The sequence below is a fragment of the Ursus arctos genome, unplaced genomic scaffold (genome assembly GCF_023065955.2).
Source record: "Ursus arctos isolate Adak ecotype North America unplaced genomic scaffold, UrsArc2.0 scaffold_24, whole genome shotgun sequence".
In the NCBI taxonomy this organism is placed as follows: Eukaryota; Metazoa; Chordata; class Mammalia; order Carnivora; family Ursidae; genus Ursus; species Ursus arctos.
The window spans coordinates 6,365,645-6,503,598 of NW_026622919.1; the positions used below are offsets into that span (position 1 = coordinate 6,365,645).

Sequence of the window (137,954 nt, forward strand, 5' to 3'; positions counted from 1 at the left end):
GGGGTGCCCCCGGGCTCTCCTGGGCCCTGGCTGGCTGTATTCTCCTCATGGTGAATGTGTGGGGCTCCAAACTGCCTGCCGGCTCTGGAAGTCTGGCGCAGGCAGCTTCTGAGATCAGCCATGGCCCAGCCTCGCTGGTGCGGGGGCTCCTCGTGAGGGTCAGAGCCCCAGGTCAGAGAACCTGCCGGATGTCTCAGTCCTTCATCGTCCCTCTGGGCTCCCTGCCCCACCTCCTGGCTCTGTCACATGTCATCAGTCCTGGACCATCCAGAAGGATGGCTCTTGCTTCACAATTTTCAGTGCTTTCACGTCTGTGGTTGTGTTTCGCTCCCACAATGACTGTACAGCAAATGAGCCCTCGTTCTCCCATTCACTCCACAAACACAGCGTGATTGGTGCCGTCAGACCCTGTCTGAGTGTGAGCACGTACAGCCGGAGGCCTCGCTGTCCTTGACAAGCTGGGGGAGGCAGGGCGGAAAGCACCTCCGTGTAGCAGGAAGGAGGCCAGGGAGGGCAGTGCTGAAGGCCGACACCGCGAGCAGCCGTGGCCCGTGCCCTCTCCCACACAGCTCCTGCGGGCTCCTGGGCTCCGAGCGCTCCATGACTGTGGGCAGAGCCACGAAAGCTGAAGGTTTTTGTGTAGTTTTAGGCATGAGAGCAGCTGAAATGGTGGAATGGGAGAAATTTGTTGTTGTTGTTATAAGATTTATTGAGAGAGAGAGAGAGAGAAACTTCAGCAGACTCTGCACTGAGTGCGGAGCCTGACTCGGGGCTTGATCTCATGACTCTGAGATCATGACCTGAGCCTAAACCAAGAGACACTTAACCGACTGCGCCACCCAGGCGCCCCTGGAGTGGGGAATGTTTCTAACACTGCTCTGTTCCTGGCTGGAGAGCCCGACTCTGCCGTGAATGGGTGGCCCCAGTCCATTGCAGGCAATGTCATGTCCTCTGCCCTATGGATTTGCACGGATCCAGGTCTCAGCCACAGGTGAGTGCTCGAGGCCAGTGCCCTTGGAGGGAGTTGACCTTGACTGCAGCCACGGGCGGTGAGAGCGTGAAGTGTTGGCTACCAGCCCCTGGACTGACCCCTCCTGCTCCCTGAATCCGAGCGCAGCTCTGGGTGGAAGGCTACAGCAGGTAAGCTGGGAGGAGTCTTGAGATCCAGGCTGCTCTCTGCTCACTGCCCAAGATCATTAATAACCAAGAACTGGAAAGATAATTAAAAGCCAAATGTGGAGCTGAGCTTTCTGCTGACTGGCTCCGAGGAGGGGCCGATCCTGCTTTTGGAGCCAGGCTCTTGGCTGTGTCGTTCCTGCTCTAGGAATGTATTCTGGGGAGAAGTGAGCCCCGTGGGAAGTGGAGGCAGGGAGGACGCCTCCTGCAGGTTCAGGGCTTGCCTGGCCTGGCTCCCCGGCCTCCTGCTCAGAGCCGTGGTGCCCCCTGCACCTCCACGGGAGGACCAGGGAAGGGCCCTGCACCATCAAGGAGGGCAGAAGGCCTGGAAGGGGAGGGGAGGGAGCCGTGTCATGAGGCCAGAGACAATCAGTCATCCTAAACAAGGGCCTGACTCTGTAGCAAAGAGCAAGCTGAGCGCACCCAGACACCAGACGCTGATGCTGGCTTTTTCTTTCGGTGGGATACAAGAGGAGGGAGGCCCTTGGCCACCTGTCTCAGCAGCAGGGACTCCTGCCCCACACTGCTGCCGCGTAGCTGTTTCCTTGACTGGCTTTCCTGGGAGGCTCACCGTCCACACCACCTCTTTCCTGGGGCCTGTGAGCGGGCAGGGGGCGCAGGGCTTAGCCAGGGGAGAGCATGATGGCCTCGGTCAGGATACTTGGGCTTCGGTCCCGGCTCTAGAACTCTCTAGCTGGGCCTCAGTTTGGCTCTTAAGTTTCCTGGAGCTAGAGAGAGACCACTTTCTCCCCCAAAGCCCTCTAGACCCTGAAGAACTCGGACCAGTTTCCCGTTTCTTCGGGCGGGCAGTTGCCACAAGACAATTCCTCAGGAGGCTATGCAACCAGCAGGTGCCAGCGACCCAAACCAGGGTCTTCAGTGAATCCCGGGTCTGCAGCAACAAGCGCAGTTATGGCTGGCAAGTGACAAGAGAGCCGAGCGTCAGTACGTGATAGCTTTATTGAGCACTTTTGTGCCAGGCACTAAGCTCAGTACCTAAGTTCCCACCACCGGTCAGCGGTGCAGGCCCTGTGGCCCCCATGTTACAAATGAGGGGGACGAGCATGGAGGCTCGCCGCCTGCAAGGGGCAGCTCCGGCTTCTTGATCCACATTCTCAATTCCCAAATTACACCAAGGTTCATGCGGAAAGCACCCAGCACCATGCCGGCACATACCAGGCCCTCAGGAAGCTATTCTCCCTTTCTCCCACCGACACCATGAACCCCAGCCCCGGGGAAGAAAGTTTGCAAAGCTCTCTCCTGCAGTCCTGGATCTCGGTTTCAGAAGAGCAGCTTTGTAGTGGCTGCCAGTGGCCAGCGTGGGGTCAGCCCTGCCCGGGAATCCGACTCCATGCCGAGACAGGGGGAGACGGGGAGACAGGCGTGGTCACACGCCCGAGGGCCTGGCCCTGCCAGGCTCCCAACCCCCCCGGGGCTGGATTCCTCTGAGGTGGGGCGCAGCCCCCATCCTTCCCCGCTCTGACTTTAGTCTGCCTATTGCCGAGGCTGCTCCCGGCCCCCGTGTGGCGAGAACAGCTGTGTCGCTAAGGGCCTGGCAAGGTGCCCACTGCCCACCTTCCACCACTCAGCAGTGCCTCCCAGCCTGTCACCTGCCATCTGCCCTGTCCATAAGCCCGCAGCCACCTCTCTGGCCTCAGGTGAGGGAACAGGCAGGAGCCATTGGCACCGCGGCCCAAGGGACCGCGGACGCCCCCCTTGGCCTGGGCTGCCCTTGGGGCCAGTCTGGGTGAAAGGCACCAGGTGGGGGCTGTGGCGTTCATGTGCTCCTCCACAGCGACGTTTGTGCCCAGGCCGGGCCGGGCGGGCCTCCTCTGCCCTCCCTGCCACTGACCCCCGGGGGCCCATCTGTAACATGAAAACCATGATCCGGCTCACCCACCTCGCCGCACCGACGTAAGCACTTGCAACCAAGGTGTCTGATGCACTCGGTGAACAGGCATCATCGGGGGTCTGTCTAGCTGCTGGCGTCCTCTCCCCCTTGTCCTAAGCCCCCCTGGCTATCAGCAGTAGAGAGGAAGGCGACCCCACCTGACCTCCAGGTGGTCAGACAGCAGGTGAACGCCGAGGAGCAGAGGAGCCCAGTGTGAGTACCCTGGCTTCCCGTCAGCGACACGGCCACGATTCGGTCTCTCCAGGCCTGGGGCTGCCGGGCTCGGAGGAGGGAGTGCAGCCGCCCGACTGCACCGCTGTGTGCCTCCAGACTGTCACATAAATCAACCTGGGCTTCATGATGCTAATAAATCTGCGTCCGATATTTGGTTTGGAGCCTGGGGCGGCAGGAATGATTTAATCTGCTTTGTCTTTAAGCAAGCAGGGATGTAACTGGAGAAGGGTAAGTACGGATATTTCGTGTTTTCAGCAAACAGCTGGGCAGCTCCAGGTAGGGCCGGAGCCATGGAGTGCCTGCCCCCCCCCCCCGCCCCGGGAGCCCTCCCTGCTCTGCCCACCGGGGGCTGCGGCCTCCTGGAAAGAAGACGCCGTGGCAGATGGGGAAGGGTGGTCTGGTTTTCACATGGATGGAAAATCACAATACTTGGGGACGGACTAAGATGGGTGACAACAGTGAAAATGCAGACCATGGCCAATCACGCACGACCCGGGGTGCTCACAGGTGGCGGCCAAGGGCCAGGGCGGGGGGTGGCACGGCCTATGGACTCCCCAGTTCCTACAAATCCCAGGTCTTCCTCCCTCTCCCTCCAAGACCACCATGGGCTCCCGGAGAGCTAGCATGGTCGCTCTGTCCAAGATATGAACACTGGGCCATGCAGGAGGCTGCAAAGTTTCCCGAACGTGGGCTGAGCAAGGCACCGAAATAAAAAAGGGGAGGGGGGCTGGGGACCTGAGACCCCACCCCAGACAGGCAGCTCCAGGCCAAGCTGCTCTGGGCTCCAGGACGGGTGGGCCAGACCCAGGGCTGGGGGCACGCCAGGAAGGGTTAGGAAGGACCCCCAGGTCCTGAAGCAGAAGGCACATTGAAAATGCAGAGTTCACTAGTCACCTGTCTTTCCAAGGAAGGCTGGCCCAGCAGACACATGCATGCTTGTGACAGGGATGGGACCACGGAAGAGCTGGTGAGGTGGCCAGAAACCCACTGCTCCTTCCATGAGAAAGTGCCCCATCTCATTCCACAGCACCCAAGGGTCATGGAGAGTATGAACAGAGCACCCACAGTCTGGCTCAAAAGGGAGGGGGAGCAGGGACAGCCAAGCCTGCTGCCCCCCACAGGCCTGACCTCTTAGAGGGCGGGAAGCAGAGCCTGCTCACGGCCACGTGCTCACGGTGCTCCCAAGCCACTGTGATGGTGGCTGGGGGTGGCTCCCTTTCATGCTCCTTATACACTGCCCCTCGGTAACTGCGGGAGACCCTGCGGGCCCCAATGGGGCAGTCAGGAGAGCAGAGGATCCCTTTGAGGGGTCACGGGCTCTGGGCTTTAAACCATCTCCCGGGCTGAGTCATCACGGGCTCAGGAGCTCAGGACAGGCGCTGGCACCTACGGCAAGACCCTCACAGCGACAGGCCGGGGACCCTGGTGCTGACCAACACTTCCTGTTCTTGCCTCGGGGGCTGGCCAGGCCCTCCCGGGGAGCGGCACCTGGCCACTCCAGGCCTGAAGGGAAGGCGGGACCTGCCTGTGGCTGGCAACCCCCATGGGGAGGAGGGTTAGGGCCTGGGACTCACCCTGAGGCTGCGGCTGCTCGTGGAGCAGATTCCCCAGACAAGGGTGCACGAGGGTCTGGGACAAAGGAGGAGGGGGCGTGGTGTCTGCTATAAATAGTGGCAGTGCCAGCACTGCGTCCCCACCGTGTGGGGGAGGAGCCTGCCCCTGGTGGTTGTCTGGTGGGACCTGTGTGTAGAGCAGGAGACAAGCCTGGAACCTGGGGCAGCTGTGCGCCCAGGCTGTGGCTGGGGTACCTGGAAAAAGGGTCACCTGGCAAGTGAGGCGCAGTACAGACTGTGTGGAATCCTGGCGGGGGAGAAGACCCCCAGCCGGAGATGGGAAGGGGCCCCTCCGAAAGTCCGGCCTCGCCTGCCCCAAGGAACCCTGGGAAGGAGCTAGATCTAGGCTCTGCAGGGGTGAAGGTGAGTGGGGGCGCCGGAGTGGAGCCCCCACCTCTCTTACCGCCAGACACATCCTGCCATCAGACCTTGGTCTCGCTGAGGACGATGTTGGCGGTGACGAAGAAGAAGCAGGAGAAAGCCCAGAGCAGCACAAAGCCCACCCAGAAGGTGTGGCGGAAAGGGGACCCATGCTTGTTGACAGTCCCGTAGCCCAAGGTCAACTGGGTGTCCTTGCGGCAGTGGTACACCAGGAAGGCGGGGATGACGTACTGGATGCCCGTGCCGGCGTAGGCCCCCGTGATGCCCACCAGGGACTCCAGGTCATGGGTGCAGAAGGCCACCAGCACCGGGGGCAGCAGGGTGATGGCGGGGAACACCACGCGGTCCACTACCCAGGGGTACGTGCCCCCCTCGCGGTGGAAGAGCGTCTTCCAGTTGTTGCGGAGGGTCACGGCGATGATGGGGAAGTTGGTGCTGATGGTGAAGACGGGGAAGAGGCCCAGGAAGAAGCGCACGGCGGCCACGCTCACGACGTCGCAGCGTGCGAAGTTGAGGGTGTACATGTCCATGAGGCTGTCGCCGCGGAAGCAGAAGATGGCGGTGAAGCAGAGGAGGCCATAGAAGGCGAGGATGAGCACGTAGTCCAGGAAGACCAGGCACGTGAGGTGGCGCTTGGAGGACACAGGCGTGACGAGGGACGGCAGAGAGTGCTGGCACATGAACGAGTAGACGCACACGCCGAACAGGTTCCGGACCCCCGCGAGGTCAGCCGGGGGTGGGTGCCCCTCCCGGTGCCCATGCCCGATGCGGACCAGCGCCAGCACGATCATGATGGCAAAAGCTGGAAGACAAGGGGGCAGTTAGCCCGCTGAGCGGAACCGGCCCCTCCCGGACAGCTCTTGGTTTGGAGGCGCCCGCCGAGGGGCCGGAGCTCCAGAAGCGTGAAGCTCACGTACCCTGATGGCCACGTGGTGGCAAAGGCCAGCAGTGGCTACTGACCGTGCTCCCTCTCCCCAGCGGGTGAGGGAATGTGCCTCTCGGGGGATCTGGGCATGAGAAGGGGCTGTGCTGGGGCAGTGGGCAGGGCGGCCCCACGCTGTCTTCTCTGAGGAGTGCATGCTCCTGGCCAGGCGCTGCCCGGCTCCCTTGTGGGGCCTCTGCTGCTCCCTGGCTTGGAGCAGAACTCGTGTTCACTCTCCCTCCCTCGGCTTAAAGAATGTATGTCTGGGGAGGTGGGGGGCGTGGAGGGGTAAGGGGTGCGGGGCATTTGGGAGGACGAGTCCTCTGGGGCCACGGGCATCTGCTAGAGGCAGGTGAGGGGGAGAGGGAAAGTGTCGGCAGCTCTGAAAAGGGGTGGGCGCCCAGGGGCCTATAGCAGGCAGGAGGGTGCCCACGGTCACTCGAGGGGAGAAATGGTACCAAGACCGATGTTGGGGAGAGCTGAACCCCCTGAGCTGCTGGCCTCAAGGCTGGTGCATGGTCCTGTTCTCCTGGGGCTGGTGGCAGAGGTAGGGGCCAGGGGAGTGACTGTGACCTGGGTTTTCTAGAGGGGAAGGGGACCTAGGACTCTCTGTTCAGAGCAAACAGGGTTCCTCCTGGCTTTAGCCGGCAGGCTTCTACAAACAGACCTCCTAGGGATCTCACACCTGGAGCTCCGGAATGTAAGCCCTGCTACCCAGACTGCCCAGGATCGCCACCGTTTGCCACTCAATTCACACAGGAACTGCCGGCCCCATCTCGTTTTGGGAGTTCACAAACCCCTGTTGTGTCTATTCAGACCAGACCAGAGGGCCCCTCTGGCCTGTGGTCCGTGTCCCTTGACATCTGTTTCTGGGCCGCACAGGCAAGCAGGAAGGGGCAGCGGGCTTTAAGAGGCCAGCCTCTCTGAGGCACAGGGCCCCTCCCCACGGGAGAGGCTGGGGGTCTCCCCACCATCCCCTTAGGCCACATCACACCCCCTGGCTCCCTGGCAGGAGGCCTTCCTCCTGGGACTCACAGAAAGCCAGACCAGTGTCTTCCCACAATGACACCTGGGAGTGGGAGCGACAGGAATGTCATCTATTACTGTTAATCAGAACTGTCTGACACAGGGGACAGGAGTGGGGGGGAGGGGGGAGCAAGGGAAGAGGCCTGTGCAAACTGCCAATAAAGAAGATGATTTGTTTCCTCCTCAGCCCGCTCCAGTCCCTGCCACTTGCCTCCAGGGGCGCCGCGACCCTTACTGCTCCAGAGACACTGCCTTCCGCGCTCCAGCAGGTCAACGGGAAAGCAGCAGCTGCTTGGCTCCTCCTGCGGGGTCTTAGCCCAGGGAGCTGTCTCTGCATTAACCCCTGGCAGGTGGAGAGGGGTGACAGGACAGCCCGGGACCCCGGCAGCCTGGCTCATCAGATGTGTGGGGCTGAGTGCAGGAGGGAGGTGCAGGGCAGAGATCGGTGTGGAAGACCCGCACCTCAGGAAATTGCTGGGCCAAGCTGGAGGTGGAGTCCCGGGGGCCAGAAAGGGTTACAGCTCGGAGCTGAGCAGTCAGGTGCCTACGGACAGGGAGGGCTGGGGCCGCCTGGGGATGAGCTGTTCAAGAGGCTGCCGCTGACAGTTCTGCAAGATTCAAACCCTGCTCTGCCACCACCATCTCACATGTCACCTCGTGACCTGGTGCCACTCGCAGCTTGGAAAGAGGCGCGTGGAGAAACCTGTCCCTGTGGCTCGGCCTCAGGGCCCTGGGTGCGGTGGGAGAAGACGGAAAGCCAGCAACCCCGAGTCACTGAGTCAGGGCTGCCTCCAGCCCCGGATGCTGGCTAGGGCCTCTCTCCCCACCTTCCTCCTCAAGGCTCCAACTCCAGGGAGTGGTGGGACACACCGGCTTGCTGACTTTAAGGGGAGCTGTCTGGGCAGCCCTGGGCTTTCCTTACCGCAAATACACCAATTTACGGAGGTTTCCAAAGACAGGAGACGGAGTTTTTAAAGCACACGGAGGGGTGGGCAACCTCCATCCCGAATGTATAGCTACTGACAGGTGGCTTCTGGAGTCACTGTCTTGGGAGCTGCGTCTTTATGTCAGTGATGATATGGGACATTTTCTAGAACTTTCAGGGCGGCTTACAAAGGCATGGCTATGGGAGATGAGAAAATGTATGTCACAATCTTCTAGCTATAATTAGGCTTACATCACAACACTATCACCTGGATTAGTCACCCACCTTGTTCTCTTACTCAAGTCTATTTCCAAAAATCAGATCCACCCCCAAGGGCTAGATGTTGGATCCTATCCAGGAATGAAGATGCCAGAGGCTCTCGGGAGACGATTCCAGCATGGAGAAGTGGCAGCTCCTGGAGAAGGTCCCAGAGGGGGACAGTCTCACCTGGGGGCCATCCCCCGTGAGCCCCACCCCCGCCAGCCGCACGCTGTGCCGCTCTGTGGAACGCTCACACAAGCTGCACAGAAAAGCAGAGCTGCTTCGTTTGCCCCTGGATCCTGACCCAGTGCCTGCCACTTCATGCTCCAGTCAGGGGAAGAGGGGCATTTGTCGGAGCCGCATGTGATGAGCACCCTGCTCCGAGCTGAGCCGCTCTTCCAAGGAGCAGACGCCCGAGGAACACCGCCGGGGCGTGGAATGCACTGAGGACGGGCTCTGTGACAGGAGCCCCAGCAAACCGTGGGAAAGGGCAGTGGAAGCGTGAGGCCGGTGAGCCCTTTCAGTCTCCCCACCCCTGCCTGCCCTATCACGGCGAGGACACAGGGTGGGTGCTGGCCTGTTCTCAGGAGTGGAGAGGCAAGGGCCAATGTTCCGGCCCGGTCTCCCAGTTGGCAAGTTCAAAAGAAACCAGGGATACCCCAAACTTCATGCTGTAATGGAGGGACAGAGAGAGAAGGGACGGGAAGGAAGGAGGGCCAGGTCCTGGACCGGAGGCGCCAGGACTCACCCCTGCACTGCTGTCCGGCCCCTCCCCTTGCGACCACACCCCCTCGCCCCTGGCTCTTCCCTCCCGCGGCCGCTGGAGGAGCAGAGTTCAACAGCCATCTCCTAGATTGATGGTCCCGTTCCTGGGAGACAGCTGCTCCCCTAAACTCATGAGGCCTGATAATAAATCAAGATGAAAGGAGGGTGACAGGCTGGGAGCAACAGACTCTGTCAGGAAATGTGACAGAGAGCAGGGTCCTGAGTGTCCACACTGACGCCCGAGATGGCTGGCCACCACCAGACACGCTTGCACCCACCTGGCCACGGCTGTGTGGGAGGTGCCGATGGACACCAGACAGAGCAGTGAGCGCTCCCTGACGTCTTGGTGACCGGGGCCTGCGGTTCCCGGAGGGCAGGGCTGGCCTGACTTCTCTCTGACTGCACCACCCCCCGCCCCCAATGCTCAGAGAACCCAGGGGAGGGGATGAGGGTCACAGCCCACACCCACCTGCACCCTCGCTGGAATTCACACAACAAGGGCAAGGAGGTGCAGCGAGTTGCCGGGGAGGGTTCTGTGGTGGGGAAGGAGGGGAGGGCCTGACACATGTCACAGGAGGGGTGGCTGTCGGCCTTGGGAGGCACAGCTGTGAGGTGATGAGGCAGGACAAGAGACTTCTCTTTAAATAGCTGAAGTAACAGCCCGTGTGAAGTTGCACTTGTTCCGTGTAAGTCATGGCTCGGCTGGGACCACCCACCCACCCACCCAGCCAACAAAGCTGTGCTGCGTGCCCACGTGCCCCGGCACTGTTCCGGACCCCTGGGGACAGTGCACTGAGCAAATACAGTCCCTGTCTCTCGGGAGCCCACCATCCAGGGAACGGACAGAAGTTGCAGAGACAAATTACAATGAAAGAAAGAACTGGTAACAGCCACATTAGCTGCAGGGTAGGTGATGAGATCCCCACTGTGGGAGGGGTCCCAGTCCTGTCCAAGCCCATGGGCAGAAGACCAGCCAGAGGGAGACCAGGCCTCAGGACGCCATTCTGGCAGCAGGAGGCCGGGCCCCCCAGGAGCATCTCCGTTTCTGGCCTCCCTACCCGAGTGACTTGGCCTGGAGCGGTGTGCGACCCTCACATGCTTCCTCTGGCAGCTGCTGAGTTCCAGCTTCCGGCCTCACCACATCCACTGGCTTTGGGGCACAGCCTGTCCCCTGCTCTTGCACGTCCAGTCCTCGGGAGCCCTGGGCAGATGGCTGAGCAAAGACACCTCCCTTCCCTCTCTGAGGGCAGGTTCGAAGTAAATTTTACACCAGGAACGTCCCGCGTGACAAGGTCAGTGTCCCATCACGGGGACATCGGCAACTTCAAGCATGGTGGTCAAGGTGGTACTGGGTACCAGGTGTCCTTGCATTTACCCAGCCACTAACTGGGCTCTCAAAGCCATCAGAAGGGAAACCCTGCTTTCCAGACTTCCTGCTCCTCCTCTCTCTCCAGCAAGAGCCGGATAAGCAGCCCGGCCAGGAGCTGCGGGGCCTCACGGCTGTCTGTCCCCACAGCCCCACTCCTCTTGGAGAATAGGGCAGGTGGACCAATACCCTTTTGAACTCCTGCCCAGGGGCAAAGGTGGTCCCAGTTTACAACGGGAGGAGTGCGAGACAAGCAGCAGGGCTCAGCCTCCCCTGGGTCCCCCTCTCCTGGGCCCCTCGCCCTAGGGCCTCACTGGCTGTGGGAAGCCATAGGTGGGCCAGGGCCTCCTAGGAGAAGCTGACTTGCTCTTGGGACAGAGTGGGGGACGAGCAGGGGTCTGAGGGTGGGGTTCCGGTTCTGGTTCCAGCTCTCCCTCCACGTGCCCAAACCCATCCCTGGGTAAGTGAGCAAGGGCCAGCCTGTGCTGCAGGGGTGGATAGGGAGGAGCTCCTTCCGGGGCCTCCAGCAGCAGAGAAAGTGGTGGCTGACACTGACTAGGCCTCTGGGCTCTGGTGAGGCTCTCCCCACTGCTCGTGGAGTGTGGGGGAAGCCTGGGTAGGGCTCCACTTTCCTTACAGAATTCCAGGGTTTGTGTGGTGCGGGCATGAGCTGGGCCACCTCCCCTGGCACCCCTGGAGTTGGGGAGCATGGGGCAGGGCACTCCTTGCCTGGAGGGGGGCAGGGCAGAGCTCTCCCTGGAGCCCCCTGCCCAACCCCTCAACCGCCCCCAGGATGTCCCCCAGCCTTCCTGGCAATCAGCTGCTGTATCCCCTCTCATCTGGGCCAGGCTGCTTCCTGGAGAGCCGCCCCTCAAGTCCCTGACCTCCGAACCTAGCCCCGGAAGTCCCGAGGCTGTGGTAGGCCCCAGCCTGTGCTGCCCCAGATATCTTGCTGTTCTCTGAGCTCTGTAAGTGGCTTTAGCTCGGACACATGCGAGGCGGAGGCCATCCGTCAAGGCGGCTGTCACGAGACGGCACTCTCTTCTCCAAGCAGAGAATCAACATGCCAGGGCTAATGATAATGCACGGCCGTGCTGTGCCCATCCCCAGAGCTGGATCTGGGGCGGACCTGGCACCGGCTTCCTCCTTTACCACAGCGCTGCCCTCGGAGGATGCTGGGCACAGATGTGTCTCTCCTTAGGCTGGTCGGAGGTTGGCCAGGGCCTCCTGAGATTCAGGAGTGCGGGAGGGGGTGGGAGCTGATGGGGTGACACCTGGCTGAGCTGAGAACAGCTGGAGACAAGCAGTTTCAAAGCCCCTAAGCAGCACCAGGTGACAGGGCATTTGTGCCTTAACTAACAGGACCGACAGGGAACCGAGAACCGTTTCGCAGGCTCCCGAGACCCCCAGGGCCAGGGGCTCACTTCCAGAAGCTCGAAGTCCCTGGAAACCACCACGGGGAGGGAAGGAGGCTGCTGCTCTTCCTCTGAACAAGGTCAGCTTCTCAAGTTACTCTGGATTCAACCAGGTCCTGCCACTGAACTGTGTCATCTTGGATGGTCCTGTCACTTGTCACTGTCTCTATTTACCATCTTTAAAAGTGGAGGTGATCACGGCGCACCTCACGGAGGATGGGACAAGATGGAGGAGCGAAGCACCTCGGGGGAGCTATCCTTCAGCAACATGGAAGGCACTTTTATCATCGCAGAAACCTCATCTCCCATCCCGAAAACCGTGGTCGTGGGCAGGGATTCTCCTCTTGCTACAAGGAGGGGAATGGGCTCATCCTAGGGACCCCACCTGCCCTGGCCAGGTCAGGTGCAGTCATAACCCTTCCAGGAACATTCCCTGTTCTGGGCCTCTCTGGCCCAGGTGTCAGACCTGGGCTGCTCACGCCTGTTCTGTGAACCAAGCAGCTCCCTCTTGCTCCACGTAAGGCCAAAGAAGGACAAGGTGTCCCCGCCACTCTGTCATCTGGGGGGACCCTGGGTGTGTGCTCTTTCTGAACGGGGCTGAGACTGAGAAGGAATTATGTTTGGATTTTGGGGCTCACATTGGTCCATCCTCCTTTGTCCGTCACCCTCCCACCTGAGCACAGGCTGTGGGTCAGAGTGGGGGCTCCTTTCATGCCCCCAGAAGACAGGATATCCCGGCCTGTCATGCTGGGAGGAGTCCGCTTGGCGAAAAATGAGAAGTTCCCTCACAGACGTGCTTGTCTGCAAACGCACGTCAGGCCGGAGTCAGATTTTATCTCGGGCCGTAAGACATTCTGGGATTGCTGGCCTTGCCTGTAGTAACTCGTGAAAAGTCACCTGTGTTTCCACAGAAGGGAGGGAATTCAAAGCCAATCGAACTACCTTCCCACGCTGAGTCAGCCCCTGTGGTTTCTGGAGGACTCCAGCTCTGTCGTCCTCATGGTCACTGTCGTCGTCATCATCATGGAGAAAGAGAAGGACACATCTGGATAATTAACTTACGGACTGAGGTTCCACTCTGCGGCTATATTATTTATTTCAAAAGAGGCGCCTGGCCGGCTCAGTCAGCAGAGCATGCGACTCTTGATCTCGGGGTTGTGAGTTTGAGCCCCATGTTAGGTGCAGAGATTACTTAAAAATATTTACCTCCGAGAACTCAGAGCGGAGTTCCTTTTTCCAAGTGTCCTGGGAGGAGGGGGCCGTGGGCAAAGAGCAGGTATTTGAGTCTCTAAAACTATCAAGTCTCAAGTAGGAAATCAAGCGTCTGGCCTTTCCGTCCCTCCCCTTCCCACACCCTCCAAGCACGGCAAGTGGCGCCCGGGAGGCAAGTGTCTCCATTTTTCATTCTTCCGCTGTCAGAGCGCAGTCTGTAATGGCTGGAACAGCGAAGCCGTGGGGCCTCTGGCTAGGAGCCAACTCATCTCCCTCCGAGACTGCAAACATAAAACTTCGGCTCTGTCACTTTTCCTGAAAGCCGCTCCGTCCACTCCTCTTGTTGTGGACTGAATTATCTCCGCCTCCAGCTCCCATGCAGAAGCCCTGACCCCCAACGAGACTGCTTGGAGATGGGCCTCTAAGGTGGTGACGATGGTTCAATGAGGTCATTAAGGCCCTAATGTGATGGGACCCACGTTCTTATAGGAGAAGCAAGAGGTGCCAGAGCTGTCTCCCTGCACACAGAGAAAAGCTTCCGGGAGGAACAGCAAGATGGTGGCCGGCTGCAAGCTAGGAAGAGAGGCCGCACCAGAAACCAACCCTGCCAGCACCTTGATCTTGGGTTTTGAGCCTCCAGAACCGAGAAAGTAAATCTCTACTGTTTAAGCCACGCAGCCTGCAGTATTCGGTCCTGGCAGCCTGGGCTGACGGGGGCATCTCTCCAGCACCAGCCAGACGCACAGACAAACCAGCACGGAGAAGGTGCGGGGAACACAACGAGAGACAGTGCTACAATGAGGCAGCTCAGGGGTCCCATGCTGCCGTGGGCCCCATTAGCTCTGAGACACCCAGGGCTGCTTCTGATGCACGGCTGAGCTTCACTCTGGCCCACGTGAGGTCCAGTTCTGTGCAGAGACACACCTGCAACCCCCGCCACTGGTCAGAGGCCTCGCCCTGCTGATCACAAGCTGGGCTTCACCTCCTTCCCCTTGCCAGTGTCCAGGAAGCTGGCCCACGACCTCTTGGCCTCCTGGGCCGGCCAGCACACATCTCAGCCACATGCAGAGCAAAGCTGTTGACAACAAGGGCTGCTCACAGAAGCGGGGTGACCGTGTGGTGGCCTTTACTTGGGGCCCAGCAGGGCTCCTGGGTCAGTCCCATTAACGAAAGGGGCAATCTGGTGGCATGGGGCTGCCTTTTCAGCGAACTTTAACTGGGTGCCCACTCTGCCCTGAGAGCAGGAAGACAGAAACTCCAGCTTCCTCTCCTTCAAAGTGCGTTTGCAGAGAGAACTTTTAGAAAACCAAGAATCAAGACCGAAATGAAACCTCCGCAGAAAGGTTTTCTTGGATTCCCTCCACTGGCTGAGGAACGAGAAGCCGCACACTCGATGGCCCAGAGAGGGGGTGGGCGGGGCGATGCTGAAGGCCAATGCTGGCTGGCTGCTGAGTGGGGGTGGGGGTGCCGAAGGACCCCCTTCCCGGCCCTCTGAAGAGCACTGGTTGAGGGGACAGCAGTGAGTGGCTGTGGAGGAATTCATATACCACGCCGGCATGTTGAGCCAACAGGATGTGGGGAACAGATGGCCCAGACGGAGAAGACCCCTGGCTGCTGGTGGTGACAGAGCACAGCAGTCCCGCCACGAGGCGCTTGGCTGAATCAGTCATGGATCTGCAGGGGAGTCAGCCAAGCGGCCGCAGAGAATTTCGGGGACAGGTAAAAGCAGAGCCCTTACATTCCCAGGTGACGGTCCCCTCCTGGGGACCTTCTGCTTCTTGGGCCACCACCGCCGAGTCCCACCTCTCCCTGCTGGCTTAGTCTGGAAGACAAATCTGGGGCACTTGCTGGGGGGAGGAAGGGAAAGCTGGGCTGAGGAGCTTCATGAGGTTCGAGTCTGCCCACGGACGCTCGGAGAGGCTGGAGCCTGACCCACTTTGAGGGGAGCACAGAGACGGGCGTGATGGGCACCACGCTGCTCTGAATACACAATCAGAGAAAGGAGCCCTGTGGGTCCTCACCAGCCCAGACCGAGGAGGGCTGCTGTGCCAGAGCAGTCTTTATTAGAAAGAATCAGGTTTTTAATAACACCAAGTGGGGCACCCCGAGCTGAGCCAGGCATCTGCAGCGGAAGCTGGTAATGGGGGGGATGCAGTGATGCCGTCTCAGCCCCTCCTGCTGGAGAGCTCATGCCAGCCATCCCAGGTCGGGACAGTCCACAGTCATTTGCTTAGGGGTTTAGGGCTCAGGTTCTGTGGCCATAGCTACCGGGCCTGTGGGACAGCACTTCTGGCTGTGTCTCCTACTGACCACTGACAGAGCAAGAACCAGGACCTAAGAGGAAGCCCTGGGCCGTTGCAGGAGATGCACCTGCTTCTCATTTCTCTCAGGCTCAAGCTTCCTTGAAGGTGGTGAGGGGGGAGGCCGGTGGGGTGCAGGGGTGCACTGGGGACCGGCGCTGGGGTGGAGCAGAGGGAAGGCTGACAGAACCAACCAGAGAGGCTTCAAGATCTTACTGCCGGGGCCACAGATCCTTCTGGAGGTGGCCTGGGCCACGTCCCTGATCTCATGGCCAGCCCCAAGGGAGGCTCCTGCGGAGGCCACCCCTGGATGTACCGGCCAACAGAGATGCTGATGGTGGGGCCCCAGATCGTGGCTGCTACCCGGGGCCAGGCACAGAGCTAACAGCCCTCTCCCCACGATTCTGGATCCCATTTTATCTTCATGGCTGCTCCATGGGGGGAGTTCTGCCCTGGCCACTGCCAGACAAGCAACCTGGCTGAGGCAGGCGTGCGCTGTCTGTGCACACTGGGACCCGTGAGGAAGGGACAACGGGACGAGGCGCCACAGCGAAGCCTCGGGCTGGGGAGCCTGCTGCTGATCAGAGGTGACTGCTGAGTGACGGGACGGCAAGCAGGGCTGGTCGGGAAGTCCGGTAAAGCCCGAACGATAGTCTCACCTGCCAGATGGCACCTGGAGCCCATGTGGGCACTTGTGAATTCAGAGGCACCTGGGCTGCCCAGAACTTATCTGGGGAGCAAAAGAGAAGAATCAACACCGACACTTATCATACAGCTTCTGGCATTTTCCTGGACAAGTGGCTATTTGCAAAGGCCCATTCTGGCAGCAGGAGGTGCTAATAACTGGAGGAGGGTACCGAGGTGGCCACGAGCAAACAAGCAAGCGCCCTGAGCTCCGGGGGCCCTGCTCAGGGCAGGGCTTCTGCAGTGTTCCCCAGCCTCATTTCAACAGATGGCAGAACAAATTCCTAATTAAGCACAAGAAAGTTTCCGGCTCAGCACATTTATTTATGATTTTCCGGTCCCTTTGGTGCTCATTCTTCCCTTTTGTCTTCCTAGAACCCAAGTCGGCTTATTGCCACCCTGCGCTCCCGCTCGGCTCTCTTGGACAGTCTGGGCCCTAATCTGGGGAGAGGGAAGGGGCAGGGCATGTGGGAGTGTGGGAAAGGAGGGAGGGTCAGGGGGGGACACGGCCACACAGCTGCTTCTCAGAAGCAAAATGAAAGGAGTTCATTGCAAACTGACGACTTGGCGCAGACTAGAGAGGACAAACGGGGCTTTGGTGCTTTCTGCCTTTGGAGGTTTCTAGAAAAACCACCTGGGGTGAGCTTGGGCCAGAGGAGAGACCCCCCTCTCAAACATCCTGCGGGCAGACCCCAATCCTTCCTACAACAGGGCTGCCTGTTTGCTGGTGCCTGGCAGCTCCCTGGGACTCCTCCATCCCCTTCGTCCCCTTCCTTGGCTCCATGCCTGCGGCCCCCGGGGCCACGATGAGGGAAACCCCTCCCGCCACCATGGAGGAAAGGCCCAGGTGGCTCCCATGTCCGCTGCTGGGAACTTAACCCTAGGCTTGGCTACTGTCTAGAGTTTATTAACTGGGCAATTTTTCTTTCGCTTCGGAGCGCTTTGCATCACAGAGAGGTTAGCTTTCCAGGCACAGGGGTCTGAGCCTCTCCGGGAGAAGAATGACTGCCTGCACGGTCACCCAGAACGCCCTGGAGAACAGTGCTGCGGAGAGGCCAGTGCCATGTGATTATCTCTCAGATCGAAGGGAGAAAAGAGGCAGACAACTTGCAGTGACAACAATGTCACCACGCAAAAACACAAGAGTGGGTGACCTTCACATGCTGCTCTCTCCCTCGGGCCCTCACTGCTGTCAAGCACCCCTCTCAAGGCCACTGTCACCTCACAGGGCCCAGGAGCCCGAGGGAGGGAGACACGGAGGATGCCCGCTGCAGTCCCCGGGACTAACCAGCCTGGCTGCCCGGTGGGAGGGGCTCTGGTTGGGAGAAGGGGAGGCAAAATGGGGTCACAAGGGGGCAGGACGGTTCTACTCTGAGAGGAGGAGAGGACTCCGAGAGCAGCGTGGAAAGGGAGCAAGGACTGCTCTGAGAGGCTTTTGAGCCCCCTGGGGCCCTGCTGGCAACGGAAGCCCAGTGCCTTCTCTGCAGCGGGAGCTGAGTTTGGAGGTGTCTCCCACCCTGTGCTGGGACAGGCACTCCTTATTTACCACCAGCCTCCTCCTCTCCCTCTTAACAACCTCCTTCCTTGTAATGAACGCATCACTCACCAGATGTAGGGAGGACTCGGGTGCGCTCGACAAGCTCAGGGGTGTCTCGGAAGCTATTAACGGTCACTATCTGGGCAGCCCTCTCGTGGGCTGACGCGGGGATTCACCACGCCCCCACCCTGCTCCTGCCCTCCCTGGTGAGGACTACTGAGATGGCAGGTCAAGGACAGCCAGTCCGGAGTGGGGGCGGGGCAGGACTTTCGGGACCGGCTGTCACCTGTGGCCTGTCGGGAGCAGAGGAGCGGTGACAACAGAGGTGGGTCAGGCCGAGAAGAGGAGGCATGCTTTTCTCTGAATACTGCTTTACTGAGAAAACTTTTCCTTCTGAAGATCACTAGGGCTTACATTTACTTCTTTTTTTTTTTTTTTTAAGATATATATTTATTTGAAAGAGAGAGAGCACAAGCCGGGGGAGAGGCAGAGGGAGAGAGAGAAGCAGACTCCCCACTGAGCAGGGAGCCCGATGCGGGGCTCGATCCCAGGACCCTGGGATCATGACCTGAGCCAAAGGCAGACGCTTAAGCAACTGAGCCACCCAGGGGCCCCTCATCTACTTCTTATGAGCAGACTTAAAAGGAGAAGGGTGGACAGCAGGGATTGTGATCTCTGCTGATCCCAACTTTGGGATGTAAGCCCTCCTGGGACCCAAAGGGGCTCCATTCCAGCACCTAATCCTTGGAGCCAGCATGGTCCTCATCTTGTAAGTAACGAGTTCTCATTTTTTCCCAGGTGGTCACGTTACTTTAACCCGGGGCTTTGAAATGTGTGAATAAAATTTGCAAACAGCACCTGGAAGGTGCATATAGGATTGGACCAGCTGAGTGGGGCAGACTAGGAATCCCGCTCCATCCAGGTCTTGGACTAGTGTCCTCCTGCTCCCTTGACTTGGCTGGGTGATGGAAGGACAGGTGTATCACGTTACAGAGGCCTCAAAGTTAACATAGCAAATGACTCAGTCCGGCTCTCAATTCCGTGCAAGGAAGGACCAAGGTGGAAAGAAGTTACAGGCTGCCGAGTCGGGCTCAAGACAAGGCAGGACTCCCCAGTGCTGACAACCACCCCTTCCGAGTGGAGCAGGGGCCTTCCCTGTCGTGAGCTCCTGGGCAAGAGGCCACCTGTGTGTGTGCTTGCGGAAGCAGGGACTACACTGGATGACCGCCGCGGTCCCTCCCGACCGAAGACGCCAGGACCCCCAGGACGCAGTGGCTCGTGTACCGGGATTCTGTAATCCTGAGCAGGATGTGCCAAAACTGCCGGAAATCATTTTTATCAGAAGCTGTTCTGTGCTCGCCATGATCTAGTGTTGAGGGCTGGCATGGAATGAGGAGCAAAGTGCGCCCTGAATCCTGATGAGGGGCCCTGGGGCAGATGCAATGGCAAAGGGAGCTAGAGAAGAGGGTCAGGAGGGAGGAGTCCCGACCTCGGGTTCCTCGGGAACCTCTGTGTGGGGGCAGGCGAGGTGCCGGAGGCTGGGCAGACCCCCTCTGCCAGCCTCTCAAACAGAACAGCAACGGTATTCTTTGCCTTTAGACCAAAACGGGAATACAAACGATCCCAGAGCATGTGCTGGCCCACAGGGACCCCACAGCCTCCTGTCCTGGGGCTAGGGGGCTCAGCAGCTGGGGCCCTCCGGGACCGTGCGGCGGAATGAATGAGCTCCCTACCGCAAACCTGCTTTAGGGGGAGAGACCCTCAAACACCCGAGGACGATGGCGCTCTTGCTCAATAGGGCATCAGTCAGTCACAAGGCATCGTGGATGGTGGGGGGCGTCTTTCCACGCCCCACCGTCCGGCAGAGCGGAGCCGCTCTCGTGCCCTGAAGGGAGCTGAGCCTGACCCAGTGCTGGAGCCCTGGCTCAGCCTGGGGGACAGAGGGGACCCCGCACGCGCGTGGGAAAAAGGCTGGGCCTAGCTCAGGCTCCGTCCACACTACGTGATCTTCGTCGGGGCTGTGTTTCCCCTGCCCCCTCCTGGTTCTCGGGAGTCCACGGAACCCCCGCCACCTTCCAGCTACGCCGTGAGCTTGCATGGCTGTCTTGGAAAGGGTAAGGAAGGGATGAGAGGAGAAAGGGCAGACTCGAGAGGTCTCTCACTCACCAACCCATCTCATCAGGGAGGTCAGGATCTGCAGGTACTTGGTCTTCTGGACGTCAAAGAAGGTGAAGGGTCCAAGGAGGAGAGTGAAGACAGCCTGGGTGACAGAAACAAGTGTGAGGGGTGCAGGGGCTGGGCGCACGTGGCACACCGTGCATGTGTGGGGGAGGACGCGCTGTCCACACGGCCTCTGCCCCTGGCGGCCGGTCCTAACCGCGGTGTGCACCTGGGCCGCTGGAGGAGGCTCCCTGGGGGCCAACAGCACCGCTAGGGGAGTTCCCCCGGGGTGCGACATTAATCCAGAGCCGTGCTCTGGGGCTGTTCCTCATGCCTCCTGTCCCGAGACAAATTTCTGGGCAAGGCCCAGGCAACACCCCAGGGACATCGCCTGCTACTTCTCTTCAGCAAATGCCCAGGGTTCCCGGCCCCACACAGAGCTGGGCACGAGTCCCGACGAGGTGTGAGACAGCAGGAATCTGAGGATCTGAGAGGAACCCAGGTGCGCCCTGGGCCCCCAGGTTACTGGGAAGACAGCACATAGGGAGGAGCGGACGCAGGGGCCCGACTACGCAGCGCAGCGGAGTGAAGATCGTGCTGCAGGCTCAGAGGAAAAGATCAATCGGGGTGTCATTACTCAATGTTTGTGACTTAAAGAGAAGGGAAAGCCTGGAGAGCCACAGCCAGTGGCTTCCAGGGCAGATCTCAGAGGCCTATCTTGGACCAAGAAGAGAAGGGACCTCAGCCAGGAAAAGTGGGAGCTGAGTTTGGGGCTCAATCCTCTTTCCCTGTGAAGAACAAGGAAAACCAAGTGGTTACTCAGAAAAAAAAAATTCAAACCGTATCTTAGAAAACCAGTCCGTGGGGAATTTGAACCCTCTCTGCAAAGGAAAATGGGGGTAAGCCTGGCACGGCAGAGCCGGGCTGGGGGCTGAGGGGGGTTAGGATTTCCGTGCCAAATTGGTTGCTCAGGGAGCAGAGGAATTAAAAGCTGCTGGTTGGCGTTATGACGATGGTACCATTTCCAATCTGCCACTCGGAAGCAGCAGAGGCAACAGACCTTATTAACATTTACACTGCACATTTTATCACGTTAACGCTAATGACGCTCGCCAGAGGCGCAGCAGGCGGGCGCCCGAACGTGGGAAGCACGGCTCACTATGGCGAGTCGGGCTCTGGCCCTGTGATCTGGGGGGAGACATCACAGCTGCTCAGCCTGGCGGCCAGGCCCCCCCACCCCCACTCCCCCGTGACAGGGTGACAGGCAGGCGGGCGCTGGCGGAAGGGGGGCTGTGCCCGTCCCTCCCCCACCCCCATCCGCAAGGAGAGCGGGAAGTGGGAGAAGCTGTGACCTCTTATCCAAGTCCATTATCACTGTGAGGATGACACCAGAGACTAAAGTACCGCTTAAGGAGAAGGCTCTAATTAGCTGGGGGACAAGGCCTCGAGGCAGGCTCCAGGGCTGGGAGACTTCTGGAAAGGGCTTTCTGCTGGGGGCCTGGAACCAGCTCTGCTTCCGCCAGGAGGAGGGGAAGCGCCATTAGGCTGGGGTGCCTGGGGGAGAGCAGGGGGTGCCTGGGGGTGAGGGGGATGAGGGCGGGGAGGCGGCGTCCCCTGCAGGCCGGACTCAGTGAGGCAGTCAGCAGTACCACCAGCCTGTCCTTCTGGAAAATAACCACTTTAGGGAAACTTCAACAGAATTTCTTTCTTGAAGGGTGGGAGAGGGAGAGCTCTTGAGGAAGCATACATACAGAGCCACTTGCCACAGATGTTTCCAAACAACTGTGGCCTGCTCAGACGTGGACTTTGGTGCGTCCCGGCAGGTGTGGGGGCCTCCCCTCCGATCTGCGGTGCCCACCGCACGTGCTGGACATTTGCTTAGGGGCAGCTTACGTGGGAGGTCAGAGCTCATCTTTGAAGCCTAAAGACTGGTTTTCAGAAGGTTCTACTATGTATAACTGAGGTGGGGGAGGCGGGGGGGGGGGGGTGCCAGGCAGCAGAACCAGCCCCAAAGGCAGGCAGGGAATCCTGCTGCTGCCGCCTGCCAGGTCCTTCTCAGAGGCTACACCGTCTTTATCCTCCTCCCGGCAGCTGTTCACCAAAATCCTTTTACACAAGAGGATGCATTTTATAAAACCCGGTAGGGTGGGATCCCAGCCCCCTAAGAGCTTCCCTCTTTTTAAAGACACGAAGCATACAAGCACGAGTGGAAAAGGTCGAGCAAGAAGTGTACGTGAGGTGCCATCCGAGTGGTGGGGAACAGGAGTACAGAGGGGCTCACACCTGCCTGACCCTCCCACGTCCGGTTCTAGGGACGGCAGTGGGGACTGGTTGTGGAGGGTTCTTTTGGAAGATTCGGTCGACAGCTGTGACACCCCTGGTGGGCCGCTGGCCGGGATGTGGTTTTAACGCTCAGGAGCACAGACTGACCGCACCACTCCGCAAGCGGGAAGCACAGGGCCCACGTGGACAGAGCAAACGGGCACAGACCCTTGCACGGCCTCTAGCTCATGCATCGGAGGGAACCTAGACCAAGACACACAGCACAGGCTGGGGCTAATTAAGGAACAGGTGTCCTCTGCAAATTAGTTAGAGCCAGACCCGCAGGGGCCGACATCCAGAGCCGGAAAGGACGCCATAGTGTGGCTGCCAGGTCTCTGGGAAGAAAGGGGACGCCGGAAGAGAAATGGCCCCCATGTTCCCAGGGTCTAGCGGGGACGGAGTTCATCTCTGAATGCTGAACAGCCAAGCGTGGCACCTTCTGTTTTCCCTTTCCTTTTTCAAAAAGAAGAGATAAAAAGCCAAGAGACAGCCTATCCTCTTGGGCCTTCTTGTCTAGCCCACATGACATTATAAATTAGCCGGCTCCTGAGCAATGGTCCAACCCCCAAATGCCATTGATCAGTTCAAACTCAGCCTCTGTTCAAGGACTCTCCCAGCCCAACTCATTCCAGGAGGCAGGGACAGCAACTGCTGCAGCCAAACGCGTTCCGGAAAAAGAAAAAGAAATAAAGAACAATTCTTTGGTTTCTAATGAAATCTTTAAATTGGTCACTGGGAACAAAGTCTGAGACAGACCTGGGAGGGTGCAAATGGGGCCGCTCGGGTCTCTTCTTTGGGTCGGTGAGTTTAAATGTGCACCAAAGGCCCCATGGCGACCTTGCCAGTCTTGATGGACACAAGGCAGCTCAGCGGCTAAGGCCCCACCAGCAGTGCTTGGGCATGGCCTTCAGAGTGTCCTGGTCTACACTCGGCGTCTACAGTTCTGCCCAGCTGCCTCTCTCCTGCATCCCCGCGTAGGTTAAGCACACGACGCACCTCCAGCCGCTCCAGCTCCGAACTCCTGGCAACCGCTGACTCCTTCCTAACTCTGTACTAGTGTCCGTGACTGTATAACTTGGTAGCTTAAAACCACAGAAATGTATTTCTCATCGTCCTCGGGGGGAATGGAGCACAGGGCATGGGCTCCTGACCTTGCCTGGCTGGGGCTGTGGTGGGAACATCCAGGGGAACTTCACAGAGAAAGTGATATCTCAGGGAAGGGGAACCAGGTAGGTAAAGGGCTGGGGAGAGTTCAGGACTGTCCCCTTGGGGAATCTGTCCCGATCCCTTTGTCCCTGTCTTCCCCTTCCTGGGGACAGAGCCAGCTGGTGCCAGTGTTCTCCCCCTCGCTCAGCCCCAACCACACCTGCGTCTTTCTTGTTCACTTCAGAACAAAGTCCAGTGGCCCATGATCTGGTTCCAGCCACCTTTTTCAAACTTGTCTCTGAAGATACCAGCCCTAGAACCTACTTTCCAGCAGCCGTGGGCTGCGAGTCCCTCATGTGCCCAGAGCCTTCCTGCCACTGGGCCTTTGCTCAGCAAGCTCTATTTCTGTTGGCCCAAGTTCTGCCACAAATCCCACTCCAGAATCCGCTCCTGCACCCAGTCATTGTTTCCACTTCCCCTCCCTGGAATCAATCACGCTTCCCCCATGAGCCCTCGCCGGCTCTGCCTGGGCAGTGGCTGCGGCTCCCGCACACCATGTTCCCCCAGTGCTGGGCACGGTGCCCCCCCATGGATGGGCTGACCCAACGACACGGGACTAGAGCCCCAGCCCTCTGCTTGCCTGAGACAGGAAGAGAATCCCCTCCTCAAAATCAGTCTGACAGATGTGGGAAAGGCCAGTGTGGGTCGCACTCGGGGATTCCCAGGACAGGATGATGGCTCTGCTGAGACCCCGAAGGGCAGATGCTCACGTCCACACGAGCCGGCTGGCGTCTGGTAGCTGAAGGCTAGCCGCTAACTCAGGCCGCCATTTTCCCCTTGGGAGTGGTTCGAAGCCCTGTGAGCAGCCAGCCTTCAGCTAGGGAATGGGAGAAGCACACACTCCTTAAGAGACTGGATCTTTCCGTCAGAAACCCTCGAGTCACAGCTGCCGAGGGTGAGCCACGCCCCCCACCTGCCTCCCTCCTCAACTCCCCCTTGTTTCATCCCCAGAACCAGCCCAGGCCTGGCTGAGGCTCTGCCCTCCGTCGAGGGTACAAAACGGGGAAGCAGGAGTGGGTGGGTCACCCCTGGAGCACAAAAGTGCAGCATCTCTCCGTTCTCCAAATTTCTCTGTAAGGTTAGCCGGTCAGAGAAACGACACGAAAACTCAAAGCTATTGCTCAGCCCACACTAAACTCCAGCGTAACAACAGGTCGAGTCTCTGGGTCCCGCCCCCGCCCTCTTGGCTGGACAAGCTCGTCACCCCCCTTTCTTGTTGTCAATTCCACGCAAAAGTCTGCTCCTGCGCGTGGCTGCTGTCTTCTGTTCCCTCACGTCCACCTCAACCCTGTCGTCCTCTGCTGGTCCTGCTGACCACGGCCTCACGACTACGCTGTCCCGCGGGAACCTCACTGCCGGATGCTGCGGGACCCCGGTACTTTACACAGTGCTCACACGTGCGGTTTCATGTCAAGCTCCTGGCCATCTGTGAAGTCACCAGGCAGGCGATGGTGCCTCATTTTAGTGATGAGGGGGCCGAGGGACCAGGGAGGTGCACAGGGGAAGAAGGCGGCTGAGAGGCAGTGAGTGGCAGTCTCCTAACCCCATCCCTCTGTCCGTTGCGATCCCTGCACGCTGCATACCATTAGGCTGTTTTCCCGACACCTCCTGTTCCCACATCGAACCACTTCTCAGCCTCATGCCTTTACCCTCGTGATCCCACCCGCTGACACAAAGTTTCACTCTCCGCCTCCCTTACTCTGGTTGCTTTTGCGGCTCTGCTCGGGGACCAGTTTCCTCTGCCCGGAGCTCCTCCCTCGGGCTCTTGACTGGAATAACAAACACACAGTCGGTACCCACGTTGCCTAATTCTGGTAGGTTCTGAGTTGCCTTCTCATGGGTTGATTTTGCGTGTGCCCCCCCAGAGTGCCTGCATCCTTGTTCACCCCAACACCCAGGAAGGCTCGGCACACGTGAAATGCCCGCTGAGCAGAATACAGTGGATTTGGTGGAGGAAGCACCTGGTGGAAAGGTGTAACCCCGCAGCGGGGGGAGAGGCAACCCCGTCTTGCTGACTTGCCTTGTACCCTCTACCAGTCCCTCCTGCCATGGGCAGCGTCTGAACTGGCAGAGCACACAGTGCACAGGTACGCAAGCCACCCGCTTCGCCCAAGAGCGGTTCGCTGTGTCAAGAAAAAGCTCTCTTCCTCCAACAGTTGTGAAATCAACATGCTTTGATTTAGGAAGAGCAAACTGAAGCAGCATTTGCTTTGAGCGGACCCACTGGTTTTAGGAGAGAATGATATTTAGCCCTAATAAGGAGGAAAGGCCCCTCTGAGAAGAGGGGCTCTCAGCTGCCTTCCATGAGCTCATCTCCCTGGACCCCCAGCAAGGAAGGGGCTGGGACCACTCTGAGAATCCGCCTGGCCCCCAGAAGGGGCGATGTCTTAGAAGAAACCTAATGTCAAGAACTGAAGGTCTTCGAAGCAGGGACTCTGTCCATGCCTTCCTCTGGGAGACAGTGGACTCAGTTCCCAGTCACAGACCGGTCACCCCCCAGTTCTTCTATTACAAAACAAAATTAAAGCCCCAAATCCTGTTCGCTGTCATCTCTTCTCCTGCTGGGAAGATGAGCAGTGAACCGCAGCTTCTAACCAGAACTTAAACTTGGGTGAAATTCAACAAGACCCATAGTCCATCTGGCCTCCCTTAAAAAGGGGCAAGGGCAGGGTGGGGGTGGAGAGAGAGAGACAGAGAGAGGGCCTGCTGTTCATGGAGAAAAGGGAAGACAGGAGAGAAGGATGTGCTAAAGAGACGGCCACCATACAGAACGTCCTAGAACCTCTAAGCCAGTCCACGGGACAAAGACCGATACACCAATTACCTCCTGCAACAAGAAACAGTGAGAAAACCTAGCAGAGAAGCAGTCAGTCAGCCGACTGTCAATACAGCCAGCGAGGGCTCCCTCGAGGCCCTGTCCCCCAACCCAGACAGAAGCAACGGGGCAGCATCCGGTGGGGACGAAGGCCAAATGGTCAAGGCCAGCAATGGCCAGCGAAGCACAAAGGTGATGCTTCCGTGGCGCTCTCTGGCTCCCGGCGCCGGAGGAAGCTTGGGGCTGGCGCTACCACGAATGTGGAGGATGTGGCGGGCCGGGGGGACCTGCTGGATGGCCAGTTCCTGGAGCGCCTGATTTATTTAGTTCCTCTAAAAGTGAGGGCTCTGGGGCTCATCTGCTTGTGGCTCCCACAGTGCAGCAAGATGGAGCTTCCAAGAGACCAGGATTCAGCCACGAGCCGCTGCCTCTGCACACCGCCCATCAGCTCCCGGAGCATCAACATAAAAGGCGAGCCGATCCACTGAGAGCCTTCCTGGTCTAGGGTTTGGGGTGGGGTGGCAGCTTGATTTCTCTGTTATTTTAGCAAGAGTGACAAAGTAACAAGTCTTAGGAGGTGGAATGGCGACACTTTGCCTGCTCTGCCCTAAACACGCGGGGATCCCCAGGGGCTGACTATGGACGACGCGGTCTCAGCACGCACAGGGCTCAGGCCGCTGGTTCTGGCAGAGGTGGGGACGCGCTGGTGGCACAGCTGAGCTCTGGATGGGTCCTGGAGGCTATCTCGAGTGACAAGGGCAATGAGCGCCCAGGTTACGGGCAGCCCTCGTTCCAGGGCGCCAGGGGTTAAAAGTTAATTGGGGTTAATGACAACGCAGCACGAACCCACCCCTAAACGGGAACTGAACTTTCAAGGCGTCCTTGAAGTGCAGCAAAGAAGTGTTCAAGGATTCTATTTTTATTTCTCAAGTGGCTGTGCACATTTCGGTTTGGGAGTTTTTATTTTCCCAACTTGAATGACAATGTCTGGGGATTAATCCATGAAAAAAGGAGATGAGCTCGGAGTCGGTGAGGGGCCAGAGAGGGACCACAGGCTTCAGGGCCATGGGTGCCGGGCTGGGGTTTGCCTCCTGACACCGCCCTGGCTGACCACGAGACCCCGGAGCGCGAGTGAACCTCTCCAAGCACGTCATGTGTGCACAGGTGGCCAACAAACATCAGCCCTGGCCATCTGACCCCCAACGGTACCAGCACGCACCCACGTTCTCACACCCCATCAGTCCTCTAGACACCCCAGGTCAGGGAATGCAAGTAGCAGAGGCCAAGTGAGGGCCTCCAGCCAAAGAAATCAGGTCGCTCCTCTTCTTAATGGACTTCCATCACTTGCACCCAAGTTCAATAGTGGCCTGAATGCTCTGCAGGAGCGTTCAAGTTCTTCCCAACCAGACAGAAAGGATCAGCCATCACGCAGAGGACGGTGAAAGCCCGACAACAGGTGTGGGTCTGAACCCAGGGTGGCAGCCTCGGTGCACCAAGCCCAGCGAACCATTCTCACAGCTCATTTGCCAAAACCCTACAGCGGAATGCACCACACCACCTAGATTCCACAGAATCCGGATCCACAGGGCTCTGTGCGTTCACGTGAAACTCCACAAGGAGGGGTTCTCCCACAGGGCAGAGCGGAGCAGCCACCTTCTGAAGGCCCAGCCCAGTGAGGAGGGGCTGGCCCAGAGCAGGGGCGGAGCCACGCCGTGGGAGGGGGCTCTGCCAGCATGGGCCGCTGGGCTTCAGACACCTGCCCGACCACGACGGAGATGCGGCAGGCCCTTCACCCATCCATCCAGCCCTTGACTTTCGTTTCCCTGGTGGAGGAGGAGTAATGAAGACAGACAGAGCACACCTTCCCATCCGCAGCACAGAGGAGCACTGCCTGCCCCCTAGAATGTGTTGCTGAGGGCAAATACCGCATATTACTGTCCCTGCGACACTACAGCCTCACCTAGGAGGACTGGGAAATGCTCACTGAGTGGACTGAGAGATGGAAGATCAGGAAATGCCTGAAAATAAAAACAGATATTCTGAAGAAGTGTGTGTTTCTGGAGCACGTGCCCTTCTCCAGCTATCAGCTCACGACGTCCTGCAGCAGAAAACCAAGTCCACTCACGGCAAACGACTCAGCCCCCTTTGGAAGGCGTGAGTGCGGAGACATGTCCTACCTGCAAAAGGCACGTGTGTACTTGCTGGAAGAGGCCGAGCCAGAGATGCGAGGACGCTGGGCTCCAAGCGAAGGCAACGGGGAGCCCAGAGCTAAAGACACTGCAGGGTGCGCTCAGCGGCCCCTGAGCTACAGAACAGAGGCGAGAAACCAAACCCGCACGGCAGCCGGTCAGACCAGGAGCAGGAGGTCGGCCAGGAGGACAGACTTGTCCTGCTGCCCAATTAACTGGGAAGAGGATGAAGCTCTGGGGTGCCCTCCCTGCAGAGCCGCATGTGGGCCAGTGAGGTCGCGCCCAAACAAGTTCTGCTGAACTGGTACAAACGCTGTCTCGACACCGGGGAGCCTGCGAGAAGGATTTCGGGGAGAAGCCATGGATGGGGTGGCTGTTCCCGATCTTGCACATACAGAGAGCTCCAGCTGTCACAAGCCCAGAATGCCTCCTCCCAGAAGCTGGGAAGGGGTCCACACGGAAGAGGACGGATGAGAATCTCCTGGACAGAGTGGAGGGAACTGCTCCCAGACCGGCAGGCGAGCGGCAGCCAGGACACAGGCTGCGTGCAGCGAGCGCTCCCAGCACATCCGCACCAGTTCCGAGGGGGAGGGCTGGACACAGGGCTGTTGCCACCAGCGGCCAATACCTGAGGAGTCTGGGTGCTGTCAGCCTGTCAGCCTGGAGACGGCCAGGGCACTCACAAGGCACTTCCTGGGCTCGGTTTCTCCCCGAACACACCGACTGGAACGCAGCCTGTGACTGTCTAACAGCTGAAAGCATCCCCAGGTCCCTTCCTCCAAATCTTCTGCTTCTCTTTTCTCAAGGCAACTGGAAACAAAGTAGACCTAGGAAAGGACCCAAATAATCTCCTTCTCTGAACTCTCTGCTCTAAACATCGCCTGCCCTAGTTAGATGAGATAGAAATCTTCAGTTAGGGACCTGAGGTTTGTAATCTATCTTTATGGTTTGTCCTCTGGGAGGCAAAAAAAAAAAAAAAAAAAAAAAAAAAAAAAGCACATCTCCTGAACCCATGGATGGCAAAAAAGAAAGATCAAGAAACTCATCCTGAATTTCTATCATCAAGGAGAGTGATGTCTATGGGGAGCCTGGCTGCCGAACGCAGCGTTAAAGGTGTGTGGGACAAGGAGCTACCTGGGAGGGAGTGACAGGTTATGACCCACGGCAGGGCCCCCTCAGTACCCATGGGCCTGGCTGTGCACCGCTGGGAAATGGCTCACGTGCCGTGACCACCACGGGACGCAGACTGTGTCCTTCCAGAAAGCATGCTGTGGCTCCCAGGCAACTATCTTCATTACGTCACAATCTCTGGCCCCAGCCTCTGGGATAGGGACAAGCCCCACATACCTGGTCCAGGTGCCCCCCATCCAGTGATCTCCAAGCCCCCAACTGAGTGACAGTTGGGGCCGCATTTGGAGGGGATGCTATTGGCAGGGAGAAGAACTGTGCCCACAAACAGGCCACTCTCACCCCAGAGCCTCCCCCTGCCTCTGAGCTGTCACCCAGAGAAGGCTTTGCCTTGGAGACAAGGGAACCCACACCACTAACACCTCCTGAGCCCCCCCACAGAGCACCTTCCGTCGAAGACCTCTTCTTGACCCCGACACCCTGGGAATTGGTTACTGGCTCCAGTTTAGAAAGCTGAGCTAAAGGGAACAAAATAACTTGTGAAGACCTTGTGACGACTTAGACAGGGCTGAGATCAGAACTCAGGCTGTGCGTATTCGAGGCCAGTCCCTTTCTTAGGGTGTTTACTGCCTCCCTTGGTTGTGCCCTAGAGAGTCTCTCCACCACCTCCATACCCAGCAAAGCTGCCCCCCCAGGGGCAGGGGCAGAGGGCTGGGCTGGCCCGGTGGCGTCAGCCTGGCACGGCTGCTATCCCCCTCACCCCCTACTGGAGGACAGGCCTGCATGCCTGTGTGGTCTCTTCCTCAGCTGAAAAGCCAGATGGCGCCCGGTGGTGGGCTGAGTTCCAAGGATTTGGTGCCAGAGCTGCAACCCTTGTGGTTTGGGGGGGAAAAGACAAATATTGTGGAAAACCCACATAGTCACTCAATGATATGCCATCCAGGCTTATTCAGGGCAGCCTGGCTGCTCGCAAGCATGAGAGAGAAAGAGAGATGGGTCCACACCCACCCGCCCAGGTGAGAAGACAGAGGCCTGACCTTGAACGATGACAGGATAGTGATGACAGGAGGCGGCTGGGACAGAGGAGGTGTGTGCGTAAGGAAGGCTGGGGGCTCTGCCTGGAGAAACAGACCTGCCTCTGGAGCCGGCCCCTGTCCTAACACTTCCCTGTTTGCATTTTAGGTGCCAAAGAGCAGGTGGCAGAGAGGTGGGGGGACCACCTAGACCTCCTGGCATGTGGGCAGCTCCTGACTGTTGCTCTCTGCCTTCAGTCCCCAAAGACAGGGTGCCCCTAAGGCCGCGCTGAGGGCTTGCTCTGTCCCGGCAGTCAGGCACAGATGACTCGTGCCTTTGGGAAAACAGGAGAAGCCAGCTGGATGTGGAATCTTTCTGGTGGGAGCAGTGGCTGCCAGCTGTGATGAGCCGTGGGCATCAGCAGCCCCAAGGGCTGACGGAGGGACTTGACCAGCGCCGGCCACGGAGCCAGCAGCGGCAGCACACCCGAATACTCTCCTTCATTCAGATGGTCACGCAGCACCTGCCCTCTGTGAGGCCCCTGCTGGTTCCCAGACATGTGGGTCAGGCACAGCTCTGACCTCGAGATGCTCACGGGGAGACCAAGTAACCAAATACACAAAAGTCCAATTATCGCCATGGCAGGGGTTGGGGGGGGGGAGTAATGGCCGCAGGTGTCTTGAAAGGAGGCCCCTGAGTTCAGTTCTGAATGAGTGAGTGCTTGTCAGACTCTGAGGCAAGGGAAAGGCCCTTGAGGGGCACAGAGTCGTGAAAGCACCCAGTGTCCTTGGAGGACAGTGGCCAGTGAGTGTGGGGCAGTGGTGAGAGAGAAGGTTTCAGAAGGAGACTGGAGCCGACCACACCATGTGAAGGAGCGTAAATGTTGTCTTATGGAGAGGAACTTCTAACAGGTTTTAATTAGGGAAATGACAGTCACATTTACCTAAAACCAATGTTGAGAGAACAAGTAACAGAAAAGCTCCGTGGCCTTGGGGACAATTCTCGTGCCCCGAGGCAGCCGGGCCTGCACTACAGGGATGGGGGCTGAGCACGGCCTCAGGCTCTCCAAGTCCTCTGGGGAAGACTCCTCCCTGTCCTAATGGGACAAGGCTTAAAAGGGGCTGTACTAAATTGGGGTGGGGTGGAAAAAGAAGCTGGGATGTCCTGGCTAGTGGGCCCCAGTGATAACTGGGCAAAAATGCCACCTGGGCCCTTGCGGCGAGCCCCGTGGGAGCCAGAGTGAGCGAGCAGATGCCAAGATGTTAACTTCTCCCACACTGCAGGCTTGGCTTACTGGTTCGCACTGTTCAGCCACTGAAATCTCTTCAAGGAGAATCAGCACCAGCTCTGTCTCGGTCTGTTCCGCTGGATGTAAGGAAGGGGAGACGAGGGGTAGCAGCACTACTTCCCCCAGGGCTGTGCTTTGCCTCACACATGAAAAAGCTAGAGGTACTCCTCTGGCTCGGCCCCATGGCCCAGGGCCTGGGAAGAGCCATCGGGGCCAGGCTAGGGGTCAGCTGGTCCTCAGAACAAGAGGCCTTGAGGGGAACAGGTGGACTCTGCCGTGAGAGACGGGGGTGGGGAGCCTCTGGGCCATCCGTCCCGCCCCTCAGCGGCATCCTCGGAGAAAAGCCCCCACCCGCCCACCCACCATCCCCCAACCGCCTGATTCTGTCAGGAGTTAAGCTGAGGGACTTTTGGTGGCTAGCGCCTGGGCCTCCTGGACCTTAGAGCCCGCAGAGCTGTTAACTCCAGTAACCGGCTGGAATCTGATTGCCTTTAGTGTCCCTGTCCCGAGGATGCCCTCTGTCACCTCAGCTGCCTGGTGTTTGAGCAGCACTCGACGAGAGATGCCAGGTGATGGCTGTAGGTGTTCCTGGCGCCTTCCCTTCCTCATTCCACTCTTCCCGCTTGTCTCTGTGCAGGAAGAGTGCATGGCGGTGGGAATGCTCTGCGCTGGAGCTGGAGGGGAGGGAGGGAAGGAAGTCAGGTGCCCAGAACACCGGAGCCCTGTGGAGAGGAGCACAGGCCAAGCTGGCTCCACCCCTTCTCTGCTGACGTCAGACCTCGAAATAGACAGATTGGGGAGCAGGATTCTTTGCCGACACTGAGTAACCTTGGAGGTGGGGAAGGAGGGGAGACAGGGCACCAAGCTGGCTGATTAACAAGCTCCGTCCAATTGGGTATAAGAATTGCACTAACATCCCCAGCTTCCAGGCCTCTCCGTGGGGCTGGCACGCTGTGGAAGCCAAGAGCACCGTCCGCAGGGATGCAGGAGGGACCTGTTGGCCCTGGGTTAACAAAGAAGGCACTAGCAAAGGGATGTTGCTGGAGGCCCTTTTCTCCCAGGGACACCCAGAGCCTGAAAACAGCCTGATCAGAGGAGCGATGCTGTTCTCTGTCTGCCCTGAAGTGTGTGAGGCATCGACTCCAGCAGGTTACCTGTGACACCAGGCTGCACACCTGTGGACGTGGGGCCATCGTCTCGCCCTGGAAGAGGCAAGGCATAGGGAGCCCCTGACTGCTGCCTCCACAGCTACAGCCTGGGGGCAGCTCCCGAAAGGACACCAGACAGGCCTCTCCCCCAGAGACTGTTGATCACGGGGACAGGTCCTCAGCCGGCAAGATTTTTCAAAGGGGAGAGTACGCAGACTTCTCCTCACAGCTGGTTGAAAGTGCAGATTCCTGGGCCTTGAAGCCTTAGCTCTGCTACATTGGGCCGGGGGTAGGACCGAGGAACGTATAGTTTTAACAAGTACCTGAAGTTGGTTGCTGGAACCAAGCCTTGAGACACAGCTGCGGCTCATGCACGCTCCTGACCTGGGGGAAGGCAAAGCGCTGGACCCTCCCAGGGGCCGAGCACCTGTCTCGTGGGTGGAGCCCAACATCCCCACAGCAGTGAGGGGTACGTGTCCTAGCCCGGTGGGGCCTTCTGGTCCCAGCTGGCACCCAGCACCCAGCCCGGCCGTCTCGTCCCTCCTCTTGTCAAGGTTTTCAGAGAACATCTCAATCTGCGGCTAGAGGAAGTTTTTCCCAGAGCCAAACTCACTATGCCCTGCTGCGCTCTGTGACCCTTCCTTCCAGATTCACGCTCACCACGAAGCGTCTGCTCAGCAGTGCGCTCTGCGGCACCTCCCTTTGCACTTGAAGGCTTATTAAAATGTACCTTGGTCTGCTCTCAGCTCATCCACGAGACAGCCCGAGCTCATGCTAATTAATCAGATGTCATCATTAATATGCACCCTAACTGTTCAGCTCCCCTGATGCCCATCAGGCTCAGCCCCCGGCCTCTCCGCTGGCTGCAAGCCCTTTGGACTTCCTCGGCTCCTGCTTTCTCCTCTGGGCTTGCCTGCGGTCCGGAGAACGCGCCCAAAGATACTTTTATTCTCGGCACAGTTTGCACGGCCAGCCGCTGGCTGGGATGCCAGCAACACAGAGGAGTACAGTTACTACTTTAGAATGAGTGCTTTATTTAATTAAACAATTACTGCTGGGGCCCTGGGGCGCTATTTAGAAAGATACCAGATTCTGCTCACAACAGACACCCTGTAACAGAGAGTGAGCATTGCTCAGGGAGCAAGCACAACCCCCCAAACCTCAGCAGGGCCCTCACAACTACCACGGGGCCTCCATGCAACGAAAGTATCAGACAGACGCAAGGCAGGAGGGGAAGAACGGGTTGGCAGGTACGGTTTCCATCCCAGTTTACACAAAATATTTAAGAACATTCCACCTTCCTCTAAACCACTGGCAGGCTGTTGGGTTGGAGATGATGGTTTTCCCCCTGCACTTTTGGAGGAAATGAAACAAAGTGGGGAGGAGGCGAGTGGAAGATTTGAAATCAACCAGGCCATTTTCTTTAAGAAAACAGTCACTTTTAGTTCTTTGCCCAGAAAGGGAAGGCCGGAAGCAGAGGGGATGTGGAGCATGGAGATGGCCTGGGCCGTACTGTTTGGGGACGGCCTGGAGCAGCTTGAGGGGAATGGCTGCAAACACACTCAGGTTGGTGGCAGGGTTGGCCCAGGACACTTAGGAAGCGAGGAGCACTAGACATTGATGCCCACTCCTGCCACTCACAGAGAAGGCGCGTTCAAGCCTCCAGCTTGGGCTGCCTGGGATCAGCGTGGAGCGTGGATAAAATGGTCCTGAAAAAGCACAGTGCAGAAGGTCCCCAGCAGGGAGGAGCACTCCCCACGGAGACCTATGTGGAAGTTTCCCAACTAAACTGGCCTGTGCAGGAGTGTGGGCCGCGGGCATACACTTAACAAGCTCAATGAAACTTCCCAGGCTGTACGTGCGCAAGGGTGTCTGCGTCCCTGGCTCTCTCGTAGGTGGGCTGTTCGTGTCCCCCCCAACCCCACGCCTGCCTGCTTCCACACGAAGCAGGCTTTGGACGGCTGCCCCTTTGCACGTGCACACGTGGATACTACCTTTAGGAGAGACAGGCTTCTAAAAGTTCTATTTACAAATACTTAGTTTTCACAGAATCACATTTTACACCCAAGAAAAACCAAGTACTCAAGAGAAACCTTTAGGAGAGACAGGCTTCTAAAAGTTCTATTTACAAATACTTAGTTTTCACAGAATCACATTTTACACCCAAGAAAAACCAAGTACTCAAGAGAAACCTGCAGCCCGCCCTTCTGCAAACCAACAAACTTTGTAACAATTAGGCCTATAGTTTGTTTTATGTGCTTCCATGCAGTGGGGTTTCTTAAGAGCTGAGCATGCTGGGGTGGGGGTGGCCAGGCGATGGCACGCAAGATGATTTCCTCCATCCCAAGGCACCTCCCTAGCTGAACTGAGGATGGGGGGTAGGGCGGCAGGATGAGAATCCAGGCCAATTTATCTGACATCTGCCCATGCGCCCAGGAGTCAAAACAGCTTGCCCTGGGCAAGTGGTGTGTATGAGCACGTACTCACGGCTTGCCAGACAATGGATGAGGGGGCAGGGACCTGGGACATTCTAACAGGACACAGAGATGCTCAAACTGCCACTGTGATGAGGGGGTCTGGGCAGTTTACCTGGCTCAGGAGCTAGGATGTAAGTTTCCTCCACCCACCAGGACACAGTAGAGAACGCACGACCCCGACCAATGGCAACGGCAGCTTCTGAGATAGGGGGAGGGATGGTGGGAACTGTCCAGGAGAACCTAGTCCAAATTCCCATCACCTGGCATCCTTACTGGGAGCGCAGAGGCGGCGGCACGGGGGATTAAGTGTCACCTTCTAAGCCGGTGTGTCAGGTGTTGGCAGAGGCAGGATGTGGGGTGATGGATGGCGGGCTTCATGCCAGCCGACAGAACCCATGTCCCCGAGAGGCACAGTAAAAATAAAACAACAATCCTCTCATGGAGCTGGAGGAGGAAGCTCGGCTCCAACACTCAAAGGTGTTGGGTAGGAGGCAGCGGTCACCATGGCCCAGGGAGGTGCGGCCGGGGTCTGCACCAAAAGGTGGAGGGCTGGTCCGGAGCAATGCTGGGCAGTAGCTGGGCAGCAGCTGGGGACGGGTGGGAGGCCGCGCCTGGGTGGCAGCAGCAGCCATGGGTGATGGGCAGGATGCTGGGGGCTCATGGGGTCTGTTGGCAGGAGTTTCAGAGACAAACCACAGTGCTGGAGTGAGTGACAGAGCAATCTGAATTTCATTTAGAAAGGGCTGGGCTGGGGGGATGGAAAGCACACCAAAAACCAAGAGGCCATTCCCGGGATGAAATATATAGACAGCTCCCTAGGAAAAAAAAAAAAAAGAGAGAGAGAGAGAGAGAGAAAGAATAACACAGGCCTGTCCGTGTATTATTGATTTCCTTGAAAAAGAGAGACAAGCCAATCCTTTCAAGTCAGTCACTTCAGTGTGAGCACCAGGGCCTGTCTGAAGTTAGCATTCCCTCAGCGTTAGAGACCCAGCTCTTGTTTGGGTTGTGGGCCCACGCATTTTCGGGGTATCGGGCAGAAATTCGTTCGTCCTCGAGACCCAGGATCATGGGCTGAAGGCGGAGCCTCAGGACGTGGGGGAGAGGCTCATGAGGACGCCCTGCGCAGCTGGCTGAAGACACCGCAGACCACCCCACGCCAAGCTCCCGGCGTCGGCCAGACACGGGTCACGAGGGCCGCCTGCCCACTGCACCTGCAGTGACTGCCCAGTGTGACTGGCATCTTCCCACGAGTGGGAAGAAAGAGAGGCCAAGCAAAACGGACCCTTCTGAGCATCCAGACTGAGAGAAGGGGAGCTGACAAGGAGCACATCGTGGGGAGGAAGGGGGGAAAGAAAAAGATGGGCTTCCCTGGTAGGTCGCCATTCTACAGAGGGCACACGTTGATGTTCCAGACCCCATCATTAAGCCCATGCAGCCAGGAATCTCCTCTCGGCCCCTTACTGAGTCCCAACCCATGTGCCTCAGGCAGGAGGGCAGGGTGGCCCAGAGAAGGGAAACTGCCATCAGGCCATCTGTGGGCTTAGGGTCCTGCTCTCCGCTTGGACAGAGCGAGCCCATGAGCCCTCCTAAAGACGGCTCATTTGCCCTGTCAGTTCCCGCTAGCCCTGTGGGGCCACCCTTCCTGGCTAACTGCTGCAGCCTTCCGCTCCAGGTTCCCGACAGTGGCAAATCCAGGGGCGCCGTGTCCTGCTGGAATTGTGCTCTGGGGCACCCGGTGGTGTCTCTGGAGGTGTGCAGCCGTGTTCCCGAGAGTCCCGCATCCTGTCAAGTCACTGAGGCTGCTGAACCTCACTGTGCCACACTAAGTGTCCCCCGTCACTGGTCCTGAAGGCCTCTAGGCCACCTCCTGCCCCAGAACTGGTAAGAATAAATATTCAAGCGACGGCAGTGGTGACCCACTTATTAGCAGATGCCACAGCCCAGGGCACAGTGGCTGATGCTGAAAGAACACAGAAAGGGACTGTGGGAGGCACAGGAAACGTCCTTGGGAAGACGCGTCCCAGTCTAGTGCTCCTTGAGCGAATGTGAGAAGTCCGCTCCACTATCTAGGAGCAAGGGGCAGCAAGAAAGACAGAAATCCATCAAGCAGATGGGCAGGGGGCGCAGACACGGGTCACTGAACGGACACCATCCTTGGGCAGCATTGCCCCACCTCTCCGCAAACATCAAGCTCTAAGGGCTGATGACCGGGCACGACCTGCCCCTTCTCTCTGGCCTCGCCAACAGGGCAGCCCACAAGCCCAGCAAGTCTGTTACCAGGGCCGGTGGACAGGGATGGGAACCCTGGGAGCCAGGCTCCTATCCCTGCCTTGGCCCTGGGGCCCCGGGGAAGTCACAGTCCTCAAGTCTCAGTTTTCTCTACTGTAAAGTGGGATGATGCCATGGGCCTTACTGTGCGACCGGGAGGACCCAATCGGAAAGGAGAAAGTAAGTGGTAATACGTTACACCCACGCAAAGCCGCCATAGGAAGGGCCGGTCAAGGCCTGGCACAGCCATGTGGGCGCGTCACTCCCCTCTCCACCTCCTTACAAAAAGGATGTTTACACGTTTTGGGAAGAGACCCCTGGGTTTTTAAAAAGGGGACTGCATGCTGTTTTAAATGCTGCAGATGACAGAGAGAAGTTTTGTTGCCTAAGGCCGAGCCAAGATGGAATCAGGAAACCAGACTTCCTGGCAGAGGGAGAAACCAGGACTCTTGGTGAAAGCCTAGGAAGACCCTTCCAATGTTAACCTGAGCCCGAATCAGATTGCCCTACACCTGCAGGAACAGCTCAGCAGATGGAAATCCCCAAACTCCCCCGCAACCCCCAACACACACCCCGCTTCTTCAAGGGGGTGCCCAGCAGAAGGCGGCAGGTCATCTGCCAGGCACGTGCAGGCTGCCCTCTCTCCCCTGGACCACGCAAGCCCTGGGGGCGGATCTCACGGCTCCTGTATCAAGGCAGGAATGCAAGCCAGGGTGACCTTGTCATGTCCCAAGGCAGCCTGCGAGGGGCCCCCGCTCCATACCATCAGTCTGTGGCCGAGTCTCCAGCCAGGATGAGCTCCGCTCTGCCATCTGCGCTCCCAGCTCTGCTTGGCTAGTGCCTGCTGGGCTGCTGGTGACCCAGCGGCATCTGTCCACCTGTAAGAGGCCGAGGCCGCTCCTGCGAACCGGGAGGAGCTTTCGGCCCTCGGGGAGTCCCACCGTGGCCCCAGGGCTTCCCTCTGACACTCTAGAGGCAGTGGCGGTGACAGGGCCAGGCCCTGGGCAAGGGGTGTGAGGGACAGGCTGGGAAGCGCGGCCAGGATGAGAAAGTGAACAAGCCTTGGCAGTGCCCTGGACTCCAGGGGACAGCGGCACACGGCCTGCTTCCCAGACACTCGGGACGGATTCCAGGATGGAACTGATTTATGACAATCCTGGTACCACTTCACCACTGGTCCCTGGCTCCTTCTCACCGCACAGGAGAGAGTGGAGCGCCCAATTCTGACTTTGTTTCTGGCAAAGCCGGAGAAGCGCTGCAGAAAGAAGCCCAAGCTATTCCCTAGCCTGGAGGCAATGTTACTAGTTTGAAGGAGTTGGGGCACCCGACACTTTCCCACTGGTCCTTCAAGGGAGCAGGTGGGGCGGGTGGTGGGGTTCTGAGAATCCAGGGCCAGCTGACAGCAGGTCTTGATGTTAATTCTCACGGGCTCTTGCCAGGGCCCAGGTCACTGAAGGCTCCAGCTGCAGTGGCTTGTGGGGACGGCCCTGGAACGCACATGTGACTCACGGGACCCCTGCCTCCCAGTGACCCACTCTGTGGCTACTCCAAGGAAGGAGAGGGAGAGACTGACTCATATCAGCTGCACTGGCAACCACAGGATGTGGACGGAGGTCGCAGGGTGGAGGGGAGCAGGAATTTTCCATTTGTTAAGGTCAAGGGCTTTGGGAGGCGACTGGTAGCTGCTGGTGGAGAAAGCTCCCTTCTTATCATGATGCTGTGCACAGGCTGGCCTCTGGGTATAGTTAATACCCCAAATACTCTCCTTCTACGTGTGCATTTCAGTAGCGTTCCCGGGAAGACACAGAAAAGATCGTTTCTAGAGGACTTGCTGGAAATTAAGCCACAAAAGAAAAGCCTGTATCTTTATTCCCCAGAATGTACTGTCCCAAAATAGCAATAAAGAGATGGTTGTTTCAAGGCCCTTCGAAACACGTCGGCTGGGCAGGTGCACCCTCCACCTGAGACAAGACGACTGTGCACAGGGCGGGGGTGCTCTAAAGCTGCCTGCCGCCTTGCCCAGCTTTTGGTGAGGTCTCGCTGCAGGCAAAATCAGAGGCCGCGGGTAGAAAGAGGCAGTGGGCATCTGCAGAAGGGATGAACACTCTTCTGAATGTGACCGACTGAGGGGTGGGGGGAGAAGGACGACCCTCCACCTTAATGATCTGAGGAGCCCGCCTGATGGAATGAAGACCTACGGCTGAGCCCCATGGGTCAGATTTGGGAGGGAAAGATGCCCGTCACCTGCAACACACAGCTCAGGACCAAGGAAGGAAACCTCCACGGCTGCCAATCCCTTCCAGCTCCCTGACGGGGAGGTCTGCGGGCGGACACCTGGTGCCCAGCGTGGAGGGTTGGAAAGCACGGTTCAGGAGCCGCAGACCCTGGGAGCCACAGGCAAAGCTGTAAAGTAACTCCCGAGACAACGTGAAGGTCCGTCTGCCTTAAATTCTCCAAACCAGGCAGAAGAGCACAACTCCACAGAACACGTGCTGTGCCAAGCGAAGCCCCCGGCAGTGGACTGGGCGGTGGGGGAGGGGGCAACCACCTGGTGAGAATAGGCTCTGCTTCTGCTCACCCGTCCCATCTCCGCAGCTCTTGCGGGCCGGGTGGCAATCAGCCCTAGGAGTTACAAGCGCGGTAGGGGAAAGATGAAGGCAGTAATTCATGTCTGTCTGCTTTCCTGAACGGCTCCTTCTGTTCCGCCAGGGAGTACTGAGATTCAGGGAGGGAGGCTCCCATCACGTGGAAGGTTTACAGGAATATGGGAAAGAACAATTTAATAAAGCAGTAATAATGCTTCTCAGTAATTTACCAGGCCAGTGGCAATACTCCTAGTGCCCTGTATCTGTTTCGCGGGGGAAGGGACGCTCCAGGCAGATTTAGCACAGACGCTAACAGCTTCTCCCGGAAAGACCCACCGGAGGTCTGGTCCCTCTGCTCGGCACATGCTTCTGTGTCTGTGCTGAGCCTCTTGGACCCCTTCCTCCACATCCTCCTTCTGCCAGTCAGAGATCCAGGCGGGTCGTTACGCTCGCTGATACTTCTGCTATTTTATCAATGACAGTTTGCTGAAATGCTGAGAGGCTAACAGGCCTCAGCTGTGCTGCCTTCCTGATCGCCCTCCCACCACAGGCTGGGGAAGTGGGGGACCGTGCCAGGGAATTAGCTTGCCACCAAATTCCCACCAGACCTGCGGTGGGGGGATTTGAGATATGATTCTACCAAAAGACGAGTCTCTAGTCACAGGTGAACGCATGAGACAAAAACCAGACCATCCGACCGCTCTGGCAATGCAGAAGAAGAAAACCAACCTCTCCCCAGGCTTGGGCCACAGGCCGGCTTCAGTAGGTCCACAGGGTGGGACTGGGAAGGCAAAACCAGCATTCAGTGGCCCTGGGTGAACAAACTCAGAACCAGGTAACATAGCTGGCAGGGCCTGCAGAAACCTTTGCCAGGATGGGGATAATTAAGTCAAGAGGCCAACTCCCCGAAAGGCTCGGCTCTCTCCTGAGCCCTGCCTCCCCCTCCAAATCAGCTAAGTGGCCACGTGTCAAACTGTGTGCCACCTCGCACACCTAAATCTGTGTCAGGGTTGAGGAGGACCAAGAAGAGGCAGAGAATATTAATAGATGCTGCAATGGGGCGAGGGAAGCATTTCTGAGTCCCGCCCACAAAGCAGGCAGAGATAAATAACAGCCTCTGGTTTCGTGTCTTATTACCCAAGACCCGTCTGGCATGGTATCCAGCTCCAACCCGCCCCTCCTGCCCATGGCACAAAGCAGTCAAGAACAGCGGGGAGATTCATCTTCTTCCCTCGCCTGCGGGGAGGAGGGGAGACGGGGACAGAGCTGGGCTGATCCTTCCCTATCTGGAGAGCCTGTCTGTGCTCGGGTCCAACCATAAGATGGCTCAGTCCTGCCTGTCCAGTCAGGGAGCCCGGCACCTCCCATATGCCCTTGGGCTGGCCAGGAGAAAGGTTCGAACGTGGCCAGTCTCCAGGAAATCTGCTCTGACACTCTTAGAGAGCTGTACTAAGGGTGCCCCTCAAACCTCAAGCTCGATTTACAAGAGTTCACAGCCAGGAGCTGGCAATGACCCCAATGCCAACTCCAAGCCACATGTGACCGGACACGCAGGCTGTATTCTCAGTAACGTGACATGGTTTCTGCCCAGGACCGTGGCCCCACTAATAGCCAGAGCGTGAAGCTGAAGTTCAAATGCCTCTGGGGCCAGCCGGGCGGGGCAAGGGTCGAGGCCAAGGGGCGGAGCCCACTCACCAAGTAGATGCGGTAGGCGTCCACGCGGCGCAGGGGCCCCCAGCACGGGTCTGTGTCGTTGTGCTTGCTGTCGGCCTCCACACCACAGGACTCGTTGCCAGTGGCGCTGCTGATAAAGAGAAGAGTGGCTCAGTGTGGCCCTCGCTTGGCGGGAAGCAGACAGGATGGAACGTTCCTAATTATTAGCCACCACGGAGCCTCCACTCCCACCGCAGCTGCTTCCAGGCCAACCACCTCTCTCGCCATGAATCACAGTCTCCTGTCTTTGGGCCGGTGCCACTTCTTCCGGTGGCACCATTTCCCGGCGACTCAGGAGCCCCTGGTGGGAATCCCAGTCGTGTTCCCAATGGGGCAGGGACGGGACAGCGGTGTCGAGCATGTTTCCAGAGGACAGAGCACATAGCCAGCCGTGGGACGCGTAGAGTGTGGGGGTGCGAGGGGGACACTCACCAGGTCACCTGCATGAGGGAGAAGGGCACGGCGGCAGCGTAGATGGCCAAGTCCCCGTACAGGTAAATGATGATGCAGAAATAGAACAAGTTGACCCCCACTGAAAGGAACAGAGTCACTGTCAGGGAGCCACAGAGGTGCCTGTGTTCCTTCCTGACGGTCAGATCTCTACCTCTGCCACACGTTCCTTTCTCTGGGCCGTTTACTTTCTACAAAAAGAAAACAACTAAGTCCCATAGTCCCGTGGCTTGTTCTGGCTGGCTACACTGTGATGTGGCAGGAGACACGGCTGCTCGTGACGGTCACCTCGGGGAGGCTAAGTGGGGCTGGGGGCCTCAGAGGCTCTGAATCCAGGCAGGCGCAGGGCAGCATGAGGCGGGGCTGGCTCGGGAGGATCAGAGGGGCCTTCGCACTTGGGACAGGCTGCCTGGGCAGGAGGAGGAGAGAGACCCTGAGTCAGGAGCCTCAGCCCGAGTGTGTCTGGACCAGCCAAACACAAGACTCTTTGAGAAAGGCTGGTACTGGGGCGCCTGGGTGGCACAGTGGTTAAGCGTCTGCCTTCCACTCAGGGTGTGATCCCGGCGTTATGGGATCGAGCCCCACATCAGGCTCTTCCGCTATGAGCCTGCTTCTTCCTCTCCCACTCCCCCTGCTTGTGTTCCCTCTCTCGCTGGCTGTCTCTATCTCTGTCGAATAAATAAATAAAATCTTTAAAAAAAAAAAAAAAAAGAAAGGCTGGTACTGAGGACCTGAAAAGCAGAGAACAAAAAATGGCCCAGCTTCTGAAGCTCAAATCAAGAGGGTAAAAAGCCCCTGATTTCCAAAGACCAAGTGCCTCATTTGGAGTCTGACTGATCACCAACTTTGGGGATGGGAAGGGGTGGCCTGGGGTGCTAGTGACAGAGGGGACAGCAGGAGGGGGCGCTCAAGACGAGCTCGTGGTCAGAATGTTTGCAGGGAGGATGCTGCCTTTGGAAGGTGCATGTGGAAGCCCCCTCTGCAGGGGCAGCCCTTGCTCCCCTCTCCCTCCGGCGGGGCCTGAACTAGGAGTTGGGGACGCAGGCTCTAGCCCCAGTGCCACTGATCTCGCTTCCTGGCCGTGGCAAGTTCCTGCACATCTCCCATCCTGTACAGTGAGAATTCCACCTGTGCTCAATTCCATATGGGATTCCAGCTGTAAAGACCAGGTGTAAAAGCTCTGAAAAAAGCACCTAGCCCTACAACCTCAGGGTCATGGCCGCAGACAGCCAGTCTCAAACTCCCGTTCAGACTGACTGCTTGTGTTTGATGTCACGGGTCTCAAGCTCCTGGCTTCTCTGAGAACAGGAAGAAAAATGAAGTGACAGTTCCCTTCTAATCCTGGTGGCTCAGAAGAGCCTCTAGGGTCCCCAAGGGGAAAACTGGGGACATGTTCGTCCTGGGCTATTTGAGGTCAGCTTTGCTCCAAGGAGTCTGGGGGAGAAAAGACTAGGAAAATACAGTTCTTCCAAGAACCCGAGAGGGCCTCAGATAGCATCAGTGTCCAAGCTCAGTGGCCCCTGGGGTCTGGCTGCCACTCACACCCCAGGCCCCAGGTACAGCCCGTGCCCCAGCTTGTCTTTCTGCTCTGACGCCAAAGCTCTCTGCAAAGAGGCACTGTCCCCTCCCCACTCACCCTCTCCTCCACTCGCCTGTGGACTGCAGTGTCAGCTCTGTTTATAAACTGCCATTGGTCCTCCCTGATCAATAAATTTCATTACTAGACACAAAATGGGAGGCTCAATGAGCTTCCTGAGAAGACAGCAATGACAAGTCTGGCACCGCTAGTCCCAAGAAGTGAGCCTGGACCCCAAGGGGACTTGTTGTGGAGGGTGGAAGTCCTCCAAAGGGGAAGAGAATGACCCCTGAACTAGGAATAGGGCAGAGCAGTGGGTTTCACCTGGGAGTGACTTTGTCCTGCCACCCCCACCAGGGACATCTGGCAATGTCGGAGGACGTTTTGGTTGTCATGACTGGGTGATGCTACGGGCACCTAGTGGGTGGAGGCCAAAGGTGCTGTTAGGCATCCCACAGTGCACAGGATGCGCCCCACGACAAGGAATGAGCCAGCTCAGATGTCAACGGTGCTGAGCGGGGGAAACCCTGAGCAGAGGGGAAGGCGTCCCGAGTATCAGACTGCTCTCGAGTGCGTGTGCTCCTTTCTTATTAGATGTGGGTGAACTCGAAGTCTAGTCTGTAAGGGGAGGGAAATAAAAAACATGGGTTCCCAGAATTGTTAAAGAAATTGGAGCGGACTGTAAAACACGCTAATCGGAAAGGAGGTTTCAAAGGTGTATGTCCTCTCTCCAATGTTCGTCTTCTTTCCAAAGCCCGCATTTGGAGGGGGACTGCGTGCGGTTGCCAGGAGGAAATGTTCACGCTCTTATCTCCATCTCACGAGATGGGGAGAGACAGGAACGGAACAGGGCGGGCTGTGCACCACCAATCTGGTTTCGTGGATTTTGGAACCCTCAGTGAGGCTGGTAGGGCGGGGGGCGGGGACCCAAACCCTCAGGCAATCTTTGGCTGATGATCATAATCTTCTGGGCTAGACAGTCAAATCTCACCACCAGTGATAAGCCAAATGCTTAATGTCCTGAGATGCAGTCAAGACGACTCTGGTTTCTACGATCCCCCAGGCTCCGAGTGACTACAGCCACATTCAAGACTAGAAAGAACCAGTGGAGACGCCACCCCTGCAAACAGGGGCTGTGACAAAGGGACGGAAAATCTCCCAAAGAGAAAATCCTTACAAAGACGAGGATTTATTGAGATCTGTCTGTCTGTCTAAGAAGGGAAAACGAGCAGGTTTGGGCACTAAAAATCCAAGCTTTCAACAGCGCATCTTCCCAAAGAACAACATTTGCTGTGGAGGTACACAGTGTTGTCACTAAACACCCAGCAACCCGGCATCTGAGCTGGGGCAGGGGGATCCTCTCAGCTGCCGGCAATGCCACTAAGGAGCAGGTAGGGTGGAGGGGGCTCATAGTTAGACACTCAGATGCCCAGACAGCGACCCGTGCATGGACTCCTTGCGCCCTCTGCTGGCCACCAGGGGATGGGGGGACGGGCAATGAGACCGGTACACACACACAGGCGTGTGCGCGGTGTGCCCTACCACCGTCCTAGGTATCTGCCCTGTGCTGTCCTAGACTGAACAGTCCAGAAGAAAAGAGAGACAAGTCAGAAGCAATCAAGCAAGAGGCATAAAACTACGAGCCAGCTCCATCGGCTTCCTTCCTTGGAAAGCTGCTTAGGATTCCTGACCTCTACAAGCAGGAAGAGCCAAGCAGCCGCTTCTCTTCCTAGCGCTGAATGTGGAGGGATCCAGGAAAACAACAGCAGCGGTTCAGCCCTCTTGGCAAGGCGGCTGCTCAAATGCGCTGGGAGCCACTGACAGTCCGCTCCTCTGCATCGCCTGCCCCATCCCCAGCCGTCAAGGTCTCTCGGAAACTACCCCCCTTTGCCCTCGCCCCACCTTGAGAAAGAACTTATACCTTTATTGAAGAACATGGAGGCCATCTGTCCCATTTCCACCCGATCTGTGATTTCAAAAAGGTTCAGAGATCCACGTCTCTCTGCGGAGCCAAACGGACAAGGAAGAGGAAGCGGTTTTCATTCGGAAAAGCTCCTAGAGGAGCTGCTGAGCTCCCCAAATTCTCCAGGGTAAGGAAATCCTAAAGCAGTTCAAATTCTTGTGAAAACTTCTAATGTTTCCCACTTGAAATATTTTAAAACAGTCTACAGAAAGGGATCCCAGGGATGCTCGCTATGGATGGGGGGCGGTGGGGAGCTGGGACACCTGGCCCTGGCTCGCTTGGCTGGACCGGGGATGGGACTGGTCAGGCATGCATGCATGGTGGGACAGGAGGACGAAGTCAGACACCCCACATGTATTCGAGCTTCCAGTGTGCCCCGGGCACTGAAGTAAGTAAACTGCCCAAGCTGCAAACATTAGCAAGTGGGGGAGCCAGCAGGGTGAAGCCCAGACCCCAGGCTCGTGCTCTGGCCAGAGGGTCTGTGTAGAGACTCCCCGTCCTCTCATAAATAAAGGGAACCCTGTGGACCAGAGGGAGGTGCCAACCAGCCCGGAACCCCAAGACTTACGCACTGACAGGATGGGCCGTTTCTCTGCCCGCTCATAGTTGTCCGGGACAAGGACATCACTGTCGGAGGCCGTGGAGGAGTCATCATCTTCCTCCTCCTAGGAGGGGCGGGGTGGGAGGGGGAACAAATAAGGGAAAAGGGGGAGGAGCACACATAATGCTACAGGAAACCCACGGAAAATTGAAGAACTCATTTCCTTTGTTCTTTCTTTCCAGAAGGTGTCTGATTAGGCACCTCCAGGCTGCCACATTAGTTGCGGACACTCAGATGTCAGATCCGAGCTAGCACAGTCCCGGGGTTCAGGATGATGAGTGAGCTCAAGGTAAGGGTTCAAGGGACCCATGACATGACGTTCAGAGAGCAGACGCTGCATCTGTTCGCTAAGCTTATGCAGCTGTCAAGCCTCAGCTCTGGGACAAGGGTCTCGGAGTAGTGCTTGGACATGAGCCCGCGAGGCATCAGGAGGGAAGGAATTGGCCCCCGAGGGCCGCCTCTCATGGAACACGACTGGACCCAGGCACCACCCAGAGACAAGGGCAACACACACACCTGGTGGTTTTCCATCCTCTTCCAGCGGAGCTGAGCGTTGGCTGCCGCCATGGCCTCTACCACGAAGGTAGTCGTCACAAAGCTGCAGGGGAAAGCCACGGGGGGAATTGCCAAAGGCAGGTAGGAGGTTGTACATGAAACGAGAAAAACCATTTTAAGACCTGACCAGACCAGCAAGCCCAAAGCGTTCTCTCTTCTGAGAGCTGTTCCCCAGGGAACTTTCGAGATGCATCTGACCTGATAAAATGTGTGTGCCTGTGACGCCTGGCGTGCTTGCCTCGATTGCCCTGTCTACGTTTAGAATGGGATTCGATGCACAGGAGAGGGGTGTGCCATAAGCCAATGGGGGGGTAGAGTGTGAGCCTGGGGGAAGGGGGGATGTGGGGCGGTGTGGTACCGCACACCAAGAAGGGCCTGTTGGGGCCAGGGCGGGAGGAAGTCGAATCACAGGGGGCCTTCTGAAAGCTTCAGGGAAGGGCGGCAGGTAGCTCTCACCTCTCCCTGATGGGACACAGATAGTGGTCAGCTCCCAATTACACATACCAATGGACGGAGTGCACACATGGATAACTGGAAAGGGACAGCTGGCTCTAGAATGTTTCCATGTTTCCTTCCTTCCTTCTTTCCCTTCCTTCCTTCCTTTTCTGGCAGTACCTTCACTTTCCTAATAATCTAGATAATGCGAAAATAAGCTTGCATTTTTATGGCTCGAATCAAAAGGGACACTGGGAGGTGGCAACAGACGTCTGCTGGGGAGTCAGACTAGAGTGAAAAGCCATCTTTGCTCTTCCTCTCAGCGAAGCCGGAGAGGCCCAGATGTCAGCAGAGCTGCTGCCCATCAACCCGAGGACCCTGCCCCTCCCTGTTGAACCCAGCGGCACAGTCACCGTCCTCCTTCTCAAAGCTCCACCCCAGCCTTCCTCAAGCGCCCTCACCTGCCACAGGCTGACCGCTCAGCCCGGCGGGGCACGCATTCAACCCACATCCACTCCATCTTGGGGGGTGGAGGGCAGCCGGCTCTGAAACTCCATTCCAGTGCCTCAGTACCTTCTAGAAAGGTTTCTCATTATCTTGCTTAAGTGACCATTTTAAGGACTTTAGATTCTCCCTTCTTTTCACAAGTAAAACTAGAATCAATCTTAGTTAAGGCATAAAGAGGCTTCTCATGGTTGCACGAAGCCAACTCATCGATCATGTTCAAATGTAAATGGGTTGAGCAGGGAGGGGACATGGCAGCCCCTACCTGGGGGCCCTCAATAATCACTTCCCATTCAGACGGCTGCCTGTGCTGAAGGGCCTTTAAAGGGGACAGCAGAGTCACAGAAGGACAAGGACTTCTAGGGCCCTTGTTGCCAGGACTCGCAGGATGTCATGAGCCAACAGTACCCCACGGATGGCCACAAAACCCCCAGAAGAAACTGGGTGAAGGAACAGAGAAATATGGGCTTTCTCCTATCCCAGTCAGCCTCTCTGAGGTCCTCACTGGCTTCAACTGTAACCCTGTCATCCTGCCAAGAGCACCCGCTCCTCCCTCCTTCCCGTCTGCAGAACCACTGCCCTCCATGACCACTGACTACCTGCCGAAAACTGCCATAGCCCCCACCTCCCCGAGCCTCACCCTGCCGTGATTTATAGGGTCTTCTTCCATGTTACTTGTCCCTTTTCAACTTGTTCTCCAATTCTCTTATTACCTCCACTCCTTATGTCTCCACCCAGAGACAGAAAAGTCTTCAGGGCAGGGATCTTTGGCCAGTGTCACCTCTCCTAGGGGAGGTACCCCCGGGGGGTGTTTCCAGATGTTCCCTCACCTCTTTTTGGCAGCCTGTGGATTCCTACCTAGAAATGCATAGTCCTAAATCCCTTACAAACCTGGGGTACTTGCTGAATGAGTCCCCACTCGCACACAGAATCCCTGAGAGGAGGGGCGCCTGGGTGGCTCAGTCGTTAAGCGTCTGCCTTCGGCTCAGGGCGTGATCCCAGAGTCCTGGGATCAAGCCCCACATCAGGCTCCTCCGCTGGGAGCCTGCTTCTTTTTTTTTTAATGATTTTTGGGAGCCTGCTTCTTCCTCTCCCACTCCCCCTGCTTGTGTTCCCTCTCTCACTGGCTGTCTCCCTCTCTGTCAAATGAATAAATAAAATTAAAAAAAAAAAAAAAAAAAAGAATCCCTGAGAGGAGCCTCAAGCAGGCTCCCCCCTCTGTGGAGAGCAGCTGGGGAATCCGACACGCGCGGCTCAGGAGCAGGAGCCCCCAAAAGCCTGGGAAGGCACTGGCCACCTGTTTGCTGCTAGGCAGGAGGTGAGGTGAGGTTAACCCTTGGTTACATGTGCACCTGTGTGTTTACCACTTCCTCCGTGAACTACCTTAAGCAAATTTTAAATTCCAAACTGACTTCCCTCATCACCACAGATGTTCATCCGATTCTCTGGAGTGGGGTGCTATTTCCTCAGAGAACACAAATTAATGGTACCGTTAATAACATATACAACAGGGGAAGTCAACCGGCAGGCAAGCCACGTGAGCATGACGTGAAACATTCCGAAGTCTAGTCAGATGTCTGGATTCTTAACTGATCAGGTTGTGTGACCCTCTGCTAGCACGAGACCCGGGGACCTTTGTGTCTCCTTTCCTGTTGCTGGGCCGCCCTGGTTCGGATTCACCGGGGACATCTGCCCGCCCCCCAGGGCACACTTCCTCGTGTTAATGAAGCGAAGTCAGGGCTCCCTGGGCAGGCTTCCCCCGGCCCCCCGTGTGCCGGCCTCTTACCTCATGAAGCCCAGGAACACCAGCAGGACCAGGCTGACCAGCCACCCCGCGGTGGCAAAGGCCTTGGGCATGGTGAGCGCACCGGTGCCCACGATGAGGTTAAACATGTACACCAGTCCCACCTGGAAGCAACAGAAGTGACATTCAAGCCCCCAAACGAATTAACCTCCCCCCCACAGCGGCTCCCAAAGATGACCCCGGGCGCCAGCCAAACTGGAGGCAGGGAGGCCAGACTTGAGCTGGGGAAGCAGGTCAGGAGGCAGAATTCCACCGAGGTTCAAAGCAGGTGCGCTCTGCCACCGGCTGCTGGGGAAGCGAACGGCAACACTCCGAAGGCTCAAGTCCCACATTCCGTCCGTCTTCCTAAGATGTCTCTGCGGATCGGGTTCCTTCTCCGCTTCTGCTGTTACTACCCTGCCACCTTGTCATGTCCTGTTACTCCAGGCTGCGCCTCGGATGTCAGCTCCCTGCCCAACCAGGCTGTAAGCTTCCTGAAGACACACCACCACATCGGGGGACCCGGCACAAGAATGAACCTAGTGCTGACCTCAAGAAACCCGCACTCTTCCAAGACCTCTGAGCACGTGACCTAACCCTGCTCCCCACCCATTCTTGCCATTGTCCTTTGGGATGTTGGCATTCATGCTGATTCCTTTTCCCTCCCATCCTCCCCACACTAACTTCAGGGATTTTTATGAAAATTGAGATATAACTCACATGCCATAAAATTCACTCTTTTAAGATATTTGCAAATGTCATATCTGATAAAGAATTAATACCCAAAAAATATAAAGAGCTTATATAACTCAACAGCTAAAAAACAATCCAATAAAAAATGGGCAGAAATCATGAACAGACATTTCTCCAAAGACACAGAGATAACCACCTGACACGAGAAAACATCACTCATTGTCGGGAAAACGCAATGAGTATCACCTCACACCGGTCAGAGTGGCTAAAATCAACAACACAGGAAACAACAGGTGTTGGTGAGGATGTGGAGAAAGGGGAGCCCTTGTGCACGGTTGGTGGGAATGCAAACTGATGCAGCCACTGTGGAAAACAGTGTGGAGGTGCCTCAAAAAGTTAAAAATAGAACTACCCTATGATCTGGTAATTATACTACTGGGTATTTACCCCCAAAATACAAAAACATTAATTCCAAGGGATACATGCACCCCAATGTTTATAGCAGCATTGTCTACAATAGCCAAAGTATGCAAGCAGCCCAAGAGTCCACTGATAGATGAATGGATAAAGAAGAGGGGGTATGTATGTACAATGAAATAGTATGCAGCCATTAAAAAGAATGAAATCTTGCCATTTGCAACGATGTGGATGGAGCTAGAGAGTATTATGCTAAGCAATGGAAGTCAGAGAAAGACAAATACCATATGATTTCACTCACGTGCAATTTAAGAAACAAACGAGCAAAGGGAAAAAAGAGAGGGAGAGAGAGAAAGAGTGACAAAGCAAGAAATAGACTCTTAACTAGAGAGAACACACAGATGGTCACCCGAGGGGCGGGGCTGGGGGCTGGATGAAAAAGCTGAAAGGGATGAAGAGCACACTTGTCATGATGAGCTCTGAGCGATGAACGGGATTCCCGCATCACTTGCCCACCTGCAACTAATACACCACGAATGTTGACTACACTGGAATTACAATTAAAAACTTAATAAAAAAATTCACCCTCTTAAAGAACACAGTTCAGCGGTTTTCAGCACAGTCACAAGGTTGTACAACCAGCACCACCATCTAATTCCACTTCATCACCCCAAAGAGCAAGCAGCTGCCCACCAGCAGCACCCGCCCTGCCCCTGACAACCAGACTCCGAGCAGAACTGCTAGGTCACTGACCTCAGGTTTTAAACTCTCCTTCTCGCCAACCTGACTCTGTTAACTGTCATTTTCCTTTTTCGACTCTAGCTGTTAACTGTCATTTTCCTTTTTCAAGATCTCAACCAGGAAATTCCTTTCTCTGAGCTGAAGCCTCGGCAGCCCTGGCCGTTCCCGCCGACACCTGCAGTCGCCCCGCCCGCCCGGCCCAGACCCAGGCCACCCCCTCCACCCTGGCACCACTTGTGTTCTTGGGCATCATTTATGATGGGCTAGTTCCCCGAAGAACCGTCTATCTCTGCCTCACATGCCCTCCCCTGTGCTGCCCCAGCTGACCCCAGCCTTGGATGGACCCAGCATCTGCTTCCTCTGCTCCCTATACAACACTGCTAGAAGTTCCTGGAAATTTTCTTTTCCTTTTTTTAAAATTAGAATGACTGGTCCCACAACAAATGAATGGTTCCTTCACCTGTGCTCCAACAGCATCAGATTGTCTTTATTCCCCCACGGACTTTTTGGCATTTCTCACAAGAAACCATCAAACCTCACTCTTCGGGCCCCAGCCCCTGACCCCACCCCTCTCAGCTGAAGGCTACGTCCCATGCTATGGAGGTGACTGAGGCCATCTGACATGCCCTCCCCAAGCCCCACCCCCTCCTCGCTCAAAAATCAGAGTGTGCATCCTCCCGACCCCCTCCCTGCCCGTGGGGAACGTGAGTCCTTCCTCCTGGGGGATGCCCAGCCCTGCACCCAAACTTCTGGGCTCAGTCCTTCTTTCTAGCTCTTCCCCTCTGCCTACAAGCGTCCTTGACACCTTTGAAACCCAATTCTCTCACTTCTCTTAACCAAATTCATTGAAGTCAGCTACCTATTTCCTCTGCCTTCATTTCCAAGTTTCTGTACTTTGTGGTTTCCATCCCCAGGGCTCTTTTGAAACTACATTCTTCAAAATCACCAATGACCTCCTATTTGCCTAATCCAATGGCTTTCTTAGTCCTTTAGTCCTTCTTACACTCTGACGTAAGCTGTCTCTTTTCCTCTCTGCTCATTCCTCCCTCAGCCACTTCGCTCAGTCCTGTGGCTTTAACTACCACGGCTGGACAGAGGGTGCCCAGACCGCTCTCCACATCAGCCTTCCTGCAGACCTCAAATCCAGGACCCCCGCGCTAGCCGTCCTACTCCTAAAGTCTTTTGTGGCTACCTCTGGTCCTATTCCCATTTACAACCTAACTGCTTCCAGCCTGGACATGGACAGCCGTCTCCTAACCAGGCTCCCTGGGCTCCGTGACGTCAGCTGACTTACAGTTGGCTTTACCACCTGTTTCTGTTAAAAACAACACCACAAACACTTCATCTCTGGGAACACCTACCCACCTCTCATTTTTACTTCCCCGTTCTTAGAAATATGCACTTTTCTATATTTTAAAAATTTTTAAAAAATAACATGTACCGAATTTTTTTTTTTTATCAGAAACACACAAATTGGGGCCCATTTTCCTAACCTCAGTCAGAATTTTTTTTTTTTAAATAGAGATGTGGGGAGAGGGGGCCGGACAGTGGTTAGGGAAGGACAGGTTTCCAGGCAGGTGCTGAGAGCGCATCTGAGTGCTGGACAGGAAGGCACCCCGTGGACGGGAAAGAGCCCTGCCCACAGTCCACTTACACTTGGCAGAGGGCACCCGCCCTCCTGTGCCTCCTGCCCAGCCCCTCAAATCCCACCCAGCACTCTGACACATTCAAATGCTGCTTCCACCCAGTGCCCTTCCAGTCTTGCTCCCCTCTTTTGAACCCTGGAATAAGAACACTTATGTCCTAATTTGGGTTTTCAATGTTATGTTTCCCTCCCTGCTCCGTGTGAGGCTCACCGTGGCCTCTGTGTCACTTCTCAGGGTGCGTGGCACACAGCCTCCAGCTAGGAATCCTTAGCTGAGCTGACTGGACCTGGCTAGGTCTTCTCTGACGTAAGTCCCAGTCTTTGTCCCGTTTTAAACATCACAGTCCCTGTTTGATCCCACAGACAGATCCCAGAAGGATTAAAACAAATTTGAACCGTGTTCCTATAGCTCCCTGCAGCTCTGTTCTCTGTATATTGCTTTTCTGGGCAGTAACATTCAGGAAGGGTGGACCCTTTCTCTTTATGGAAAATGGCCCCGGTAAAGGTTCTTGTGATGGAAGTAGAGAGAAAGTGATGGTTCTTAGCCAAAAGTTTTATAAGGAAATGAAACCGTACAAGAGGCATTTGTGAATTCAGTGATGCCTAAAGGTCTTGAGATGTAAAGGTCAAGGGTCTCTCGTGGAGCAGGGGCTTTCAGCCTGAGCTCTTCTGACATCTGAAGCCAGATTCTTCTTTGTGGTGGGGCTGTCCTGTGGGTGGTAGGGTGTTTAGCAGCAACCCCGGCCTCTACCAGCTAGGTTCCACTGGCCCCCAACCTCGCACCCGTGTTGTAATGATCACAAACGTCTCGACATTGCCAAATGTCCTGGGGTGGTGTGTGTTGGGGAGGGGCGGCAAGACTGCCACCAGCTGAGAACCACTGCTGATAAACACAATGAAATAAACACACTCCTAACAGACACTTCAAATAAATCTCAGTGCAAAGGATCCTTTAAGAACCTTAGGAAGGGGCGCCTGGGTGGCTCAGTTGGTGAAGCGTCTGCCTTCGGCTCAGGTCGTGATCTCAGGGTTCTGGGATTGGGCCCCGAGTAGGGCTCCCTGCTCAGTGGGGACTCTGCTTCTCCCTCTGCCCCTTCCCCTGCTCATGGTCTCTCTCTCTCAAGTAAATAAATAAAATCTTTTTTAAAAAAATAACTTCATGAAGAAGCTACTTAGGGACGGACAATCGGGGGCAGAAATGGGTGATCACATTTGTCTTATACCGTTGCTAATCTTTAGTTTCAAAGCAAGAGCTCTCGGCCTAGTGGGGCTCTGGGAACCCTGCAGGATGATGTGAGACTTCTTTACCTCCCTGGAGAGAGTTAAACCCTCTCGACTTTCAGTAAAGGTGCTGGTGGGGATCAGTTGCAAGGACTATGGAGCAGGAGGCAACTCTGAGCTGAGTTACAGGCCAGCTCAAAGGCGGTTGTGGGGCGGGAGGAGGAGGAAGGAGACATTCTCTTCTGCCAGCTGCCTGACAGTTGTGGGGGGACAGCCTCCGGGAAGCTGTGGCTAAAAGCAGAAGAGTCAAGCTCCCTACAGGCTACACTGCCTCCTCCCATTCTCCACCATTCGCGGGGACAGTGGACTCGCGCCCTTGGGCTCTGGGGAGTTCAGTGCAGCATTCCTGCCGCTCACCTCCCACCCAGCGGTCTCACCCACAGAAGTGGGTGAGGCAGGCGTCACGGGCTTCCCCAGTGACAGTTGTCAAAGGAAACAGAAGGCAGCAGAGATGAGGAAGCAACGACAGGATTTCAGGCTGTGAAACGAGTGACCTTTCCTTCGAAAGCAATGGCAGCGCTCATTGTCAAGACTGGGCTGGCAGGGCCGTCAGCAGCTCGGCCTTGTCTGGGTGGTGGTCCACGTCATCCTCTTTTTGGGTCACATAATCCCTGCAGCCCTGAGCTGCTCCTGGTTCCCGTACACAGGGAACCCAGACATGTCTGTTCTGAGATCACTTCAGGGCGGACGTGTGGGCCTGAACCACGTTCTGAACCCAGCAGTACCCCTGAGACGGCCTGTCACCAGAGTCCGCTGGGAGGCTGGCCTGCCCATTACACATAATTTACACAGAATAATGCAAGCTAAGGCAAACATCCCTGACACCCGTGAAGAGGAAAAGAAGGGACAACAAGACAACACCGAGGTAGGGAGAGGCTTTGTGTTGGGAAGAACCCAGGTCATGGGCTGATGCACTTTCATGAACCAAGTTAAGCGCTCAGTGTCTCGGTTTCCCAGGACCTGGAGAGCAGGTCCTGCCTGCACTGTGCTGAGCCGGGGATTCAAAGCAGTGTCTGTAGTGAGGTGAGTTCCACTGCTTTCCTGGGCTCAGCGGATGGTGAACCTGTGCCCTCCTCCTGCTCTCACAAGGGATCAAGAACCACTCTCCCTAGGGAAACCTCAGGAAGAAGGCACGGTCTCTCCTCAAACCCTGACGCTAACTCCTGGCTAATGCCACCTCACCCTCAACACCACCCACCCATCTCTTCTCTACATCTCTCTCCACTGGTAGGATAGGAGAATGCAAGCAGTTGTTTATAGCAAATGCCCAGAATATGCCCTTAAACACAGACTTCAAATAAAACCAAACACACAGGAAAGTCGGGGGTGGGGAGCAGAACCCACTGAGGCTTTTAGGCCTCACTGCCCAATTTCCTGTGGGTACATACCGACATATGAAATGATTATGTGAATAATTGGAGTCACAAGAAAAGTGAGCATATCAAAGTTTTTTCCCTTCTAAAACTCAGTTACAGAAATAACTCATTTTCTCATCTCTAAATGTGTAAGGTGCTCTGAACAGCAGCAGGGAGCATGGCAACTTTTATGGACAGTGGGGACATTTCACTGCTGATACCAAGAGGGGGCTGTGAGCTGTTACACAATTCCTCAGATGAGAGGAACACGATGAGATTCAGTCCAAAGTTCAAGAAAGACTGTCCCCTGATAAATTACGGAGAGAAAGGAGGCTCCTTTGGTGCCACACACAAAAGACACAGACCCAGTAGGAAGACCGTGGTGTCAGAAAGGCTTTTGCCAGCTACTTTCTGAGATGGTTTCTTATCTATCCCACCACAGCTCCAGTCTGTGAAGTTGGCAGAGACAAAGCAGGGATCCCCAGGCTAGGAACTAACTGCAAAGCGGGGCAGCTGCTTAAGGTTAGGTAAATTCTAGAAAGAGGACTTTCGTTACTTCAGGCAGTGCTGCTTTTCCCTGGGATACTTAGTAGCACCGTGAGTCAATCATTTGATTATTCTAATCCTCCAGCTAGGTATCCAGGCACGAAGACTCTGTGATGTAACCAGGACCAATCTTTCATTACACGAAGAAGATAAACTGAGCACCTGTGAGAGGTGGGGTGTGTGTGTGTGGGGGGCACAGATCCAACACAGTAAGAAATCAATCCTTTTAATTGTTCTAATTACAGACTCCAGCAAACTGCACTTGGAAGTCTCTGCAAGCTTTCTCTGCCTCTTACGCCATCCAAGACTATAAAAGTTGCACAACTTGCAATTCAGCTGGCAAAGTGCTTTCAAACTGCTGAGATGAGCAAACCCAGAGTCAACAGCTGTCAATCACCATCCCCCAGCAGCAGCACAGTTTGCAAGTGCTAGGGGCTCCGACATCGAGATCACAAGGAATCAGCAAGTCAGCTTTGTTTCCTTGACCACTCTCTGACCAGCATCCAACACGTGAACAAACTCTCATCACATGCTCTGCGCCAGGACCGCAGTAACATGGCTGCTGCTGAACGGACTCAAAGCGGCTGTCCTCACTAGCACAGTCCAGGAAGCACGGTGCTTCTCTGGGAGCCCGCGGCAACGATGTGGGTAAAACAGGTTCTAAAAGTAAAACTCACGTAGGGAGAGTAGAGCTCCCCGGTCTCGGTGATTTCACCCGCCATTTCCAAAGTGAGGAAGGTTCGGTGGGCAGCCGAGATTCCTTAGGTTCCTTCCCTGCCGGGGCGGCGGCTGCTGCGGCTCCCTAGGGCGAAAGAGCAGAGACTTCACCTTTCGGATAGACGTCGCTGGCGTTGGGGGGCAGTTCTGGAGAGCACCCCCCACCCCGCCCTGTACGTTTATTACAGACATGGCCTCAACACCTGTCATGAGACAGGCCTGGAAGACTGACACTTGGGTGGTTTCCTTGAACTTTTCCCTTGCTGTGTGCAGCATGAAAGTATTCAGGGCCGCTCAGACTCCAAGTGATAGAAGGCGACCCACAAGCCACTAAGTCTCCCTCCCCACAGCGCCCCCTTTGTACACTCCGCGGTGGCCATCCACATTCCATGCCAGGAACGGCGAGCTCACTACCACACATGGCAGCCCAAATAACTGTCTCCTCCGCCTAGGGCAACAAACTTGTTTGCTTAGGGTTAGGGCTTGCCCAGGTCGTTCCCCAAACCAACTCCTTGCTCCCAAGCTTCTCCTTTTTAACGGGGCCTCCATTCCCCACCCCCCCAACCTGTTTTCTGCCCTGCCTTCGGGATCCCAAGCCTCAAGCCTCCCCCTCTTCTCATGGGCCCCGCTCCGAGCCTTTTCCCAACTTCTTCCTCCCTCCTGGAACAGCCCCAAGCCTGGCACCGCCCAAGCCCATCCCACCCTCCCGTCCGGCCAGACACCTGCACCCCGGCGCGCTCCGGGCCGCCGCCGCCGCCGCCTCCAGCGCCGCCGCCGCCGCCGGCGCCAGCTGTCCCGCACCAGCGTCCCCAGCGCGCATGCGCCCGCGACCGGAGTCCACCTTGCCCGTGCGCGCCCTGGGCGGGGCGCAGCGCGCTGATTGGGCGCTTCGCGGAGGCGGGACCGGGATTGGGCCGGGGCGGCTGCCGTCTGCGTGGCGGAAACGGGGGAGGGGCACTTCCAGGCGCTTGCGGAAAGGGGGGCCGCCGGACTGAGGGGAAGCGGGGCTGGTCGCAAGAGGTGGATCGCCCCCGCTGCTGGGGACGCTTTCGTCGGCGGGGAGTGGGTGTGAGCTGAGCCGCTCCGGGACCCCGGTGGTTGGGGTGATCGAGAAGAGTAGCCTACAGGTCCCTACAAAAGGGAGGGGACTGAGAACTTAAGCCTGTCTCACCCCGAAGCGGCCTGGTTAGACCTGGCTTGGTGGGTGGGGAGGAGAGAGGGCCCGAGTCCGGTGGCTGGGGTGGTCGCTGGGAAGAGGGGCTGGAAATAGGCTTAAAGCGGGTCTGAAGGGTGATCCTGGGGCGGAGTCTCGGGACGGGGGCACGTGATGGGAGCTTTGGTGTTTGGGTTTGAGGCTTCCTAGTTCAGCGAGGTGGGATGGAAGGGACACGCAGAAATGGCAGCTCAGGCTTAGTCCCTTGAGATGCGACGCAAGGATTTCATAACCATCTTTAACCGGCCGTCTCCCCCTTCTCGCAAGAGGTCTAGAGTCCGTGTTCTCTGAAATGTTTGGCAAGAAAGAAGGACCAAGGTTCTTCTGACAGCTTAGCTCTGGGATGCGTTTAACGAACTGGAGGCCCGGGACTCCCACCCTAAGTGGGAGGAAACACAGGGTCCTGAAGTGTTTGCCCTCCCCTCCTGCAGGCTGCTACCATGAGGTTAAATGAGAACACCTTGCTGCTGGGGAAGAAGGTGGTGCTGGTACCCTACACCGCAGAGCACGTGCCTAGGTAACCGTCCACCTAACGTGGGGTACAAACCAGCTCTCCAAGATGCAGTGAGGAGGGTCAGCCTTCCTTAGCCCAAATCTCAGAAGCTGTGTTCTCTAAGAAGGAGAAATATTGCTGTGAGAAGTCATTACAGAAAGAAGTGAGCCCTGAAGCAGAGGATGAGGACTTCCCTGAAAGAAGTCACCCCTCCCTCTGCTTTTCCCTTTCATTCTCTCAGCTTCCTTTTTGGACTTCAGCAAGGAATTATTTTGTGTAAACTAAATGTGTTTAAGAAAAGAAACTGCGTAATTGTAAATTAGTGACATTCCTCTGTTGCCAGTGAATATACATAGTTTTTTTTTTTAAAGATTTATTTATTTTAGAGAGATAGGGAGTGGGGGGAGGGGCAGAAGGAGAGAGAGAATCCTGAAGTAGGCTCCCCACTGAGCGTGGAGTCCAGATACTGGGCTCTATTCCAGGACCCTGAGATCATGACCTGAGCTGAAACCCATAGCCGGCCGCTCAACCAACTGAGCCACCCAGATGCTCCAAATATGCTCAGTTCTTGAAGATGTAAGGTTAGCTCATAAAACTGAGCGAATGGGTTGTTCTGATGCCTACTCTTGACAGGCCAGAGCTGAGTCTTAGGGTGGGACTCTTGCTGGGGCAGCTGGCGAATGTCTGGTAGGCTGGGATGGTGGTGATGTAGGGGTATATTCTCCACTTGTAGTTTTTCTTTTCTTTTTAAAAAGATTTTGAGTGAGTGAGAGAGTGAGCATGTGCACACAAGTGTTGAGGGGGAGGGGGATAGAGGGAACAGGAGAAGTAGGCTCTCCACAGAGCAGGGAACCCAGTCAGGGCTTGATTGAGCTCGATCCCGGGACCCCAGAATCATGACCTGAGCTGAAGGCAGACACTTAACTGACTGAGCCACCCAGGTGCCCCTGTAGTTTTTTCTTTTTGGGGGTTCCTGTCTGGCCTTTGTGGAGATATGTCCAGCCATCCTTACTGAGGTCAGCTTGCCATATACTTCTGCTCAGGAATTTGAGGAATGTTTGACTTCAGACTACTCCCCCCGCACTGACCCCTGAGACAGAACAGGAAGCTGGATAGAGAAAACTGACCCTTCCTGCTGGTCTCTTGTCAGACCAGCCTGCTTCTTGGTCTTGTGCTTATGGCCTTCTGCCTAAGGAGCTATTATAATCCTTTCCTTGGATTTTTTTTTTTTTTAAGAGGAGAGAGCCCTCGTGCAAGCAGTGGGAGGGGCAGAGGGAGAGAGAGAATCCCAAGCAGACTCCACGCCCATCTCGGGGTCCGACCAGGCCTCCATCTCAGAACCCCTGAATCATGACCTGAGCCGAAATCAAGGGTCGGACGCTTAACTGACTGAGCCACCCGGGCCCCCCTCCTTGATCTTTTATGAGCTCTATTAGCCCTGTGGAGTTCTCCTTCCTACCGTCCACTTCTTCATCTCATAAAATGTCAGACCCGTACTTCTGAATCGGTCCTGCAGGCCAAAGGCCATCCGCCTGTCCCTGCAGGTACCACGAGTGGATGAAATCAGAGGAGCTGCAGCGTTTGACAGCCTCCGAGCCGCTGACACTGGAGCAGGAGTATTCGATGCAGCGGAGCTGGCGGGAAGATGCGGACAGTGAGGAGCCCAGGCCCTGGGCTGGGCTGGGCTGGGCTGGGCTGGCAGTGGGAGGGCTGGCTCCAGAGACAGTCTCCGGGTTCCCTCCCTTTTTCATTCCAGCTGTAGCCCTTTTGGGCCCCAGGAACTGAAAACCCCTTCATGGAAAGGCTGGAGGATGCCTGAAACCGTCATACTCCGATGCCCATGGAAGCCAGTCCCTGTGACTGAGGCTTCTGTCATTTTCCCCACTCACTGCATCAGGCTTGGAAGGACTTAGAGAAAGTAAAGCATTTAGGGCTCTGGCTGTAGATTGAGGCGCTGCCCCTCTCATCTCTTGCTCAGAAGCAGTTGTGGTTCTTGCTGTCTGAGAACAGAGCTGCTGTTTGGACTCCCATCTTTTCCTGCGTGAGGCAGGTTTAGGGCTTTGTCATCAGCTAAGGAAAGCTCTGGGCTTGTTTTCCTACAGTGTTCTACAGTTCTCTGGTTTGGGTAGGAAGACTGTCGTCACTTCGCCTCCTCGGGGAGGGTAGGCGATAACCCTGTCACCTCCTTCCTTAGAGTGTACGTTCATTGTGCTGGATGCAGAGAAGTGGCAGGCCCGGCCGAGCACCACTGAAGACAGCTGCATGGCGGGAGATGTAAACCTCTTTCTCACAGATCTAAGGGACCCCTCCTTGGGGGAGATTGAGGTCATGATTGCAGGTTTGTTCCACCTGGCCCTGCCTTCCCTCCCTTCTGGCCCTTGGAGCTGCGGAACCTTAAGCCAGCTGAGGCTGCGTGGGGCACTCAGCTCAGTGGGAGGTTCCGCACTGGGGAGCCCAGCCTCGAGCTGGGGCACGCTGCCGCCTGGCACTCCAGTGGCCTGCCAGTCCACCCGTGGTCGTTTGCTTTATTCCGGTCTTCTGCTTAGGGGTGAATTTAACCTTCGGTTTCAGGGGTCTTCAGACTTCATTCTGCCCCATCCCCGCTGGGGGGCTGGGCACTGGGGACTCTCCCAAAATAAAGGACCTTCTCTGGAGCTTCTTCCCATGCTGCGGGAGGAGCCCCTCTAGTCTGTGTCCTCCTTGGTCCATAGCCTTCCCCTAAGACTGTCCTGATGAGGCAGCATATTGTGGTTAAAGGGTTGACTTTGGGGTCGGGTTGCTTGGTGCCTCTAAGCTGGGAGCCCTTGTGCTAGTCATTTCAGTGTCTCTGTGTCTGTTTCCCTGTCTGCACAATGGCAATAATAGTACCAGCCGTCTCGAGTTGAGGATGAAATGAGGTTTTGGCTGCCTCACAGCTGTGCCTGCAACAGAGCCTGGCACATGGTGCCAATGGTCGCCATTGTTTCTCCTAGAGCCCAGCTGCAGGGGCAAAGGCTTTGGCACCGAGGCGGTTCTCATGATGATGTCTTATGGTAAGGAAGCCTGAGAAACAGTGGAGAAGTGGCCAGGCCCCAGGTGAGGGTGGGGGAGTGTTAGGAGTGAGCCTTCTTCAGGCCTGAGGGTGGGGGGCAGGTGACAGGTGCCTCCACTGCAAAGTGAGAGAGGAAGGGCAGGGGGTGTGAGGGGCATGCTTCATCCTGTGGCTCGTCCCTCTCTCCGATCTTCTCTGGGAGGAGTGACCAAACTAGGTCTGACCAAGTTTGAGGCTAAAATTGGGCAAGGAAATGAACCAAGTATCCGGATGTTCCGGAAGCTTCACTTTGAGCAGGTAAGGATGTGGCTGGTGGGAGGGCGAGGCCTGGGGCGGGTGGTGGGGCCCAGTGGTGCTAGAGCTTGTGGCTGTAACTTAGCTGCCCCTGCTCTCTCTGGCTCACATAGGTGGCCGTGAACAGTGTCTTCCAAGAGGTGACACTCAGGCTGACAATGAATGAGCATGAGCGGCAGTGGCTTCTGGAGCAGACCAGCCACGTGGAAGAGAAGTGCTATATAGATGGGTCGTCAGAGTCCCATTGACAGACAGCTGGCCTTGGGGACAGCCACCCTGTGTGAATGGGGGTGCTGGGACCACGCAGTCCAAAAGACCAGAGCCCCGTAACAGAAGGTGAACTGTCGGGGCCTTTGAGGCCTAGTGCCCCTGGCCCCTCTGTAGCCTGGGAATCCGGCCCGGACTTGCCTTGGCCTCCCTCACCCTGGCAGTGTGGATGAGTGACTTCAGGGCCAGCCCATCCTCCCGGCCAGCCCTGGACTCCCGGCACCTGGAGTGGACAGCATGAATCCCCAGGAGGCAGGGTGGAGGTGGGAGCAGAGGTGGATGGGGGCCTGGTGAATGGAAGGCCAGCAGCGCCACCCTGGGGTGGAGGCCCTGGCTAGGAGTAAAGCCTACTGCATAGCACCGTTCCTGGCTTTTCCTTGGGCCTCTGTGCAGGTGAGCCACCAGAAGGCCCAGCCTGCAGCATCCAGTCCAGTGTGGTAGGATCAGGGCAGGAGCTCAGTCTGCTTTTGTCGTGCGGAAGCAGGGTGACCCCAAGAAGTTTGGAAATGAGTGAGCTAGGCCCTAAATGACAGGTGGCTTGGAAAGTTAAGTGGGTGAGTATCCTTGCCCTTGCTCCTTCTCCTCTTTGGGCCCAGGAGTGTTTTGGATACAGCTCCTCGTGGCTGGAGCACCCGTCTATTGGTAAAGCTGGGAGCCTCTGCTTGGTTGCAAGGGCTGCAGAAAGCAGCAGCAACCACTCAGCAGTACCTTCCTGAAGGGACCTGTGACTTCCCACTCTGCTCCTCACCGTTCGGCCTCTGGGAGCAGCTGCGCCCGACAAAGCCACAAGGGGGCGCCGGAGGCACAGGTTTGGGGTGACGGGGCTGCCTGACAGACAACCTTTCAATTCCCAACTAACTGTCCAGTCATCTCCGCGGTCATTGAGAGGCCAGCCATATTTCAAAACGTGGTCATGGAAGAGACCCTCGAGGGTACTCGGTATTCTCAGAGGGGGAAACCTTCAGGTGAGTTGCAGTGATTTGCACAAGGTAGTGGAACCACAACTATCACTGGGGCCCTCAGTTCCCAGCACCCCCCCCCCCCCCAATCTGGCATATTCCAGCACTTCCATGCAGGTGGAAAACTAGAATCTGACTTTGCTGGCTGAGTACAAAGGGGTTTGTAGTGTCTGGCCCCTCAGCGATGGGAGTTCCAACCGTGAGCTTCATCAGAGGCTTCCCCCCCCACCCCGGCTTCCCCACCCAAGAGGTGAGGTGGGGGGAGTCCCCATCCACTGCCCTGTGGAGCTGTCTTCAGGCCTGGCTTACCTGTGAGGGGCTTCTACCAGGGCTCACAGGCTAGAGGCAAGGTTGGGAGGGCCAGGCCCAAGGCCATGGGGCTGTGAAAGGGTTTGAATGGTTTCTCTTAAGGCTGGTGGGAATCTAAGCTCTAACTTGTCCAGATAGTGATCGGGCCTTCTCTGAACCCTAGGGCGTCCCGGCTCCTCGTCGATTAGCGGTCTCCTGGAGCATCAGCTTCCCTGCCTCCCCTCCAAGCACCTCTGGGCCTGGCAGTCTCAGCCCTTGTGGATCACCCTGGCTGACTTCCAGGATGTGGCCTCAGGTGCCAGGGCTGGGAGAGACCTGGAGCTCTTGAGGAAGACCGGTATTTTGCCCTTGGAAAGTCCCCTCCACCCCACCTGCCATAGAGCATGTCCTGGACGGCTGTCCTCTAGTCATGTCCATGGCCAGATTCAATGGAGAATCTGCTGCCAGCTCCGGCCACTCCTGGGGATCCCGCACCCAACTGGCTGTGAGTGGAAAAGATTAAAGCCGGGTCTTCGCATTGCAAATGCAGCTCCATCCAGGATTCAGTTTCCGTGCTCCTGAATTAGAAACTGCATGAAGTCCTCTGAGCATGCGGCTCTTCCCTCCCACTTCCTACAGTAAAGGCTTCTCGGGACAGCCCTTGCATGCATTCAGGAGCCGGGCAGGTCCCACTCCCACGGGACTTGTGCAAAGCCCAGGCAGCTATGGGGCCCAAGGCCCTCTGAACACAGCTGCCCATGTTCTACTCCCCCACCTGGAGTCAGAGAACTCTGGACTGTCCTCCCCTCCAGCTGTACCCCACCCTCAGCCGGAGGCTTCCCTGGGAACACCCGGAGCTCTGAAAGACCACACAGAGGCTGGGGCAGTTTGGAAGCCAGTTGAATTTCTGATGGGAGTTTCCTTACAATAGGGTGGCTGGGCAGGGGTAGCCAGACCCTCCCCGTGCTGCCCCGGGTTCCGGGGTAGGAGCAGAAACAAAGTTTTAAGGCTGAGGTTCCCGCTGTGTCCTGGATGCAACAACCTGGAAAATCACGTTAATCAAGGAAACAAAAATCCCTCTAAGCTCTGATACTGTACTAAAAAAAAATAATAATAATAATAAAAATAATCAAATGAACAAAAATAAAATGCCCAAGCCACAGCTCTAAGGATGATGGGCCCCTGTCCATTCCACAGTGTTGCTGTCATCAGGAGTTCTCGATCAACCTGGACTCAGTCATCACTTGGGGCTGCAAGGGAATAGGCCCTTTCACCGGGTCCCCCATCCTTGCTTGGTTGTGGGTTCCAGTGTCCCTGGGGAGTGACAAGGGGCTGAAGCACTCAGTGAGGAGAGGAGCGGGAAAGAGTCTGCATTCTGACTGGGGCAGGATGGAAACACATTCACCTTCCCCGAGGTAAGGGAAGGCCATAGTTCTCTAAAAAAATCAGATTCACTGATGGGGGGGGATGCTGTGCTGATTTGTGTGTCGATTGAGGGGGGCAGGAAGTGAGTGAGGTGGAGGGCGAGGGAGCTGGGTTGGAGCCTGGGGGCTGGCCAGGCCCCCCCAGCTTTCCTGGGCATCTGCGGGAAGATGCTCAGAGGTTGCCGAAGAGTTCGTTTTTCTTGCTCCAGTCCATCTGCGGGGCCCGCTTGTTGCTGCGCTTCTGGTGGGCCCTCTCTTTGGCCGCGGCCAGGGAGACGTTGAAGTCCAAGATGGGGTCAGAGGAGGAGGAGGTAGACGAGGGTGCCGTGGAGTCCTGTTTCCTGGGGCTGTCCTGGGAATTCAGCTGCAAAGCAGCGGCAGAGGGCGGGAGTCAGCGCCTGGCGAGGCGTCCCAGTCCTCAGCCTCGGTAAGGTGGCTCCCTTGGGGCAGTGCCCAGGGAAGCCAGGTCACAAGGACAGAACGTGGCATAGCATGTGACCTCCAAGGCAGGCTGGTGTGCCAGGAACAAGTGTGGCCCGGGAACGGCCTTCCTGTAACCCAGTGCCACCCTCTGCCCGCCCAACCGGCAGCCTACCTCCTCACTGGTATCACTGGAGATGGATCTTGTCAGGGCTGATCTGGGGTTCTCGGAAGCCACCTCGGCCAGAGCTTCACGACTATTCTCCTGGCACAAAGAGGAGGGGTGTGGGTTGGCAAGGGATGGGGTGGGGAAGTCCTGACAAGGAAGGGTATTCCCAGGGAAGACAGGTGCCTCAGTCTGAGAAGCTCTACTCAAGCCTTTCCCATCGACCCCAAAGCCCCGCTGCCTGAGTCTGCCGGGGGTGGGACGGGGGGGGGGGGGGGGGGGACACGGGGATTGACATTTACATTCCTCTAAGGATCAGAGGGCAGCCTGGTTCCACCACCCAGGTGGGAGGGACCATCGTGGGATTAGCTGAATTGCTCACATGCCCCCCCACCTCCCCAGCCCTCCCAAAGTAGCCTTCATTGTTGACTAGCCTTTTGGGCCAGTGACCATGGAGGGGCTCTGTGGAGTGTGGGGATACTGAGGGCCTCTGCTTGATACAGGGAACTGTGTGGTAACTCCCTGAATTTCTTGCAGCCCACCTGTTTCCTGGGACTTCACCCCAAGAATCTTGAAACCTTAACCCCAAAGCAGCTAAGAAGGGCTTTTCTGAAGGAATAAGGGGGATGAGAGTTCTAGGCCCACAGATGGAGTGACAGAAGGTTCAGGTGGCCCAGGGCCACCCCCCCTTGCAGTAGCCCCTGGGGATGGGAACCCTTTGAGCAGACCCTGCAGAGAGCTCCCGCTCTGTGGTCTGACTCGGAGTCAGCCTGTCTCAGAGTGAAGGTCTTGGCCAAGGCTTCAGCTTGGTGCTCAGCCTCTGCCTGGGTTCCTCTGTGGCCTCAGCTGGCACTAGGCCCCACCATCTCTTCCCCAGCCTCCACTGCCTTCTCTTCCCTTCTGCCCAGGGAGGGGGGGAGGGGCTTTGTTCTTCCAATTCAGACTGGAAGCAGCAAGGCCCAGGCAGCGTGCGTCCAGACACTGAAGCTCTGTTCTTGGGGGGAAGAATGGCCTCTTCTGTACGGTGGGGAGTGGAAGGCGGGGCTTGTCACCAGGATGGCGGGCTGCAGAGGGGCGGCCAGGCCTCTCCCTCCCCACTGCCTTGGCTCGGCACCGGTTGAGGGGTGTACCGGTTGAGGGGTGTACCGGCAGTTTTATAGCTCGGAGCTCGGGAGGGAGCAGCATGGAAATGGGAGTTTCAGCCCGAGCCAGACAGCCATCCTTGTCCCAACCATGCCGCCTTCCACCCTTCTCCTGCAGCCCCGGGCTTGAGAGCCAGAGAAGCGTTAGAGGGACCCGCCTTTACCTTCTGAATCTCCCCGTTGGTAAAGGGCTCAGGCAAGGGACCTAAGAGAAGGGAAAACAAACCAGCAGAGGTGAGTCCAGAAGCTCTGGGGAATGCAGACGGAGGGGGCGCCTGGAGAGGAGGGAGTGCTGCGGGGTTTGGGCCATAATTAGACCTTGTGCCCTACATCAGTGTTTAAGTTTCTTGACTGCAACCCTCTGGAAGTACGCCTGACATTCTGATGACCCAGCGCGCGCGCGCACACGCGCACACACACACACACACACACACACTGCGTGTAACAAGTCTGACAAAGTGACATTCACCCTTATACCTTGTAATGCTCTCCAGTATTTTCAGTTCGGTTTCATTTAAAGAAGTATGCTAGTCTCTGCCTACTAAGTTGATCTTGAGAACCACGGATGGGTAATGAGCAATTTGGAAAAACCACTGTCCTAGAGGGGGAGGAAATTCCAGGCTGGCTGCCTAAGAATCACCTGGGAAGCTTGTTAGAAATGCAGATCCCCAGGCCTGGGCACCAGATTCTGGTTAGTACCTGCCTCAGCCGAAAGAGAAAATAACCGCCACTCCTGCTTGCCCATGTGAGGGTTAGGGGACACAGGGCAGGGGCGTTCAGGAGGAGAGAACACCAGACCAGCCCAGTGAGGGGCTCACTCAGGTAGGGGCCCCACCTGGCCAACAAGGTGGGACTATTTGCGCTGGTCGACCTGGGTGGGTTTCCTCTGCTCTTAGTGTACCAGCAACATGCATCTTTCCTGGTGGCCTGGACGTCCGACATAGCTGACTCTCACCCTTTTCTCCCTTTTGCTACCTACCCTCTTCCCACAGAGACTGGGCAGGGGGTCACTGGGACACAGGGACCCTCACCCACTCCCCCCCAGGCTATCTCATGTGGTCAGGAGGCAGCTGCTGGGAAGACGGCATTCTTCTCTGTGCGGGCAGTTACACCCAGCTGGGAGGAGCGGAAGGCAGGGCAGCCTGGAGACCCCGGCCCCCCCCTCAGAGATACCTGCCGAGACTTGCCCTCAGATCCCTCCCCTTGCCCTCAGATCCCTCCCCGTGCAGCTCCTCTGGCCGGAGGCTACAGAGGCTGCAATCACTGGCTTTCTCAGGGCCCATCCCACCCAGCCGGGAGAGATAAGAGGAAGGAATGTCTGAGGGCTGATTTCCTTGGGGTAGGTGGGGGAAGGATGCTGGAGGCCTCAGGGGAAGGTATTTGAGGAGCCGTGTGGAATTCAGATCTCAGCTGTCCTCCCGCACCATGTGGCCAAGAGCAAGGCTGGGGCTTCTCGGGGCCTCAGTTTCCCACTCACTGAGGAAGGCCACTATCTGAGTTAATCTGGTTTCTGTGAACTTGGGAAACAAGGGTAAGGTGGTGCCCCACCTCCCCTGCCTGGAGTCAGCTTCCACCTGACCCATCCCTGCCTGCAGGAACCCCCAGGGCCCACCTGGACCCTCCACCTAGGGATATGTCTGTGGCAGGACCTGCAGGTGGATCACCCCACTACAAATAAAACCCTGACACGCTTAGGGAGGCCCCACCCACTGCAAAGTCCAAAGAGGTCCCACCCACCCTACCTCCCCTTCCCCCAGGAGCCATCTTTCTAGGGAGAAAGTCCAGACCAGGGCGAAGAGCTTTGCTTAACTCCTCCCTGCCCTTGGGCAGCAGCCTGCCCCTGTGTGGCTGGGGCTTAGGCAGGGGGAGGTGCCAGGCTTGGCAGCGTGATATGGGGGATGGGGAGGGCAGGGGCCCAGGGACCAAGGAGGGACCCACTGCTCTCTAGAGCCAGTGAGCCTGGGTTTCCAAGACAACCTGAGAGAAGGGAGGGGAGGCACTGGGCCCCCGTCACTGGACTCTGATCTGACCGAGCAAAGCTGGAGTTAACCCTTCTGTTGCATGAGCGCTGCCTGGAGAATGTACTAGGGGTGCAGGGGCTGGGGGCTGAGGCCTCCCTTCGGTGCTGCAGCTTTGGCCTGGGAATAAGTACGTCCGTCCTGTCTCGCCGTCCCTCGTGCCAGCCTAATCCTGTCCTACGCCGTCCTCAGAAACCCACTGCCATCCCCACTTCCTCTCCTGACATCAGGCCCCTCTTTCCCAACCTATGCTTCTGGCCTCCCCTGAAGGAGGGGAGGGAGCTCGTAAGCAGGAGCCTGCCCACCCCTTGCCCGGGACATGGAAAATCCAGGGCGCTGGCCAACATCCTTGACTTGGGGGCTTCCAGGGGCTTACCAGTCAGGTGCTCCTGAGATGGGATCACTCCGCATTTCTTGAAGAACTCATCAGTCTCCTTGTCTACCACCAGCAGCTTGGTCTCGTCCCCACCAGCCTTGATGGCAGATACCACATCCCCGTGCTGCTTGCCTTCCACACAGACCCCGTTCACCTGTGGGTGGAGGCAGGGGTTACTGGCAGTTTTGGGGGGGTAGGCAGAGGCGGTATGAACGGTCCTCTTCGTGTCCTTGGTCAGCTGGCAGTCTGGGGACACGAAGCTCCCCCTTGCCTGTGGAGTCTTGAACTTAGCCAAGCGGTCCTCCCACTTGACAGTCAAATGAGGAGGCAGGACACATGAGAAAAGCCAAAGAAAATATCTAGAAAAGACTAAACAAACACAGCTGTGACAGAAGGACAGGAAAGATCAGGGAGGCCTGGGATGGGCCTGAGCGTTCCTATGTACTTGTGCCCGACTTCCCGCACTGGGCCGTGGTCTGCTCACGTGTAAAATGAGAAGTCTTGGGAGAGCTGTTCTTCTAGCTCTAAGGTTCTAAGACTGAGATTCTGGGGCTTGCCCATGGCACGGGGTTCATGTGTCCTTTCCTCCTGAGCACCGCACTAGAGAGTCTGAGTGTGCCCGGCAGCAAGGAGGCCTCAGGCAGGAGGAAACTCTGTGGGCGGCCCCACACGTCTACTGGGATGGCCGGGTGAATCCTGGGCCACCGAGTGTGTCTCTCGGTGAATAAGAACCCAGAGAAGAGGGGCAGGAAAAAAGTCCATCCACCATCTACCGCCCATCCTTCCCTCCTTCCTACCCTCCCACCATGCTTCTCCTCTCTCTGGCTCCCTCCCTCCATCTGGCATCTATGGGGTGCCTGGACCCCTTGGGCTAACCAAGGAGCAGGTGGTGTGGTGGCTGCCCCACGAACTGCTTATCTGTGTGGCGGTAGGCAGGAAGGAGGTGCCTGGAAGGAGAGTGAGAAGCATTACCTCCACGATGCGGTCCTGAGCCCGGAGCCCTGAGGCCTCAGCAGGTGAGTCTGGGTCCACTGCCCGGATGAACTGGCCTGGCTTGGACTTGTCGCTGTGCAAGTTGAAGCCGTAGCCGTTGGCACCCTTCTTCATGGTGCAGAGCCGAGGCCGCAGCTCACGCTGTGGGGATAAAGGAGGGTCCGTGGCCATTCTCTGTCATCCTAGGTCCCGCCCTCCCTGCCCCGTGCCTGACCCCTTCCCCTCCCCCACAAGGAACACATGAGAAGCAGACAAGTTTGCTGAGATCCCACACAGCAATTTGAGAGAATGCTGGGCTGGGACCCAGAAGACCTGGCATTGTAGCAAACTGCCCAGGTGCCCCGTCCAAGCCAGTTACCTCCTCCCGTCCAAGCCAGTTACCTCCTCCCGGCAAATGCTAGGTGGGACCAGACTAGCTCAAGTCCCTCCCCTTGTGGCATTCTGAAGTTAATTGTGTTATTTTGATTGCTACCTTATCCCTCCCCTGTAAAAGTTCAGTCTGGCTACCCTGGCTGGGTGACTGGGGATCCCGGGCCCCTTGGTAGCCAGTTCTCTGCAGGGCAGGAGACAGGGCAGGTGTTTACTGCAAGCTGGTCAGCATGTTTATAGTAAAGCCTTTCCCCATCCATGCCAAAAGGCCCAGCCAAAAGGAAGCAGGTGGCCAGATGACCCCAGACCTGGGGGAAACACAGCCAGGGGTCCTGCATGGGACAGGGACCCCCCCCACCAGCAGAAGTCTGAGGGCAAAGACAGCAGCAGAACCCCAAAGACCCTACTGGGGAACCCTGAATGGGGAAGGGGCCATGAAAGCAGGGCTGGGCTGCAGGGAGCCCAGCATGGCTGTGGCCACGGCCCAGAGTGGGGACTGAAAGGGCTCAGGCAGGTTTCTCTGCAGCACTCGACACTCAGCTGAAAATGGTCTTTACCATCCTTGGTCCAACTTAAGCAGCTTAGCTTAGACACTGCAGCCCTAGGACACATTTACATGATGGAGGGAATCTGGGTGTGCATGGGGCCAGCAACTGAAACCTCGGCCAGAAGCCTAAGCCCAAGGTCCCTCTCCCCTTCCTCCCTGGCCTGGACAGGGCTGCAGCAGCCAGCCTGCTAGTGCGGGCCAGTCCCCCAGGCCACCAGGCAATGAGCAAAGGCCGGAGTCAAGGCCCCGGCCCAGTGTCAGCTTCCCCCACTTAGTAGCTGTGCGACCCCGGGCAAGTCATTTCCTTCTTGCGCCTCAGGTTCCTCATTTATAGGGTCCCAGGGTCGCTGTGAAGTCCAGTGGAATAATCCACGCAGGTGGGAACACTTCACAACTTCAAAATCCCTGTGCACACGCAGACCTTCCCCATGCTGGGAACACTACCGAATAGTCACATGAAGCCGAGAAGGGAGATTCGGGGGGGGGGGGGCCAGGTTGCTCTGAAACGCCAGTCCCTGAACTGGGAGGAGAGCTGGCCAGGGAGACGGGGAAGGCGGGGAAGGCGAGGAGGGCTTACGGGCTTCCTGCCCCAACTTGCCAGTCCCAGGAGGCAGCTCCCACCTGGAGCTCCCCACCCCTCCACTCTCATGGGGGGTGGGGGTGGCCCAAGGGTGACTTTGCCTTCCTTCAAGTGCCCGGGCAGGTCTTGCTGTGTTTCAGGATGTTGGTGGTGGTGGGGGGGGTGTGAGGAGACGAAGACAGGAAGGAGGGGTGATGGCTGGACCTGTGTACACCCTGATCTACGCCAGAGGCCCTGGGCCCTTCCCTAGTTTCTCCTTCAGCAGGATCCCCTCACCCCATAGCAATAGCAAAGCCAGAGAAGCAAGCATAAAAAAGTGGGGGGGCAGCCGGGGGGGGGCCATGGTTGTGAAGCATTCTCTTCTTCCCACCTCTCCCTGTCAGCAGGGTGCAATCCCAGGAGGGCCCCCCTCCTCCCCGCCTGCTGCTGCTTATCCCCTGGCAGCCCCCACAGGATCTTGTTCAGGAGTAAGTGAGGCTCTTCTCCCCTCCAGCTAATCCCTCCACAAAGCTGCCAGGCCAGCCCTCCCCCAGGCTGAGGTGAGCAGGAACAGGTCTGACCAGTTGCAGACCGTGGAGGCTCAGCTTTCTGCCCCAGCCAGGTACAGCCTGCAGTCACCCTGAGAAAGTGGGGAGGAGAACCATGCAGGGGAAGGGGGGGCGGTGGTGCGAGCAGCTCTGCCCTCCCTGCTCTTCCCCACCTCCTCTCATTCCAAAGAGCCTTCCCATAGCAACCTGTGATCACCCCCATTCTCAAGACCGGGAAACTGAGAGTCCAGATGTTAAACCCACTGCCTGATGTCACCCAGCCTCACACTGGAGGAGCCAGAGCTCCCACAGGGCCGCTGACTTGGACCCCATGTTCCTTCCACCATCCATGGGCTGGCCCCGAAGGACCCAAGTCCAGACTGGGAGGAGGCCTCAGCAGGAGTCATAAACATGGGTCGCTCTCCCACAGTGGCGGCAGTCTCTGCTGGGAGGCAGCTGGTCGCTGATGAAACCACAGCCTTCCTTCCGGGTGCTCAAGGCCTCTTGCGGCCAGAGCTCCAGCCTGAGCTTGGGATAAGCAATGCCGCAGTGGGCAGGCCTGGGCTGGGGCAGCCTAGCGGTTCGGGGAGTGCTCCTGGCCAGCAGGGCGGGCAGGCCTGGGTCTCCGTGCTGCAGGCTTCTCGGCATGGGCATGCTTCCCTGCACCGCGTGTGGCGCCCTGTCATTAAAGCCGGAGGGCCTGCTTTGAAACTTGCTCCCCTCTGCCAGTCCCAAGCCATGGGGATTGCAGGAAATGGGGCTCAGCTCCCTCACTGCTCCCTTCCCCCTGCATTGGGACCTGCTCCATTACCCTCTGGGGGTGGCTGAGCAGGGGGACAAGAAGATCCAGGCGGTTTTCTGAAGTGTTCAGGCACCTACAGAGCCCCATTCACCTCCCTCCTTCCCAAGTCTCTGGGCGCTCCCTCCCTTCCCACGAGAGGGGTGGGGGCTTCTCATGCTTCCAGGAAGACCCGCCTGTTTTTCTCCACCCCTCCCCCAGCTGTCTCTAGGAGGTGTCACTGCCAGATACTGAGTCAGCCCATCAAGGAGCCCATCCCAGCAGCCAGGGTGAGGCTGGTACTGGCAGGAGTCGTCCCTGGGGGCAGCCTCCCTGGGGATCTGGTGGGGAGGGGCCAGGTACCTGGGCAGAGCCTGGCCTCTGTGGCTCCTGGGCCTGCACCCCCAGAGCTGAAGTAGGACCTGGGTCCTGCCTCGGGGGAAAGGGGGCAGATGGCAAGTCCAGGCCATCTTGGTCCTGGTGTGTGGCCCCCCCGGAGCTCGGAAGGGGTCACAGTACCGGCTCCAGAGGGGTCCAGAGCTGGGGATGGGGAGGCAACTTCAAGGGGAACATGGCTTCAGAGTGTTCAGAGTGTCAGGCAGGACTCCCCGTGACGATGACAGCTCAGAAGTAGAAATCAGGACCTGCTCAGTGAGGAGTCTGGTGGAGACTTGGAAGCAAGAGGAAGGACAGCACAAATGAGCTGGGGTGGCTGGCGGGTGGGACAGGTCTGAGTCTCACTTCCAGGCAACACCAGACAAGCTTTCCAGAAAAGACCTTGCCAGGAGAGCTGCCTCAGACTCTTCTCCTGGAGGCTTCTCCCACCCTCAGGTTGTCAGGCTGTCCCAAATCTTGTCACAGGCCACCTGTGGCCGTCCCCTCCATTCCCTCTTCTCTCCCAGGGAGCTCAGCCCAGCCCCAAGTGGCCACCCAGTCACCTCCACCCACGCAGCCCAGAGAGCGGACAGTGGGGACGGAATTCAATAGGCACCAGCAGCAACCACCTGGAAAGCCGAGGAAAGTCGATACCCTAATCCCAGTGCCTGTCTCTGGGGAACAGGCCCAGGGCCGCTCCCTGTTCCTCCTCGGGAAGGGCTGCTGGGGGCCAACGCCCCATTGCGCTGGGCCCCTCCCTGGCCGGTGTCATGGTGATGGGCCCTATAGAAAACAGCTAGGCTGCTTCCAGAAGGCCAGCCAGCTCTGGGCCCCAAAAGGAATGGGCTGTTAGAGCAGGAAGACCACGAGGGTGGCTGGGGGAATAATAAAGGTGACCCTCACCTCCCAGGACTGCCCTTCCCCCAAGCCAGTCCAGCCCAGCCCAGCCCAGCCCAGCCCAGCCCAGGGCTCTTGTTTATGCAGATAAGATCGAAGCCTGCCGCCCCAGGGAGGTCAGCACTGACAATGGGGTGGGCGACAAGGGGACAGGGGAGTGGGCAGAAGGAGCCCTGGATGCTCTGGTAGGGGTGGGACGTGGGGGGGGGTATGCTGGGCATCAGGAACGGTGGCTACTCTGGGAGGCAGCTCGGTTGTTCCACGGAACTCTAGAGACACAAGCTTGGGTATACTGCCAGCTCTTCAAGGAAGCCACAATGGATGGGCGAGAGCTGGCCTGGCCTGAGGGTGACATGTGACCGGGCAGCAAGGGGGCACTGTCCTCAGTACAGGTCGGGAAGTGACCAGGAGCTCAGACTGCTGGCCAGTGTCCAGAACTCTAGGCTAAAGGCATCCTCTCCTCACCCAAGGTACAAAAAAGCCTTGGTGGCCACTGACCCAGGCCTCGCGGCCCTGGTGTGGCTTCACTTCATCCGATAAGGCCTTCCCCGCTCAGGTCTGTGCAGACCGAGGGATGTTGGACACCTCCATTTGCAAAACAGGAGCTTCTCTAGCCCCCGATCTTGCCCTTCTTGTTTCTCACGGGAAGGCCCCTCTCGGGAGCCCAGCTGGGTGGATCCGGGTGGGATCCGGGAGGGAGACGTATGCTGAAGAGGGAGCTGCTTCTCCCAGGCCCCACGCAGGGGCCCTGAGCCAGCTTCTCCCTCTGGTTCCTTTCTCCTGGTGCCGACCAGAGACCCACCCGAAGGAGTCTGGCTCAGGTCTCCCCAGGGCTGGGCAAGCCTGGGACGGAGCAGGCTGGTACGTGGGCTGCTGCTGGCTGGACAGCATCCAGGCTGGCCGCCCCATGCCCGCCTGCTCCGTGGGCACTGCACCCTCAGCCCTCCTCTTCCTCACCCTCCTCCCAGAAGTCACTGGATTTAACTGCTGTCCTGAGAGGGACAAAGACCTTCAGAGAGCTTGTGTAATTAGGGCTCTATTAATAAACAACAACAGCAGCTAATGTTTACCGAGCACGTACTGTGTGCCAAGGACCGCACCAGATTTCATGTGCATTTTCTCATTCAAACCCAATTCTAATCCTGTGAGGAAGGTATTACTGCCCTCAGTTCCCAGAAGAGGGAACTCAGGTTCAAAAAGGTCACATAAATTGCTCAAGTACACAGCGGAGGGGAGGAGAAGGCAGGCTCTGAACTCAGATGGGGAGCAGCACTGACCAACAGGACCAGACTGTCAGGCAGGTAGGCAATTCAAAATTTCCCAGTGGTCACATTAAAATAAAAAAGAAATTAAAAATTAATTATAATTATCTTATTTCACGTAATATACCCAAACTGCTACCATTTCAATCCACTTCAAAATTATTAATAATTTTTTGTTTGTAGGAATCTTCAAAATCTGGTGTGTGTTTCTGAATTCCAGCACATCTCGGTTGGGACGAGCACATTTCAAGTGCTACAAGCCACACAGGGCCAGGGGCTGCCACAACAGCCTGCTGGTATTCCAGAGGCCTCACTCTCCATCGTTAGGCTGTCAGCCCCTAAAACTTTTTTTTTTTAAGATTTATTTATTTTGGAGGGGGCGCATGTGCAAGTGGGGAGAATCTCAAGTAGAGTCTCTGCTGAGGGCCGAGTCCCATCACCTGGCTCTATCCCATGACCCCACGATCATGACCTGAGCTGAAAATCATGAGTGGACACTCAACTGACCGAGCCACCCGGGCTCCCCCCGCAAACACATTTCTGAATCACCCTTCCCATACCCAACATTTGCTATTTTCTTTCCACACCCACATCTGAATTGGGCTCCATGACCTTGTAACACACCTAGGGGAGGCAGGAGCCTTTGACTCCAGAAGTCACAGCTCTAGCCTCAGACTACACAGCAAGGAGTAAATGAGGGAATCTGTGCCACTCACCCTTTTCTAGGGCAAAGGAACCTAAATGTTGCCCAGAGGGTTGGGGACATGATGACTTGTCCTACTCGAGGGGTGTAGGAAGGCCAAGGCCAACAGTCAAGGTTGGCCTTCAGCGGGGGCCTTCTGTGCTACAGGGAAGCCCCAGAGTCAGCAAGGGTGGGTTCTTAGGACGCAGGGGGTTGGGGTAAGGTAGAGACTTGATGGCCAGACTCCAGATCCCAGCCCATCACAGGAGAAAGAGGGGACCAGGAGCCAGGCCACTTCTGGGCATTTTCCTGGTGGTGCCGAAGGATAACCCCTAGAGACAGAAGCTACCGGGACCCTTTCTTGCAAAGAGCTGGTGCAAGCAGCCTGAATTTATTCCACTGTGATGGCTCTTATGTGGCCCAGAATGTGACGGGCAGAGACCTCCAGCTGGATAGTCAGGCCCTCAAGTACAACCCAACTGTGTGGCTGAATGGATACGCAGGCACTGGAGTCAGAAGAGCCGGCTTCCAAGATACACCCCCGTCCATGTGGTAAGGTCTCACTATAGTGCTCAGAGCCCTGGGGCCGCCCACCTGAACTGACCAAGCCTCCGTTTCCGTGTAGACCATGAGGGCTAGTATCGGCCTCATGGGGCGGTTTCGTAGATTGCATGACATAAGGCATTATTATTTTTTTGTTTATTTTTTAAAATATTTATTTGAGAGAGAGAGAGAAAGATGTGGGGCTCGATCTCACAACCCTGAGATCTCATGACCTGAGCGGAAACCAAGAGTCGGATGCTTTAACAGACTGAGCCACCCAGGCGCCCCGACATAAGGCATGTTTAGTACACAGCACACTGCCAGACAAAAATAATAGCTACCATTTACTGAACGATCACTATCCGTTCACAAAATGGAGAAACTCCTACCTAACTCGCAGGGCTGTCATAGGGGAATCCACGAAATGGACATCAGTATCTTTAGGGGACCAGGCTGCACTGGAACTCTGAGCTGCCTTCCCGGCTCGGCTACTGCATCTCAGAGCAGCAAAAAGCAGAGGAGCTGGGGTCGAGAACTCTGGCTTCTCTCTGTAAAAGGCCTGCAGCACTTAATTCCTAAGTGCTCCCCCGCCTCCTCAGGGCCCCATGGGATGGGAAGTCTGGACAGGAAGAGAAAGGCCCGCATCCAGACATACGGAGAAGGACGCTCCATTCTGTCTCCAAGACAATTACCTCCAGAATTATTGATTTAACTTTATAGGAAGCTGCAGGTAGGAACCAGGGGAGAAGAGATCCCAAATACGTGGCGTAAGAGAAGGAACCAACAACACTCAAACTGTCACACGCCCTGTCTATTTAAAATCCAAACATCTTAGAGCTCAGACTCTGTTCTGCCCTCCCCAACTCCAACTTGACCAGTGGGTAATGGCCTGCCCGTCCTGGGAAAGCAGTTGGTAGGCTGCCAGGAAACCGTGCCCACCCGCCCACCTTGCTGCCTAGGGTGCCTGCCCTGTTTTTCTTTCTTTTTTTTTTTAATTTAAATTTTATTTATTTTTAAAAAGATTTTATTTATTTATTTGAGAGAGAGAGAGTGAGTGAGCGTATGAACAATCTGGGCGGGGAGGAGCAGAGGGAGAGGGAGAAGCAGACTCCCCGCTGAGCAGGGAGCGAGATGTGGGGCTCAATCCCAGGACCCTGGGATCATGACCTGAGCTGAAGGCAGCCGCTCAACCCACTAAGCCATCTAGGCACTGAAAATTTATTTTTTAAGCAGGCTCCATGCCCAACGTGGGGACCAAACTCACAACCCCGAGACCAAGAGTCACACGCTCCATGGACTGAGCCAGCCCGGCACCCCAGCCTGCACTGTTTTTGCCTCTGGGATCAGGTTCAGGTCTGGCAAAGACACACCTCAAGCTGGGCACTGACACACACACACCTATCATCTCATCAAATTTCCCCAAAACCCTGCAAGGTGGGTTCTGGTGTTCCCATTTCACAGAGGTAGAAGCTGAGATTTATAGGCGACAATGGACCACTTTAGCTTTCTAGTCCCCCAATGGAAGCTGCTAGCAAGCAAGAAAATGTTGTGGGTAGATTCTGCTTGTAATTTCGATCTCTGGGTGTGTCTGAGGCACAAACAGGCCCAGGTGTGCTGGACTGAGAAGAATTAGGATAAGGTGCCTTACGGCTGTTATGCATTCATTCATTCATTCAAAAATTACGCGCGCCCCTCCCTAGTGTGCGCCAGGCACTGCGGATATAAAACACAAAGCAGCCACAGCCTTCACCCCTCTCACCACCGCAGCGGGTCAAGATCATGAACAGATGATTCGAGTATTGTGTTCATAGCAATAAGAAATGTGCAGGACCGGGAGGAGGAGGGGAGCGAAGAAAAAGCTCACTCTGCCAGCGAGGTCGAGGAAAGGCTCTGCGGGCTGTGAGTGGTTTTGGAGAACGTGCCTCGTGGAGAACGGGACTGACAGGTTGCCAGGCTGAAGGGTTTCGTCGGGCTGCCAGATTGGGAAGGGCTATGGAACACCTTTTGCTTATTCAAGAACAGGGGCCTCCGACTGAGCATTCACAGACAGCCAGGCCTGGACACAGCTGCACTTGCCCAGGGAGGGGCAGGTCCAGGGCTGGCTGCCCGTGGGCGGGCACGTAACCACCACTGTGAAATACCCACAGCACTGAGTGCCGAGCAGTTACTTAGTGCCAGGCACGGAGCTACCCCTTTACAGACCTCCCCATGTGGCAGCTGCGACGCTCCCAACTTACGCAAGAGGAAACAGAGGCCTAGGGAGGTTAAGACACTTGGCTTGAGGTGGCCCAGCTAGAACAGCGGAGGTGGCTCAGGCCTGCGGCCCATCTGCCACTGTGACTGCGGGGGCTGTGAGCAGGGTGCTGCTGCTCTTCCCTGAGTAGGGGTGGGGGGAGCCACCAGTGGAGCAGGTGGGCACAGCTGGACGTCTCCTCCCCTTCCTCCTCCGACAGTACTACAGGCACCCCCTACCCTCCGTCCTTTATGATTCTCGACCCAGCCTGGTCTTCCCAAAGAGATGGCACCTGCCACCCAATCTCTGCGTGGCACTTGTTCACCGAACATCTTTCTCACTTGTGAGAACCAAGATACCGTAGATACCGTAACAAGAATGAAGATACCGTAACAAGAATGAAGATACCGTAACAGTCCCCACTCTGCAAACAAATTCAGGCCAAAACGCAAATTCTTTTTATGAGACACCTTTCAGGGAAAAAGTAAGTCTTACTATGTTTATTAACTTTTTTTTTTTCCCTTGCAATGACAGGGTGGGTCACCTGCACGGCTACCATCCCAGATTTCATGGGAATTTCCTACCAGAGGGACTGGCTTTGTGTGAGGATGAAAGCGTCCTCGCACAAATGTCTGGGCAAAAAGGTGCTCAATTCAGCATCCACTTGGGACTCAAGTACTTCCCACTCTTTTTTTTTTTTTTTTAAGATTTTATTGATTTATTTGACAGAGACAGTGTGAGAGAGGGAACACAAGCAGGGGGAGTGGAAGAGGAAGAAGCAGGCTCCCAGCTGAGGAGACTGATGTGGGGCTTGATCCCAGAACGCCGGGATCACGCCCTGAGCCAAAGGCAGACGCTTAACGACTGCGCCACCCAGGCGCCCCTCCAGTACTTCCCACTCTTTGTAAAATCCTAGAGGCCGCAGGTGTCACTCCTAGAGTGACACTCCCCACTTTACAGATGGGAGAACCAAGGCTCAGAGAAGTTCTGTGGCTTGCCTGTTGACCTGAAACCCCAAGAGGCCTGGGGATGGTGTCCCCAGGACCACTGGAGGGTATTCCACTCCCTTCTGGCCTAACAAAATACGCACAAATGCAGATGTCACGTCACCACCTGGGGGAATCTGATTCTGTGGTCACCCAGAAATAGAAAGTCAAGCTCCGCTGCTTTTTCAGATGGCATGGTGGGAGTGCACATGCTAAGTCAAGCCTCCACGCCCCTGGCATCTTCCACCTCCCCCCAGATCCTCCTGTACCCGGCAGCAAAAAAAAAAAAAGAAAGAAAGAAAGAAAGAAAGAAAGAAAGAAAGAAAGAAAGAAAGGGCAAGGGGAGGAGCTGAACATAACAGCATCTTGGCGGGGGATGGGGAGTGGGGAGGTGGTTACTTGTGCCAGTGCCAAAGTCCAGCAAAAAAAAAGGGGGGGGGGAATGGCAAATTGATACACACAGCTCAGCACAAAGTTCAAACGGGATTTCTGCCTGGGACCAGAGGTCATGGGTTCCAACTCCCTGGTGTCAAACCCCTGCCAGGGATGCTCTGACCCCTCCCCCATCCTTGCCAATGCCAGCTTGGCAGTGGCAGGAAGCGGGAGCCTGGCGGCCCTGGTATTCCCAGCACCCAGCTCTGGCTGGATGGGGTTCCTGGTGACCTCACTTCCTTCACTTCCACCAAGCCAGCTGGTCCTCTCGGGCTCCACCTTCAACCTTAAGGCTGAAGGGTGCCCTTTCTCTGTCCAGGGAGGCTTCAGCTGGCATCATGGACACTCCTGCCACACGCCGCCACCAGGTGGAGAGCTGGTGCAAGCCAAACGGGCCCTGGGAGGCCCAGGCTCTGCTCCCCACCGTCTGCACCCAAAGGCCTCCCCCTTCACTCTCTGGGGACAGAAGGCTCTCATCACAACTCCTGTTTTGCTACTGCCCCTCCTGCAGCTGATTCAAACTTGGATCGTCTGGGGAAACACAAACATGGGCAAAAAAAGCAACCACCCTGCTTGCTGTCCCGGGACTGGAGTGAGACAGACAATGACAGGGCAAGACCACCTGTCCCTGGCGATTTCCTCTGGCTTCTGCATGGCCGAGCAACACCAGACCACTCTCTCCCCATCCTCCTCCCCACCCTTTCTCTTCTTCCAAAGTCCTCCCCTCCCCTTCCCAGATACAAGCTAGCGCTTACTCCTCACATTCCTGAGACTCATAAATCCTCCTGGGTGGCAGAGCCGCCACCACCCCCGAGACGCCTCTGCACCTCCTCCCGGCACCCCACCCCCACACATCGCCCTGAGCCGGTGGGGCTTCCTCTCTTCTTAAAAGTCACACCGTACTTCAGGAGGATGAAGTCCAGCCGCGCTGAAGTTAATGATACACGCACCAGTGGCGGGGGTGGGGTGGTGCCTGGAGAACTCTGTCCGAGACCCTCCCCTCCTTGTGCCGGGGCTCCGCACAGAAAAGGGGTTGTTATTCCTCTAGCTTTCTGAAGTCGGGGTGGCAGTCGCTTCACCCCAGCTTCAGCTACCACCCACAGGGGCCAGAGAGGAAACTGGCACCTCTGGGGCGGGTGGGAGTGGGGTGGTCGAGGAGGTGCAGGCCTGGGAGGTTCTGAAGAATGGGAACAGACACCGCCAACAGAGCAGAGGAAAGGGTACTGCGCTCCCTTGATCTGCCCTTCCTCACTCCCACTCCCAAAGGCCAAGGGGCAAGAAGTGCAGGTGGCAAGGCGCTCAGGGTCCCAGCCCAGTCTGGGAAGGGGCGTGGGGGTAACGGGACGCAGCCCCAAGCCAATGCGACCTGTCGGTAGGCGGAAGCAGTCTCCCTGTCGAGGATCTAGTTTCAGAAAGAGAGGCAGGCGCGCGGTTGCACGTCCGAGGGGCGCCTCGGTCTCCTCCCCCTTTCCCCTCCCACCCCCTTTTTGTCGCTGCCGGGTCAGGGCCCACACTTACCTGCTCCGGACGGCTCTTCTCGGTTTCGCGCGGCTCTGGCGCGGCGGCCTGTGGCTCATTTTCGCCACCAGCCCCCTGCGCCTCGGTGGCGGCCGGCGGCTCGGCCTGCCCGGGCCCGTCCTGGGCATGCAGCAGCTCCTCCCGGACCTGGACACCCAGCTTCTGCAGCCGCTCGTCCGTCTCGGGATCCACCACCAGCAGGCGCACGGCGTTGAGCGCGGCGCGGATGCGGCTCACCACCTGTTGGTGGGTCTCCTTCTCTACGTTCTCGCCGTTCACCTCCACCAGCCGGTCTCCGGCCAGCAGCCCCGCCTTCTCGGCTGGCGAACCGGGCTCCACCAGTCTGATGAACTGGCCCACCTTGCCCTTCTCCCCGTGCAGGTGGAAGCCATAGCCGTTCGGGCCCTTCTCCAGACAGCAGAGCCGGGGTAGGGGCGCCCCGGCCGCCGCGTCCGCGCTCATCTCGCCCTGCGACGGCTCAGTGGTGCGATTTGGGGTCCCGTTGGGAGCCGGAGGCGGGACGGTCCAACCCTTCTCGCCGCCCTGCGGACCGGCAGGCGGGAGGAAGCACTGCAGAGAATCCCCGCGCCGCCGGGTGGGCTGAACGAACAGGTGTGCGGCGAGCTGCGGCCGCGAACTCTGAGGACTCGAAGCAGGAGAGCGTGGACCAATCCCCACTCGGCGCGGCGTCTGAGCGCTCTCGAAACTGCTACAGCCCCTTATTCCGGGGGCGGGGCCGCATCGAGGGTGTGGACACCACGGCCCAATCAGAGACCACAGGCAGGGGCGCTCGGGCCGGGTGAACGACGCAGGCCAATGGGAACGCGCGGGGGCGGGGTCCTGTGCTCCGCGCGGCGCCCCGCGGCGAGAGAAAAAAGAGGGCTCAGGAAGTGGAAGTGTTTGTTACCAAGTGGCCGAAGTTGAGGCGGGGGGCGGGGCGAGTTCCCGGTACTGGGCGGAGGGGCCCTTAGGCTTCTGATTTTCCTTACCTTTGGTGGGGATTGAGGAGAGCCAACCCACGGGTAAAGGACTGTAACGTTTTAACGACTTTTAGCTAAATCCTTGTGCGTACTCCAGTGAGGGGTTTGGGAGGGTAGGGGGTGGGGAGCGACTGTTGCCGGGGAAACCGCTCCAGCTCTGGGGCTGCGGGGTTCCAGAAGTCTTGCGAGTAAGACTGGGTCCACCTCCGACCCAACAAAGTTGTTTGAATAACGGTATTTCCCCGTTCATGGGCTTTGCGTTGTCCAAGGACACGCTTACTGGGATGCGGGTTCTCATTCTCGCTGGGACAGTGTGAGGGCTCAGCAGGGAGCCCAGGCTTCCCGGGGCTGCCCACTGAAGACAGGTCACCTACGACAAGGGTTTGAGCACTGGTGTCAGCCTTTGGCCACATAAGTGGGGGAAGAGAGGCTGATCAGAGTCAGGTAACCAAACTCTGAGTACAGGGCAGAGGGAAAGGAGCCCTGGCTTTTTTCAATAGGAAAAAAAAAAAAAGTCCACATGGGACCTTAAGACAAACCTTCTTTCAGCTCCTTGTAGATAAAAGGCTGGTCACAGAAGTTGGGGAGTGGTCTTTTAAGGGTGAGGTGAGTAGTTGGGGGCATAGAAGGATGAAGAGGAAATGATTTAGGCAGTCAATGACAGTTCCCCCAACATGCAGTAACAATCAACATGATCTCCCCGTCCCCTCTCCATGCGCACCTGAAAGAAGCAGTGGACAGGGTGTACTTTCCCAACTGTGCAATTTAATTCTGAAAACACAAATGCTTGAGGCCCAGAGCAGCCCATGTGATTGGATTGCCTGCGACCTGCCTTGGGCCCCAGAAGAGCCCAGCAAGGTCAGGCTCCTCTCTGCTCCTCCTGGGAGAAGTCTCAGAGAGCTTCCTTATCAGGCACGAGTTGGAGCTGCTGACTCTGCTCAGAGAGCGAGATTTCTGCCTTGAAAGCAAATGCAGTAGCCTTAGAAATGTGCAGTGTGTACTTCCCCCCGCCCCCCCCCCCCCATTCATGACCCACATGTCTCCTGTTCACCTCCAGTTGCCAGGGTCAGGGTTTTGTGAGACAGGTGACCTTGGTCCCACATAAACTCCTTGCTGCCTCTCTCCTCTCCTGAGTCTTACCCACGTGACTTTGTTTTACACAGTGTGTTGGTTCACCCAGAAATGGGTGACCTCTCACTCCCTAACCTGGCCCAGTGGGAGGTGACATAAAGCATTTTTGGCCGTGGTGTCTGTCTGAAGGGAAAAGGCATGGGTGGTCAGGGAGGAGGCAGCCCTTGGGTTTGGGGGGGTATGTGAGGGGTGAGGTTTGCTTGGTTCTGCCTCCCACCTGCTTCAGGACTCAGGGGTTCCCCCTTATCTGATTCTTAACTCAGTAGAAGCACTGTAGCTGCTGGAAGTAGCCTGTGGGGCTACCTCTCTGCTGAAGTGTTGGGACAGAAGAAAAACCTACCTTTCTCTAGCTGTTGACCTTAGGTGTCTAGAGGCAAAAGCAAAAAGGTAGAGAAGACTAGGGATTCGGGGAGGGTGGTTTCGCCTGGGACCTGAGGTCCAGAGAAGAAGAACCAAATGTTTTCAGTCTGTGGGCTGGAGGAAAAGGGGTACACCTCCCAGAGGGGGGCTATTAAGGCCAGGGGCAACCAAACGGATACACCTAGTCTGTGCTACTCCCCTCTCCCCTACCCACAGAGCTCAGTGGCGGCCCAATCTACACATCGATTACCTTCCCTGAACCTCGGTCTGGCTCCCAGCACAAGGGCCCATCTTACTGGGGAAGACTGTTCCCTGGGAGTTGGAGGAAGTAAAGCTGGGGTCTGCTTCACCTCTCCAGCTGAGGTGAGGGTGGCCTGGGGTCACGTCCTGCCCTCCCGCCAGAGAAGTGCATCACTGCCCTCTGGTGCTGAGCTGGAGAATACCACCCTTGTCAAGGCGAGGAGTGAGCCTGGGCCCCCTAAGTCCTAGTACCAGAAGGCAAAAGGACCACCAGGTCCCTCTCTTGGTTTTCTGGTGCCCACCCCTCCTTTTTTTGTATTACATTATGTATCACTAAAATGAAATAAATACTTTACCCTCCCCCAGGATGCAGGGAAGCTACAGGAACTAGGGTAAGCGTGGGAGTACAGCTCCCTCTTTGGAAGGGGCTGTGCGCTGGGTCCCCAACTCCCATCCGCTCAGAATAAACCAGATCTGGAGGAGAAGGCTGTATCCGTGGGGCCTCTGGAGTCTCCTTTCAGGCCCTTGGGATTCATAAGAAGGAGCAGCAGCTGGGTTGTTTCTTCTGGGACTCCACGAAATCTCGGATCTGGAAGTGGGGCCCATCGGGCTGCCACAAGGATCTGTACTTCAGCTCCCTTGAAGAGGAAGAAGCAGTGCGCTGGGCAGGGAGTGAGGAAGTGTACCCTCCCCACTCCCATGGCCCGGGGCTACTGGACCTAGAATGCACAATGCAGTGGGGGCAGGGGCTGGGCCAGGGGCCAGGCCCTACTGGATTCCCAGATGGTGCCACCCTGCCATGCACGGCTCCCTTCCCTGTTCTGCTCTTACTTGGCAATGGCCAGAAAGGCTAACTCCACATTCATGCCCGTCTTGGCGCTGGTCTCCATGAAGGGAACTCCGTACTCCTGCCAGGAAGAGAATGTCCTCAGGGCCAGCCTCTGGCTGCTCCCACCCCTTGCCCTGCCCACGGGCAGTCACTTACCCTGGCCAGTGTCTCTCCATCCTCTGAACGGATCACTCTTTCACTGCTCACATCCGCCTGTCAAGCCCAGGTGGGTCACTCTGGGGAAGGAAACCTCCACCCCAGCAGGCCCCTCTCCTGCCTGGGCTGGACCCTCTCTAGCCGCAGGAGCAGCCACTGCCTGCCCTCTGCTGGTGGCCTGTGGGACTGCGGGTGGTATGATTGGCTTGGAGCCAGGGTTTCTGCCTTGTTCAGGCTGCGTTACCCAGCTCCCAGCCAGGGAATCTCACTGCCACTTGGGGAGATGGGAAACTCTTTTTTGCAGGGGTGTGGTGACCAGCCTCAGAGATGTGACAGTGGTTGGGACTAACCCTTGCTGGTTTTAGCTCTTCATCTGTGACCCCACTGGGGGCTGAGCAGCTGGGCATCCCTGGGTCTCTCAGATGGCGGCGCGGGCTTTCCCTGGAGGGGGCCATTTCCAAAGCTTTAAGAGGGCAGATGAGATGGGCCGAAGCTGCCAAATAGGTCTGACCCTTGAACTGGAGTCTGGAAAGAATCCTTTGCTGATAGGACATGCAGCCAATGCTCTTGGGCAGCGGTGGGGCTTGCGCGGAGCTAGGGACGGGGAGGTGCAGGGATGGGCTCACTCACCTTATTGCCCAGCAGCATAATCACCACATCCCTCTGGGCGTACTCATGAATCTCAGTGAGCCAGGCCTGCGGGAGAGGGTGAGCTGAGCCAGGCCGTGCCTCAGAACCAGCCCTTCTCCCCTCCCTCTCCCCCATCCTTCTTCTGCCCCGTTTGGTTTTCCTGGGCTACTCACTGTCCCCCTGCATTCTCTTATCTGCCTCTTTGTTCTGGCCTCTCTGGTCTTGATCAGCCTTCCTTACCCAACCCCAAGCCCTGCAACTCCCTGTTCTTTGGAAGATGGAGATGGCAGTGCTTTATCTCCTCAATCAGCTGGTAGTCACCAGCGATTTCCTGGAGTGCCCGTGGATTGAAGATTCTAAGGACACAGAAGGGCTTAGTGATCAAAACTATTGGGATAGATTAGTGAGGTCTACCAGGAGCACGGAATTGGAGGTGGCAGTATGAGTGCCGTAGATTTCCATCCTCTTTATAAGCTGCTTTATATGTCTACGTTTTGGTCCCCGAGGCTCCCCCCCCCCATTTGCTTATCAATCCCTTGAGGTCATGGAGATGTGAAACCCTTATGGTGCCGGACACAGTCGGGGCTGTAGCACTTGTTGAACTTTTATCCCTACTCTGTAATACTTTGGTGAGGACAGAACCCCCCACTGTCTGCCTGAATCACTTTCTTTGCCACCTGGGCTGGCTGGCTGGAGAGACTCTCGTGCCTGGGTTCTCCCCTTGGTCCCTGCGGGGGGGTAATTGTCCCTGGCAGAGCTGCTTACTTGGCGAACACTTTGTCACCAACCGCGCTCAGGAATCACAGCCAGGGCGAAGCAGGTGGCATGGGCACCCAGCGGCCTGCCTGGCCTTTATGCCCACATGCCGACCAGATGCCCAGCGGCGGCTTATTCCTTCTGAGTCACAGCGCAGGTGTTTTTAAAAAGGCGGTGGTGTTCCATGCTCCTCCCCCTTCCCCCAAAGCCGGAAGCAGTCCTAGCTCGTGGAGGCCCCGCCTTGGCTGCTTCTGGGTGGTGAGCGAAGAGGACCTACCCGGATGTTGTCGAAAGAAGACTTGTTGGTGATGTCATAGAGCAGGAGCAAGGCTGCGGCGGGGGGAGAGAGAGATCACACAGGGGACGTGGGGCAGAAGGACGGGTATCCCAAGTGGGCTGGGGAAGGGCTTACCCTGGGCATCTCGGTAATAAGCGTGGGTGACACTGCGGAATCGCTCCTGCCCGGCTGTATCCCAGATCTAGGAAGGCACGGACAGCTGGTCAGAAGGAGGCAGTGCGCTGGGACCGCGCTGGGCAGAGGGAACCCACACTGGGGTACGAGAGCTATGTGGGAAGGTGGGACACTTCCTGCTCTCGGTGCTCAGGGCCTTCTGAACATCTGATGGTGTCCTGCACGGAGTTCACAAGCTCATTCAGGCTGCAGCCTCTTCCCTAGCCCAGGGGTTGGGGGTGTCCCAGACTTCATCTGCTCTGGGAAACTGGAGAGGAGTTAGAGCAAGCCTAAGCTTGTCTGAAGGCACGTAGAGCTGCCTTTGATACCACGGAGGGTGCCTGGGAACTGCTTTTTCTAGGGTGACTGGAAACTGCTTTTTCTAGGGACCTCGGAACAAACAAGAGCACAAAAGCCGTTTCCTCTGGGCCCCACAGGAAATTGCCCCAGGCTAAGGGCAGGGCTGCAGGCCTCCTGCGGTTTGGGTGAGCCGCAGGGGCGGGCTCCTCCTCCCTCCCCCTCCCCCTGCAGTTCTGGTCTCACCTGCAGCTTCACCCTCACACCGTCCACGGTCACCACCTTGTTCTGAAAGAGACAAGGGCAGAGGGAGGGTGGATTTGGAAAGCAGGGGAGGCTTGGATCCTTGACATCCTACAGAGCCACAGATGTTCTGTTCTGGTTGCTTCCCAGGGTTAAAGGGGTGCAGTGAGCCCCAGAGACATCTCCAGCCAGATCACCCCTTCAGGGCAGCAGGACCCTGTCTCCAGAGACCCCCGCCCCCATGGCAGAGTTCTTCTGGGGACCTGTCTGCTGCTCTTACAACACGCCGGGGCCAGAAGAGCCCGAGCACCCGCCTGGCTCTCTCCAGACCTCAGCCGGCGGCACAGGGCTGGACACTGGGGGCCCTGCCTCTTTCCCACTTTCATCCGTCCCTCCTGGAGCTCAGCCCCATCCTGCAGAACCGAGTCCTTAGAGATAAGATGCCCCCAGCATCCTGGGCACAGCAGAGGCTGGATCTGCAGGGTGGTTTTTCCCTCTCACTGTTCACTAGTTCTCCTGAGTGAAGCTTCAGTTCCTCCCCATTGGGAGGGAGGCACCTGACCTCTGCATAGCCTCCCTTTTCCCACCGCCCCCCACCTGGATTAGACCTCGATCTCCTGGATCCTTTGGATGGAGCGTGGCGAGTGCTACATCCCTCACGCAGACTTGTTACAATGGGTTCCTCAAGACGACAGGGAGGGAGCCTGGTGAACCTGGCTCCTCAACCCAGCGCAGTGCTGTACTTCCAGGAACTCTAGAAAGACCTGTTGACCTCTGAGGCCTTGCCAGAGGGCCTAGCTCAGAGGCAATGAGCAAGGGGGCTGAAGGCCAGGAAACTCAGCTCACACTGTGGGATGTGTCCGCCCTGCTCTCAGAGAGAATTTTAAGACTCAGTGTCTCACTGCTCATATCCTGTAGGTGGGCAGAGCCCCCTACCATGCCCAGACTCCTTGAACCTGGCCCCCTCTGTGGTCCCTGGTGCCCTCCGGCAGTGAGCCACAGCAGCTTCGAGGAGCCAGGGCCGGCAAGGAGAGGACAGCACGCTGTGCCCGAGCTCTAGCCCCCCCTGGCTTGCGGCTGGGAGGAGGAACCTGCAGCCACCTCACCCTGAAGTCTATGCCGACCGTGGCTATGAAGGTCCCGGACAGGAAGGCCCCGTCTTTGAATTGGATCAGGAAACAGGTTTTGCCAACGCCTGAGTCTCCCAGAAGCATCACCTAGGAGATGGGGGGCAGAGGCAGTTAATGGGGAGTTGGGGCAAATTGCTGGGCTTCCAGGGCAAGAGACCCTGGAAAGAGGGGCAGAGGGGCAGAGGGCCAGGGAAGGATGCTGTCAGCACTGAGGGCCACCTGCTTCTGGAAAGCCCTCTGCCTGCCTCTTCTCTCTACTCCTTGGCTCAGCTCATTTCTCAGGCCCTCCCTCTGACTTTCCTGTCCTCACCCAGTTTCCTGGAAGCCTGTGTTGAGACTTCAGCACTCACAGGTCAGCAAATGTGCTCGGCGGCCCCAAAGAAACACCACTTCCAGAAGGGAAGTGTTAATATTGTGGACAGGGATTATCACACAAGGGAGGCTATCGGATCTGATAGGGGCGGGCACTGTTGTGTGCAAAGGCATATTCTAAAATTACCACTGCTGTTGTTTTCTTTTCTTTTTTTGGTCACAAAATTTATCTGGAAGTTTCTAATGACATTTTATGTTTATAAAAGGGTTGCATGAACTAGGGAGGGTTGAAATTTATACTGAAATGGGGAGATGACAAATCTGAAGTTCCTTCTGCAGAAACCTCCCAAGTGGGACAGATGGTTGCAAATTAGCATCCCTGGGTCACTGTAGGGGAGGGAGTGTGGTGGTGGGGTGTGTCCCTCCCCTTTGTTGTCTAGTCAGTCTCTGCTCATCTATCTTCTTTCAGGGACAAGACAAGTGGGGCCAGGGGAGGGGAGCCTTCTTCCAGTCATTCCTCAAGCTTGGAGAACAGAGGTCTGGACCTAATGCTGGAATTTTCCCAGTTGGCTGGTTAGATACTTAATGGGTTGAGCAGGGACTAGGTTTGAGTTATTTTTGAGGCTCTGACCTTGACAATGCAACCCAAAGGCATTCCTGCTGTGGGCATGGGGTACTAGGATTAGCTAACTTTGGTGGAAAGGTAAGGGGACTGAGCAAAAGGTATATAAAGCCTGGGGTCCTGGCTTGTAAATAGCTACTGGGGGACTTTGGGAAGATTCCTTAACCCTTCTGTGGCATGGTTTCCACAGTGGCTAGAAGGGAGGAAGGATAATTTCATTGAGGCCTCTTTGGAGTCCGTTAATGGCTTGGACCAATAATGCTGATTTGAACTGCCTGAGACTCAGGGAAGAGTGGCCTGGGGCTGGGTACTGCCTGCCTGTGGCCCCCATTCCCTCTAATTTGGCCCAAGGAGCTCCTGCCACACTCCTCCCAGACTGGCCTGGACTCAGTCTCCTAGGGCAAGCCCAGGGGAAGCAGGCTGCTGGAGGCCATGGGCCATTCTCCACAGATGCTGCTTGGCCCCGGGGAGACGGAGGGCTGGAGGCTGGGGAGCCCTCTGGAGCCTGCACTGCTCCCTGGCTCCGGGGTCCTAGCCCCTGAGCAGGAAGGAGGGAGGGAGGGTGAGCTCCTGCGTACTTTACAGATCACAGCTGCCTTGAACAGAAGATGCTCCCCACCCACCCAGCCAGGGCAAGTCTACCTGCCAGCCTTGCCACCTCCTAGGCAAACAGCCCAGCTGGCTTGTCAGGCCAGGAGGTCAGGCGGTCCTCCACCAGCCTGGGCCTGGCCCTTTGCAGCTCCCCCTCCCGTGAAGGCACAGGGGCCCATTTCCTGTCACCAGCCCACACAGGACGCCTATCTCAACGGCTCTGGGTGGGTGACTTGCAGAGTGGCTTCCCCTGAAACAATGGGGGTGGAGGCCCCAGCTCCAAGTGAGAGTGAGCCTGGGGTGGGGGTGGGGGTGGGGGAGGACACCAAGGCACAGGAAGAGTCAGGTCTCCTCCAAGGCCACGCAGCATGAGACAGGGCAGCCCCTCCCTCATCCCCAACCTTACAGAGGAAGAGTGGAAGCTCTGTGCTCCCTCGCTCAGAGCTCCCGGTCCCTGCCTCCTCCGTGGGCCCAGAGGGAGGGCAGACAGACCAGTGTGCATCGCCTCCCTCACCTGCTTCTGTACAGGGCGGCCCTGCAGAGGGATCCGGCCCCAGAGAGCTGACTTAAGCTCACCCACGGGGGACTTGTGACTAACCGAAAGAATCTTTCTCAGGTTCTAAAAATTCTCAAGTGGGCCGGCATTTGGGTTAGCAGTATCCTCCTGGAAGAAGGCGGGAGGCAATGGCTGCGGGAGCAGAAAGGAAGGGGTAGGGCTGGGGGGCACCTGGGGACCTACAGAGCTTTAGGCCTAAGGCCTGAAAACCGGGATGTTCAGTCTCCGCTGAAAGCTTGGCTGGGGAAAGGGCATTAACCACAACTGCTCCGCCGCCAGGGGGCGTCCTCTCCGCATCTCCAGGCATCCCTATATCCTAGCATTTGGGGGTGCCCGTGCCCAGGAGGGTTCTGCACTTAACCCGTACCGAGAAGCATGGGTTCCCGGGAGATCATAGCGGCCAGGGTGCAGCAAAAGAAAATTGGGTTGGGGTCTTCTGTGTAGGGAGTCATTCAGTCCTTCCGACCCTCCTCTCCCGACCCTTGCTGAGCCAGCCCAGAGTCCTAGACGATGGCACAGAGCCAGAGGCTGTCTCCACCCTTCCTCCCTGCTCTGGAAGACCCGGCTCCCTGGGGGAAGGGCTGAGTCCAACGCAGACGCAGCCAGAAAGGGGCTTGGACCCGGGTCTCAGGGCAAAGGGCGCGGGGAAGGGGTGGCCCTCAGAGCCGGCTGGGGAGTCCCCAGCGCTGGGCGCAGTGCCCACCCACCTTGCCCGTGAGATCGTAGCTCGGACTGCAGGGCGGGGAGTGCTCGGGGGCCTCTACATCCCGGGTGGCAGCGGCGCCAGACATGCCCGTCATGTCCCCTGGACCAGAGGTAAGCTAGGGCTGGTGGCGGGCGAGGGACAGCGCAGGGACCGCCCCGCATTAGGCTCCACCCCATCCTCCCACCCTCCACCGCCCCGGCCCGGACCCCGACAAGCTCCTCCCTCTGTCCGGCCACCCCGACACCTGCCCCGAGCAGGCTGTTTCTCGAGGGCGCCCACGACAGCAGGGTCAGGGTCTGAGGGGCAGGCGGGCCCCGAGCAAACTGGCCCGGCTTCGCGCTCTGAGGACTCGGGCCAAATCCGGCCCCAGGACCGGTCCCCCAAGGTCGCCAGCGGCCCGGGCTAGGTTCCCCGGGAAACGGTCCTTGGAAATCCAGCTTGCCTCGCGAGGTCTGGCATCGCGGGGACCCGCGGTCCCGCACCCCGGTTCTCGCTGTCGCTGCGCAGAGCGGCCTGCAGGCGGCGCCCGAGCCCCGGCCAGCTGGAGGCCGACAGGTGTCCCCAGGTCGCGGTTGTGGGGACGCTCGAGGGCAGCGGGGCGCTGGTTTTGAGAGGAGGCGTGCATTGAGAGGAAGGCGCTCAGGCAGTTTTGCTTTTGCTAAGGCAACCCAGCGCGAGCTCATCTGAATATAATTTTATTTACCCACCGAAATTCAGCTTGCGGCCCATTTACATTGTGGTTTTTCATGGCCCCTGGTGGGCGCTAGGACTTTGACCCTTTATATTGTAGATCACCTCTCATTTCTCCCTGACCTGTTGGGCTGCGTCCGGAATGACCCATCTTGGGAAGGCCTCCCCACCCCTCCACCGCACGCCTCCCAGTCTAGGTGCTCCTGAAAGCAGGGCTGGCCTTATTCTTGCCTGGCCCTCGTTCCCTGGCACCGAGCGGGCCTTAAATGTTTGGTATTAGATGAATTCATGAGGTCGTGGGTCATTTTGAGCAGACTGTCCAGGACATCCCAGGAATCCCGGCAGCTCCTGGTGACAGAGAGTGGGAGTGTGTCCGGGGTTGCCCCTAGTGGGCTTCAGGGGCTCTGTGGCCCCAGCCAGCCATTCAGTTTCTCCTGTCCCAGCATTGTATACAAGCACACACAGCTTACCTCCAAACAGGGAACAAGGCAAGTGCATTACAAAGGGACTGACTGAAGGGTGTGGGGGGGGAGGGGCATCTGCACCTCCTGACTTAGGTGTTGGGGGTAAGGGGCAGGTGTGGCTTACGGGAGTCTATAGGCCTGGGCGGGGGGGGGGGGGGGGGGGGCGACTGCGTGTATACCTGCCTCTAGCCCTGTGATTTTGGGCATCAGCTGGAGCTATTTTCTGGCGCTGGGCAGGCCATCACCTCATCTATACGTAGGGTGGGCCTCAGAGAGCCGTCTACGGAAGCCGAGAAGCTACAGTACCCTGCAGACATGCGTCGTTGCCTGCTATTTGGATGCCAGAGTCACCTGCTGCAAATAACAGCCCAGCCCACTCTGAGCCCTTGAGTGATCACATGAGAACCCTGCAGGGGCAATGGTTTTCGGAGAAGAGGGTCATGGCCAAGGAGAAATGAGAGAGAGGAGAAGGCATGGCCCTCGCTCCCCTTCCACTGCCAACCATGCTGCTACGGGGTTGCATTATGTCCCTCAAGACATCTGTGGACATCCTAGCCCCCAGTCCCTCAGAATGGGACCTTATTTGGAAGTGGGGTTGTTGCAGATGTGACTAATTGAGATGAAGTCGTACAGGAGTAGGGAGGGCCCTAAATCCAATATGACTGGTGTCCTTGTAAGAAGAGGAGCAGGCACACAGGGAGAAGAGGCCCTGTGAAGACAGAGATAGAGATTGGCGTGCTGCATCTACAAGCCAAGAAATGCCAAGGGTGGCCGAGAGCCATCAGAAGCTGGAAGAGGCGAGGAAGGAGCCCCTCCTAGAGCCCGCAGAGGGAAATGTGGGCTTCTAACTTCCAGCTCTGGTTTCTGTTGTTGGCTCGACCAAGACCCTCCTTTGTCCTGTGGTAGGTTTGGGAGAGCCAGGCTTGTCCTGTGTCAGCCTGCTTCAGGCTCTCGGTGTGACCACATACTTTCTTCCTTCTTAGAGGCCAGATGCCATACTTTTCTTACCAGGCTAGTGGCAAAAAATTTGGAGGTCCCACCCTGATGCATCTGTGGAGTGTGAATCAGAGCGTTCCCACCCACATCCACCCCACTGTCAGCCCTGGGAGTCTGACAGGCAGAAGGATGGGCATGGAGTGAAGGGAGAAGGCTGGTGGCTGTGAGGGCCCCCTGTGACCTTGTGTGCTGAGAGGCCGACGGGGAGCGGGTCCATGGTGGGGGATGCCTGGCATGGCAGCCTGGTCCAAGGCCTCAGGAATTGTCTGGGCAGCCTTGCTGTCCTGGGACTCAGCCCTCCCCTTCCCAGCACTCCGGAGGCCGGTCATGGGAGAACACTGGGCCCTGGTGTCTCGGGTTGGATTCTAGGTGCTGGCACACATGCTGGCCAGGCTTTCATTTCTGCTTTACTCTGAATCCCTGGCCATCACAAGTCCTTGCCTTCCTTGCTGCAACCCAATGGGCAAGCCTAGTTTCTGGGGTTCCTCTTGCCTCTTCCCACCAGTGTGATGCTGTTGCATCCCAGCCCTGAGTGTGGTCCTCCAGGCCCTGTGCTCTGTTCCGTCCTGATCCTGAGGAAATGCAGGGGGAGACAGAGTGCTAAGAACAAAACTCTAATTGTTGGCCTGCCAGCTCCCTAGGACCCACACAACAGTGTTAAATTTGGACTGTACTTAAAATTTGAAGCCACCCCTTTGCCTCTCCACATTCTTCTTGCCCTGGAAGGTGGACCTGAGCAATCTATATCAAGATATTCTTTCTAGTTTCCGGTTGTGTTCAGCCAATGCGGAGCCCCAGGAAGAGATGTGGGAGCAGGAGGAGAGCACGGTAGGAGGGTGCCCTGGCTAGCTCCCAGGAGGGTGAGTCTGAATTGCTGGGTTTCTCCACTGAGAGTCACAGCTCCTGCCAGCCAGCCCTCCCCATGCAGCCTTTTGTCCCTGGGCTCTAGCAGTAGTTCCCTTCTCTCATTTTTTTTTGTTTTTTAGGCTAGGGCAGGAATGGAGGCCTTGCGCTATGCATGGGCATTGTGCCCCCTGGCTCCCCAACATCCTGCCTCCACCTTGGTAAGTAGTCTTTGTATTAAACCTGCTTGAATGATCCAGTGTGAGTGTCCACCTGTTTCCTGCTGGGACCTTGACAGAGACACACCAGGGCCCCAGAGTCTGGGAGCGCTTACTGTGAATCCAATGCCCACGGTGGCCGAGAAGGAGCCTGGGATGAACTTGCCCTGGTCGAACTGAACCAGCAGAGATGTCTTCCCCACGCCACTGTCACCCACCAGGATGGTCTGAAAAGGAGCAAGAAGGGGGGAGGGTCTGCAGTGTGAATTGGGCTTCTGAGACGCATTGTGGCTGTGGGAGTGGACCCCTAAACACACATGCACTCACGCACACGCGTGCACACACACACACACCAAACTCTTGGTCTCCTAATCAAAGTCACTGAAGAGGCATGAAAAAATAGAAGGAAGCTTGTTTCGCCCCATGTTAATGAACATCTGAGGTGACCATGAGAGCTCGCCTCTCAGATTTCCAACCACAGGGGCATAACTGACTGAGGCCCCACTGTGCGCTCTGAGTCCCCCCCAGGTGTGTTTGCACCGAGGCCATCCTTATCGAGGGCAGTTCCCAGCCAAAGGCAGAGTGTGGCAGGGACACTGAGGCAGGCCTGTTTCTGGGAGACACAGGATTCCCCTTATGGCTGAACTTGGCTTGAGGATGATTTTATAGATCCTTCCAGAGATTGCATGGATGTTTCCTTCACTTGAGGTCAGACCTGCATCACGTTCTGTTGGCTCTCCCCGCCTCTCTTGGCTTCTACCCCATTTTTTTCTTTTTCCCTCCCTCCCTTCCTTCCTTCCTTCCTTCCTTCCTCCTTCTTTCTTTTTTTTTAAGATTTTATTTATTTATTTGAGAGAGAGAGAGAGAATGAATGAGGGGAGGTGCAGAAGGAGCAGGACAAGACGACTTCCGGCTGACCAGAGAGTCCTACATGAGGCTTGATCCTAGGACCCTGAGATCATGACCTCAGCCAAAGTCAGACGCTTAACCGACTGAGCCACCCAGGTGCCCCTACCCCACTTTTTTTGGTAGGTATTTCCCTTAATAAATTCCCTGCACTTTTAATTCCCTTTGGCACTAGTTTCTTGGGAGAGTGACACAATGGGTCTCTTGTATGTGAAAGTCTAAAAAAATCATTGTCTATAGAATAAAAAAAACAGAATGTCTGGACATATGCCTTGGGAAGAGTTTGCACTTGGCTCTGGAGCAATGGAAAGGACAGCATTTCAAGAGAATTAGAGTTTGGGAAAGAAGGGAATGGCTACTTCTGTACCTGGAGAAAGTAGGGGGGAGAGATAGTCGGGAAGGTCAGGTGCTATATTTGGAAGAAAATCATAAGCAATGGAGAGGAAATACACCAGGAGGCTGGTACTCAGCAGGCTTTCAATGAATGAATGAATGAATGAATGGGTGGATGGATGAATGAATGAGCTGTAAATGCCTTAGTTTCAAAATGGACAATAGCTACTTTCCAAAGACAATCATTGGAAAGGCTCAAGAGATGCCAACTTTAGCTGACTTGCAAAGCCATAATGAGGCAAAAAACCAAAAATGTAAAAGCATAATGATTGACATAATGTCAAAAATGTCAAAAAACCAAAAATGTGAAAGCATAAGGATTGATAATGTCTCCTGGGGTTGGACCCATGGCTCCAACACTGTTTGGCTCTGACAGTGGCATTGAACTGGCAGCAGGATAAAAATAAGATTGTTTGTGATGTTGACTTTGGATGTCCCCTGACAATGGTCCCCCACCTCCACTTCCCAAACCAAATTCGATTCAGCTTTTATTCTCTCCTGGGTTCAAGGGCTCCATTTGTTTGTTGTGTGCAGTGTCTTTAATAATTTACATCTCAAATCCAACTTCCCCAGGCTTGAAGAAGTGCTTCCTAGAGAGACTATTCCAGAAGGTGAAGGGTCAGTCCCTCCATGTCCACCTTCCTCATTTACTAGAGGATATAACACATCGACATTCTTTTTCCCTTTTACCCTTTTCCTTTTCGGCTCTTCCACTGGGTTTTGTGATTGTAAATTCAAAAGAGACCACTCAGCCTGGCTGCCTGGTTTTTGTTTGTTTGTTTGTTTTTGTTTTAAGATTTTTAAAAATTTATTTGACAGAGAGAGACAGCGAGAGAGGGAACACAAGCAAAGGGGAGTGTGAAAGGGAGAAGCAGGCTCCCCACTGAGCGGGAAGCCCAAGGCAGCTGATCCCAGGACCCTGAGATCATGACCTGAATTGAAGGCAGACGCTTAACCAACCGAGGCACCCAGGCGCCCCACTGGGGCATTCTGAAGAACAATTAACAGTATCTATCAAAGTTACAAATGCAAATTCCATGGACTCAACAGTTCTATGGTTTTACTTGCAAAATTTCACCAAGATGTGGGTACAAGGGTGTTCATGGTAGCATGTGTAAGAGCAAATAATTCAGCAGTTGGGGCTGCTTGAATAAACTGTAGACTGCCCATGCGATGGAATACTGTGGACCCGTGAAAGAATGAGGTAGGGGCGCCTGGCCGGCTCAGTTGGAGGAGCATGCGACTCTTGATCTCGGGGTCGTGAGTTCAAGTTGGATGTAGAGATTACTTAAAAAAAAGAGAGAGAGAGAATGAGGTAGATCTGTATGTGCTGTTTGGGAAAAATGATATTATGGAGTAAAAGAATAAGAGGCAGAGGGGCGCCTGGGTGGCACAGCAGTTAAGCGTCTGCCTTCGGCTCAGGGCGTGATCCCGGCATTCTGGGATCGAGCCCCACATCAGGCTCCTCCGCTATGAGCCTGTTTCTTCCTCTCCCACTCCCCCTGCTTGTGTTCCCTCTCTCGCTGGCTGTCTCTATCTCTGTCGAATAAATAAATTAAAAAAAAAAAAAGAATAAGAGGCAGAGAGGTGTGCTTGTGTGCTGACTTACGTTGACTTCATTTGTGTATATGGTGATTGTGCACACACTTTTTTTTCAGGGAGGCAGCAGGGGCTGACTGTGGCTACCTTTGAGGTTCTGGGAATGAAGAGAAGACTTTTACTTGTTGCTTTATCTCTATTTCCTTCCTTCCTTCCTTCCTTCCTTCCTTCCTTCCTTCCTTCCTTCCTTCCTTCTATTCCTCTTCCTTCTTCTCTTCTTCTTCGTCTTCGTCTTCATCCTCATAACCTTCTCCTTCTTCAAAACATCGCTCGCAGTACCTTTTAAAAAACTGTTAACTGGGAGTATTTGAGAGTGGGCATCATGGGCCATGTTTTCTTTTTGTCCTCTTCTGTATTAAAAATCCCTAATAAGTGTAATAAACTGGTTGACGAAGTAAACTCATACATCCTTTACTTAACCTGGAATAAATTTCTTTTCTACAGAAAAGAGCAAAACGTTGGTTTTGGAGACACATACATACGTTAAACGGTGGTTGTCTCTGCATGGGGGGATCAGGAGTGATTTAAAATGCATTCTTTATGTTCATTTGTATTCCATTCTCCTTCTGTAATGAACACACATTCCTTTGTAATTCAGAAATATGTCTATGTATGTGTTGGGGAGGCACACCATGCTGGGTAACTCAGGTAAAAGCCAAGGGGAAGGCCAATGTCTAGCCTCATTTGTTGTTGAACAAACGCTTGATTTTATTTCTTCCAAATAAATCCAGCCCACGAAACAGGCTTAAAAAAAAATCAGGTCCTCTGGGCAGAGGGAGCCTGAATGGTAGGAATTTCACTTTGTTGATTTCAGCGAGAGTTACCTTAGGTTTCTGAGGGGCAGGTGGCAAAGCAGCCCACCCTCTGTCCTGAAAATCATAGAGCTCTTTCACCTCGTCCTTCCAGAGGGTTAACCCACTCTTTGGAGACCTGTCTTTTTCTCAAAAATAAACTTTGCCTCTGCCTGAGTGCCTGGATAAGAACTTGGCTGAGACTCAGTTTCCCATTCCATAGACTGCAGAAAAATGGCATTAGATCTGGAAAATGTTAAGGTTAGTGTTATCAGTGACTTGCTTTGCTAAACCAATTTCCAGTTCATGATAATACATTCTTCCATTCTGGGGGAACCTGTTTTAGAAATAGCCATGGAGCGGATACTCTGCTGACAGTCAGCTCAAGGATGCGCTGTCTTATTAACTCTTGGCTGTTAGGTTCCCTCTTCACTGTGAGCACTGAACAGGACCAAAGGGCAGCTGGCTTCTGTCTCAGCCTCTCTAGCAGGACGCTGGACTGTAGGCTTTACAAGCCAGACTCAGGGTTGAATCCTGGCTTTGCCAATTACTATTATGTGACTTTGGACAAGTTACTTGCTCTCTGAGCCTAGATTTATTTGCTTGAAAAATGGGAATAACATCGCCTTTCCTCTATATTTGTAGTGAGGATTTGATGTGATAGGTACTTAAAACTATATAAAATATGGAGCATAGCACATAGTGGGTAGAAAAGATGAAGTGTGGTTGGGTCCAAGTGAACTGAGTTCAGGACGGTTGCTGAGAACAATGATGGTACAGAGATCCTTAGTAGGGCTTACAGGGCCAGCGCAAGAATGACAATGCAGTGAAAATGATTCATTTGTGTATTCATTTTCCAACAATTATTTATTGAGCACCACCTATGTGCCAGGTGTGATGTTAGCCGCTGGGGATACAGCCCTCATGGATCTTCTAATCCAGGGTGGAAGAGATCCAACAAAACCAGCCCTTTCAGGATCGGACCTCCTCCCCCCACGAATAGATTAAGTTCTGAAAATATTGCGGTTTGCAAGTCCAAAGTGATCAAGAGAAGTAGCTCGAACAAGTCTCTGTTCCTTGTAACCACGAGAACCGATCAATGCATCGACACACACGGGTCATATGCATGCATACACACTACATGTGTGCACACAAGTCACCATGGCACACACAGCGTGCACACACACACAACGTACATATGTGCACACACAGCACTAGCAGTACAACACACATATGTATACACAGCTCCCACACATGCCTACATACAAGCATGAACACACCACATACACGTTCATCCATGCATGCACACACATCCACGAGTGCTCATATTCATGCATGAGCATGTGTGCATGTGCACACACACACACACACACACACACAGGTACTTTAGGGCAGGGGAACCTCAGATGATTCATCCAATCCTTTTTTTCACAGATGGGGTCATGGGAGCCCAGGGAGGGAGCTGACTAATGCAGAAGTCAATGGCCAAGCCAGCACTAGGGCCTCCAGTCGGTTTTTGAGGATACAGGGCCCCCAGAACAGCCTGACTTTGCTGTAGTCCCTGGAGGCACTTGTTTTGAGGAGCAGTCTTACCACCATTCAGAGACACTCAGATAATTCTGTTCGTGACTCAAAAGGGGATCCTCCTTGTGTTATAGGATTTTTATTCCCATAGTGCCAGCATTTCTTGGTCATGCCGCTTCGAAGAATGAAGAGGTCGACCAGATGGAGAGTGGTGGGCAGCAAGCCTGAGTTTATTGAGTGAGAGTACAAAGCTCCCAGAGAGGAAGGGGACCCAAGAGGGTTGCCATTTTGACATTCAAATCTTGGGTTTTTTTATAAGCTGTTTTGCAGATGTATCTTGGGCATCCTAAGTGGGGGCCCCTGTGGACTGGCCGCTAAGATGTGCCAGTCAGGGCTTTGGTCATGCACCCGTCTACCTATCCGGTGATTGTTCATGTGTTGGTCTTTTGGGCTGACATCTGGACACTAACTGCCTCAACTTGTGATAGTGACCAATGTTTTATGGTTCATCGTTTTGTTTCAGGATGTTTTGCAAAAGTCACTTCTGCAGAGGCTGGTAGACAGGATGCTGTTGTGGTCCTGTCTAAGCTGTAAAACAGGATGCTAGTGTGGTTTTTGTCTTGGCTGTCCCGGCTCCCTATTTTCTTGTTGGAACCCTGGCCCTGACTACCTAATTGTCCAACTAACTCCGAAAACGTGGGTAAGCTGGGCCCAGAGCAGAGGACCGGGCCACAGGCAAGACTTCGAGCAGCTCAGATGCTGGTCATTCCTTACCCCCTATGCCTAAGAAAGGAAAGTTTACCCACAACTCTCAAAACATCTGCCCCCTTGTTTTTCAGGGATGTCCCAACTTGCTTAACTCCTCGGTCATTTCCCCTGGAAGCCGAATAGTGTTCTTGTTTGCAGAAGCCAATGTCTCTCAGCATAACTGTATACAGTGCGGAGGATGGGCTTGTTGAACAGTTGGGACCGAGGGCTGACCGAGCCCTCACCCCGAATTGTTGATCTTACTTTATGGTCTGGAGATATGTAAAGTGGAAGTCTGTCTCTGGCCACATCCTGGAAAAGCTTGGCTTATCAGCTGTTGTGGTTTTTTTTTTGTGTGTGTGCAAATAAGCCTCCTGCACACCTACTCATTCCTGATTAGGGTGCGAGGGGCTTACGTCCCTCGTTGGGACTCACTCGCTTCTCCAGATGTCACAGGGTGTGTGTGACACTTAGCAAGAGTGACTCCAGGTGCAAACTATGAGAAAGGGCCCTATCTTTTTCCTAGCTCCTGTGCTCCACCCTGGGGCTTGTTGGGATCCTGATTGGGGGGGATGGGGGATGAGTACAAAGTTGTCAGAAAGAAGGAGTAAGACAGGCAAAGCTGGTGCTGACCTTCTTCCTCCTTCCATAGGTAGTTATTATAAGGTGGGGAGTGAGGAGTGAGGGGGTAATAACCATGAACAATGAGCAGGTTTCTTCAGGAAGGAGGCCCTGGTATAACCGACAAGTTTCTGGAGGATTCAGGCTGGTATCAATATCCACAGGCTCGGGGCGCCTGGGTGGCGCAGTCAGTAAGCGTCTGCCTTCCGCTCAGGGTGTGATCCCAGCTTTATGGGATCAAGCCCCACATGGGCTCCTCCGCTATGAGCCTGCTTCTTCCTCTCCCACTCCCCCTGCTTGTGTTCCCTCTCTCGCTGGCTGTCTCTCTCTGTCAAATAAATAAATAAAATCTTAAAAAAAAAATATCCATGGGCTCTTACTTGGTGGTCTGGGGCACAGCAATGATAATTCTAGTATGTTCTGAGGACAGAGGCCCCTCTCGCCCATTGGACCAGTAGGTCTCTGCTCACATAGCCTTATTCTATGAACCCCTTTCTTTGTAGTCTGGAGTTTGATACTCTCTACCTCCTTATTCCACTCTCTGGTCTAGAATCTCTCCTCTGGCTTTCAGGTGTTGGCCCAAGCTCCCCCACAGCTGAAATCCTGACCTTCTGGGCTTCCAAGGCTATACCTGAAATTCATGTGTCTGGTATTGTGTCCCTCAGCCTCTGCTCTCCAAGACCTCTGTGATGGAGCTGGGTTCCCTCCCCCCAGTCTTCCCACCAGAGGAGAAGGATTGAGTAAAAGCAAGCCATACCCATTGGGTCTGCGTCTGCAAATTTCCATAAGGCCTAGAAGGTGTGGCAAAGTCCTCTTTTTAGAGAACTCTTCCTGGCTGCAGACAGGAAGGTATTTCTCAAAAGCTTATTCATGATCACTAAGACTTGTTGCATTGCTCGTTGCTATGAGATTTCAACCCTTTTACCTCCTTCCTCTTTTCACTTATTCACCAGTGGGAAGTGGCTGAAGGAGGAAGTGCATGAGTGGGGAAAGCAGCAGGGTTGGAAGATGCCGGAGCTGAGTCAGAGTTGACTGGCTCCACCGAGGGGGGCTTGTGAGAAGACAGAATGTACCTGCTGCTGTTCTTCCTCCTCCTCTTCCAGCTTTCAGGTGAGCGGGGCCTGGGTCTGTACTGGAGATGAGCTTCTGGGGCGGGATGAAGTGGCTGGTGGGGGGAGGAGGGGGCCCAGCAAGGGGTCCTGCTGGGACGCAGGCTCCGTTTCTTTCTTTCCTTTTTTTTTTTTTAAAGATTTTATTTATTTTATTCAACAGAGATAGAGACAGCCCACAAGAGAGGGAACACAAGCAGGGGGAGTGGGAGAGGAAGAAGCAGGCTCACAGCGGAGGAGCCTGATGTGGGGCTCGATCCCATAACGCCGGGATCATGCCCTGAGCCGAAGGCAGACGCTTAACCGTTGTGCTACCCAGGCGCCCCCAGGCTCCGTTTCTAAGCAGTTTCTCCAAGCAGTGTGTGTGTGTGAGTCATCCACCCCATTCCTCACCCTGCACAAGGCATAATTCCTGATCACCCAGGGGTTGATATTTCCAAATGGACTTAGACTGATGGGCCCTTCGGGTCTAAGAGAAGCAGAGGAGCCCTGGTTGCTCAGGAGAGCTGGTGAACGCTTGCTCCTGCACTGTCACCTTCGAGAATGCCTTATAAGGAAGGGAAGGAGCGAGGATGGAGGCGGCTTTGGAGGAAGGAAAGCAGGGAGTTTGCAGACAGGAAGGGAGACATGGTTCTAGGCATTTGGGGTAGAAGGAAAGAGTAGAAGTTGCTGACGGACCGAGATGGGGATGGTGGTGGAAGGAAACTAAGTTGATGGATACCATTTTGACTAAAAATTAAGGGGATTTTCTTGATCTGGAAATGCTGGAGGGCCACAGGGCTCGATTTTGGGCTTCTCTATCTAGAGCTATTCCCTCGTTGATCTCCTCTCCTCTCTTGGCTTAAATACCACATCTATACAGATGATGCCTGATGTCGTATCGTTAGCCTGGATATCACCCAGAATCTCTTAGTCAACTGCCCATTCAACTCTCCACTAAGATGTTGACATTTCAAATGTGACCTGAGCATATCTTCCCCCTCAAATTCCTTTCTCTCCCATCTTTGTGTTTGGTAACTCCGTCTTTTCTAGGTGCTCAGGCAAAACCTGAGGTCATTCATCTTTTCTCTCACATCCCATAATGATCCTTTGGAAATGCAAGTCAGATCCTGTCTTTCCTCTGGTCAAAACCCTCCAATGACCTCCTATCCTACTCAGAGTAAAAGCACAGAGTCCTTACAGAAGCTAAAAGGTGCACCACCTGGTTCTCTCACCTCATCACCTCCCTGATTGCCTCTTATACTGCTCCCTCGGCTCAACCTACTGGAGACAAAATGGCCTCTTAGATGTTCTTTGAACATGTTAGGTACACTCCTGCCTCAGGGCCTTTGCACTTGCTGTTCTCTCTGCCCAGATGCTCTTCTTCATAGGCTACAGGTTCCAGTCCATCATATCCTGCATGTCTTTGATTCTCACTGAGGCCTCCATTGATAAGAAACCTCATTAAAATAGCAATTCCCTTGCATTATTTTTCTCTGCTGTCTGACTCCTCCCTTACCCCACCTTGAGAGAACATAAACTTTAGGAAGGCAGGGATTTTTGCACATGCAAACATACCAGGTATAGATTAGACAAATAGTAAGTATTAGTTGAGAGAGTGAATGTGTCTCATGGAGAGGGGAAAATATGATTGCTGTACTCCTCATCTTTCTTTTTCATAGAACTGAACACTTGAGACTCTTGACATTAATTGTAGAGGACATGCATCGCTCATGAGCACGTAAGATGGTGCAGCTACTTTGGAAAACAAAGACATTTTGACATTCCTCAATGTGTGGTTACCACATGATCCAGCAATTCTACTCCTAGGCCCAAGAGAATTGAAAATATATGTCCATGTAAAAACCTGTATGCAAATGTTCATGGCAACGTTCTTCATAATCGTTAAAAACTGGAAACAACCTAAATGTACATCAACTGATGGATGCGTAAATAAAATGTGGCCTACCCATACAATGGAATATTATTCAGCCATAAGACAAATGAATACTGACACATGCTACAACACAGACCAACCCTGGAAACATGATGCTAAGTGAAAGGGTCCAGACACAAGAGGCCATCTATTGTATGATCCCATTCCCATGAAATATCCAAAATACCTAAATTCGTAGAGATGGAAAGTAGATCAGTGGTTGCCATGGACTGGGGGGAGGAGTAAGGGAGAGTGACTGCTAATGAGTAAGGGGTTTCTTTTCAGGGTGATAAAAAGAAATTGGGTGTGGTGATGGTTGCAGAGCTTTGTGAATGTCCTAAGAACTGCTGAGCTGTATACTTTAAAAGGGTGAATTGTATGGTATGGGAATCATATGTCAGTATGAACATAGTCAAGGAGCAGAGGGAAGAATCAGGAGCAGTAGAGTTCTCCTGGTAGAAATTCTCTGGGTAGCTTTAGGCATTGTGTGGCTCTGAGGCTCTGGAATAATGTGTTCACGGCAAGTGGACATCCCTTTACGACTTGTGAGTCTTTAACATGGTCGAATTTGATCATTCATTCCATCAGTCAGAGAAATGAAAATCATATGGGGACCTGGGTGGCTCAGTCTGTTAAGCATCTGCCTTTGGCATGGGTCATCATCTCAGGGTCCTGGGATCGAGCCCCACATCAGGCTCCCTGCTCAGCAGGGGGTCTGCTTCTCCCTCTCTCTCTGCCTCTCTCCCCATGCTTCTGCTCTCTATCTCTCTCAAGTAAATAAAATATTTTAAAAAAAAAAGAAAGAAAATCATATCTCCAAGAAGTGGTAGGTGCTGTGAGCAGAGCTGAGCTATGTGACCTGACATGCTGAGCCTCGGGGGGCCCGGGGGTGGCGCTGTGGATGGGAGGGTGCTGCAAGGAGCCTCTGGGAGGGGATGTCTGAGCAGAGGCCTGGAGGGCGAGAAGGAGCAGGCACTTAGAATCAGGGGCAGCTTTTCGGGCACAGGCAACGGTGAGCACAAGAGGCTATGATAAGGGACATGAGCCCGGCCTGCGCAGGCCTGAGGGTGCTTCAGAGCAGCCTGGGGGTGCCGATTGGGAGGATATCACTGTGTTTGGGGGAAAAGTCTTAGGGGAGGAAAGTGACATGTCCAGGACCACAAGGCCTGTAAAGACAAAGCTGGGGATGGGTCGTAGGAATGCAGAAGGCAGACTCTGGGTGAGCTGTTAAGCGCAAATCAGCAAGGCAGCGAATGCACATGAAGGACTACTTCTTTTTCCCCCTGACATCCGGAAACAGGGGAAGTTGGTGAGCAGATGTGAGCAGCGCTGGTGCATGTGTGTGTGCGTGCGCGTGCCTGCGCGTGACCAAGGCAGAGTGGGAACGTCAGTTGGAAGCCAGCAAGCACAGCTGTGTGCGAAGCAGGAACCTGGCCTGCACTGTGAACCGCTGTGCCCCCCCCCACTAGCCTCTCCCACTGAACTTCCCCTAACAAGCCCCCAATTTACCCTGCACCGCGTCTCACTTCTGAAGAGTTCATTGTTTTCAAGATACACGAGAAACACATACCAACCAGAGCTCCCACTGGACTTTACAGCCTTCACTTTCTGTGAGACAGGAAGAGATTCGTATCCCATATTTTTCAGAGAAAAATTAGCGGCTTTGTCCAAATTCAGCCTCACCATAAGTGGTGGCAGACAAGGACAAGACCCACGTGTGCCGGCCCAGACTGGAGACTGGGCTGGAGTTGGGGTCCAGACCTGTCCCTCACTGACGATGAGCCCATCACCTCCCCTTGGGGCTTAGCTTCTTCCTCATCTAGGATTACTCCCGATCGACTAGTCTGAGTAACCATACCCGCTGAAGATGCCTTTCCTCGGGGCTCAGGGCTGCCTCCTCCTCCTCCTCCTCCTCCTCCTTCTTTTTTTTTTTTTTTTTGAAGATTTTATTTGTTTATCTGAGAGAGTGAGAGAAGGTGCACAAGCAGGGAAAGTGGCAGGCAGAGGGAGACGGAGAAGCAGATGCCTCACTGAGCAAGGAGCCCGATGCGGGACTCGATCCCAGGACCCTGAGATCATGACCTGAGCTGAAGGCAGATGCTTCACTGACAGAGCCACCCAGGCGCCCCGTTAGGGCTGCCTTCTGTGTCAGACAGCAGGGCTGGTGCTCTGCTGAGGTTGGTGGGGAGTAAAGCCTTGGACAGACAGTTCCAAGAAGCGAGAGGAGCGGACAGTTCAAGAGTCGGGCCCAATGCCAGTGCTCGGGTGAGACGTGCTAATGCCACCCAGGAGTTTCCTAAGGCTGCCGGGACAAATTGTGACACACTTAGTGGCTTTAAACAACACAGATTTATAATGTTACGGTCTGGAAGTCAGAGTCTAAAAGGGTCACCAGGGCTGCGTTCCTTCTGGTGGCTTTGGGGCAGAATCATATTCCTGGACTTTTCCCTGGCCCGGAGGCTGCTGTGTCCTTGAAGTGTGGCCCCAACTTATCTTCAACGTCCTCTCTCCTTCTCTGCCTCTGACCCTCCTGCCTCCCTCTGGTAAGGACCTTTGTGATGATGTTGGGCCCACCCAGATACTCCAGGATAATCTCTCCATCTCAAGATCCTTAATTTAGTCACATCTACAAAGTCCCATTTTGCCCTGTGAGCTTTACCATATTTTACAGGTTCTGGGGATTAGGACACAGACATCCTTAGGAAGCCATTATTCTGCTCACCGCGCCACGGAACAGCCCTGTCCAGGCATTATTCCCACCCCCCCCCGCCATCATTTTGAAAGTAATAAATGCTCATTGTTGATATTTAGGAAACTACAGAAAAAAAGGAAGAGTTAGAAAAAATAAAAAACCTTATGTCCCTTATCTTAATGCCCAAGGCAACCTGATGTTAATTTAATATTTTTACTTCTTTCCTTTTAATCTTTTCTTCTATGTATATTTTATTTTATTTTAAAGATTTTATTTATTTATTTGACAGAGATAGAGACAGCCAGCGAGAGAGGGAACACAAGCAGGGGGAGTGAGAGAGGAAGAAGCAGGCTCACAGCAGAGGAGCCTGATGTGGGGCTCGATCCCATAACGCCGGGATCACGCCCTGAGCCGAAGGCAGACGCTTAACCGCTGTGCCACCCAGGCGCCCCTTCTTTGTATATTTTAAAAGTTAGTTGAGATTGTGCTGTATATGATGTTTAAAAAAAATGTTTTCACTTCATATGAGGATTTTCCCCAGAATTAACAGTATTTCTAAGCATAATTACCAGTGTCTGCAATATATTTCTTTGTCTATTTCCCTAATCGATGGACGTGAACCTTGTTTCCTTTATTTTTGCTCTCTAAATAATAATGTAATGAATCGTGGTGCATATGTTTTTGTTAGCTTCTCTGATTATTTCCCGAGGACCAAATCCTAGACATATAATTACTGGAGCAAAGGGCATGATTATTTTGATACATAATTGCCACATCGCTTTCAGTAATGATGGGACCCGTTACATCCCTACCAGCAGGTTCTCCACGTGTCCGTGCCACGTCACCCATGTCAGCGATATGGTAGTCACAAAAACTTGGTTGGCTTCATATGTGAAAATGACATCACTTTAAAATATTTTCATTTACTAGATTATTTAAATGGAACACTTCCAATTTTACCAGCCACGTGAATTTCCTCTTTGTGACTTGCCTTTTCTTGCCCCTTGCCAGTTTTCTAAATGGAATGTTAATGTTCATCTTTTATACGCTCTTTCAAAAAAAGGATTATGAATCCTTTTCTATGTTATTTGTTGTAAATATTTCTTGCAGTCTGTTCTTTGCCTCCATTCAGTCTTTTTTGTTGGTATATCCAAGTGTTACATTTATATACAAATTCACTGACTCTTGCGCGATGTCCTCCATGAATTTTTAAACTTAGAAACTGCTCCTTTCATTGAGAGATGTTATAAAGGCTCACTTCTGTGTTCTTCTAGTTTAAAAAGTGATTTGCTATTTTATGTTGACTTTCTTAATCTCCCTGAGTTTACCTGGGTGGAGCACGGGGAGAGGTGACAGGACCCAGCAATGCTTGTAGGAAACCCTTCCCCTCCCCACTTGTCTTTTTAGAGTCCTATGGTATGCTATACTCCAGAGAACTGAAAACATATCTCCATGCAAATACCGATAGTACATACATGTTCACGGCAGCATGCTTCACAATAGCCAAAAAGTGAAAACAACCCATATATCATCCACTGACGAATGGATAACAAAATGTGACCTGTCCTTACCGTGGAACGAAGTACCCACACGCGCTACAATGGGGATGAACCTTACAAACATTACGCGAAGTGAGTGAAGCCAGATATAGAGGCCATACATTGTATGACTACGTGTACATGAAACGTAGATTTCAGAATAAAGAAATCTATAGACAGGACATAGGTTAGTGGGGGAGCGAATCAGGGGTACAGGGTTTCTTTTGAGGTGACGAAAATGTTCTGGAATTAGAAGTGATGGCTGCACAGCTCTGTGAATAGCCTAAAAACCCCAGAGTATATGCTTTAGAATGAAGAGTAAAATTATGATATGTGAATTATATCTCAATTTTTAAAAATGGACAAAAGTAAATTCTTAGCCTTAAACACACTTTAATTCATTTTAGAAAGGAAGAAAATTATCACTGTCTTTAACTTAGCAAATTGGAAGAGCACAAGTAGTAATCTTGAGGAAAGAAGAGGAATAAAACCACACATATGAGAAATTAATAACAGGAAATAAAAACAATAAAAACTAATCTCAAAAGTGGTTTAATGCAGGAAAAAAACAAGGAGGAGGGGAGGAGAAACAGAAGGAGGACATCCCTCAGCAGGTGTAATCCACACCGATCATAGATGCATGTGGTCAGAACTTGTAATAATTACAGATACGGACATTTTAATTATAAAAGAATACTTTCTAAATGCAGGAATTTATGCTAATAATACACACTCCATGAAATAGGTTAACTTTCTGGGAAAAACAAACCAAAACAATAGAACGGATTCAAAAACCGTCAAAGAATTTGAATAGTCAATATTCAGGGGGAAAACAATTTCCAGTAATCAAAGTATTTGTCCCAATAATGAATTTGCCAGATAGTTTTGTAGATAATTTCTTAGGATTCTAAAGACACAGAAATTCCTTTGCTTTATTTAGGTACTGATCTCAGCACGTGGAAAAGATGGGACTCTGCCAGATTAATTGTGTGAAAGGAGCATCTCATATCAAACCTCAGCAGACAGCACAAAGAAAAATCCAGAAAAGAGCCTTCCTTAGGACTATAGAGCTGGAGCTGATGCTGATAGCTAGGGTCAGCTGGCAGTTGGGGTTTGCGTGGCCACGCTCCACTGCTGGTGTGGATGTTTCGAATGAAGCAAGTGTTTTAAAATTGAGAGGTTCCATACAAAATCTGGATTCCTGGCTACTCTAAAAAAATGAAAAGATCTGAAACCACAGAGCCTACAGCTTGCATGAGGACAATGGGCTGAAGTGGACCGGGGCCATGCCTTCCCTTGGGTCATTTGCTCTCCAGATGACGTTGGCCATGGGGATGGGGAGGGGTGGATTATTAGAAGCTGTCATTGCTCAGTGTGGATGTTTTTGTTTCTCTGAGATGTACAGCTGTGCTCTTCGGTAATTTCTGTGGTGGCTTTGACCCAGTGGAGTTTTGAATGACAAAGGTCTGTCTTGTGGAAGGTGTATTCCTTCTTTGACTGTTATTCAACTCATCAGGCTCTTGGGTTTATTGGGGCTATTTGTGATGTAGGAGGCTGTGGCTCTGCCCTCGGGGGTGGGGTGGGGTGTGACAGGCACATGGGTTTGTGTTTTCCAGGCTCAGCTGATATCATGGGTCCAGAAGCAGTCAGAGGCCCAGTTGGGGGCTCACTGACTGTGCAGTGTCGTTATGGACCCAAGTGGAAGACCTACAGTAAGTGGTGGTGTCGAGGAGCCCAGTGGTCAAGCTGCCGTATCCTCATTCAAACCATTGGGTCAGAGCAGGAAGTGAAGAGTGACCGAATGTCCATCAAGGACAATCAGAAATCATTCACGTTCACTGTGACCATGGAGGAGCTCAGGCGGAACGATGCAGACACTTACTGGTGTGGGATTGAGAGAAGTGGAACTGACCTTGGGGCCAAAGTTAAAGTGACCATTGACCCAGGTAAGAATACATGTGTGTGTGGAGGTGCCTCTTAAGAACCTGCTCTGTGATGGTCCCTGAGGTTCCTCTCCAATGACTTAGGTCCACTCAGAGTGAACTGTCACACAGGGGGGTTGAGTCCTGAGTTCTTCTAGGACCCCAACTGATCCCTTGGATTGGGAGGGACAGGGCTTCTTTTAGATGCTCTCATGGCTCCTGGTACCTCCTCTAGGATAGATCCAGCCTTTCTGGGCACGTGTTTCTCTGCACAGCACAATGCCTGAGACTATTGTCCATAGAGATCAAGGTGATGGTCCCAGTTTCAGTTCATAGACCAAAGAGACCTTCTTCCGTGTGACCTAGAGATCTGAATTCCTGCCACTGCTTTCCTGGACCTCTGGTGCCCACGTGTCCCTGCTCGTTCTGGAATTTGGGGCCGGGACTTCATAGCGGCTATTCCCACCCCCTGTTCCATACCCAGTCCCAGAGGGAAGAGGCCCAGCGCAGTGGGGGTGCTGTGGTTGATTTCTGAGGTCCACAAAGGCCTCCCCAGTCAAAAGGGTGCATTTCTGGTGCCTGAAATCTCATTAAAAGGCATATACACATTTGGGCTTAATGATGCTCTTCATAAGTACTTCTAGAATGCAAACACTCCTGGGATGGGCAGCTCAGAGGTCCCACTGCCTTGGTTTGAATGAGTTGGTCTGTTGGGCTCTGCTTCTCTGACCCCCAGACAGGTAACACCAGCTCCCAGGGCGCTTGTGGCAAGGGGACAGCACGGAGTCCGCAGAGCCCCCATCCTGCCTGAACCTCTGAGGCGTGTTACTGTTGGCAAAGTGCAGCACATTCACTGTCTCACTGAATCCGGAAAATGTTCCTGAGATATGACTCTCTTCACTGCAGAAGCTTAATAACTTGCCCAAAGTAAAGGCTCTTCCTGAACATTATGAGTTTGTTCACAGGTGGTCCTGACCTTAGAAGTCACAGATCTTGGGAGTGTTAGCCACCGGGCCAGCCCCCCTCCTTCTGCTCCTGTCCTTTCTGGATAAATGAGACTGGGGGAGGCATTGGCAGAGAACTTGTCATAAGCAGGGAGAGGGTTTCAAGTCTAGCTGAACTCCAGCTGCCTTTGCCCTGCGGTAACATTAGGCCCCCTCTAATCCTTCCAGGGCCTGCTCGACATCCTCCCTGAACTTGTACCCAGTCCTCCCTGCCTCTGAGGCTGAGTCTCCTAGTGGCCAGGGAGATAGGAGCAGTCCAGGCTATAGGCCCTTCCCATGGCCCAGCTCCAGGCTCCCCCCAGGCTCAAAGCCACGTGCAGGGCTGAGGGCGGGTTAGCAGGCTGAATAGTGTATAATGTGGTCTGTATGCCTAGCACCAACTACAGTATCAACCACCATCACCACCACCTCAACCACCATGTCCACAGAGCCAGCAGAGACCAAAGGCCCCCCGACTGAGACCAGCCACCACTCCCGTGGCAGGTAAGCCAGCTCTGGTGCACTGTTTCCTGTGGTCTACTTGGCCCAAATTCCTCCAATGGGGGGATGCTTTGCAGTCCCAGGGGCCAGCCAGAGCTTGTCCCTAGACCCTTTGCCTCCTTTGAGAGGGCGAGGATGCCAGGGGCTCTTCCCACTTGCTATCAGACCCCACAGTGTCCTTGGAGCCCCCCAGATTCTTCCTCCTGGAGCACTGGTGCATTCATTCTTCTCTCTTGTTTTTCCTGAGTTAGCTTCTGCATGGCCAGCCCCTTGTTGAGCTCTGGAGGCAATAGACATGGAGCTTCCCCCCAGGAGCTCAGAGTGCAGGGTGGGAGACTGATGAGCAGACAGTCAGTGCAGATGGCGTGGCCAGTGTGTGTGTGTGTGGGCACCAGCACCATAGGGCCACAGGGACGGTTCTTGGTTCAAATACCAGGAGAACAGGGAGGGCTTGGGGACACCCTGTTTCCCCTAATTACCGTTATGGCAAGAGCAGCAGTACCGACAGTTTGCCTCATCTCGAGAGCACCTGCCAGTTCACAGAGGGCTTTTCTGTCCATTGTCTGTTAATCCTTGGACCCTGCTCCATGAGGCGAGCAGGCACATACAATTGCCCATTTTATAGAGGAAGAAACTGAGTCTCTCTCATGCTTCTTAGCACTCTGTCCAGCCAATGCAGCTGAAGTGGCTTTTTGGAAGCTGAGAGGCCTCTTTCCATCTCCTCCTTGGCCGCCTTGACTTTCTTTCTAGACCTTCCGTGATCTTCTTTTGCTGGACCTTCTTGTAGAATCTGGTTGGGAGGTCCCCAATTCTTCTATCCCCTTTCCCATTTGCCCTCTGTTTCAAAAGTTTCTTTTTACTAACCTGCTTTTAGTGAGTAATACTTAAGGAGTTTCCTCTTTTTATGAATCAAAGCTGTATGTCAGTATCAGTTAGGGTCTTTGATCAGCCTGAGATGGATTCATTCATTCATTCATTCATTCATTCAACAAATAATTATTGAGCCCCACTCCTGCCTATCACTGTCTTGGGGAATACAAGAGGATACTAGGATGAACAGAATGATCAAGCTGTCTGTCCTCCAGGTACTTACAATTGAGAGATAAATAATGTGCCAGATAGAGTTAATTACTTCATTGATTGATGAGTTTATTCTACAGATTCTGTGACTAGTGATGAATAAGAGATAGTCTTTGAATTAAATTCAGGCTCAGGCTGCCTTAACACCACATCCCAGGCCACTTCAGGAACAGATGTTTATTTACACACAGTCTGGAGGCCAGAAGCTGAGATCAAGGTGTCGGCACGGTTGGTTCCTTCTTGGGGCTTATAGGGAGAATGCGGTGGCTGCTGGCCATCTTTGGCACACCTTGCCTTGTGGCACCGTGACCCCAATTTCTGCCTCTATTGTCACATGGCCTTCTTCCTGTGCGTAGCTGCGTGAAGCTAAATTTCCCTCTTGTAAGGACGCCAGCCATTGGATTAGGACCCCTCCCAATCCAGTAGGACCTCATCTTAACTTGATTATATCTGCAAAGATCTTATTTCCAAATAGGTCACCTTCACAGGTTCTGAATGAACATGGTTGTGGGGGTGGGGGACACTTTTTAACCCAGTACAGCAAGGGCAAATGTAGAAGCAGAGAGAACTTTCCAGAGCCTGTTGCCATGCAATTTCCATTAGGTGTCTAGACCCACAGAAACCTTGCGGAACCCTCCTCTCCTTTAAATTTTTTTTTTTTTACCATCTCTGAGGGCACCAAAGAGTGGGGTTCCCAGGCTAGAAACCCCAGGCTTGTAGGTCAAAAGCCATGTGGCCCTCCCCGCTACCAGGTGGCTGGGGTGTGGCCCGGAAGCAGGAGGTGGGCCCGGGTGCTGCATGGTGTTCTTTTATTGTTTCCAGCACTAACTCCCTGAAGCTCAGCATCCTGATTCCCCTCATCTTGGCTGTGTTGCTGCTTCTCCTGGTGACGGCCTCACTCCTGGCTTTGAGAAAGATGAAGCGGCAGAAGAGAGGTGATCAGATACAGCTGACGCTGCGCTGGGGCTGGGCTGGGTGGCAGCGTGGGGCTGGTGGCTGGCTCTGCTTCCACATTCTCATGGTAAATGCACCCCCTCCTCAGAACTCACTAGGGCCTAAGCTCTTTTGGGGCTCTCTCCAGCACCCCTCCCCCGCTGCAGCCTGGAGACTCTTGTAGTCAAGGAGGGGGGGGGGCTCATTCTTGCTTATCACGTTTCCTCCCCAGTGTATGTCTGCGACCTAAGTTCTAAGTACTTTCTGCATTCCTCAATATCTAGGCTTTTGAAACTAAAAACCAGGAGAAAAGAGCTTCTTATTTCTGTGTTGTCTCTAAAATTGGGGGGTGGGTGGGCAGAGAGAAACAGGAACCACAAGCACTTGAAAGCTGGTCCATAAGATGCTGACCCAGCTTGTGCACCTCACTCAGACGGCAGCCTGGTGGGGACACTCATGTGCTAGGATTGGCCAGGCACCAGCGATGCAAGGAGGGGACAGGCTCAGCTGCCTGACAGCCCACAGCCCACCTGAAGAGTAACTGGAATTCTGGGGACAAAGGCGATGAGACAGATATAAATCAAGTGCCATGGAGCCGGGGAGGGAGGGATTCAGCACCCTGGGCAGCTGGGAAGGCAGGTGCGACTTTGAGTTGACTCCTGAATGACCAAATCGGTAGAGAAATGGGGGCATTCCAGGCAGAACTTCTGACAGAAGTTAGTCTGAGCCTGCAATTGCACAGAAGGAAACTTAACCCCAGGGATGCTGATTGGTGGCAGGGCCACCCGATCAGCTAATTGCCCTTCTGTGATGTGGGGGAGATGGGCGAGGTCTCCTTATTTCTCAGGTGGAGAACTGGAAGCTCAGAGAGGTGAAGTGACCAATGTCACAGAGTGTGTCACCTGAGGAGTCAGAACCAGGTCTCATCTCTCTGACTCTGGAGCGTAATTCACCTCTTTTCTTCCAGATTTCTCTTCCCCAGACCTGGGAGCCCTGCGAGTCTAGGGATGGGCTTTCTAATTCTGATTGTTTTTGTCTTTTAGCTGCTGGGACATCCCCAGAGCAGGTAAGAGAGTCCCCGAGGTCAGACCAGAGAATCCAGACAGCTCCTTTCTCTCTGTCCTCATTTTCCTTCTCCCAGGAGCACTGAGGTCCAAACGTATCAGACAAACTATGTGCCCAAGTGTCTGTGTGCTTACGGCCCAGTTGCAGGGCATGGGAGGATGGGGGGTGGTTGATGGAAACAGCCAGAATGGGGGAGAGCTGGAAGGGGGCAGGTGTGGGGGTTGCAGAGGAAGCTGGGAGGGTCTGTGTCCCTCCAGGGAAGAGGACCTGGGCTTTCTTTCCAAGGTGCTCCAGCCCCCGGAGGGGGACCTCTGCTATGCAAATCTGGCCCTGCAGTCAACCAGCACCTCCCACGACCCCTCCCAGAGGAAGGCCTGCACAAAGCCCACCTCCTCTGCCCTGGATGATCAGTGGGAAGTGGAATACATCACCATGGTGTGTACTTGGTGGGGCTATTGTGGGGCTTGGAACCAGATCTGCCATTGCCCCCACTTTGAGGATGGGCTTTCTCCAGCCTGGGGGGTCACAGAGGAGGAGGAGCCAGTGCTGGGCCAAGCCACAGCCATTGAAAGACTTGCCTGTGCAACTCCCCCAGACTTTGGCCTTTCGGAAGTGTCTCCATAGCAGGCCTCAGCCCTGGGGGACTCAGAGTCCCATCAGGCATGGCCCTTATGTTTGGCAGTGGAGACCTGGACAGGTGTGGAATTCCATGTGAAGTGTGCTGCCCCAGTGTGGAGTTGAGGGAGGGTCTTCTGCTGGGGCTGGAGCTCCGAGAGCTGGCAGAGTGACGGGGGCGGGAGCTGGAAGGTGTGGGAGTAGCCTTCAGAAGCTGTGAAGGCCCTGTGCCCCCACCTCATCCAAGGCCTCTTCCTTCCATGGGCAAAGCCTCTTGCCTGCCTCTCTGACCCCTTGGGCATCTTTATTACAGGCCCCTATCCCGAAGGAGGACATTTCCTACGCGGCTCTGTCTTTGGAGCTTTTGAATCAGGAGCCAACCTACTGCAACATGAACTACCACGTTGCCCGTGTTCCCAGCAGGAGCCACGAGGAGTCCATGGAATACAGCAGCATTAGGAGATCTTAGCCTGAGCTCCAGGCTCCCTCTCCAACCTCTCACAAGGCCTGTGAGCATGTTTCTGCTCTGTCTGCTTTCTGCCCCCAGTCATCTCATAGGGACCCACAGTGACCGAAGCCTCAACCTGGTCTCAGGGGGCTTTTGGGAGGTAGATGGTGGTCTCTTTACATCCCTTTATCTCCCATATAGCTTGGGAGGGGGTTGGGGATATGCTCTGGAGCTGCCAAGGGAGTAATAATGATAATGATACTACTAATAATTAACCTTTATTTATTGCTTACCATGTGTGGTGGGCTGAATAATGGCCCCCAAAGTTATCTGCGTCCCAATCCCTAGAACCTGTGAATATGGCAAAAGGAGCCATGTGAGTGTACGGAGTTGAGGATTTTGAGATGGGGAGAGTATTCTGGATTCTCCAGGTGGGCCCTAAATGTAATCACAAGGGTCCTTGTAAGAAGGAGGCAAGAAGGTCACAAGAGGAGAAGGAAGCCGATGACAGACGCAGAGGTTGGAGTGATGTGGCCAGAAAAGGCAAGCGATGGGTTGTTCCCTGGAGGGTCTAGAAGAAACCAGCCCTGCCAACACCCTGACTTTAGTCCAGTGAAACAGATTTTGTCCTTCTGGCCTCCGGAATTGTAGGAGAATAAACTGATGTTGTGTTAATGAAGCCAGTAACCGTGTGTTTGTTACGGCATCAACAGGAAACAGACGCTCTATGTGGCAGGCACCTTCCCTAAACGCTCTACCCCCGTAACCAGCTGAATCCTTGCAGCAACCCTATAGGGGCATCTTTACCATTGCCCCCATTTTACAGATGAGGAATCAAGGTTCAGAGAGGTTCAGTGACGTACCAAGTTTTTTTTTTTAATTTTTTTTATTATGTTAGTCACCATACAGTACATCCCTGGTTTCTGATGTAAAGTTCGATGATTCATTAGTTGCGTATAACACCCAGTGCACCATGCAATATGTGCCCTCCTTACTACCCATCACCAGTCTATCCCATTCCCCCACCCTCCTCCCCTCTGAAGCCCTCAGTTTGTTTCTCAGAAGTGACGTACCAAGTTTTATCGCTAGGAAGCGGACGAGTTGAAATTTGAACTTGGGCATTTGGGCTCCCAAGTCTGGTGTCTGGGCCACTGTCCTGCACGGCAAGTCTAAGGACGAGGGAGTGTGTGCACTACTTGTGCAGGGATAGTTAGCGAGTATTCACAGATGCCGGACTTAACACCTCTGTTCTAGAGTCCTGGCAGCCCTCCCTCCAGAGTATGTTCTGAATCCCAGCATGGTAGCATGGCTTGTTGACTCCATGGTTACCAGCCAAGTTCAAGCAAAACGCCAGTCCCCTGCCTGCTGCCCCTCCTTCCTTTTTGGCCCCAGAGACCATTCTCCTTCTAGCAGCCAGAGTGATCTTTTTAAAGCACAGACCTGGTCACTTGCTGTTTATCACCTTCTGGTGGCTTCTTCTGCCTGCCCCTATAACCCCAGCTCCAGCCACTCTCCTTTGGGAAGATGAAGCTTAAGAAAAAAAAAAAAGAAAAAGAAAAAGATGAAGCTTGCTCTTTTCTCAGGGCATTGACACTCGCTGTATCCTCTTTCTGGAATGTTCTCCCCACAGATGTGTGACTAGTTAGCTTCTTTTCATCATCACATCTTAGCTCAAGTGTCTCCTCTCAGTGTAGGCTTCCCTGACCACCCTAATGGCAGTAGCCCCTGCCCCTACCTCCAATTTCTCTCTGTCCTGTGGCCCCGTTTTTCTTTCTTCATAGCAGGCACAGCTTTATGAACTTATTTACTGATATGTGGGTTTACTGTTTCCCCCTCTCCGCTAGGTTGTAGGCTGCTGAAGGTGAGGACTTAGTCTCGTTCACTGCTTTATCCCCTGTTTTAAGGTCTTGTACATTGTGGATTCTTGAGTGTTTATATGTTGCCTTGAATGAATAATAACGCGATGGTCCAGGCATGGAAGCACAGGGCAAGTTTTCAGGAGCAGGATCACCTACCTGTGTCTGTCATTCTAGGAAGGGGGTCCTGGGCCACCTGGGCAACCTAAGGAATTTCAGTATCAAACTCCCAGAAGCATGAAGTGAAGAGATTTCTTTCTCTCCTCCTAAAGCCAGGGGAGACAGGAGGGGCCATGATTCCTCTTGACTGGAGGACAAAAGTCTATTACTTTACTTGTCTCTTTTGGTGGGCGCTGGGATGAAGCATCAGGAAAGGAGTCATGGCTTGGGAAGAAATGATGAGCTAGCCTCGGGCTGTAGGCAGGTGCCCCAGCTGGTACAGGGGCTGTAGTTATGTTTATGGGCTGCTGTTAGTGTGTCCTGGGGTTGCTCGACTTCTCACAGCTATGGACACCCCAGGTGGTCTGGGAGACGTGGCCTTGGTGGATGGTCCATCCCAGCATGCACTGCTCTCTGCTCCTGCTCCCACTCCCTGAAAGATGATTCCCTAGAACTTCAAGAGCTGTACCATCCTGGGGAAATTTGCAGAGCCTAGGCAAACTTAAATATTATTGGGCTGGTCATTTAAGCTGGTTGGATCAGTGAGACTGTTTTGACCCAGAGCAAGAAGTGGCTACAGAGGGTTCTTTAAGTGAAAAATCTCAAAGCAGAGCAACACTAGAACGAGTTGAAGTATAAGAGTAACAGAAAGCCTTGGGCCAGTGCATCGCTGTGCCGTTTTAGCCATTGTGCATAAAGTGGTTTTACTGCTGAGTTTTTTTTTTTTAAAGATTTTATTTATTTATTTGACAGAGATAGAGACAACCAGCGAGAGAGGGAACACAAGCAGGGGGAGTGGAGAGGAAGAAGCAGGCTCACAGTGGAGGAGCCTGACGTGGGGCTCGATCCCGCAACGCCGGGATCACGCCCTGAGCTGAAGGCAGACGCTTAACCGCTGTGCCACCCAGGTGCCCCTACTGCTGAGTTTTTAAGCAGCCAGTACCAAACAGAACCTGTAAGTACATGGTTATTCTGGATAGTAAGGAATTCATCTTTTCTGGTAATCAGTCACTGACACTACTGAGGGTTAGTGCCTTGACAGTTCTGATGTAAATCTAGAAACTCAGGGAAGACTAGAATTTAGCTCAGTTGGGTTTAGCTGGAGGAGTCTGGTTGCTTCTGCCTTTATCTCGACGGTAGATATGGGCTGGAGATGGAAGGTTCTGGCAGCCTAGCTGAACTGAGGAAAGGCAAATCCACTTAGAAAGACAGATCCACTCTGATCACTTTTGATTGTCTTATTCAAGCTTCCAAAAAGAAGTCTGCCAGATATATTACCAGAGATAATGTTTTTATCCAAAATTCCAACCATCTGGATTGGTGGCTCTCTGAAAACGGACCTTTTCATGTCCTGAGAGGTGGGGTTGACTAGCTCATGATATTTGTGAAAGCTGTTTGGTCCACTCTACATTCTGCAGCTGGACTGAGCAGATTTCTGACTGGTGGTCCTCATGGGAAGCATTCGGGTTCTTCGGGTTTGGGTCATGACTGTAGGGATCCATCCTGCATCCAGCCCAATTTGTTCAAGCTTGAACTGAAATTTAGAGAGCACTGGGGGGAAGTAGTCAGGGCCAGGGGAAGGGAGGCAAACATATGCAAGCAGTTTGAAAGGAAACGGTTTCATAATGTTTATAGATTGGTATCTTGGTGTTGTCTCAGCCATATCTGGCCACTCTGTAAAGATTTTGCTAAGGCAGATTATAGGTGCTGGACTAGCACCTTTACCGAAAGAATAAGGAAGTTCAGCTATGGTTCCTGTGTCTGAGTGAGAGTGACATGGGTGATTTTGCTCTATAGTTTCTAGGAAAACACATTCTGTTCAAACTCCAAGATATTGAACCACTCAGCTCTGACTGAGTGCCTAATTATTTATAGCCTGCCTAAAGTTGCTGGGGTTTCCCTCCTTTGGTTTTTAAATTATTACTATTTAAGGATCCCACTTAAGAAAATTGTAGGGTTGGGGCAGTCTCCTTTCAACAGCTGTATGCATATTACTGGCTTCTAGAAGACGGAGCTTTCTTTTTTTTCCCCAAAAGTTTTATGTTTATTTGACAGAAAGAGAAGGAACAAGAGAGCACGAGCAGGGGGAGCTGCAGGCAGAGGGAGAAGCAGTCTCTCTGCTGAGCAGGGAAACCAATGTGGGGCTCGATCCCGGGGCCCTGGGATCATGACCTGAGCCAAAGGCAGATGCTTAAGTGACTGAGCCACCCAGGTGCCCCAACGATGGAGGCTTCTTGAGAATCAGTTGAGAGAGAGAAATATATTCAGCTGGTAATCTTCAAAATACATGATTGAGATAAATGTTGAAGTGAGACTGAAAGCCTACCTTTGCTTGACACCTTGGAAATAGAGTTCATAGCCACTTGGCCTTGGAAATGCTAGACTGCTGGAATCAGTTGATATCATGCACTGATACTTTTTTTTTAGATTGGGAGAGATTGCTCTTGTGGTCAGCCTTTTCTTTTACCAACTAGGTGCATTCTTTTCCAATGTAAATGGAATTGAGAATTGGTCAGATCATTGAGAAAGTTGCTTAAATCAGGGAATTGTAAAAGAAGTGTATTCTTTCTTTAAGTGACTTCTTTCTACCCAAAATGGCTAAATGTGTAGTAATTCGCTAGTGTTCTGATGTAGACCTAAGTCTTGTCTTTGCTTACGGGTCTGCTGAAGGAAGAGCTCATAGCTGTTTCTGCACTAACTGCCCACGTTGTATTGTCTTGTTCCAGTTTCTCTGACATGAAGCAAGACATTCTAGACACTTATGAAGCAATTGGAGTGCGAAACCTTTCTTCGTTTTTATGTTTTTCCTCCTGATATTTTACAGTTCTCTCACTCATTTCTAATTTGGTCAGCATTTTTTTTTTGACAGAATTTTTTTTTAAAGACATGCTTTTATTGAGTCTTTCCAAAACATTCAATCTAGTTTTTGTAGAAAAGACCGTTCTTTTTTTGTTTACCCCCTTATGACATTGGTCAATATCCTTTTCGTTTGCACTTTAATTGATTAGTTTATACATGGATTACTTGACATAATTATAATTAGTGTGTATGATTGACCAAAAGACTGAAGAGTGTTGACTAATCTGGAACATTGGTGAAGAGAGGGTTTGGTTAAGAAAGTTTCTACTGGGGCGCCTGGGTGGCACAGCGGTTAAGCGTCTGCCTTCGGCTCAGGGCGTGGTCCCGGCGTTATGGGATCGAGCCCCACATCAGGCTCCTCCGCTATGAGCCTGCTTCTTCCTCTCCACTCCCCCTGCTTGTGTTCCCTCTCTTGCTGGCTGTCTCTATCTCTGTCAAATAAATAAATAAAATCTTAAAAAAAAAAAAAAAGAAAGTTTCTACTAAACTATCTGTTAGGACCCTAATTTCATAAAAGAAAGGACATTTGAGCATACCCAAGCCAGAATAGTAGGCAGGTTTCCTAAGCAAGGACAGTTGATAGCTTTCTGCTAAAATGGTTTAGGCTGTGTGTGTATAATCTCCTATAAATTGAATGAAACTGTCCAGGGCTGGTAATCACAGGTGGACTAAAGGCTGGCAGCCATTGATCTCATTCACACTGTTCTCTGGACGTGGATTCTCTCCACTACATCCCAGCTGGTGTGGCCTAGGTTTCCCCAAAGGCCTCTAGTAATCCTATCCGTCTGGACACTGACTAAGGTTGTCGTTCAACCTTAGTGGCCCTACATCAGTTGGGAAAAGGGCCCCTTCAATCAGATTCCCCCTGCCCAACACCAGCCCTTCCCCCAACCAGCTCATTGTGACCACAAACTCACATGGCTCCATCTTGAAGGTGTGCAGTTCTTGTATCAAGAAAAGGGTGATTGACTCATTTCTGCTGAAGGAATCTCTGAAGACAGGTTCAGAATTAAAGAAGGGGTAAGACTTTGTTCCTAAGGGTCACGAATAGAGAAGAGACGTTCTAGACCGTTGTGTGGTAGAACATCAACTTCAGCAGAGAGGAGGCTCCAGCATAAACACTCCATCCTGGGGATTTTCTGAAGGGTCCCACCTCCTCCCCCACCACCTTCTTATCTTCTGTGTGGCAAACCCAGATGTCCTCAATCCTGTCTTTTTTTTAGCTTATTGTTTCATTTTAAGTTATGAAGTATTGGATGAGTCTATGTAATGTGCGTGTTATAAAACATAATGAAACAGACACCCATGTACCTGCCACCCGACTGAAGAAATGGAGTTTTACCAACGCTACCAAAGCCACACAGCTCATTATTTGCCTTATTTTTTTCTCCCAAGGAGGAATACGCTTGTATAAGCTGGGTTAGGGGTTCCTCACAGCCCTTGACCCACTCTCCTTGCCTTCATGTTAATTATCAAGGTCATCAGGCGAGCTGGTCTGCATTACGGAGCATTCTGTACCAAACTGATAAGTCTATGCAGCTCTTCTTATTTTAATATTTTTCTCCCTCAATAAAACCAATGCCCAGTTGTGCCTTTGTGTTATTTCAGCAACTGGCAATTGGTTTGCTATTTGAAAAGCAGCCACATAGAGTTTCCTTCTGGCATTCCCACACAGAGTGCTGCCCTCTGTCAAGGATGGTGAGGGTTTCTGTGACAAAGAAGCGAAAGGTCACAGCCCCTGGTCTCAGTCACACTGCCTGGTGCCAGCCGTCTGGTCACTGGAAGGGGCTGCAAAGTTCAGACAATGACTTCATTTCAAAATTTCACACTGCCTCTGCAACATTAATAATGAGCCCGAAAAGCAGAAGGACCAAACCCCAGAGGGACCCTGTGATCTTCCACTGAAACACTTGGCAAGTGAAGTAGGAGCAGTGGAGAGGTAAAGTATTTTCTCTTAAAACACAGTGAGACATGAGAACGGAAGAGAGAAGAAGTGGAGGTAAAGTGAAGGGGGGGTCTTTCCCAGAGCGGTGTTGGTGTCAGTTAACTCTAGGCTTTCTTTCCTGGGATTGCTATCCTGCAGTTGGGTTTCATGGAGGCAAATCCCCAGGACGTCTTGTTGCCCGGCTCCTCTGCCCTTGAGACCCAATTAACGGTGACTCACTGCAGTAAGCCTACTTTCCAATGGCATCTGGAGCTCTGGAGGCAGAATCTTGAATCTGCATTGCGAATGAATGTCCCCCACTGGCATGGACTGTGCTTTAGTGTGTGTCCTGGACCAGGCTGAAATTGTCACCAAGACTGTACTAGAATTGTGGGAAGTCAGCATCAGAAGGGGCAGCTTCCAGGTCAAACCTTACTTTCCCTGAGAATCTCAGGGGTCCAGGGAGGGCCATGCCAGCATGACAATGCGGATGAGTTCAGGGCCTGGGGTCAGACGCCCTGGGGTGGGTTCTGTCTTTTATTTACTTGCTGAGTGGCCTTGGATGATCACGGTCATGGAATGTCTCTTGGGGTCCATTGACTCCTCTGCATAACGGAGTTTCACCAAAGTGCCACACCCTCTGGCCTGTGATTTCAAAGCAACCACGGTAACCACCTGGTTCCCAGTTTGTAAGAGCTTGGGTCTGCACCCATATCTCTCCAGCAGATCCCATCTATCTCTGAGAGGTCCCTTGGAGTTACCACTCACATGCCCCACAGAAGCCTCCCTCAAGGCTTTTTTTTTTTTTTAAAGCAAAATGCTAGCATTTAGTAAATATGGGTGGTGGATACAGGGGCATTTCTTTTTTTGGTATGGTAGTCTCTGTAACTTTTGATCAGCTTCAGCATTTCAGAATTACAATGAATTTTCATGTGTTCACACAATGGGATACTCTGCACTCATTAAAAACAATGAGGGTGAAATACGGGTGACAAAATGCCTGTGAGGTGGATATAAATATATACAGCCCACCCTGAACCACAGTGGGAGGGGGGGTTAGGAGTGCTGACCCCTGCGCAACTGAAAAATCCACATATAACTTTTGACTCCCCCCAAACTTAACTAGCTAGTCTACTGTTGACTGAAAGCCTGTTGATAGCGCAGTTGATGAACACATATTTTACATGTTATATGTATTCCATTCTGTATTCTTCCAATAAAGTAAGCTAGAGAAAGGAAAATGTTACTAAGAAAATCACAGGGAAGAGAAATACCATACTATACCCTACGGTATTTACTGAAAAAATCTTCATATAAGTGGACCTGCGCAGTTCAAACCCATATTGTTCAAGGGTCAACTGTATATATATTTTTAGAGAACAATTCCACTTTTATTTAAGATACGGGTTTCGAGACAGTGGCATCACAGGTAATTTTTCTTTGTTTTGCATTTCCCAAATTTTGTAATTAGGTATTAATAATAACGGCTCCTATGATTAACTAATAGCCAACAAAAGCTGACTGTCCAACACAGTACTCAAGTGACAAATACAAGTTTCATTTACTTCTTCCGCAGCCCTATGTTGCAGGCATCTACCCCTGAGGCTGAAGCCTTGCCTGTCCACCTTTGGGTGTTCTGATCTACCTTCTATGACAAGCTTCCTGCTGCCCATGACCCTTGCAGATTGCTCTTGTGCTGGGCATAACCATTCCTTGCCAGTGAACATCACTGGTGACACAGTGACAGCCCTGGGGGCAGGGGGATATACTGATCACTCCTTTGCCATTCTGCCCAGAGCATGAGATAACCTTTCTCTGGCTCCTCATGGCTCATCTGAAACCAAGCATGGGGTGAGATCAAAAGAAGGGGATATGCCCAAGAGAATGGGTCAGAACTACTGCCCAGACCTGGGTTCAGACCCTTCAGGGGCTCTTTCTTCTTCTTTTTTTCTCATTTAAGTAGACTCCATGCCCAGCATGGAGCCCAACTCAGGGCTCGAACTCACGGCCCTGAGATGGAGACCTGAGCCAAACTCAAGAGTTGGACACCCAACGGACAGAGTCACCCAGGCGCCCGGATCCTCTAGGGGTTCCTATTTGATAGCAGCAACAGTTACACAGTTTGGGGTCCAGCACAAAATGAAAATATGGGACTCCTTGTGCAAAAACAGTGAGAAGATCTCAAGATAGTGACGGCAGGGCACTAAAGCAATCATAGGGCCCTTCTAAAGGTGGAGCCCCATGTGACTGCCCACCCACGAAGCTGGACTTACTTGGGAGGCTCCCCTCTCAGTTCTCATCTGCCTTCATGTGGCCATAGACTGCTCGTAGCTTACCCCCACTGGAAAAATTCAGATGTCTTCACACCGACTGACCTGGGTCCCAAAACCAGGGCAAGAGCTTCCCCTCATTCCAACCTGAGCCTCGCCTCCTGCGTCCTCATCCGCTGCCCCCACACTGACCTCCTTCTGGGGTGGTTGAAAGTTGGGTCATCTGTTTCCTCTAAAGGAATTTCTACTCCCACCCAGAGGGTGAGGTCTGGCTCCACAGCCCCAATAAGCTTTATAGGGTGACATCAGTTCATTACCTAAGTCTGGCTATTAACATTCTAAGTCAGGGTATCCAGTCTTGAATGACACCATGTATGGAATGCAACGAGACCAGTTTCAGGGACAGTGACAAGTTCAGTTCGATTCTTTTTCAGTCACTTCTCATTAAAGATTTAAAAATATTGTGAAAAGGGAAAAAAGAGGGGGGGCGCTCCTGGGTGGCTCAGTTGGTTGAGCAACTGGCTCTTGATCTCAGCCCAGGTCTTGATCCACACTGGGTAGGGAGCTTACTTAAAAAAAAAAATATTGAGATCCAGTTTCTCCTGGAATTACCGTGGGGTCCTCTTGTTTTTGCATGACTATCCTACAGCTAACACACCCTCATTTTCCTTGGAAACCACTCACTTCCACCAGTGGATGATAGGGCTTGGGTGGGACCGACTCCTCCTCCAGGGGTGGGCACATGACTCATTTCAGTCCAATAAACATTAGATCTAGGACTTTAGTGGAAACTAGCAGCCCTGGAGCTGTGACCTGGAGCTGCTGGCAGTCATGTGACCCCATGCGGCGAGATCTACCTGTGAATAAAGCCGAGTTAGAAGGAAGAATGTGTATACGCAACTAATGAATCATCGAACTTTACGTAAAAAACCAGGGATGTACTGTATGGTGACTAACATAATATAATAAAAAAAATAAAAAAAAAAAGAAGGAAGAATGTGGAGAGACAGAGAGAGGCAGATGCCGTTGTTTGAATCCCTGGATCCCACTAAGCAGCATCTCTAGGCTTCTCAGTTACATGAGCCAATGAATTTTTTTGTTTGTCTGTTTGTTTGTTTTTTTGTTTAAGAGAGTTTGACTTGGGTTTTGTTACTGGCAACCAAAAGAGTCCTGACCATGAGAGTTCCCCTTTTACAGGCAGCAGTGATGTCTGGGCTACTTACGCTGGGCTGTGGAAATCAGACGAGACAGCTTTTAGGCAAGTGCTCTGCAAACTGTAAAGGGCTGTTTGAATGGAATGACCAAGGAAGTATAGTTGGTGAGAAGCAGAGCCAAGATAAAAGCCTAGTTTTTTGACACCCCAAGTCCCTTCTCTTCTTTAGTAATGAGCTGCCTCTTGCTCTAAGCAAATCAGTGAGCAGGCAGGGGGCGAACAGGGCAGGGGGTGAACAGGGCAGGGGTGGATAAGGGAGGAGGTAGGCCAGACAGGTGGTAGTCAGGGACTACTCTGTGTGGTCTTCTCTCTTCTCATGTGTTTGTGGTGCTGCACTATGATATCTGGAGGAGACCTGGCTCTTCAGGCATGGGGGAGTGGCATGAATGCAAAGAGCATGACTGCAGAGGGCATGACTGCAGAGCTCACCTGGCCCTTTGCCTCTGTCTTTCCCAAGCCTCTCTTCATCGGCCAACCTGTCATCCCTGGGGATCAGAACCCTGGCATTTTTTAATTTGGATGTTTATCATTTCAAATCTTTGGAGATGTTTTGGGGGGGAGTTCCAGCTTTGCTTCTACTTATCCAACTCTGCCAAGCTTGGGCCATGGATCTTTACTCCAGGCACTTCTCAGAAGTACACTGGGGGACTCCTCCCTGTCTTGGACACAGACTTAAAGGAATTCCTGCTTTGGGGGCCCAGAGCCATTCTGACCTTCAGCACTGGGACCCCCCGCCCCCCAGAGCTGTGGATTTTGCAGCACTTAAGATCAGTCCCTGAGTCTTGACTCAGAATTTGGTGGCCTGAGGGAGCTGCAAACATTTGACCTGGTTCCCAAGGGCCCACTTCCTACTTCCTATGACCTTTAAGAAGTCTTCACAGAAACTGAAGTTCATGTATCATATTGGGCTAAAGTCAGACGTGGCCTGAGTCATCTCCATGCCAGCCCAGGGACTCGCCCAGCCTGCCACACTCAGTTCTTTGGGGGTAGAGAATGGTCCTGTTCCCACATGCTCAGGAACACATACTGCCCAGCGGAAGTTGGCTGAATTCATTCTCAAGATTATCAACCAGTGACATCCAGTTTCAAGGAGGGCACGTGGGATGGGGTGGTGGTGGGCTACGAGGAAATGGCCCCAATTGCCTTTTTCTGCTTTCATGGTTCTTTCCCCTGAAACCCAAATCCCTAAGGCCCTGACAAGGGCACTGAGAGACATGGAAGCAGAGATATAAGATGACAAATGTCAGTGCATCTGATGGAGGCTCCTGAAGAGGGCGCATCCCCACCCCGTCTCCCCTAAACAGGTCAAGTCCTGGGCATTCTGAAGCTCAAAGGCAAGCGGTTCCTAAAGGAGCGCAGGAAATGAGATCTGGAGAGAACAGCACGCCCTCTTCCCCTGACATTAGGATTAAGTACGGCCAGAGAGGCAGGGGTCAGCGTAGAGAGGCCCGAGGCAGAAGGGGTGACTACGGGAGCATCCAAGTTGTGCTCACAGTGTAGCCAGCCATCACACCACATCGGCCCGGTTTCATGAGATGTCTGAATCCCCCAAGTCTCTCTTTTTCTGGATTTCATGCTTAGTAAACAATCCCCTGATTATAATGTGGTTTGGCGTCTAGAGCAATACATCAGTCTTGTGAGTCTGATTAACACGAGTGTGCCTGGAGAGATGGATCTATGCTTGTGTGCATGAGCAAAACCAGGCTCTGGTCCTACAGAGCTGGGGGCTACACCCTGGACTGCTGTGGACCCCCTGCATGTGACTGCTGTGCACCCCCTCCCCCCACCAGCTTGGCCATGTGACTCCCTTGGCAAAGCTCTTTGCCTTCTCCCCACCCTGCCCCATTGGATCTCCAGCTGTCTGGGGTTGGAGTCTGGGCTCTGCCCTTTATTAGCTGGGTGACCTCAGGCAAGTTTCTTATTATTTCTGTGGCTTGTTTACTCATCTTTTTTTCTTTTTAAAAAGATTTTATTTATTTATTTGAGAGAGAGAGATAGAGAATCTCAAGCAGACTCTGTGCTGGGCGTGGAGCCCAATGCAGGGCTGGATCTCACGACCCTGAGATCATGACCTGAGCCGAAACCGAAAGTCACATACTTAACTGACTGCGCCACCCAGGCACCCCTGGTTTACTCATCTTTAAAGTGAGATTAAAATAGGGTTGTTGTAGGATTGGATAGTGTGAGGGCTCAGAACAGTGCCTGGCACATAAGTGCTTTTAGGGCTTTGCTGCTATTATTTAAATTCCCACAATTACCTATCTGCTGTGACCTTGAGCAAGGAACTTAATTTTTTCCCATCTGGCCTCCATTCGCTATTTGTAATATGAAATTAATAATAACATCTCCTGGAAAAAGCGTGTGGTAAGTGTTAAGTGTCATAGCATATATTAAAGTATTTTATAAACTGTAAAATGCTCCTCTGATGAACCATGTGTTAATTTTTATCCTATATTACGAACAGTTATTAGTCTCACTGGGTCCTTCTAGATTATCGCGCGGAGATGATTTTGTACTTCTCAGTTCACAATCTAAGAGAACCTGAGAAGGCCACCAGGAGAAGGGGAAAGAATCTGGGTGAAGACTTCCCCCCACAGAGGGGGAGGATCCTGCGGGGCTGGAAGGAGCCCTGCTTCATTTGGGCTGAGTCCCTACCAGCAACACCATTCCTTCCGAAGGTGAAGGACTTCTCTATGTGATGTTGGGAGGGACTGGAAGAAGCAAGGTCTACCCGTTCCTGACAGTCCCCTGAGGGAATTGCTCTGATGATGGCAGATCTGCTTTTTAGTATCAGGGTTTCTGGGAGTGCTGTGGATGCCAAATTCAAATGGCAGAGGGAGGGAGAGGAGGAGGAAGAGGAGGAGGAGGAGGGGGAGGACGAGAAGGGGGGGAGGAGAAGGAGAAAGGTTTGCTTTGCCTTTAAAAGGCCCTTAACAACAAAAAATAGGGAGGGATAGAGACCAAGAACACATTATCACTGGCTCTGCCTATAGCTTGTGAAAGGAGGTGTGTGTGTGTGTGTGTGTGTGTGTGTGTGTGTGGCAGCCAAGGTCAGAGGACTAGGGGTTCAAGACACCTAAAAGTATGCCATTCAAGGGGCGCCTGGATGGGTCAATCGGTTAAGCAACCGCCTCTCGGTTTCAGCTTAGAACATGATCTTAGGGTGGTGAGATCGAGCCCTGCGTCAGGCTCTGCACTCAGCGCAGAGTCTGCTTGAGATTCTCTCTTTTCCTCTGCTTCTCCCCTGCTCTCTCTCTCTCTCTCTCAAATAAATAAATAAAGCTTAAAAAAAAGTAGGCCATTTGCGGAAGCACAAAGTATTAAATAACACCCTCATGTGGATGGGTCAAAACTGTCTGCTAATGAGCAGAAACACAAGTAAGAAAGGAGGGAGCAGACTTTGGCATCAAGGTCAGTGAAACAAGAATCAGGTGCTAGGGGATTCTCGCGTTCTGCCTGTTCTAACAATTATTTTCATAGGACCTTGCTACCTTGAGGAGTGGGGTGAGGTCTGGGGAGGTTTTGATTGGTAGGGTCAGTTAGGGGTTAACATTTCCAGATCTGTTATTCACTGCTGGCTTGGAGCTCCCTCACTTGGCCCCAGAAAACCTGCCCTGGTTGGCGTGTGGAGGATGGTCCAGGGCTGCTCCCAACTGGGGAAGCGCACTGGCTGAGTGCTCTGCGAGTGGGCAAAGGAGCTGTGAGCTCCATCCTCACTTGCCATCTCCAGGGACTGCTTCTCTTGCCTGAGAAGGGGAGGCTGGAAGCAAGGAGCACACGCGTAAATTTAGAGCCACTTCAGATTTCCCGTGTAGCCTGGTACTCGCCTCTGTTTACTTCCAGCAAAGCTGGGTTTCCTGCCCTTGAAATGAAGGAAGTCAAAGCCACTCCCCAGAACAGCTTATAGGAGGAAATATTAGTGGACCTACACTGGTGGGTCTCAGATATTTTCTCCCCAAAGACCCAGGAACTCCAAATTCGAGGGACGAGTGCTTGGGGAGGAAAACCTGAAGAGTTCGGAAAACGGGCTTTGAAATGTTGCACCGAGTCACCTTCATTTCCTGCTAAGGTTACCCGAGAGAACCAACCAGAGCCACTCCCCAGGCCAGCTGCCTCCGCTGGGATCTGGGCAGGACCGACAGATCAGTCAGAGGAGTCCCAGACGGCCAGAGGTCCTCAGTGACGTAACACACACTTCATTTATTTATCTGAAAGCTTCCAGAGCAAGCAAGAAAGGAAAACAAGCAAATGGAAACATTTGACAGCGGGCAGCTAACATTTCCTGGCTTTTTTGTTTGTTCCTGAGCTGAGGTTGGAAATCTGGCAATACTGAAGCTAATGCTCTCACTCTGATTATATATATTTTTTCTTCAAAACAAAACAAAACAAAACAAAACAGAACCGACACTGCTTTATTGAGGTACGATGAACTCACTTGAAAGTAAAAATCTCCTCCCCTGTAGGGTGCAGGTTTTCCCGTAGAATTGGGATTCATTTACCACAAATCTGTGTTCCATGAACATTGTTTAATTGAAAAAAAGAAAAAAGTTCCCAACGGATAAAGAATGGGAGAGGGAAACAGAACAGTGTATGGACTTTTACAGGGATGGCTGTTTGCTTGGCCAAATTTTCTGGCAGGGAAGTAAAATGCTGCTGAACCCAGAACTTTCTCCAGGATCTTTGGGTGATGACCCAGTGGGAGAGCAAGGCTGGCTGGTGTGTGGAACTCCGGCTCTCTTAGATATTAACTCTTAATCAGAGACCATTTCAAATTGAGGTTAGAATTAACCCTTTTTTTCCTGAGTTATCCCACTGTGTCTTCCTGTAAGTTTCTTAGGGCACATCTGAGAGTCTACACAGTATTATAGAAATTTACATGCATGTCTTATAGCCACAGGCTTATTGAAAGTGGGAACAATTTGTGTGTGTGTTTTCTCTGTAATACCCAGCATAGCTTCTTACGCTTCGGGCATGCTCAGTACATGTTTGCTGAATGAACAGATAAGGTGCGTGGACCACTTGGGGGTATGGAAATCACAGGATGAGCAGTAGACAAGGGAGGTGAAGGAACAGTGCGAGTGAAGAGGGGGTTACTAGCGATGACATCTGGCCTTTCTTACTCAACTAGAAGAGGTGTTACAGCGGAGTCAGAGGGAACAGAAATCCCTTGTAGTACAGAGACCTTGATCATTCAATTTTTTCCCCACAAGGACCAAGCCCTGGATGAATGGATGGACAGGCCACATCTTTCTGCCCCCTGGTCAATGGTCTTTCTGAGACGCTACAGAGGAGCATGACTTTGGTTTAGTAACTATTTGCCCCTCTTGGAACAACAGCGGCATCTGCGTGCATCAGAGCCCTGGTGATGGCAAATTCGGAAGTAAGCTCTTGAACTGAGGTCTCTGTGTCCTGATTCACTAACCTCTGGGGCAGAATTCTGGGCTTCATTTTTCCTAGAGTTTACGGTCAGGCCCTGGCATCACAAGAATCCAGTCTGTGGGCTGTTCTGAAGCTTCCAGGTCACACCATTGTCCTCGGTGGATCTCAAGACTACACTGGTAGCAAGAGAGGGCTAGGAGTTCTCTCAGCAAAAGAGCAGCAAGGTTGTTCACATGTTTTCAATTATTTAGTTGCATCAAATATTCAGATTTGTGAGAACAACAGCAACTCTATTTAAAAACTCCAAGCATGTGATGGATGAACTCAATGTTTCCAAGCCGTTCCCAGCTTCCAGCCCACACTCCAAGAATATGCTAAGAGTTACTCAGGCTCATCGGGGTCACCCTCTAACTCTCGGGACTAGCTAAAGTGCAAGTGCCACCCAAGGCTGATGATATTGGCATGTTTTTCATATAAGTGGATTTTAATGAGAGGTTTTATTGGGCTCCAGGCTTCACCTCCCACAGAAAGGAAATATTCAACTTAGGAAACCAGGGTTGGGATGTCCACATGGAAGTCTTGATGGTGGGTGTGTGAGCTTAATCCCATGGGGTTGTGCCCGTGAAGAATGTGTGCGTGCGTGTGTGTGTGTGTGTGTGTTTCTGTGTACAGAGCTGCTGATCTTCTCACAAAAATGCATTTTTTTAGGTGACACTCAATGTGACATCTATTGAAGTTGCTCTGAATCCTGAGATATGCGTCCTAATAACAACCACCGTTTATTAAATGCTTCCTATATACCAGAGAAATACATATTTACATCTACATATTTATATTATATTATCTAACATCTTCCCTCAAAAGACAATAAGCCAGGTAATATTATTCCTATTTTATAGATAAGAATTGGAGGCTCATAGATGTCATTCAAAGTCATATCAAGGTCTGTCTGATTCCCAGCCTGGGATTTCTATCCGCCATACAGCAGTGTCTCTCCCCTAGGAAGTTCCTAAAACTATCCTACATAAAATCTGCCAGCCCTGTCAAAACATTAAATGATAGCGCCCCCCCCATAAAGGTATCCTCTGGGGAGGAGCAGGGGGAGTATGTGGAAAGAGGTATGTGTGGGGTTCCTGGGAAGCTGGCAAGATTCTATCTCTTTAGTGGTTGCACAGAGGTGCTTACTTTGTGATAATCCATCAGGGTATACATCTATGATTTGGGATTTTCTTGTGTTTTTAATACTTCAATAAAAAGTTCATCTAAAAGATCATTCTTCCTAGCAGGGAATGTCGGAGGGGAGTCCTGCTTCCCATGGCCAATATGTTCAAATGAATCAACAACAATTTCTAGGATTCTATTATTTAGCAAACTTAAAAATAATACAAATATGTTGATACTCTACCCTTTTACATAAAGCTTCTTAGGTGGATCACATTAAAAAGTCATTCACAATAATACGATAGTATTAGGAGGAAGTGATCAACATTGCATGAAAAGGAAAAATTTCTACACATACGTTACTCTGTCGGGCATCACAGAAGGTTTAAGTCCAGCCTCTGCTCGCGAGATGCTTACAACCAAGCTGAAGAAACCAAGCATTCACTAGTAATAAGTAGACACTTGTCTTCAAATATATTGGAAGTTGTCAGAACAGGCTCTCTTCCAATTTGGTGATAAATAAACCCAGAGGAAGTGAAGTTCTTGTGGGTCACATCCTATATTTCATATGAGGGTCACTGAGGTGGGAAAGACCACACGTAACAATAATTTGAAAACTTTGACCTCCAAATCTTAAAGGGTCAAAATGAATATTTACATCTTTATTAGATAGTTGAAACTTGGAGAGACCGATATATCTAATTACCAGGAGGCTTTTGTAACTGATTTGTAATTATGTTCCTTCGCTTGCAATGCATTTTCTAGTAGGTCTAGATTCACAACCTCAAAGAACACAAATATTATCCTAGTTTACTTCAAACTGCAACCATTTTAAAACTCCCTGGCTGGGGCAGTTGTTATATAAATTTCTCTTTTTCTCTATACCTTAGGGGTTCAGGGACCTGGAGGGAGAAGTCACATGGACTATTCGAATTTACAGATGCACCTGTTAGTAGTTGATTTTCCTTCATTTGTGTCAGAAATAGCCAGTGTGATGCAGGCCCATGTGTCTGAAATTTTATTGTGCATATTTGTTTCCTAGGGATCATTTTAAAATACAAATTCAGATTCAGTAGGTCTGGGGTGGGGCCTGAGATTTCACATTTTTTAAAAGAGATTTATTTATTTATTTTACAGAGAGAGAGAGAGAGAGGGAGAGAGAGCATGAGCAGAAGGGGTAGAGGGAGAGAGAATCTCAGGCAGACTTTGTGCTCAGCACGAGCCCAATGTGGGCCTTAGTCTTATGACCTTGAGATCATGACCTGAGCTAAAACCAAGAGTTAGTTGCTTAACTTACTATACCACCCAGGCGCCCTCACATTTTCAACAAGCTCTCAGGTGATGCCAGTGCTGCTGGCCTGTGGGCCACACTTGTAGAGAAAAGAAAGGTATTAGACTTGGAGTCCGAATTCCAGGCTTTTAGCACCAGCTCTGCCATTTACTACCTTGTTTTCTTAAACAAGTCACTTTGCCTCTCTGGACTTTAGTTTACTCAAATATAAACTGCATCATAGCGAAAGAGGGTGAATCAGATTATTTAAGAGCTTGCATTCATGAAATTCTTATTATTTATTTAATATTTTATTTATTTATTTAAATAATCTCTATGCCCAACATGGCGCTCGAACTCAGGACCCTGAGATCAAGAGTCACATGCTTTTCTGACTGAACCAGCCAGGTGCCCTGCATTCATGGAATTTTTAGAGTGATATTTTAATTTAAATAATCCTCAAGTATAGGACCACGTACAGCTTTTCAGGGGACTAACAGATAAATTGGTATTAGCAAAGTAGGATATATAAGGGCTCAATGGGGACGGCAGAGCAAGGGATGAGGAACAATCCGTGACTTCTTATGGGAAACATAAGGCTGTGATTCTTTTGAAGTGATGGATTTTGGATCGAAAGACTTGCCTAGAGATGGGCTGTTACTTTTCCCCAACAATCACTTCAAGAGGAAACCTACATTACTGAGAACTGAGTTGCATAAGAAATTTGGAAGGAAGCAAGCGATGAGTTAGAGCTTTGAAATAAGCAAACACTTCGGTAGGCTGTAAGCGAGTTGTGGCTGGAGGGCAGCTTTCTGGAGCCCGGAGGCAGTCTAATTTGAAAGTAACAGTTTGTTTCTGCTCTAGATCATTTCTATGTCTAATTTCACCCCGGAATTCAGGTCTTTGACCACAACGGCCAAACCTGACAGGGCCGGAGCTTGGGAGGCACGGGTGGGAGGACAAAGAGCCTCCCGGAAGGGTCACGGACTGCCAGGGTGCTCAAGGGACACAGGAGTTCGAGTGGATGAGAGGCAGGAGGAAGTGAGTGAGAAAGGGACACAGGTGATTTAAAAGAATGGAACAGAGCTCCTGATAATCTGAGCCTCTGGCGTCGGCCCCTCCCCCAGTGTTTACGCATATCTCTTTTGAACCGCAAACAGGATCAAACAGAAAGCGTTCCCAGGCTCACAGATATGGGCTAGTTTCTCTTTAAGTCCCAAAGCCAAGTCAGGGGAGCCGAGAGAACTCCTGTTGACGGCGCCCTCTCCCAGCGTTGGGATGGGGGCAGGGGACTGCAGGAGATTCTTACCTTATGCAGGACGTGCTCATTGAAGTCACGGCTAGCTCCCCACTGGTAGGAGTCCAGTCTCTGCTGGTCCATGCCCGGCGTGGACCCCACTGCTTCTCGCCTTCCCAGCGTTCTGCGTCAGTGCTCCCAGAAGCTTGGTCCCGGGTCCGCTGTGTGCGGCAGGCTCAGGTCTAGCCCCGCGGGCCCGGCCGCATCCGGGTTCAGCACTGGACAGCTCCCGCGGCAGTGCGGGCGCGGTACCTAGGATGTGATCGGGGGAGGGGGTGGGCGGGCAGGCTGCCCCTCCCCTTCGTAACAGCGGCGTTTCAGCACCAGGAACAGCGATACTGTCCCTCTGAGCCTGGGACCTGAGTTCTGAGATCCCGTCCACTCAGAATCCCCTGTCTTGTGACTCCAAGGTGCAGGCAGAGACGCACGATTTCAGTCTCACTGGTGGTCTGTGCGTATCTGGTTCAGCTACCGGACTCCGGAGGCTCAGCGTCCGGCTGCGTTCCCAGGGCATTGCGGTCCCGGGAGATCACCCTTCCTGATTCTCAGTGAAAGAGCATCCCCGTCATACCGCGCAGCTCAGCTCTCCTCCCGCGTCTGCAGGGGCGAAGTCCTGCGGCGCTGGCGCAGCTTCTCTTTGGGTCCCTGGACAGCTCCCTCCAGTATGTATGAGGTTCATAGATGATGGGACTTGCGAGTCCTTGAAGTCCTGAATTACTTTGCAAAATTCTGCTTAACCGCATTTTCCCAGAGAGACGGTCTAGAGCTTTAATAACACTCTCCAGGGTGCTCGTGACCCACAAAAGTAAGGAACAATTGGCTCAGGAGAGGCAGAATGGTGGTTTGATTAAGAGTACAGGCTCAGAGTTCAAATGTGAGCTCTGAAAATTATTAGTTGTATAACCTTGGGCAAGTTACTTAACCTTCCTTAAGTGTCCTCAAAATAGAGATAATAATTTCACCTACACTCTGGTGTTGTTCTGAGGATTTAGTAAGTTAATTCATGTAAATAGCACGGAAGGATGCCTGGCATATATTAAGAACACAAAGAATGTTTGTTATTATGCTCTCTGGGCAGGAAGATGGTAGCTTTGGCTACCTCCTCTAAACATCAGGGGAGTTCTTCTGCTGGGACGCCCCCCCCCCCCCCAATTTGCAGTTACATCACTATCTGGAATAGGAGAACATGGGAATGGGGGCTGAGATTTTGGCCTTGGGGCCAAATCTCATTGATGACCCTTGTGTTCGGCAGGCAGCTACATCACTAGGCACAAGTCCTATTACCACATTGGTCAATATGTAGGGGAAGGGCCAGGCCTAGGGTTAAAAGGGTGTGCTTTACTCCGGGATTTCAGGCTCCTTTTTGGCCTTAGCAAAATCACTTACATCTTTGGGATTATGTTTTCTCATTGTAAAACAGGTAGAGGAATGTGTGCCTATCTCACTGGGTTTTTGTGAAGAGTAAATGAGAAAATGTACATAAAATCTTTCTTTTCTTTTAAACCATAAATCAAATTTCATTTATAAAGTGTTATTACTACTGGAATCTCTACACTATAGATAGTGAGTAGTGATTAAATGAACAAAGCCTACAACTGGGGTTCTTAACCTGAGGTGAATAGATGGACTTTAGGGAATTGTGAACGTCTGAAAACATTATCAAAAAGTTTTCCTTATGTGGATTTTTCTGGGGAGAAGTCCCATAGATTTCATTATGTTCCCAATGTTGTCTATTCTAAAAAACTTAAGGACTAATGGCTTGGAGAAGGTCTCATCATAACTTTGTCCTGGGCTTCCTCACCATCCTCACTTACCCACTCTTGTGGGTAAGAAGGTTCCAGAAGCCAATGGTTACTTTGCCCCGAGCCTCACATTCCTGGGGAGGGT

At 54.0% G+C, this 137,954-nt stretch overlaps 5 protein-coding genes across 22 annotated transcripts; 2 read left to right on the forward strand and 3 right to left on the reverse strand.

Annotated features, from left to right (window-relative positions):
* Nucleotides 1–2,118: 2,118 nt before the first annotated feature.
* Nucleotides 2,119–58,092, reverse strand: TMEM104 (transmembrane protein 104). 2 transcript variants are annotated; one of them, XM_026484201.4, is made up of 10 exons: nt 58,006–58,092; nt 57,244–57,368; nt 49,892–50,013; nt 47,128–47,209; nt 46,579–46,675; nt 45,969–46,049; nt 42,454–42,553; nt 42,004–42,109; nt 19,875–19,968; nt 2,119–6,097 (listed from the first exon to the last, which is right to left on the reverse strand). In XM_026484201.4, exons 2-10 carry the CDS (start codon nt 57,286–57,288, stop codon nt 5,337–5,339), a joined length of 1,488 nt encoding a protein of 495 aa, XP_026339986.1. In that variant the 5' UTR covers nt 57,289–57,368; nt 58,006–58,092; the 3' UTR covers nt 2,119–5,336. The 2 variants fall into 2 exon arrangements, with proteins under 2 accessions (XP_026339986.1, XP_026339985.1); XM_026484200.4 differs by having other exon boundaries at nt 42,004–42,112.
* Nucleotides 58,093–58,214: 122 nt separating this feature from the next.
* On the forward strand, nt 58,215–64,977 carry NAT9 (N-acetyltransferase 9 (putative)). Of its 13 annotated transcripts, none has more exons than XM_026484213.4 (7): nt 58,218–58,351; nt 58,928–59,013; nt 60,534–60,643; nt 61,184–61,327; nt 61,962–62,021; nt 62,223–62,317; nt 62,428–64,977. In XM_026484213.4, the coding sequence occupies exons 2-7, from the start codon at nt 58,937–58,939 to the stop codon at nt 62,560–62,562; spliced, it is 621 nt and encodes a 206-aa protein (XP_026339998.3). In that variant the 5' UTR covers nt 58,218–58,351; nt 58,928–58,936; the 3' UTR covers nt 62,563–64,977. The 13 variants fall into 13 exon arrangements, with proteins under 13 accessions (XP_057174173.1, XP_026339998.3, XP_057174171.1 ...); XM_048211962.2 differs by having other exon boundaries at nt 58,236–58,303; XM_048211961.2 differs by having other exon boundaries at nt 58,242–58,345.
* Nucleotides 64,713–82,803, reverse strand: NHERF1 (NHERF family PDZ scaffold protein 1). The gene is made up of 6 exons (XM_026484202.4): nt 82,097–82,803; nt 70,347–70,508; nt 69,375–69,528; nt 67,145–67,185; nt 65,848–65,937; nt 64,713–65,616 (listed from the first exon to the last, which is right to left on the reverse strand). The coding sequence occupies exons 1-6, from the start codon at nt 82,556–82,558 to the stop codon at nt 65,425–65,427; spliced, it is 1,101 nt and encodes a 366-aa protein (XP_026339987.1). The 5' UTR covers nt 82,559–82,803; the 3' UTR covers nt 64,713–65,424.
* Nucleotides 82,804–83,821: 1,018 nt separating this feature from the next.
* Nucleotides 83,822–92,226, reverse strand: RAB37 (RAB37, member RAS oncogene family). Its single transcript, XM_026484217.4, has 9 exons — nt 92,088–92,226; nt 89,276–89,386; nt 88,173–88,214; nt 87,591–87,657; nt 87,456–87,508; nt 86,423–86,488; nt 85,793–85,849; nt 85,639–85,715; nt 83,822–85,445 (listed from the first exon to the last, which is right to left on the reverse strand). Exons 1-9 carry the CDS (start codon nt 92,178–92,180, stop codon nt 85,340–85,342), a joined length of 672 nt encoding a protein of 223 aa, XP_026340002.1. The 5' UTR covers nt 92,181–92,226; the 3' UTR covers nt 83,822–85,339.
* CD300LF (CD300 molecule like family member f) lies at nt 91,954–117,354 on the forward strand. Of its 5 annotated transcripts, XM_057318193.1 has the most exons (9): nt 91,954–92,196; nt 95,223–95,300; nt 102,832–102,988; nt 110,749–111,078; nt 112,433–112,541; nt 114,441–114,553; nt 115,595–115,617; nt 115,902–116,051; nt 116,545–117,354. In XM_057318193.1, exons 3-9 carry the CDS (start codon nt 102,946–102,948, stop codon nt 116,698–116,700), a joined length of 924 nt encoding a protein of 307 aa, XP_057174176.1. In that variant the 5' UTR covers nt 91,954–92,196; nt 95,223–95,300; nt 102,832–102,945; the 3' UTR covers nt 116,701–117,354. The 5 variants fall into 5 exon arrangements, with proteins under 5 accessions (XP_057174176.1, XP_057174175.1, XP_057174177.1 ...); XM_057318195.1 differs by lacking the exon at nt 91,954–92,196 and having other exon boundaries at nt 93,480–95,300; nt 112,487–112,541; XM_026484205.4 differs by lacking the exon at nt 91,954–92,196 and having other exon boundaries at nt 93,484–95,300.
* Nucleotides 117,355–137,954: the final 20,600 nt, after the last annotated feature.

What these genes read in the sequence shown, in the direction of transcription:
- CD300LF (XM_057318192.1), top strand. Translation starts at nt 102,946, where the DNA reads ATGTACCTGCTGCTGTTCTTCCTCCTCCTCTTCCAGCTTTCAG. An exon ending in AGCCACCACTCCCGTGGCAG is followed by an intron (nt 112,542 to 114,440) that starts GTAAGCCAGCTC and finishes TATTGTTTCCAG; the next exon opens with CACTAACTCCCTGAAGCTCA. An exon ending in GATGAAGCGGCAGAAGAGAG is followed by an intron (nt 114,554 to 115,594) that starts GTGATCAGATAC and finishes TTTGTCTTTTAG; the next exon opens with CTGCTGGGACATCCCCAGAG.
- RAB37 (XM_026484217.4), bottom strand. Translation starts at nt 92,180, where the DNA reads ATGACGGGCATGTCTGGCGCCGCTGCCACCCGGGATGTAGAGGCCCCC. An exon ending in GTGTGAGGGTGAAGCTGCAG is followed by an intron (nt 87,658 to 88,172) that starts GTGAGACCAGAA and finishes GTGCCTTCCTAG; the next exon opens with ATCTGGGATACAGCCGGGCA. An exon ending in GCCTTTCTGGCCATTGCCAA is followed by an intron (nt 85,446 to 85,638) that starts GTAAGAGCAGAA and finishes TTCCTCTTCAAG; the next exon opens with GGAGCTGAAGTACAGATCCT.
- NHERF1 (XM_026484202.4), bottom strand. Translation starts at nt 82,558, where the DNA reads ATGAGCGCGGACGCGGCGGCCGGGGCGCCCCTACCCCGGCTCTGCTGT. An exon ending in ATCTCAGGAGCACCTGACTG is followed by an intron (nt 67,186 to 69,374) that starts GTAAGCCCCTGG and finishes CCCTTCTCTTAG; the next exon opens with GTCCCTTGCCTGAGCCCTTT. An exon ending in CCAGTGATACCAGTGAGGAG is followed by an intron (nt 65,617 to 65,847) that starts GTAGGCTGCCGG and finishes GCTGCTTTGCAG; the next exon opens with CTGAATTCCCAGGACAGCCC.
- NAT9 (XM_026484208.4), top strand. Translation starts at nt 58,937, where the DNA reads ATGAGGTTAAATGAGAACACCTTGCTGCTGGGGAAGAAGGTGGTGCTG. An exon ending in GATTGAGGTCATGATTGCAG is followed by an intron (nt 61,328 to 61,961) that starts GTTTGTTCCACC and finishes TGTTTCTCCTAG; the next exon opens with AGCCCAGCTGCAGGGGCAAA. An exon ending in TCTCATGATGATGTCTTATG is followed by an intron (nt 62,022 to 64,012) that starts GTAAGGAAGCCT and finishes TCTGAACCCTAG; the next exon opens with GGCGTCCCGGCTCCTCGTCG.
- TMEM104 (XM_026484200.4), bottom strand. Translation starts at nt 57,288, where the DNA reads ATGGCGGGTGAAATCACCGAGACCGGGGAGCTCTACTCTCCCTAC. An exon ending in GTGTTCCTGGGCTTCATGAG is followed by an intron (nt 47,210 to 49,891) that starts GTAAGAGGCCGG and finishes TTTCCCCTGCAG; the next exon opens with CTTTGTGACGACTACCTTCG. An exon ending in TCCCTCATGCAGGTGACCTG is followed by an intron (nt 42,113 to 42,453) that starts GTGAGTGTCCCC and finishes TCTCTTTATCAG; the next exon opens with CAGCGCCACTGGCAACGAGT.